The sequence below is a fragment of the Hemitrygon akajei genome, unplaced genomic scaffold (genome assembly GCF_048418815.1).
Source record: "Hemitrygon akajei unplaced genomic scaffold, sHemAka1.3 Scf000113, whole genome shotgun sequence".
NCBI classification, from domain to species: Eukaryota; Metazoa; Chordata; class Chondrichthyes; order Myliobatiformes; family Dasyatidae; genus Hemitrygon; species Hemitrygon akajei.
In genome coordinates, this window is record NW_027331999.1 from 1680957 (window position 1) to 1825135 (window position 144179).

The following is a 144179-nucleotide window of genomic DNA, read 5'->3' on the forward strand; positions in this document are numbered from 1 at the left end:
CACAACATTGTGGGCAAAAGGGTCTGTAATGTGTTGAAGATTTCTGTGATTCTATGGAATTCAAGGTAAATCTCCCGTCCCACGGAGTGGTGACTATTTGCAACCTGTCATCTCAGGGAGAGTGAGAGGGGAACGGCAGGGATAGATTTTCATAAACTGATACGGAACAGAAACATGGGCAGGGACCAGCTGGGCCGAGTGGCCTCTCTAGTGTACATAGTGAGTGTGATAGAGACTGTAAGTACCTGAGACACGGGATTTGATACATAACTGATTTACCTTTCACAGATACACAATATTAAACACCAGTCTAGTTTAAGGCTAACATCAGCAGAACAGACTCCTTCAATGCTCACTGACTAGAGTTCAGTCCTGGGTGCGATGAGCAGCCGCAAGAACTGCAGAATCTGACAGTAACAGTCCCTCATGAACCTGCAGCTGCGTTCAGTCACCGTGATGGTTAAACATTTAACACAGAGCTGATTTGAACTTCCTCCCTGATGTGAAGTTGCTGGTGTTGCAGCAGCTGGGATGATTGAGTAAAACTCTTTGCTCACTCCGGACAGAAATGTGGCCTCTATTTATTGTGAACTCACCGGAGCATCACAAGGTGGGTTAACTGAATGAGTCTCTTCGCACACACGGAGCAGATGAACGGCCGCTTCCCAGTGCGAAGCTGTTGGTGTATCTGCGATGGTCGACTGAATCCCTTCCAAAATGAGAGCCAGTGAATGACATCTCACTGCTATGACGTCATGGCGATGTATCCAATCAGATCACGGACATGGGCACGTGTTCGGGCTCTCCTTGGAGCGAGTGGGACGCTGTCTTCTCCAACATCTCCGCCTCCACATTCAAGGATCGGCGGCATTCAAGCGCTGGTGAACTGACAGATACAGCGGAACTAACGAGCAATCACAAAGCAACTAACGTGTTTGTGATTCCCATACTCAAATCCTTTGACTTTTCTAAACTGTTAAAAGTTTACAAACCACGTCAGTGGGTGAAGGACAACATTTCAGTTCAGATAATTTTATTCGTCATGGTGCCTTCTGAGAAAAACACTGTCACAGCTCAAAACAATTTGGGGGGACAAGACTTCATCTTCTAACTGGTCACAGTTCCGGCATCAGGCACAATATCAAACTCTCTGCTTCCCTCTCTGTATCAAAATGGATCATTCCTCCCCTTTATCAGTCTGTGACTTGGCTCAGTTTGTCTGTCTCCTTCGCATTCTGAGCATGCGCCACACACCTACTGAGATCACATTTTATTTACACGGCTGTGACTAGAGACTTTCTGATTATTATGTCCCTCCTGGCATTTGACGGTGGTAAACTCAGAGTCAGCAATGGTATTGAACCTCAGGAGCAGGTGATTAGGCTTTTTCGTTGGAGATCGATACACTGCCGGTAGTGTGTGGCTGGATGAGTGGGCCGTTTTCAGACTGGAAGGAGGTAGCGTTTGGAGTACCCCAGAGATCAGTCCCTGACCACAGTTGTTCACAGTTTAATATCCAGGCGGAGGCAGCGAGATGTGAGATGTCCCAGTCTACTGGTGACGAAGAAAGAGTGGAGTTGGGGGAGGGGAGGCTATTCACATGCAATTTCGTAGCTTTGCAATCAGTACATAGTGCACTGTGGGGCTGCAGTGACGGGTTCCAATCTGCTAATTAGATTTGTTGACTACAGGACATTGATCGGCCGAATCCCAAATAATAACGAGGCAACGTATAGAGAAGAGTCATCACCCGACACAGTGGTGTCAAGAAAACAACCTCTCCCTCATTGTAGCGAAAACAAAGGAGCTGGTTGTGGATTACAGGAGGAATGGAGACAGGGACCAAATTCAACATTTCCAAGTCTGTTATTGACACAAAATGCACTTATTAATAGTGATCATGACACAATGTATTTTATATATTGTTAATGACATAAAACATATTTATAGATTGTTACTGACCGATATTTTGTATAACTTGTGTTCCGTGTGTTATCTGAATGTATTTGCCTGTGATGCTGCCACAAGTCAGTGTTTCTCTGTACCTGTACCTTCCCGTACTTGTGCACTTGGCAATAAATTCAACAGGACCTGAGAAATCTCAGTGAGATTTGATTAGTGATGATCATCTTGGCAGCTCGGTAGGTCGAATGTATGAAACTGTTAAATGCAAAACCCTGAACAGTGTTGATGATCAGAGGGATCTTAGACTCCAAGTTCATCGCTCCCTGAAAGAGACTGCACAGATTGATTGGGTGGATAAGAATGCAAATGGCATGCTTGTCTTTATTGGTTGAAGCATTGAGTTCAAAAGTCTGGAAGTTGTGTTGCGGCTGTTACGAGCCTGCGGTCGTACTGTGACTGTTTCTTTAAGAGCGCCGGCGTGAGGAGGCGGGGCTATGACGTCAGTCACAGGCTGACAGCGCTGACTGTGGACTGAACCATAAGAGAGAGAGCGCGATCTGCAGACAGGCAGTCGGCCAATCTAAAGCGAGAGAGAGAGACTGGAAAAGCTGATAGCTTCAGTTAGTCGCAGCTGAGGCTTGGAACTCTCCTATGCCCACAAGAGTGGGTTGATCATCAGTACACGGAACCACAACGAATGTGTGTGGCTGTCACTTCGTATAATCCATAGGAGTGAATTTTGGAATATCTTGTATTAACCCTTGCCTGGGTATGTTGTGTGGTAACCCCTGGAAGACGGTATTCCTGTGACAGGTCACATTCGCTGATAACTCGTATGTGGATAGATTCAACGGATAAGAACTTCGTCGACGGTTATTTTGAAGTAACGGCCTTTTCTCTACATTTCACCCTGGATTACAAATATCTCTGTCCCGTCATTTATTCCGTGGATTACTAAACTTTCCTACTTTACCATCTCCAGACTCTAAACTTTGTTCCCTCAGGCTCGATAGTCTGGGAATTACATTTACACATATATACACTTAACACTGTTAACTTTATTTCGTTAAGTTACTATATTATAAGTAGATACTGATAAACAGAGTGTTTTTACCATCAAAACCAGACTCCAGTGTGAACTCTATTGCTGCTGGTTCGTTTCTAAAACGCTTCAGTTCGTAGCAACAGTTTTATAAAACTAGTTAGACCACATCTGGAGTGTTTCATACAGTTCTGGTCGCCCCCATTCTGGGAAGGATGCCGGGGCTTTGGAGAGGGCGCAGAAGAGGTTTACCAGGATACTGCCTGGATTAGAGAGCACGAGCTATAACGAAAGGCTGGACAACAGTTCAGTTCATTTCAGAAATGACAACAGTTCAGTTTCTTTCTGTGGCTCCAGAGCAGAAGCTCAGCCTGTCTAATATTTCCGCACAATTAAAATGGGGAATTTGTTTATTATCATCACGTACTGAACTTCCAATGAAAATCTTGCCTGACGTACCATCCACACAGATCGATACATTGCAACAGTCCATTGAGCTGATATACGACAGAACAATCACTGTAACAAAACATTATGGTTGCAGAGAATGTGCAGTGCAGATAGACATATGGTGCAGGGTCACGTCGAGTTACATTGTGAGACCGAGTCCATTCTATCATTCATTTGGCTTCTAACCACAGACGGGAAGCCGTCCTTGAGCTTGTCATTACGAATAACTGCAGGTCTTTTTTCTCACTTTCTCGTGGCACTAGACAGGGATGTCCATTAAGCCCTTTATTATTTAATCTTGTATTGGAGACTTTTGCTATAACACTAAGTGAAGCTAAAAAATATTCATGGCATCTCTATGAATGGAACCATACATAAGATTTCTCTTTAAGCAGATTATCTTTTGGTTTTTATTTCAAATCTTGAGGAATCAATTCCTTCTCTTTTGGAAACACTTAAAGATTTCGGTAAATTTTCAGGATATAAACTTAACTTGAATAACAGTGAATTGTTTCCATTAAATGTCCCTGTTAGTATATATAATGATATTCCTTTTAGAATAGTTAATATATTTAGATATTTAGGTATTATTATTACTAAAAAAAAGATCTTCATAAAGCGAATATAGTTCCTTTAATGGACTCCATGAAACAACAATTTTCTAGATGGAATCCACTTACTTTTTCTTTAATAGGTCGTATTCATGCTGTGAAAATGATTTTACCTAGATTTTTATATATTTTCCAAAATATACCTATCTTTTTAACTAAAACAAATTTCGATCAAATTGACTCTCTTATTTCTTCCTTTATTTGGAACAATAAGAGACCAAGAATTAATAAGTATCATTTACAAAATTTTAAAAAAAGATGGTTGTAACGTTCTCGCTCGGGTGTGAAGTAACGCCGAGGTAAACGTCGAGATAAACCAGAATCAATGCAAACGAGACCGCAGTAAGATTAACCATTTACTGTTCACTCTTCACATTAACGCATGGTGAAAACTGTTGAAAAACAATACAAGATTGGTACAGTGTTTGTTCCCTTCTAAATATCACATTTACATTGTGAATACTTGCAAAGGTAAAACTACAATAACTACATTACATTAAAGTGCAGCATACAGTCAGAATCTAGCTGCTCCATTGGCTGCTTTAGATACACTTCAATACAAACTATCCCGACTCTTTAACTGACGAAAAGGTAAACCTTACCGACCGTCGTTACTTTTAACAGAATCGGCGTTAACATTTTAACTCAAAATACCGATTATCTAATGACTTACAGCGTTGCTTTCACTGTGTCTTTGGTGCATAGAGAGACCCTAGTCAGCGTTATGGTCGCACATGTGAGTGACCCCCACCCTTGCGTGAATCTCAAACTGGTAATTCCCCACAAGACGCGGCGAACCCGGATGTGACGTCATCGCAGCCGTGATGTATTACAGACAAATCAATTGATTTAAACAATCCTAACTTTAACTAAAAATGCTAACAAATTACTACGCGAAAATATTATAAACTAAATAACTGCCATAAAGGCAGCACACTCCCCGCTTGGCCTTCGTAAGGTCACAATGAACATAATACAAACTTCAGTCTCTAAATCAGTCGTTAGGTAGAAGTAGAATGACTTCTGTAACAGGCCTTTGGTAAATTTTCCCATCGCCTTGGTCGGTAGTTTTCAACTCGACTTCCCTGACATGTCCATCCCTACTAGGGAATGTGGCAGTGATTCTGGCCATTGGCCAGCAGTTGCCGGCGATTTGCTTGTCCTTGAGCAGGACTAAATCTCCAACTTGAAGGTCCCTTCTCCATTGCTTTGTGTACAGGTCCTTATCGGAGAAGTCCCCTGGTGGAGGGGCAGCTCCTGCCTTCTGCGTAAGGAGCATTGATGGCGACAGTATGAAGGGGTTTTCCGGGTCAGAAGACACGGGTAGGAGTGGTCGTGCATTCATAATGGCTGTGACCTCTGCCATTGGTGTGCCCAGTACCTCGTGGGTCGATCGGATGCTTTGCTGCATCTCAGGTCTCCTTTTCGTGGTTTTTTGCAAGGGCGTGAACCGCTTGACTGCCTGCTCTTTGTTGTTTGGCAAGCACTGGCGTGGTTCTCTGAAAGGTAGTGGGGCGACCCCACTATTTGCTTTGTCTCTGAAGACCTTGGTGTCCTCCGTTTTTAAGATGGTGGCGTCTTGAGCCGATGGAGCGAGTTTATTATCATGCTCCTTTTGAGCAAAGACAGACTGACCGAGCGTCTCGTCAGTTACTTTGCGCTTGTTAAAGCCTTGTGGTGCTTCCTGGACGCACATGGAACTTGTGCGGGGTTGAAGAATCATATGGCGGCTACTCTCTAGCACATTGGTCTTGAGTGTGTTAGCCGTTGATTTGTGTTCGTTGCCAGGGCACACCTCTCCTATCACCACCCAGCCCAGATCCAGGCGTTGGGCAAAGGGGGCGTCGTGTGGTCCATTGACCTGCTGCCTAACCTTGTGTACCCGGAGAACATCCCTCCCTAATAGCAGGAGTATTTCTGCTTCTGGATCCAGCTCTGGGATGTGTTTGGCGATGTGGTGAAGATGTGGTTGGTGTAGCACCGCACTTGGCGTCGGGATCTCAGTGCGGTTATTCAAGATTTTCTCGCACTCTACGAGTGGGGGGAGACAGATGAGGACTTTACCATCCAGGGACTCGATCTGGAAGCCTTCGGCCCTCCTTCCGTAAGTTTTCATGTTGCCTGAGCAAGTTCTAAGGTAGTATGGGAACTGCTCACTCTCAATGTTGAACAAGTTAAAGAACTTTGGACTGACTAGCGAGCGGTTGCTCTGATCGTCCAGAATTACGTAGGCTTTGATGGCCTTGTCTTTGGCTCCCTTAGGGTACACCTTAGTGAGACAGATCTTTGAACAAGAACGGCTTGCCTGAGCTTGACCGCAAACTTCCGTACAGCTCGAGCTGACAACAGTTGTCCTGGAGTGAGCTTCTCCCTCCCCGCCGTCCTGTTGTGGGGGTGAAGGAGCGTTGTCGGTTTGCGGTGACGGGCCAGGATGCATGGCCCAGTCGTGATTAGTGCTATCACATTCCAGGCACTTCACGGCGATCGTACACTCTCTCGCACAGTGAGAGGTCGAGGAACAGCATCTAAAGCATATTCCTTTCTCCTCGAGGAGGGCCTTCTTCTCTTCAAGGGGTTTTTCCCTAAACGTTCTGCATGTTTTGAGGGGGTGGGGTTTGTTATGCAATGGACAATTCTTGCTAGAGTCGTTGTTAGTTGTAAGGACTTCAGTCTTAAGCGCTGAGACTGGTTTAGTAATGTTGGAATTATTCGAAGTGGATTTATCTGGCTTGGTGTAAATTGTACTGCTTCCTGGACCTATGAGGCTAGGATCGTTTCGCTTCTTCGCCTCCTTGCACACGAACCTGGTGAAATACTCGAAGGGAGGGAATTGACCTTCGTGTTCTTCCTTGTAATCTGAGGCAACGGACAACCACCTGTCCTGCAGCCCAAATGGAAGTTTGTCCACGAGTTGTCTAATCCCGGTTGGAGTGTCTAGGTATACTAGACCAGCTGAGTGGCCATCTTCTTTGGCGCCTTGAATCTCCATGAGTAAATCTCCAAATTCTCTTAGCTTGGTGTGGTCCTTGGCTGACACCTTAGGAAAATTTCCCAAACGTTGGCATAGCGCCGCCTCAATAATTTCGGGGGCTCCGTAGCCCTCCTGAAGTCTCTCCCATGCTTTCTTCAATGCTAGCTCGGGTTTGTTGATGTACACTGAACGCATGCGTCTCACCTGTTCGCATGATTCTTTTCCCAGCCATTTTGCCATAAGATCCAACTCCTGGGTTGCTCTGAGCTGGAATCCGTCGATCGCGTTGGTGAAAGTGGAGTACCATGCACGGTAATTTTCAGGTTTATCGTCGAACTGGTATAGTCCTGAAGTGACGAGATCCCGTCGTGCGAAATACCGTGCTGCGGATTCGTCTGCAGGTGGCGTGCGGGCTGAGGGAACATGTCCACAGGTACATGACTGAGGGCGTACATCTGTTATGGGATTTGCTGGTCTGGACTCAGTCTTTGCCTCTCTTCTCCCCAAATCCGGTAAGTTCGGTGTCGAGAAGTACTTGTCGTGAGCCCTTGCATTCCTGGGTTCATCGCGGAGTTGCGAGGGTAAATTATCTTCCTCGGATGGACGTGATGCCGTCGGGCCTCTCCAAGACTCCTCGTGAAGTGGGACGTTATCGAATAAGTAAGGAGAGGAAGAAAGAGTCTTCCATTCCATTTGAGATTGGACATAGTCCCTTGTACGTTCCAATCCGATCTTTTCTGAGGTAGATTTTCCGTCCTTCGGATCATGCATTTCTTCGGCGTCTTCTATTAACTCTGCTTCCACCTCGGCAGCTGCTGCTTCTCGTTCTAGCTTCAGCGCTTCTAACCGTGCCTCTACCCTTTTCCTTTCCAATTCGTTTTCGGCTTCTCTGGCAGCCGCTTCGGCTTCTCTGGCGGCCTTTTCCTTCTGGTTTTCGGCTTCTCTGGCAGCCGCTTCGGCTTCTCTGGCAGCCTTTTCCTTCTGGTTTTCGGCTTCTCTGGCAGCCGCTTTCATCTTTACTTCTAATTCTTCTTTGGCAAAGCGCGCTCGCACCTTGGCGGCTTCTGCTTTCGCTCTTGCTTGGGTGGCCTTACTTGATGCCCTACTGCCCCTGTCGCAGGATGACGATGACTTTGACAACGACTTGATGCTGGATCGGGTTGACATGGCTGCACTTTAAACACCTGATAATGCCGCTTTTTCACTGTAACGTTCTCGCTCGGGTGTGAAGTAACGCCGAGGTAAACGTCGAGATAAACCAGAATCAATGCAAACGAGACCGCAGTAAGATTAACCATTTACTGTTCACTCTTCACATTAACGCATGGTGAAAACTGTTGAAAAACAATACAAGATTGGTACAGTGTTTGTTCCCTTCTAAATATCACATTTACATTGTGAATACTTGCAAAGGTAAAACTACAATAACTACATTACATTAAAGTGCAGCATACAGTCAGAATCTAGCTGCTCCATTGGCTGCTTTAGATACACTTCAATACAAACTATCCCGACTCTTTAACTGACGAAAAGGTAAACCTTACCGACCGTCGTTACTTTTAACAGAATCGGCGTTAACATTTTAACTCAAAATACCGATTATCTAATGACTTACAGCGTTGCTTTCACTGTGTCTTTGGTGCATAGAGAGACCCTAGTCAGCGTTATGGTCGCACATGTGAGTGACCCCCACCCTTGCGTGAATCTCAAACTGGTAATTCCCCACAAGACGCGGCGAACCCGGATGTGACGTCATCGCAGCCGTGATGTATTACAGACAAATCAATTGATTTAAACAATCCTAACTTTAACTAAAAATGCTAACAAATTACTACGCGAAAATATTATAAACTAAATAATTGCCATAAAGGCAGCACAATGGTGGACTTGAACTTCCTAATTTAAGACTGTATTATTGGGCTGTGAATATTAGACAATTATATATTTGGTTATATTGGCTTGATAAGAACCAAAAATCATTATGGGTTGATTTGGAATTAAAAGCTGTTAAACAATTTAATTTAACTTTAGTTTTAGGAGCTCCATTACCTTTACAGCTCTCTAAAATTCCAAATTTAAATCTTTACCCGGTTATTAAACTATCCCTACGGATTTGGGTTCAGTTTCGTAATTATTTTTAAAATTTTAAACAATTTACGTTGTATAGTTTTTATATCTAAACTTTCCATTTAAGCCTTCAAGAACTGACCCCATTTTTCCCCTATGGAAAAATAAAGGGATCCATTATTTTACAGATTTATTTTGTAATGGTCGATTGATGACCTTTGAAGAGTTAATTAACAAATTTCCTCTCGCTCGTACACATTTTTTGCAATATGTTCAGGTGAAACATTTTTTACAACAATGTTTACCTAAGTTTCCATATTTACAAGAATCTGATTTGTTGGATACCATTTTGAAATTGAATCCCTTAGTGAAAGGTTCCGTTAGCAGAATTTATAATTTATTTTTGTTACAAAAAGGGAACCTATCACTAAAGATTAAACAAGATTGGGAGAGAGAACTTAATATGACCCTTGTTAATGAAGATTAGCTTCGAGTTTTGAAAAACGTAAATTCTTCTTCTGTATGTGCCAACCATTGTTTAATTCAATTTAAAACTGTTCACCGTTATTATTTAACAAAGGAGAGACTATCTAAAATAGTTCCTACTACAGACAAATGCTGTGATAATGTGAAACTGAAGTAGCTACTTTGTCACATATGTTCTGGTCATATTCTTCATTAAAATTATTTTGACAATCTTTATTTTCTACAATTTCTAAAGCTCTGAAAATTAATTTACAACCTAATAGATTGACTATTCTATTTGGAATAGCTCTACATCATATTCAGGGTATTTCAGCTTCAGATCAACATGTAATTGCATTTGTTACACTACTGACAAGAAGGGCTATTTTATTAAAATGGAAAGATATTTCTTCCCCAACATTAATTGAATGGTTTTCTCAAGGAATGTTATGTCTTAGTTTGGAAAAAAATAGAAGTAGAACTTTTGATACTCGATTCGATTTTGAGAAAAGATGGGGTTCTTTTGCCAAATATTATCATTTAATTTGAATTATGCTATATGGTTTCCGTCCAATTTTATTTTTTTATAAATATGAAATGACGGTTGATGATTCTTTTTTTAAAAATTTAGATGATGGTCAAACGTATTGCTCCGGAGGGTTCATTCCTAATGGATTTTTCCCCTTTTTTTTGTGGTTACTGGGTTTTTTTCCGAGGGAGATGGGGTACTTTTTACCCTTATTTTTCGATATATATATTTTCCGTTTTTATATTTTACGATCAGTTCTTTTAGCTTTATTAATTGAATACATATTAAACTATTGACGCTTTGTATCATTTTATAGCTGTAGAAGATTATGTGTCAATAAAAAAATTCTAAAAATGAAAAATGAAACTGGCAAAACAATCACTAGACATATGGTGCAGGGTCACGTCGAGTTACATTGTGAGGCCGAGTCCATTTTATCATTCATTTGACTTATTCATCAGGAAACCGTCCTTGAGCCTGGTGTTACGCGCTTTAAGGCTTTTGTATCTCTTCCCCGATGGGGGAGCGGGTTTGCAGCAAGAATGTCCAGGCTGTGAGGGTCTTTGAGGGACTGCTTTTCCGAGGCAGGGGAAGTGTAGGAAGAGTCCATGGAGGGGAGGCTTGTTTCTCTGATGTTCTCTGCTCTCCAAAGTTCTCTGCAGTTCCTTGCAGTCATGGGCAGAGCAGTAGCCATACGAAGGAGTGAAGTATCGACAAGAAGCTCAGAGACCTCGGCCTTCACCCTGCCTTGTGCAGCTGGATCCTGGACTTCCTGTCAGATCGCCGGCAGGTGGTAAGAGTGGGCTCCCTCACCTCTGTCTTTCTGACCCTCAGCACACATACCTCACAGGGTTGTCTCCTTGGCCCCCGCCTTTACTCTCGAAGCACCCATGACTTGTGTCGCCACCCACAGTTCCAATCTGTTAAGTAAATTTGCTGACGACACTACACTGACTGGCCTAATCTCAAATAATAACGCGGCAGCCTACAGAGAAGAAGTCATCACCCCGACACGGTGGTGTCAAGAAAACAACCTCTCCCTCATTGTGACAAAAACAAGGGAGTTGGTTGTGGATTACAGGAGGAATGGAGACAGGGACCAAAATCATCATTTCCAAGACTGTTATTGACACAAAATGCACATTATTAAATTGATCATGACACAATGTATTTTAGATACTGTTAATGACATAAAACATATTTATGGACTGTTACTGACAGAGAATCGTATAATTTGTGTTCCGTGTGTTATCTGAATGTACTTGCCTGTGATGCTGCCACAAGTCAGTGTTTCTCTGTACCTGTACCTTCCCGTACTTGTGCACTTGGCAATAAATTCAACAGGCCCTGAGAAATCTCAGTGAGATTTGATTAGTGATGATCATCTTGGCAGCTCGGTAGGTCGAATGTATGAGACAGTACACTGTTAAATGCAAAACCCTGAACAGTGTTGATGATCAGAGGGATCTTAGACTCCAAGTTCATCGCTCCCTGAAAGAGACTGCACAGATTGATCGGGTGGTTAAGAAGGCAAATGGCATGGTTGTCTTTATTAGTTGAAGCATTGAGTTCAAAAGTCGGGAAGTTGTGTTGCAGCTGTTACGAGCCTGCGGTCGTACTGTGACTGTTTCTCTAAGAGCGCCGGCGTGAGGAGGCGGGACTATGACGTCAGTCACAGGCTGACAGCGCTGACTGTGGACTGAACCATAAGAGAGAGAGAGAGCGATCTGCAGACAGGCAGTCGGCCAATCTAAAGAGAGAGAGAGAGACTGGAAAAGCTGATAGCTTCAGTTAGTCACAGCTGAGGCTTGGAACTCTCCTCTGCCCACAAGAGTGGGTTGATCATCGGTACACGGAACCACAACGAATGTGTGTGGCTGTCACTTCGTATAATCCATAGGAGTGGATTTTGGAATATCTTGTGTTAACCCTTGCCTGGGTATGTTGTGTGATAACCCCTGGAAGACGGTATTCCTGTGACAGGTCACTTTCGCTGAGAACTCGTATGTGGACGGATTCAACGGATAAGAACTTCGTCGACGGTTATTTTGAAGTAACGGCCTTTTCTCTACGTTTCACCCTGGATTACAAATATCTCTTTCCCATCATTTATTCCGTGGATTACTGAACTTTCCTACTTTACCATCTCAAGACTCTGAGCTTTGTTCCCTCACGTTCGACAGTCTGGGAATTATATTTACACATATATACACTTAACACTGGTAACTTTCCTTTATTTCGTTGTTACTATATTATAAATCGATACTACTAAAGAGAATGGCTTTACCATCAAAACCAGACTCCAGTGTGAACTCTATTGCTGCTGGTTCGTTTCTAAAACGTCACACTTCGTAACAACAATTTTATAAAACTAGTTAGACCACATCTGGAGTGTTTCATACAGTTCTGGTCGCCCCCATCCTCGGAAGGATATCAGGATATCGGAGAGGGCGCAGAAGAGGTTTACCAGGACACTGCCTGGATTAGAGGGCATGAGCTATAACGAGAGGCTGGACAAACTTGTGTTGTTTTCTCCAGAGCGGCGCAGGCTGGGGTGAGACTGGATGGACGTTTGTAAGATAACGAGAGGAAGAGATAGAGTGGACAGACGATATATTTTTCCTGGGGGTTGAAATGACTAATACATTTAAGGTGAGAGGAGATGTGAGCGGCAAGTTTACGGTCAATTATGGAAAACTCTGAACATCCTCTACATAGCACCATCCAGAGACAGAGAAGCAGTTTCAGCGACAGGTTACTATCGATGCAATGCTCCTCAGACAGGATGAAGAGGTCAATACTCCCCAATGCCATTAGGCTTTACAATTCTACCGCCAGGACTTAAGAACTTTTTAAAAGCTACTATTAATGCTTTTTGAGATAGTGATTTAGATGCATATCATATTTTTTTTTACTGAGTTAAGTATTGTATGTAATTAGTTTTGCTACAACAAGTGTATGGGACATTGGAAAAAAAGTTGAATTTCCCCATGGGGATGAATAAAGTATCTATCTATCTATCTATCTACTTCTGTCCACAGAGTAGTGGGTAGCTGGTTCTCAGTCTGGGGGGTGGGAGACCAAAGCCGTCACGTGATTCCTTTGCCCCTCCCATTTAACCGTAGATGGGCAGCATCTGTGCATCTGTTTCCGAGGCCCCGCCCTCCGGACACTGAAACGATCGCTTCGCGCATGCCCAGCTTCTCCGGGTGTACGGTGTTTTCCTCTCTGCTCATTGCTGAAGTGGGTCGGCTGTGTGAACGGGGAAGGCTTTTCGTCTCCACGGTCAGCATCCCTGTCTGCTGACCGAAGATATCACTTTCCCATCGGTGAGTATTGAGACCGATCCCGAGCGGGAAGATCCGATGTTGGCCGTGAGCCCCGAACTGAGGGCCAGTTACTCATTTATTTTCCAGTTATCTGGGCTCGTCAGAAATGTGTCCCCTTCACATAATCTGCATTGAACGATCCAAACCAGGAGCCCAGGCTGTCTGTTTCCACAGAATTGAAATGGAAGTCCCGCCGTCAGGTCACGTGAGGCTGTGTGCCGCAGATTCGCCCCGCCCTCCGCTTTGTGACGCAAGATCACGTGGTGTGTTTTTGGCCACTTAGTCAGATTAACATTCCCAATTCGGCTCGCTTCCACTGGCTCCTCGCATTTGTCCTGGAGCGTTATGGCTGTTGTCTTCTCCCGGACTGGGGTGGGTGAGAAAGGAGAACGTCCCAGGTTGTGGGGATCTTTGATTTCACTGACTGCTTTACCGAGGGACTGGGAAGTCTAGTGGGGAGAATGGTTTCTGTGATGTGCTGATCTGGATCCAAAGGACTGTGCAGTTCCTCGCAGTCACGGGCGGAGCAGTTACCGTGCAAAGCGTGAAGTGTCCGGATGGGAAACTTTCTATGGTGTGTTGATAAAAATTTGGTGAGGGTCAAAGTATATATGACAAAGTTCTTTTTGTTTCTTCTAACTCTGTCATTTTCGAATCTTTTATACAGTAGTATGTATCATTAATTCAGTAGCTGTGGTGTGTTCTGACATCTCCGGACCGGCTTTTCCATGTTTACAACAGTAGGACTAGACCCGTGAGTCTGGCGTTCAAACTGTGTTTGGAAATTCCCCCACCCCTCACTGTCACCAGTCTGTCATTTGGTGGAAATCAGGCAGAATCTCAAGTTGCTGGAGATCTGCACTAAAAACTAAATGTTTGAAGTCATTCTGACGAAACGTCATTAACCTGAATTGTAAAGTTTGTTCCCCTCCCCGCTGCTGTTCCTTACCTGCTGAGCAGTTCTGGTAATTCCACCTTCTTTTTATTACATCTAACCTGGAAATTGAAATGATTCGATCTGTGATAGTAGAACAGTAAAGAAAGCACAACTTTTCCCTGTCAATTATCCTGGAACCAGCTTGTCTGTTATTGCTGGAAATATTTTCAGTACAGTTGTTGCTAACGAGGTACACATGAATAATCTCAGGAGTGATCGGCTTTATGTGTGAGGAGCATTTGATGGGTCTGGGCCTGTGCTCAATGGAGTTCAGAGGGGTGGTGGGGGGATGTATGGTTAAGTAAACCTACCGAATGCTGAAAAGCCTGGATACAGTGGACATGGAGAGGATGTTTCCATTAGACAGAGAGCCTGTGATCTGACAGCACGGTCTCAGAATAAAGATGCTTCCCGTTAAAATTCAGTTGAGATTTTTTTTTTGCATTAGGTGTCCGAAGCGTGGAATTTGTTGCCACAGAGGTTGGTTGAGGCTGCGATTTAGGTATATTTATGACAGAGATTAATATCTTCAAGATTGCTAAATAGCTTCAGGGTTACAGGAGGAAGGCAGGAATATGGTGTTGGAATAAAAACCAGCCATGTTTAAATGGTGGAGCAGATCAGATGGATCAAATCACCTAATTCTGTTCCTTATGTCTTACCATGACTGAATGATGGCTCCTTCTTATCCCATATTCTTTTGTGTCATGTGAGGGACAATAAAAGATTGTTCACTGAGATCATTATATCTGCCTTCAACGTTTAAATTTCAGTGAGTTTTGTTCTTACTAACATTAAGCAGAAATGTTTGGTTCTGCTTTTTATTGTTAATGTGCTTCATTATCTTTCATGTTAACGTTAGACCTGCAGTGAGAGATTTATTGGAAGAAAAACCACAACTGAAGATGAGGGAACAGCAACAAGTGAACCAACGTGAGGATTGAGAGCATCAACTGGAGAGAACCCATCTGAATCGGAGATTCCAGTGATTAAGTCAGGAGAAAGTTTGGTGAGTCTCATTTACTCAAACACTGGTCCTTTAGACATTACATACCTGTACAAAGGAAGGTAGGAAATAGTTGGAGTGAGACTGAATGTGCCCTGAAGAACCAGTTATGCCTCTGTCAGACCCAGTTGCAATCACTCCAGGTCTGGTAATGTGCTTCCAGCAGCCCAGCCCTTTAAAACCACTCCCATTTTGTGGAAGTCGAATCCGGAGAGAGCCTCTCATAGACTGTATAAGTACAAACTCTTTATTCCAAGTATCTGGGGCTTACTCAGTTAGTCATTCAAACAGGAACAGTCAATGACTGTTCCCGCCCAATCCACTGACTAACAATTCCCCTTCATCACAGATATATCCGTCCAGATACTCCCCACACAAGACATGCTGGAGCCAAAGTTATTTACTACATGACAGGCTGGAGCCTCTAAAGACAAATTACAAAACAGTCATAATGGCTTACACACACAGAACAGACTAAAGCTGCCCTATCTCTGCGCATGAACACACAAGGCGATGAGCATCCTGAAACCCTAGATAGCCTGAAACCCTAGATAGCTACCCTCAAGAAGAAATATGGCTCAGCATGGCTTAGTACATCTATTGATCATCAGCAGTTTCTTTCAGAAAAACAGGCTGCTATTTTTTAACGAAGTGTTAAACCATATTTCATCATTCCCTGCTTTTTGATCGTTACATGAGCAATAAAACAGTAATTTTTTTACAGAGAAAGCAACCGAGTACAGCTTTGACTTCTCAGTGGGTAAAAATGGCATACAACAGTAACTATAACAATGATATGTACAACTATTAGGACATAATGCAATATCATGCCCCACATATTACCAAACAGGCCTTCGAAGATCACCATTTTTACCCTTCAGTGAACCCGTGTAAATCCTGCCCTACTTTCTTGATGCTGTCAATCTCCTAGGCAGTGTGCTCGGAGAGGGATGTAATGTTATTAGACTCATCAGGGATATAGGTGCAGCATTCTGTGTCAATAATAGCACAGGTTCCCCCTTCTCAGCTAGGATAAAATCTGAAGCCGTACGATTCTATACGACTGTTTGCCGCATTGCAATCATTTCAGTGGATATTTCTGTTACTTGGGCCTGTGTTTCTGTCAGGGCCCCTGCAGTATTGTGGCCAGCTCCTCAAGTGCTTGTAGCCAAACTGATTATCTCTCGTGAATTCCTGGCTACTCCATAGGAGAGAAAAGCGATCATCAAAGATCGCTCAGTCTCAGTTATTCCTCTCCGTTGCTGGGCGCCTGCAAGTATGGCTACGATGCATGTTTCCCAGCGTAGGAATTTCCGTTTGGTGGGGGCCTGAGATACATCTGTCGAAACACTGTGTCTGTCAAGGCCCCTAGTTCTACCCGTTTGGCATAAGTGTGACAGAGACAGAAAGATCGTAACTGGATGTTGGGGTGAGCCCACTGAAAGACATAAACACAAACACCACTGTTACGCACCCGTAATGGTTTAAATGAACCAGCAGCAATAGACAAGACCTGGACTCTGGTTTTGATGTTAAAAGCACTGTCTTTATTAGTATCTACTTGTATAACAACTTAAGCAAAATAATCTAAAGTTAAAGGTGTTAGGAGTACACATATGTGTAAATATAACTCCCAAACCACTGAGCTCAGGGAATAACAAGCTCAAAGTCTTGAGATGGTGAAGCATGAAAGTTCAGTTCAGCCATGGAATAAATGACGAGAGAGAGATATTTGTAATCCAAGGTGAATGTCGAGAGAAGGCAATTATGTTGAATTCCACAAATTCCTTGGTGGTAAAACGGGATAACAGTCGCTGTAGGTCTTATCCGTCGTTGTTCTAAATCCACATACAAATTATCACCAGAAGCAGCTTATCAGAGGAGTACTGTCTTCAGAAGGATCTGCCACCCAAGCAAGGGTTAACACACAGGTAGATTCTGCAAGGTACTCCCAATCCAGATCCAACACACAAAATATTACCGACAGTGATTTCCACAGAATATCCCTTCTCACAAGTGGTTACCACATAACACACCCGAATCCAGCTAAGGGTTAACAAAAGTGGTAGCCACGGGATACTTCAACAAAATCCCCAGATGGATTATACGAATTATCACCAACAGTGATTGGTCACAGGGGTACCTCTTCAAGTGAATTACCACACCCAGGCAAGGGTTAGCACAAGTGGTCCTCACAGGATACTCCCAAACCAACAGATCCACTCCAATGGATCAAACAAAGTGACAATCACACATTCGGTATACGCTGGATCAATAGTCAACCCACCTTGTGGGCACAGGAGAGTCCAAACAGTGGCCTTTGGCCACTAGGCCCTTTGTTTCGAACCTTACATCTTCTTTCTTTCTCTCTGGCTGACTGTGTGTCCTTGCTTAAACAAAACAAACTTTGAGCTATGTGAACACAAGCTGCCAGCAACTGTAAACACGCTCCATGGTCAAATAGTTCCAGCCCCCTCTCTCTCTCTGTGTAAGATTCAAACAGGAGCCGAGAAAGCTGGCGGCTGACGTCACTCAGGCACTATCTCTCAAAATGACAGTCCAAGGCAAGAAACCGAGAGGTTCATCACTCTCTACTATCAACCAATACAATTTCCTTTATACCGAGAGAGTCATTCTACTCAGCTCCTTCAGTAACACATTTGTAGTCTGTTCGATGTATCCACCGAGATTGCCCCTTCAGTTTCACAGCTGTCGGAGTGGTCAGTAACACTTGATATGGTCCTCTCCACTGAGGTCTGAGTTTCCCTCAATCCCAGTTCCTGATCAGGATAAATTCCCAGGTTCTATGGTGGGATAGTCACTCCTCTTTGCAGGGTAGTTCTCTTCCTTGTAAGCCTGTCATACCTATGAATGTAACGCTTGGAAAATTTTGGTTAGTTGGCATATTTATTTCCCCATCTCTTCCAATATCTAATTTTGCTGGTAGGCTTTCTGGGAGCAATGGTGCACAAGGTCTTGGTCCCCAGGATATTCTCATGGGCCATGCATAAATGTTTTAAACTGGTGACAACCCCGCTTTCCCCTATGGGGTAACCCTCGTGGAATAGGGCTAACGGTAGGACCTTCAACCAAGTGAGTCCAGTCTCCGCTGCTGGTCTGGCCAGTTTACTCTTCAGAGTGCCATTGGCTCTTTCCACTCTGCCAGTGGCCAGTGGGTGGTGTACACAGTGGAATTGTTGCTGGATAGCTAGTTCGTTACATACCCCTTCGTTTACTTTCACCACAAAGTGTGGGCCATTGTCAGAGCTCAGCATCTCTGGCAGGCCGTACCTGGGAATTATATCCCATAACAATACCTTCACAACAGTCATAGCGGTATTAATGGTAGTTGGAATAGCTTCAATCCATCTACTAAACACATCTATAATAACTAAGCAGTATCTATAGCAATGTACTCTAGGCAATTCAATAAAATCAACTTGTAGACACAGAAAAGGATCCACCTGTCAAGGGAGTCGCACCTGGTGTGCAGGGTACAGGTTATCAACCATTCCCTCCTTTCCCAGGTGTGTACAATTATGTATATAATCAACCAATATTGGTAAAAACTGTGTAGGAACACAAACCTGTCCCACTGGGGTGATCCAAAAACCTAGGTTGGGGTCTTTCTGGCACCCCATCGGGGACCACAGTTTGTGCTCCTCCTCAGAGGCGTCCCCCTGAAAATTACGTACCTCCCACATGTCCTGCAAACCCGTTCTGCTTTAGTCATGGAGGGTTGCTTGACGGGAACGCGAGGAGGCTACAACTACTGAGGATTGTGCCGCACTTTTCACTGTCTGATCTGCTAGAGCATTGTGTTTAGTGACACAGTCGGACATGCGTGTGTGGGCCGCACATTTAATAACAGCCAGAACGCGAGGTAGCTGCAGAGCGGTGAGTAAGTTGTTTACAATGGTGGCATTACTAATGGGATGGCCAGAGGAAGTCAGGAATCCCCATGTTCCCAGAGAGCTCCATAGTCATGTACAATTCCAAATGCATAACGGGAGTCTGTGTAAACGTTCCCACTTTAGTCTGTTGCTGGGATACAGGCACGAGTCAGAGCAAACAGCTCAGCCTTCTGGGCGGAGACAGCTGCTTCAAAAGAGGCCTGCTCAATTACTTCACTGTCCGTCACTATCGCATCGTTTCCCTGCTGGATCCACAAAAGAGCTTCCATCCTCATAAAATTGCTTCGGGCTAGAGGGGGATATTGCAGAATGGATGGGAGAGTCTGTCCTTCCTTCACGGTGATCCGGACAGGGGGATAGTTGGTGCGACCGACTTCATGGCCTGAATTTGCTCAGAGATGGGGTACAGCGTCTTGGGATCGGTCAATATTAAAAGTGTGTCTCACCAAATGTCCCGCCTTCACCTCAGACTCCTTCCAGTATCGGAGTTGGACCGCAGCCAAGTCTTGCCAGTCTCCTTCGGTGCTGGAGGCTTGTTTCAGCAAGGTGTAGGCAATGAACTCTGGGCTCTTTGGCTTGAACCCAGGGCAAACACTAACAGTGGATTGGGGATCTCTCCAATCATCATGACTGGGAACTTCTGTCCCTCGAGGGGTGCATAATATTGACTTTCCTCAGCTGAGCACCCCGTAATGTCACAGCACAGAGTCACATGGGGGTCGACCACTGGCAGAAGGGGTTCAGACGCAGTGGAGTCCAGATTAAATGCCCACCACTGGGAGGTCGGAAATTGGGGAAGCTATCAGTTGTTCACCTGTCACAGGGTGACACCATTGCCTGTGCAGAGAATCTTGACTTCCAACAGACAGAGCAAGTCTCTCCCTGCTGGATTACACCCCCGACTGTTATGTGAATACGTACGTTCCGTGCCTTTAAACCCAGACAGAATGAATGTTGCGTCTGATAACTGCAATCCCTTTTCCGATACTATTTCCCGATTGAGAGTGGTTGTAGTTGTCCCCATATCAATCATAAACGGAACTGGAATAGCAGCAACTGTCAATATTACATTGGGCTCTTCCTGAGGGCTGGTACTCACGGTAGGAAGCATCTTTGCTTGTCAATTTCTAAACGGGTTGCTGTCCGCACCTGTCCCTTGGTAGGTTGTTGTTCCCATTTCTGATCCGCAGATATAGCCCGCTCGCATCCTCCTTCCCACTGAACATATTCACCTTTAATATTCTTTTCATATCTTTTTATTATTATTATTATTCAAAAATAGCACAAGTGGTATTTCATAAAAGAGGAAATTATCTTGAGGATTGAAAATTTTGTGAATTAAACTAAAAAGAAAAGTGAGGGGAAAAAAGAAGAAACCCATTGGAGGTACAACCCCAGAGCCAAGCGTCATACAAAAAGCTTCTAAAAATAAACATCAAACCACCAAAAAGAAAGAAAAGATATATCAAAAAAATTTACATTTAGATCGTGGAGGAAATCTATCAGTTAACTGAAATGATAATAATGAGCAGATGATCCCCATCTTTTCTCAAAATCAAATAAAGGTACAAAGGTTCGACTTCTAATTTTCTCCAAGACACAGCATCACCTGAGAGAGCCATTGTGACAAAGTAGGAGCTGATATATCCTTCATTTCAACAAGGTGGCCCTCCTAGCTATCAATGTAACAAACATGTTGGTCAGACACAGAAATACCATGGATATTTTGAGGAATTATTCCAAAAAGCATAGTCAATTTATTAGGTTGTAAATTGATTCTGAGTGCTTTAGAAATTGTCGAAAAGACTGACTTTCAAAACTGTTTTAATATAGACATGACCAGAACATATGTGTCAGTGTGGCTATCTCATTTTTACATCTATCACAATACTTGTCAACATTGGGAAATATTTTTGGAAGTCTCTCCTTCGTCAAATGGTAATAATGTACAATTTTAAATTGAATCAGTGAATGACTAGCACAGATCGAAGAAGAGTTAACCAGCTTCAGAATCCATGTCCAATCCTCCCATATAAAAGGGAAATTGAGTTCCTTCTCCCAATCCTGTTTAATCTTAAGTAAAGGACGCTTATCCCTTTGTAATAATAAATGATAAATTCTTCCAATAGAACCTTTCAACAAGGGGTTCATATTCATAATAGTATCTGACAAATCAGCCTCCAATATGTAAGGAAAATTACTTAAATATTTTTGTAAAAAATGTCTAACTTGAAGATATTGTAAAAAATTTGAATATAAGAGAGAATACTTATCGACAAATTGTTCAAAAGACATCAATCTGCCTTCTTTAAATAAATCCAAAAAAGAATTAATACCTTTATTTTCCCAAAGTAAAAAAAATTGGAGCACTCCAAGAAGGTTTAAAAAGTAATTATGGTAAATTATACTACAAAGTTTAACTTTTTTACGATTAAAAAAAATTGCGGAACTGGTTCCAAATTTGTAAAGAGTGCTTAACCACAGGATATAGGTTTAAATTAGCAACTTTAGCTAATTGTATAGGTAGAGTAACTCCTAATAACGAAGTTAAATAAAACTGTTTCACAGCTCTCAGTTCCTGGTCTACCCAGATTGGCTGTTCATTCCTATCAACCCAATATAACCAGAAGGACATACCAGAAGTTAACAGCCCAATAATACATTCATAGATTAGGCAAAGTGAGACCACCATCCTTTTTCAACTTTTGCAAATGACATTTACCAATTCTTGGTCTTTTATTATCCCAAATAAAAGATAGAATAATAGAATCAATCCGATCAAATAACTTCTTAGTAAACAAAAACAGGAATATTCTGAAATAAATATAAAAGTTTTGTTGGGCGGAAGCAGACACTTTGCTTGCTTCCTCTGGAATAATCCCAAAAATTGCTGTAAGTGGATTAGGTTGAACATCCACATCTATAACTTTAGATAATATTCCAAACACATCCCTCCAAAAATTGTTTAAACTTACACATGACCAAAACATATGAGTTAGAGTAGCCACTTCTGCATTACATCTGTCACAAATAGGGCTTATATTAGAAAAAATATGCACCAATTTATCTTTGGACATATGGGCCCTGTGTACTATCTTAATCTGAATTTAGATATGGCATGTGCAGATAGGTGAATTATTGACTGTATAATAAATTTTACTCCACTGATTATCTGAAAGTGAATGTTGAAGTTGTACTTCCCAGGTGCGTTGAACCCTATCATTAGGCGACATGCGAGCATTCATTAACTGTTTATAAAGGATTGCTATGAATTGTTTTTGAAAAGGTTTAAACTGAAAAATAGCATAAGCCAAATTTAAAGAGCAGGCTGAGGGGTAAATTGGTAAAAAATCACGTAAAAAATTCCCAACCTGTAAATATTTGAAAAATGTGTATTAGAGATATCATATTTGTCCATTAACTGTGAAAAAGACATTAAACACTCTTGTAAAAACAAATCTTAAAAAGTCCACTAAAGGAGGAAAATTGGCTTTATAAAGATCCTGATATTTTTTAGTAATTATAACACCTAAATATCTAAAAGAATCCATAACTTTAAAAGGAATATTATCATATATAGAGACAGATTCATTTAAAGGAAGTAATTCACTTTTACTAAAATTTATTTTATATCCTGAAAGGTCTCCAAATTTGTCATATAATTTTAGCAAAGCAGGAATAGATTATTCAGGCTTGGATATATATATCAATAAATCATCAGTGTAAAGAGAGATCTTGTGCATGGTCTCATTCACAAAAATCCCGTGAATATTTTCGGCTTCACAAAGAGCAATAGCAAGGGGCTCAAATTTTAAGTTACATAACAAAGGACTTAATGGGCAACCTTGGCTTGTCCCCGTGATAGCTGAAAAAAGGAGACCTACAGTTATTAGTGACAACAGTAGCAATAGGAGCTTTATATATCATTTTAATCCAATTATTAAAATTAATACAAAAACAAAATTTTTCTAAAGTATTAAATAAATATTTCCATTCGATTCAATCAAATGCTTTTTCAGCATCCAAAGATATAAGGCATTGTGGAGTTTTAGAAGAAGGTGAATGTATAATGTTAAATAATCTCCGAACATTTGAGAAAGAAAAATGACCCTTTATAAAGCCTGTTTGATCTTTAAAAATGACTTTACCCAAAATACTCTCCAACGGATTGGCCATCATCTTTAAGTGAATCTTAGCTTCAACATTCAATAATGAAATAGGTCTGTATGAGGCAAAATCAAAAGGATCTTTATCCTTTTTGAGAATTAAAGAAATAGAAGCTTCATAAAAAGTAGAGGGTAAATCACTTTTCACAAAAGATTCTTTAAACATCTCCAACATATATGGAGAAAGCAATTTTCCAAATTTTTTGTAAAATTCTACAGGATAACCAGCAAGTCCTGGGGCCTTACCAGATTGCATTGAGAAAATAGCTTTATGAATTTTGGATTCAGTAATTTAGGCATCCAGAGTTTTTTGATCCTCAACAGAAATTTTAGGAAAAGCAATTGTTCGTAAAAAAAAAAAAACATTCATTTCAGAAGAGTCTGCTGGACATTGAAATTTATAAAGTTCAGTCTAAAAGTCTTGAAAAATCTTAGTAATTTCTTCATAATGCCAAGCCAGGGTACCATCTTTTCTATGAATTTTCAAAATTTGCCTCTTGGCTCCAGCTGATTTTAATTGAGATGCAAGTAGTTTATTATTTTTATCTCCAAAGATATAAAATTGGCTCTTTAACTTAAGTAGATAACTCTCAATTGAATGAGATAATAATAGGTTATATTATGATTGAAGTTCCACCCGTTTTTAAAATGTCAATATTAGGGGAAGTCACATAGATATTATCTAAATCTTTAATTTGTTTTGAAATTTTATCTAATTTTGCTTTAGTCTGTTTTTTAAGTTTAGTTGAATAAGAAATAATCTGACCATATAAAAATGCTTTGAATGTATCCAATATAATTAATTTAGACATACCTCCTATATCATTAAAAAGTAAAAAATTATTTTATCTGGCTTTCGATAAAACTAATAAAGTCTGAGACATGTGCCATGGTGGATGGCCAAAAATGTCATCGTCAAATTCAAAGGACAAACTCAAAGGCGCATGATCAGGTATAGCAATAGCGTCATATTCACAGTTTTTAACATTAGGCAAAAGACAGGGATCAACAATAATATAATCAATCCTTGAATATATTTTATAAACATGGAAAAAAAAAGAATATTCTCTGTTATCAGGGTGTAAATGCCTCCATAATTCGATCAACCCAAAATTGGTCAAAAAAGAGTTAATAGATAGATAGATAGATACTTTATTCATCCCCATGGGGAAATTCAACTTTTTTTCCAATGTCCCATACACTTGTTGTAGCAAAACTAATTACATACAATACTTAACTCAGTAAAAAATATGATATGCATCTAAATCACTATCTCAAAAAGCATTAATAATAGCTTTTAAAAAGTTCTTAAGTCCTGGCGGTTGAATTGTAAAGCCTAATGGCATTGGGGAGTATTGACCTCTTCATCCTGTCTGAGGAGCATTGCATCGATAGTAACCTGTCACTGAAACTGCTTCTCTGTCTCTGGATGGTGCTATGTAGAGGATGATCAGGGTTTTCCATAATTGACCGTAGCCTACTCAGCGCCCTTCGCTCAGCTACCGATGTTAAACTCTCCAGTACTTTGCCCACGACAGAGCCCGCCTTCCTTACCAGCTTATTAAGACGTGAGGCGTCCCTCTTCTTTATGCTTCCTCCCCAACACGCCACCACAAAGAAGAGGGCGCTCTCCACAACTGACCTATAGAACATCTTCAGCATCTCACTACAGACATTGAATGATGCCAACCTTCTAAGGAAGTACAGTCGACTCTGTGCCTTCCTGCACAAGGCATCTGTGTTGGCAGTCCAGTCTAGCTTCTCGTCTAACTGTACTCCCAGATACTTGTAGGTCTTAACCTGCTCCACACATTCTCCATTAATGATCACTGGCTCCATATGAGGCCATATAACTGACGCAAAATGATTTGGAAGTCGTTGATTAGTTGAGCTCTTATCAATCATAGGATTTAAGCAACAGTTAAAATCCCCACCCATTAACAACATATACTCATTTAAATCTGGCAGTAAAGCAAATATTTTTTTTTAAAAAAAGCAGGATCATCGAAATTAGGACCATACAAATTAACCAGAACAACCTTTCTATTACAAATCACTCCTTTAACAATTAAAAATCTACCATTAGAATCTGACTCAATATCCTCTTGAGTAAATATATTAGATTTAATAAAGATAGACTCACCCTTAGTTTTGCTCTGAGAAGTAGCATGGAGTTGTTTTCCATTCCACCAGTGAAAAAATCTATTCTGATCTCCTGCCTTGATATGCGTCTCCTGAGCAAAAATTATATCAGATTGGAATCGATTAATAATTTTAAGTCTTTTTTGTTTAATAGGATAATTCCAACCACGTATATTCCAAATTATTACATTAATCCATTTAACTGCCATACTATAATTTTATTCTTATTTACTTTATACATCCGCAGAACACATACCAATACGGGATTATCAAAGATGGCAATGATGAAGAATAAAGCCATATAGAAAACACACATGCTCCAGAACCACCCAATGGGAAAAAACTCCTAACTCTAAACCCACCCACCCTCCCAAAAGCCTAAAAAAAAGGCAAGTGAACTAAGATAGATGCGAAGACATGGGCCACTCTGCCTCTCGTCTCTACCTCCCCCGAGCCAGAACATAAAATAAATAAAATGACCTTGCGAGAAAGACAGTAAAGTCTCAACAAAGGAGTGTTTACGTTCTATCATGTGTTAAACAGAAAAAGAACCAAAATAATATAATCTCTTAGAGAGAAAAACCAGCCCCATCTTAAGTTTAGCTTTAAATCCCTAAGAAAACTTTAAATTCAGTTACAGGGCACTGTAATAAAACAGAATAAAAAAAGTTAATAGTATACTTAACTGAACTAAATTGATGGAAATATTAATTAGTAAAATCATAGTAACTTAACCCTCTCAGATAAATATATAAAAAGAAACCCTGTTGGTAGAAAAAAAAACTACCAGTTAGTAATTTAAGAAACAACAAAAAAAATCAAACCAAATATTGGATAAAAGGAACAAATCCTTTTATCCTCTTTTCTCAGTCAAATAAGTAATTAACCATTTAAATAGTCAAACTTGATCCGTAAATCTTCTTTCCAAAAAAAAATCCACCCATAGGATGTAATGATGAGCAGGTTTTCTTTTCTTCTTTTATTAATTTGTCAATGAAATATCCAAATAGCCTTCATATATCTTCTTTTCGTAGTGTGAGTAATATACAGATAATCAAACAGCTTTTCAGTTAATTCATTCAGTAGTAACGTCAGTGGCAGTGACAGGTATAGCCTGGACAAAATCCAGCTCGACTTTTGGGTCAAAGAAAGTACATGGGGAAGAATTAGGAGGAAAAACTTTCATTCTTGTCGGGTAACTCAAAGAGGGAAATTGTTTCTTATCATATGCTTGTTTCATTACCAAAGCAAATCTTGCTCTTTGTTCCATTTCTTCTTTTGGATAATCTTCACAAAAACGGAGCTCAGACTCATTGAATCTGAAAACTCTGTTTTTTTGCCTGTCGCATTATTTGATCTTTAATTTTAAAGTGATGAAAACAAGCCAAAATAAATCTTGGTCTGGCTGAGTCTTTAAATTTCGAAGTAGACAGCCTGTGTGCTGTTTCAATAGCAGGTAGATTCATGCAGATTCTTCCCACTTCTCGTAGACATAGACATATCACTCTCCTTCAAGAATCAGCAATTAAAAATTTAAAATTCAACATTTAAGCTGTGGGCGGGAGAGAAAACTAAGAGCAGCACAGAATTAGTGCTACTCCATCGACAGACAGAGGGAGTCTCCATTCACCTGTACTATTAGTTCCCTTCGGGGTTGATTGGCATTCGAAAGCCCTGTTCCAATGATATGTCAAAGCTCGTTGCATTCGATTTTGGTCATTGTCAGGCCAATCCATATTATTTGTTAATGATGTTGGCTAACTTAGTTGGTAAGCATTGGAGCAGTAAGACAATAAATTGGGGGGACAGATTCCCATCATTAAAGGCTTGGTCTCCTGCGAAAGTGCTGTAGCAGGCCACAAAACTCATACAGGGTCGATATGCCAGACACGGGTTTGGGATCCCATGTTTCCCTATCAGTTCTAACTTTAGACACACATTCCTGCCCTTCTCTCCTATGTAGACCGGCCTTGGTTTGCTTACGTTGTTTTTCCTGCTGTCGTTTTCGGCGCCCATCCATCCATTCATGCTCTGTTTTTAACGTCTCCCAACCTTTGGTGTTCCTTCTGCAGTACTTACCTCTATCCTAGTGGTCGCCAACCTGTCGATTGCGATCGACTAGTCTATCTTTGAGACTTTTCCAGTAGATCCCAAAAACTAAGAAAAATAAATACACAAATACTGTTGAAAGATTGTTTCTGGATTGTGGGGTTTTAGTTCCATTCTTTCTACATGCGTGTAACTACACAGTGTCCCCAACCACTGGGCCACGAGGAAACAACATGAGTCAGCTGCACCTTTCCTCATTCCCTGTCAGCCCACTGTTGAACTTGAGTGCACGGGAGGTCATCAGTCGCCTAACCGCAGTGACACCCTCATGCCAGAGATCGCCAGTTGGCCTCGGGCGGCCGGTGGGAAGTGCCGTCACTACTGGCCTGGAGTGCTGCCTCTAAACCTGTTTAGCACACTGAATGTTTGTGGGGAATCCGGTGCTAAAATATTCGCAGACGACCTAATTCGGGCTCAGTGTTTCATAGGTATCAGAGCAGCTACCGTGCTGTGATCTACTGAAACAAACTTTTGTCGGCTGATAGGTCCTACAAGGGGGGGCGGGCTCGTGCCCTGTCACACTCCTTGGTCGGTTGGTCACTCTCTCCGGACTGTGACTGCCGCGGCCCCGGCACAGGGACCTCCGGCCCTGACGTTGTCCTCTCACCCGACCCACGACCAACCAAACCAAGCCAAGGCATCTGGCGGTGGGCGGGCAGGAGGCTGTCCAGTGAGGCAATGAAGCCCTCAAAACTGCTTCGGTACCCCTAGTCCAAGCACCCTGCACTCAAATGCAAATGTGTTGAGTTTTTTCAGCGAAGAAAACATGAGCAGCGCGGGACAGAAGCTAAGTGCCGAGAGCCACATAAACTAAATTACAGAATAGACTGGACATAAGGAACCTGCTTCCCGTATCACTGTATTCCTATCGTGTTTAACAACCCCACCCACCCCATCCCCTGTCGGCCGGTCCGCAAGAATATTGTCAATATTAAACCGGTCTGCGGTGCAAAAAAGGGGCGGGTGCCCCAGTGTTTATACATTATTTCTACTTCCAGGTTGTGGGGTTTTACTTCCGGTCTTTTCTGCCCTGGTGCGCATGCGTGTAACTAATTGATCTGGGTCGATCTTGCATTTTACAAAGGCCAAGGTAGGGGAAACTTGGGCTTAAAATGGTTGGTGACCGCTACTCTATCCCTTTATCACATGCATTATTCCTCCAACTTGCTGATAATATACTGTTCCACTTTAAAGGTAGGTCACATCCAGAATTTTTTCCAGTTAGCCGAGGATTTCCTTCCACGCTGCTGTGTGGTGTTGTGAAATCATGTACAAGGCAAGTTACAGCAGTAGTTTGCCATTGCCTTCTGCTGGGTGAGTTGTTTTGTTCACCAGCTCTAACCCAGCACAGATGAAAGTGTGCAAGGGAGTCGGCTGGATTCGAACTCGGGACCTCTCACCTCGAAGTCCAACGCTGAAGCCACTATGCCACCAGTGGCATAGCCGGCAAAGTTCCGCTTTACATCTGCCTTTCCCTTCCATTCCCTTTTCAACAATTTCCACTTCTTTCCTCAGTTCTTTTTCCAAATCAAATTTACTGCTTGTTCTCATGAGGTAATAACCCAGGCTCCTGCACCCTCTCCCATCCGTGGCCACATTTTGTTCCCCAATTTCTTATTCAGCACTGCACTCAACATTCACAAATATTTTTCCTTGTCTGGAGAACTCTCACACAAATTGTGTCGGGCTGCTGCTGGCCCACTTGTATCAATCGACTGCAATTGACCGATGGTCTCTAAGTAATTTATTGGGCTCAAAGCCTCCTGCTCAATTAACAATGAGATAAATTTACCCGGCTGGCACCTCCTGCTTAAATGATGAATTTACCTGGCATGTCTGCCTCCTGGCCACTTAGTAAAATTTTGCCTACCTTATACAAATCTCCCAACAATTTCTTTCCCAATCCTGTCAAGGTATGTGATCAGCCTTGGGTGAGGCACCGTATGTCCAAAGGAACTAACGGTGAGTGACAAATTTAAAATACCCATTGGGCTTCCGTTCGGTCTCCGCACTCCCCAGAGTGGTCCAGCTGCTTACTCAGCCCGTCTGCTTGGCACTCCCTATATTGGGACCCTGTTCGTGATGCCAAATGTTAAAGTTGAATCTGAATAAAACTCAGGAGACCAGCTTCTTATCGACACCATGGTTTATTGTGCATTCAAATGCCTGCAGGAGTTTGAGTCCCAGTTGTCAAAGGGAAGGCACGTAAGCACTGCCACCTTCTGACAAGTCGAATGACTTGGGTTACAGCCATATATTTATACATAGTACATCCCATACATTAATATTGCAAGTTGTTATTTGAACTGGCACGCCCACTAAGTGTGTTGGTGCAAAACTTAATTACTTAGATAACAGAGTTTGCTAAATGGTTTTAATTATACATGGATGTACTGTCCAGTCCTTATCAGTTATTCCCTTTGCAAGGCCCTGACTTAATTACAAACAGATGTTTATTCCTGTCCTTATCAGTGAGTCCTCCTCCCTTTACTCAAACGAGGATACAATGTATAATATTATCAGCTCTCAATGTGTCTCTCTGCAAGCCACAGAGAACTGGTAATGAGTCTGTCTTAGCTAAACGCTGAAGACTGAGTTCACTTCTGTTCAAAATTCCTATTCACTCCCAATTATTCTTTTAGCCAGAGGTTACACAGGTTCAAAATGAATTTTTTTATATACCCTCAATTCGTCAGGAGGGTTCAGGGGAAATATTTATGCCCAATATAGAACCTGGTGTTACCTGTGTGTATTCTGGCAATGCAAGAGGTGCTGGAGAATTTGTAAGTGGGAAGAAGTGGAGTAATATTTGCAAATCTGACTTTTTAAAGCATAGTTTAGCAAGCAAACCACATATGGACAATATGCAAAAGCTTTGGTGAGAAAATCCTTCATTATCCGTTACAGGCCCGCTACATAGGTTGTGTGAGAGTGCAGATGAACTCGATCAAACCCAGGGGAGATCAAAGTACTTATCAACAGTGATTTGCTAGCCGTGAAAACGATTACCTCTCTGTATAAAATTCACTGTGCACATGTCACTGAGTTAAAAAAAAAAATGCACAGTACATGATTTATGTGCACACTGGTCATTACAGATTACAGGGGACATTGGTGGGAAGATGGTAAGACCTCTAGTGTCCCTGATGTCCTCACCTACAAGATGTGCACCCTGCACGTTAAGGAGTTGGAACCTGAAATGGATGAATTCCAGATCATCCGGGAGTTGGAGGGGGTGATAGATATGACATGAAGAGAGGTGAGTTACACCCAAGGTGCCGTACACAGGAAACCGGGAGAGAGTCAGGAAGGGGAATGAGGTTAAATAGCCATTGCAGAGTACTCTTGTGCCCATCAAACACAACAAAAGGTAGACCACTTTAGAAACTGGTGGTGAAGGGGATTACCTGACAGAGAAAAGTCAAAGGGGTGATAGGGGATTCATTAGTTAGGGGAACAGAACAAGAGGGGACTGATATCCAAGTGGTAAGGCATGCTAGTGCTAGTAGGGGTGGAGCGGGTGATGTGGTTAAAATAAGCTGTAAGGGGAATGGGAGCCAGAATGACCAAACAGATAATGGAGAGGGTGAATTGAATTGAATTGACTTTATTAGATACCTACTTCATAAACATGAGGAGTAGAAAACTTTATGTTATCTCTCCATCTAAATGTGCAATGTGTAATTTATGGTAATTTATAACAGATCGTTTGTACATAGGACAGTCAATATAACATCGAAATGCAATTGTATCAGCATGAATTAATCAGTCTGATGGCCTGGTGGAAGATGATGTCCCGGAGCCTGTTGCTCCTTTTGCTGTGGTACCATTTCCTGGATGGTAGCAGCAGGAACAGTTTGTGGTTGTGGTGAATTTGGTCCCTGATATCCTTTGGGCCCTTTTTATACACCTGTCTGTGTAAATGTACTGAATAGTGGAAAGTTCACCACTACGGATGTGCTGGGCTGTCCGCAACACTCTCTGCAGTTTCCTGCAATTAAGGGAAGTACAATTCCCATACCAGGCAGTGATGCAGCCAGTCAGGATGCTCTCAAATGTGTCCCTGTAGAAAGTCCTCAGGATTTTGGTCCCCATCCCCAACTTTTTCAACTGTCTGAAGTGACAGAGGTGCTGTTGTGCTCTTTTCACAACACAGCCGGTATGTACAGACAATGTAAGGTGCTTGGTGATGTTTATGCCGAGGAACTTAAAGCTGTTCACCTTCTTAACCCCAGATCCAGTGATGTCAATAGGGGTTATCCTGTCTCCATTCCTCCTGTCGTCCACAATCAGCTCCTTTGTTTTTGTGACAATGATGGAGGGTTTGTTTCCTTGACACCAGTCAGATGTTCAGATCATAGATAGATTCAGCAGTTAGATGGTTGAGCCTGGTGCAATGAATGTGCTGAGCTGTATATATCACAATGCAAGAAGTATCGTAGGAAAGCCAGATGAGCTCAGGACAGGCCAATATTGGGACTTGTTTACACCCAACAGTCTGAAGGATTTAGAGGAACAAATTTGTAGAGAGATTGAAGACCATGCCAATAAACAAAAAGGTTGATTCAGTAAGTGATTTTAACTTTCCATATATTGACGAAGACTCCCATACTATAAAAGGACTAGATAGGGTAGAGTTTGTCAAATGTGCCCTTAATCAATAAGTAGAATTCCCAATGTAGAAGTGTGCAATAAGCTGTTAGGAAATGATCAGGGCTGGTGACAGAAATTAGTGATCATAATGCCATGAGATTCAAAGTAAATATGGAAAAAGAGAGGTCTGGACCACGGGTTGAGATTCTAAATTAGAGAAAGGTCATTTTTGATGGTATCAGAAAGGATCTGACAAGTGTGGTTTGGGACAGGTTGTCTCCTGGCAAAGGAGTACCTGTAAGTGGGAGGCGTTCAGATGTGAATTTTTGAGGATGCAGAGTTTGTATTTGCCTGCCAAAATGAAAGTTGGAAGGTAACTGGTCCAGGGAACCTTGCTTTTGAAAAGAAATTGAAGCCTCGTATATTTTGTTCCTCTAAATGCCTCAGACTGTTGGGTGCTACCAAGACCCATTAATGACTACAAATCATGATTCCACGCACTGAGTTCATCTGAATTTTTTTGTTGTCTTCTTTTGGTTTCTCAAAGCTTCCGAATAGTTTTTGTTCTTTTGTTTGCCCTCTCTTTGACATTTACGTTGGCTTTGGCTTCTCATTTTAGCCACAGTTGTGTCCTCCTGTCTTTCTAATGCTTCCACTTCTGTGGAATTACTCAGCTCCCGAATTGCTCCAGAAACTCCAGCCACTGCTGCTCAATTGTCACTCCTACCCTTTCCCTTCCAAACAAGTTTGGCCAGCTTCTCTGCCATAGAAACATGGAGAAGCTCAGTAAAGAAACAGGCTCTTTGGCCCATCTAGTCAATGCCAAAAAAGCATTTCAACTTGCAGTGCGACCTGGACCAGCTGGCAAAATGGTTTGAGAAAAGGAAAAAGGAATTTAATGCAGACAAGTGTGAGTTGTTGCTCTTTGGTCTGACCTACCAAGGGAGGTCTTTCACAGTGACTGGTCGGGCACGGAGGAGTGTTGTAGAAGAAAGGGACCTGTTGTAGAAGAAAGTCCTTAATTCACTGAAAGTGGTATCACAGTTAGATAGAGACAGAAGGGAAGATTTTAGCCCAATGGCCTTCATGAACAAAAGTACTGACAACAATAGATGGATGTTATGTTGACTTGTAGAAGACATTGGTGAGGCCTAATTTGGAGTACTGGGTGCAGTTTTGGTCACCAACCTACAGGAAAGCTGTAAGGACTTTGAAGGAGTTCAGAGAAAATTCACGTATGTTGCCAGGTCTGGAGTACTTGGGTTATAAGGAAAGATTGAACAGGTCAAGACTTTATTCCTTGGACTGTAGGAGTTTGAGGGGAGATTTGATTGTGATAGAGGGGCATAGATAGTGTAAATGCAAGCTGGCTTTTACCACTGAGATGGGGTGGGAGTACAACCAGAGGCCATGGGTTAAGGGTGAAAGGTGAAATGTTAAGGGGAACATGAAGGGAAACTCATTCACACAGACAGTCATCCGGGTGTGGAATGAGCAGCCAGCTCAAGTGGTGCATGCAAGCTCGATTTCAACATTTCAGAGGTTCATGTAGGTACCTGCATGGTAGGGGTATGGGAGTGGGAAGATTAAATAGTTCAGCACAGACTAGATGGCCCAAAGGGCATGTTTCTGTGTTGTAATTTTCTACAAGAATGTGAAATATTACAAAAATTCACTCTGTCTTTTTAACAGCTGTGTGGACCAACCATTCACCTCAACAGGAATTTTTTATATGGCATTAAAACTGTGGCACTTTAAGTTAGTAATACATAAAAGAAAATCCCAGATGCACATCAAGAAAGACTAATTGCGTGAGACTGTTTCAGTTACTGTGGGGCCAGGCACCCATGCAGCTCAGCAGGAACAGGGAATAATACCAATGGAGAGATTCCAACTCAGCCAAGGTAGAAATTGGAGATGGCAGAAATGCCCCATTCTTATAGAAACAGGAACAGCATCAGGGAATTGATGGTCATTCCAGATACCAGCACTCTGCCCAGTCAGGAGATGATTTCTGTGTCCAACTTGGGTAGAATCTCACTGTAACAGTGTGATACCAGATCAAACCTTGGTAACTCAAGTAATCTCATCTGAAATGTTGTCCTACACCCATTGATGGATTTTGTAAATCTTTTTACAGGTTAAAAACAAGAAGGAGTTTGTCTCCAGGAAGTTCAAACACGGCACACCAGTTTGGTTGTCTCTGTCCAGATATTTAAGAAGTGGAGCAAGGGGTTCAATCGACCATCCTTGCTGCTCAAACTGTGGGGAGGGATTCACTCGACCTTTGACCAACTGGCAACCCGTCATTTCACACAGGAGAAAGGCCATTCACCTGCTCAGACAGTGGGAATGGATTCACTCGTTTATCACAACTGAAGGTACATTAGCAAGTTCACACTGGGCAAGGCCATTCACCTGTTCTGTGTGTGAGAAAGGATTCAATTGGTCTTCCCACCTGTGGACACACCAGTCAGTTCACTGTGGGCAAAGGCTGGTGATCTGCTGAATTTCTGGGAAAGGACTCACTCAGTCATCTGACCTAATGGCACACCAGCGTGTTCACACTGGAGAGAGGCCGTTCAGCTGCTCAGTCTGTGGGAAGAGATTCACTCAGTCATCCCACCTGCAAAGTCATCAGCGAGTTCACACTGGGGAGAAGCCGTTCATCTGCTCAGTCTGTGGGAAGAGATTCACTCGGTCATCCACCCTACTGGTACATCAGCGAGTTCACACTGGGGAGAAACCGTTCACCTGTTCAGAATGTGGGAAGAGATTCACTGATTCTTCCACCCTACAGAAGCATCAGCGAGTTCACACTGGGGAGAAGCCGTTCACCTGCTCAGAATGTGGGAAGGGATTCACTCAGTCATCCCACCTACTGGAACACCAGTCAGTTCACACTGGGGAGAAGCCATTCACCTGCACAGAATGTGGGAAGAGATTCAATCAGTCATCCAATCTACAGAGACATCATCGAATTCACACTGGAGAGAGGCCATTCACCTGCTCAGAGTGTGGGAAGGGATTCACTAATCCATCCACCCTTCTGAGTCATCAGCGAGTTCACACTGGAGAGAAGCCATTCACCTGCTCAGAGTGTGGGATGGGATTCACTGACTCTTCCACCCTACAGAGACATCAGCGAGTTCACACTGGGGAGAAGCTGTTCATCTGCTCAGAGTGTGGGAAGGGATTCACTCAGTCATCCAATCTACAGAGACATCATCGAGTTCACACTGGTGAGAGGCCATTCACCTGCTCAGAGTGTGGGAAAGGATTCACTGACTCTTCCACCCTACAGAGTCACCAGCGAGTTCACACTGGGGAGAAGCTTTTCATCTGCTCAGTCTGTGGGAAGGGATTCACTCGGTCATCCACCCTACTGGTACATCAGCGAGTTCACACTGGAGAGAAACCGTTCACCTGCTCAGAATGTGGGAAGAGATTCACTGATTCATCCACCCTACAGAAGCATCAGCGAGTTCACACTGGGGAGAAGCCGTTCACCTGCTCAGAATGTGGGAAGGGATTCACTCAGTCATCCCACCTACTGGAACACCAGTCAGTTCACACTGGGGAGAAGCCGTTCACCTGCTCAGAATGTGGGAAGAGATTCGCTCACTCATCCAACCTACATAGTCATCAGCGAATTCACACTGGAGAGAGGCCATTCACCTGCTCAGAGTGTGGGAAGGGATTCACTCGGTCATCTCAACTACTGGCACACCAGCAAGTTCACACTGGGAAGTGGCCTTTCACCTGCTCAGAATGTGGGAAAGGATTCACTGAGTCATCCACCTTACTGGTACATCAGCGAGTTCACACTGGGGAGAAGCCGTTCACCTGCTCCGTCTGTGGGAAGAGATTCACTCGGTCATCCAACCTACAGAGACATCAGCAAGTTCACACTAGGGAGAAGCCGTTCACCTGCTCAGTCGGTGGGAAAGGATTCACTCAGTCATCCCAAATACTGGAACACAAGTCAGTTCATAGTGGGGAGTGACCATTGTTATGAATCCCTAGGTTTTGTTTGATATGGACTGTCAGTCTGACTTGCAGCTTGTTTACATCGCTCGCAGTTTGTTTAGTTTTAACTGAGGACACAGACACTCAGAGTCAGATGGAGACGGATGAAAAATGGAAGAATCGAAACCAGGGAACTAGTGGCCAAGGGTCACTGTTTGGAACTTTCCTTTGCCCACAAGGGTGGGCTAATTATCGATTCACCATACATCGAATGTGTGGCTGTCACCTCATTTAACACATAGGAGTGGATCTGATTTGGGATATCCTATGGAGACCACTTATGTGTTAACCCTTGCCTGGGTGTGATGTGGTCATTCATTTGAAGATGATACCCCTCATGACAAGTCACTTTCGGTGAAAATTCGTATGTAGATTTGTAAAGATGACGGATAAAAGCTACAGCAACTGTTCTCTCATTTTAACACTGTGGAACCTGTAGAACAGACAGACGGACAGACGTACTTTATTTATCCTGAGGGAAATTGAGTTTCGTTACAGCCGCACCAACCAAAAATAGTGTAGAAATATAGCAATATAAAACCATCAATAATTAAATAATAATAAGTTTATCTTTGCAAGTGTAAATAAGTCCAGGACCAGCCTATTGGCTCAGGGTGTCTGACACTCTGAGGGAAGATTAGAAGAGTTTGATGGCCACAGGCAGGAATGACTTCCTGTGATGCTCAGTGTTACATCTCGGTGAAATGAGTCTCTGGCTGAATGTACTCCTGTGCCTAACCAGTACATTATGGAGCGGATGGGAGTCATTGTCCAAGATGGCATGCAACTTGGACAGCATCCTCTTTTCAGACACCACCGCCAGAGAGTGCAGTTACACCCCCAGAACATCACTGGCATAACAAATGAGTTTGTTGATTCTGTTGGTGTCTGCTACACTCAGCCTGCTGCCCCAGCACACAACAGCAAACATGATAGCACTAGTCACCACAGCCTCGTAGAACATCCTCAGCATCGTCTGGTAGATGTCAAAGGACCTCAGTCTCCTCAGGAAATAGAGACGGCTCTAACCCTTCTTGTAAACAGCCTGAGTGTTCTTTGACCAGTCCAGTTTATTGTCAATTTGTATGCCCAGGTTTTTGTAATCTTCCACCATGTCCACACTGACCCCTTGGATGGAAACAGGGGTCACCGGTGCCTTAGCCTTCCTCAGGTCCACCACCAGCTCCTTAGTCTTTTTCACATTAAGCTGCAGATGATTCTGCTCGTACCATGTGACAAAGATTTCCACCATAGCTCTGTACTCGGCCTTATCTCCCTTGCTGTTCGACATAACAGTCTTCTCTCGACATTTACCCTGAATTACAAATATCTCTCTCATCACCTATTTTGTGGATGAACTGAACTTTCATACTTTACCATCTGAAGACTCCAAGTCTTGTTTTCCCCGAGCTCAATAGTTTGGGAGTTATATTTACACACATACATACACATAACACTGTTAATTGTTGTTTAACTTGCCTAAGTTACTATATTATAAGTGGATATAATTAGCATTGTGGTTTTCACATCAAAAACAGACTCCAGTAGTAGTCTATTGCTGCTGGTTCGTTTCTGAAGCATTACGGTTCATAACAAAATGGGGCCTGCATCTGGGATATGATCAAATTTGAGGATTGATTAATTATCGATTTCATTGGGGAAATCTCTTTTGATTTATTTCTGTGCAGAAAATTTGTTGATCGATGTCAGGAAGCGCCAACCTCTGAGGTATTAGAGGACGCCAGAAGGGTTGAGTTGTTGAGTATTGCTGAAAGGTTACATCTTGCTAAGGTGAAATTGACAATGAGGAGGGCACAGATGCAGAGGATAATAGCTGAACATTATGTTTCTGAGAGTGTGTTTAAAGTGGAGGAGTTGGAGGTGTTTCCTGAAAGTAAACAAGTGAGCTTGAGCTCCAGTACAAGTGAGAAAAATTAAAGATGGAGGCTGCGGAAAGGCAGAGGCAGTTTGAGGCTGGAGAGGCAGAAAAACAGACAGAAAATTGTCTCATAAAGTATAACAAAGGGGAAGGCTTAGCAAGCCTATTCTGCTTTGACAGTTGATGAAGCAGCTGATTATTTATACTGCACCAATCATCGCCACTGGGCTATAAACGTGCAGGAGCAGTGTATGGTTCAGTGCTTTGCTCAAAGACACTCACGCTGCCTTGGCTGAGGCTCAAACTCATGACCTTCAGATCGCTAGTTCAACACCTTAACCAGCTGGTCATGCACCACACATTATGACCTAGTGAAACAGGCTGTGCTCAGAGCTTATGAGTTGGTCCCAGAAGCATACAGGCAAAAGTTTAGACATTTGTAGAAATCTGTGAACCAGACGTATATGGAATTTGCTTATGAGAAATTTGTGTGTATTTCCTGCTGGTGCACATATAAAAATGTAAATGATGATTTTAACAGCTTGAAAGAGTTGGTTTTAATTGAAGAATTCAAAAAGTGCGTGCCTGATGACATAAAGATGTATTTAGATGGAAATGATGCTGCCACTATGCAGGAGTCTGCTAGATTAGCAGAACAGTTTGCTTTAACTCATAAGGTTGTGTTTACCCTGAATAAGAGTTTCGAAAAGAGTAGCAGGGATAACCAGGGTAAACCAGAAATTAATGCTGGGATTTGTCAAACTTGTCAAGTTGTGGCTAAACCTAATCAGGTCATCCCAGTGGCCCCACTGCTAACTATTATGTGTACTGCATTCAGATTCCCAGAGGCAATGCCTCTCAGAAATATTAAAGCTAAAAATGTGTCGAAGGCTCTTACCGAGTTTTTTTTTACTTTATTCGATTTGCCTCAAGAAATCCAGTCTGATCGAGGAAGTAATTTTACATCTGGGTTATTCCAGCAGGTAGTTTATGAACTGGGAGCAAAACAAATTACATCATCTACATACCATCCGGAATCACAAGGGGCTTTAGAAAAATTTCACTCTACGCTCAAGACATGAAATGATCAAGACATACTGTGTTGAAAATGGAAACGACTAGGATGAAGGAATACATTTGCTTTTGTTCGCAGTAAGAGAGTCGGTTCAGGATCATTGGGCTTTACTCCATTTGAACTCGTATTTGGTCGCAGAGTGAGGTGACCTTTGACCTTGTAAAAGGAGCGGTGGATTGCTGGGGATGTACATGTTAACTTGTTAGACTATGTTTTAAAGTTCAAAAATAAACTACACCAATTCTGTAGTCTAGCGAAACAAAACTTAAAGTCTTCTCAAAACAAAATGAAGTGTTGATTTGATAAGCAAGGTTGCGAAAGAAAATACCAGGTGGGGGATAAGGTGCTTGCCTTATGTTGACGAATCCACTTCAGGTGAAATTCAATAGACCGTATGAAATAGTCTCTCAATTTAATGATGTGAATTATGTTATTACAACACACGACCGACATAAACTAACACAGCTGGTACACATAAATATGATAAAGCCTTATTTTGACAATCAGGCACCATCTGTGAGTGTTGTTGTCAAAATATATGAATCTGGCAACCCTGAGAATGAAACAATTGACTCGTCTGAGACTTTTCACAAGCCAAACATGGTCCCAGTTAGACTAATGAACTCCGATGTTCCAGAAAACATTGATAACAAGTTGTCTCATCTGCAGCCAAAGCAACAACAACAGCTGAAGGAATTAATTCTGAAGTTTAAAGATTTATTTCCCGATGTTCCCAGGCTAATCACGGTCTCAGTACATGACGTAGATATTGGTCAAGCCAAACCGATTAAACAACACCCATATCGCATGAACGTAGAAAATGTAAATTGGCTGAGCAATTGTTGTAAGTGTGGAAACAGATTCAGTAGGTCTCAGAGGCACTGATTATGGGAAGGTAAATGCAGTAACAAAAACAGATGCCTATGCTATCCCTAGGGTAGATGATTGCATCGATAAGGTTGGAATAGCTAATTTCTTACAAAGATTGATCTGTTGACAGGGTATTGGTGTGTTCCATTGACGGACAGAGGTAGAGAAAGTTCTGCATTTGTGACACCATCTGGGTTGTATGAATACAATGTTTTGCCTTTTGGAAAGAAAAATGCTCCAGGAACATTCCAGAGAATGATTGATTTTGAAATTCGAGGGTTAGAACACACAGATGCCTATATTGATGACTTAGTCACAGTCAGTGACACTTGGGAAGAGCATATCTCTGCAGTAGAAAAGCTGTTTGACAGGCTTTCCCAGGCCAGCCTTACAGTTAACTTGGCTAAGAGTGAATATGGCCATGCCTCTGTGACCTGTCTTGGCTATGTTGTAGGTCAAGGCAAGTTGGCTCCTGTTCAGGCAAAAGCCCAGGCAATTTCTCAAGTTCCTATTCTGACTGCTAAGAAGGCTCTTAGAAGATTTCTGGGAATGGATGGATATTATCGTAAGTTCTGTAAGAACTTTGCTGCTATTGCTCTTCCTCTGATTAATCTCCTGAAGAAGGGTGAAAAGTTTGTTTGGACTGAACCTTGTCAGGAGGCATTTGATCGATTGTTATCAGTATTTGAGATTAGGCCAATCAATGTAGTATTCTGAGCAAATTTAATTAGCAGATTGGAGCTGTGGGTGGCAACATAAGTCATGGGTGCACAGAAAGTAAATGACAGGGCAAAAGAGACAACCCTGTGGGTTATGTGTCCTGAGGGTCAGCGAGACAGAGGAGATGGAGCCCACTCTTACCACCTGCCGGCGATCTGACAGGAAGTCCAGGATCCAGCTACACAAGGCAGGGTGAAGGCCGCGGTCTCTGAGCTCCTTGTCGATACTTCATGCCTTTGTATGGCTACTGCTCTGCCCATGACTGCAAGGAACTGCAGAGAACTTTGGAGAGCAGAGAACATCAGAGAAACAAGCCTCCACTCCATGGACTCTCCCTACACTTCCCCTCCCTCGGAAAAGCAGGCTATGTACTCAAAGATCCTCACAACCTGGACATTCTTGCTGCAAACCCGCTGCCACATTGGCAGAGAGATACAAAAGCCTTAAAGGTGTACCTGGTGTACAACCAGGCTGAAGGATGGCTTCCTGTCTGCAGTTATAAGCCAAATGAAAGATAAAATAGACTCGGCCTCACAATGCAACGCGACGTGACCCTGCACCATATGTCTATCTGCACTGCACTTTCTCTGCAGCCATAATGCTTTGTTACAGTTATTTTTTTGTTGTATATGAGCTCAATAAACTGTGTAATGTATCGATCTGTGTGGATGGTACATCAGGCAAGATTTTCACTGTAGCTCAGTACGTTATGAGAATAAACAAATTCCCCACTTTAATTGTGTGGAAATATTAGACAGACTGAGCTTCTGCTCCGGAACCACAGAAGGAAACTGACCTGTTGTCATTTCTGTGGAAAGCAAATATATGGAAGATGCTTCAATCTCACATTACGATCTGCAGTAAATGGAATCAGGTGACCGGTGGTGGGTCTCCCATATTAATATCAGAATCAAGTTTAATAGCACCGGAATATGCCATGAAATTCGTTGTCTCTGCGGTAGCAGTAGAACCTAATTCTTAACAAAAGATTTTAACAATTGTGATTTAAAATAAGTATATATATAGTACAAAAATAGAAAAAAATGTAATAAACTATTCTAATTGTGTGGAACTATTTGATCCGGATCTCACTGCGTTGTCTGAAGGGGACAAAGGTGAAGCTACACGGACACGTAGAGCAGTGACCCGCAAATGCTGCAGATCTGCAGAAAAACGTGAACAGGAAACGGGATCAGGTGACGGGTGGAGGGACTCCGACCTGAACCGATGACTCTGCTCCTCTCCCCTCACACACTGCCCGACCCATCCGCCGCATTCCCCACATTATTCCATATTTACACCAGATACATGTCTACTTTTCCACACCATATCTACCCCGATCCCTTTCCCTCCAGCCCCAGGTCACAGAGTCACGGGCTCGATTCCCATTCCCTTTTTCAGAGACTGGGATCCCTGATTCAACCGGTAAAGATGCTTTGCATTTCGATGTGTTCACCTCTCAGTCCTCGACTCTCTAAATGACATTTAGAGTTATCACATTTGATCTTTCTTCAGGTTATGACCCCACCGCTCCAGGGATCAGTCAGGTGAATCTTCATTGCACTCTCTATAACAAATACTCTCTAACCTCTTTGTTCATCCTCTATGGAATTAATTACCATCTTCTGCAGCCCCGTGTTGCCCCCACCACTCACCTCCCACCCTTGTCACTATTTTCACCTTCCACCTCCCCCCTCACCTGGATCCACCTCTCACTCCCAAGCTCTTGCCCCATCCCCACCCCTCACCTCTTTTCTCTGACTATTTCCCGTCCACTCTCAGTCCAGAGGGAGGGTCTCGGCGCGAAATGTTGACGGTCCATTTCCCTCCACAGATGCTGTCCGACCCACTGAGTTCCTCCGGCAGTTTGTTCTTTGGTCTGTATAACCCGTGTTAATATGGGGAGCGGGATTTTACACCATATTGCAGGGTTAGGGTTAATGGACTTTTCGGTGAGACAAAAACATTAATCACGGAATCCAGTGTTGTGAGATGTAAAGTCCCCTGTTATGTGTCCGGCTGTGCCGTGTTAGTGGAATGGGCAGCGTGGTGTTTGTCTCGATTCGGGTCACAACACCAGAATTGCCAGCGGGGTCCACACACATTGTATTAGTCAACAGAAAACCTCTCGTCCCTGCAGTCTTTGTCTCCTGGTAAACTCAACACCCTGACAGTATGGACCATAGATACCCCTTCCTCTCAGAGTCAGGGAATCACTCAGACAGCTGATCGCTGAGAGGAATTATATTTATTGGTCATTAAAGTTCGCCCAGATTCGTTTGGACGGATTTGATGTGGAGTTCGGGGTGTCACAGTGAAAGGGCCGGACGGCCGAACTCTCTCCGTTGTCCCAACATCCTTCCAGGTGAGGCGACACTTCACCTGTGAATCTTCCGGGGTCGCCCATTGTGTCCGCTGCTCCCGATGCGGTCGCCTCGACACTGGTGACACCGGCTCCTCCGCAGTTGTGTCGGGTAGGAATGTTTTATAACGGGTGTCGATATTTTTCTACCCTTTTGTGCGGGAGTGGTGGGTTTTGGGGGTTGATGATCGGGATGCCGTCCTTTTTGATGCGGGGGGTGTGGAGGGAGTTTCATTTTTTTTCTCTCTGAACGACTTTCATGCTTTCTTTGTTTCGTGCTTCTCTGGAGAAGAAAAAAACTCAGCGTTATTTATGAATACCTGCTTTGGTAATAAATTAACCTTTGAACTATCCACTCCGAGCGGGACTTCCCGATGTCCAAACATTTCAATTCCGATTCCCATTCCCGTTCCGACGTGTCATCCCATCCCTTGCCAAGTTGAGGCCACCCTCAGGGTGCAGGATCAGCAACTTATATTCCGTCTGGGTGCCCCCACCCAACCTGATGGCATGAATATCGATTTCCCCCTCCGGTGAACAAATTTACCTCACACCTCTCCCTCCCACTCCCTCTCATCCTCTCTGTCTTTGTACGTCCTCTCACCTGCTTATCACTTCATTCTGGGTCCACTGCTCCATCCCTTTCTCAATATATTGAAGTGTACCTGTGAGTGTCGATACTCAAAATATCCTCTGACGTCAGGTGTTACATGGTTCGAACTTTGTACATCCTGTTCAGTGTTTAAATATATAAAAAGTTAAAGAAGCTTGAATCTTTACATAAATTATTATCGCAATATACGAATAGAAAATATTTTATTGTGGAAGTGGCAAATGTTAACGGGAGGAGATCAACCATTTGGGAGGTTTGGAAATGCATTTCATCTCGTTCATTGCCTCACTAAATTACTCTTTTTCCTGTCAACACAAAGAGAAAAAGAGCCTCTTTTCAATCAACTACAGTTGGTGGAGCGAGGCCAAGGAGTTAATCAGCTACTAATGATATGAAATGACGTAAAACTAGCTTGTAGCCTAGAATTTTTTTTTCCATTTGGCTTCCAAAACAAAACTAAATTTATCCAGGTGTAGAAGAGGATTTTGGATGATTACCTTGAATATTTCATCAAAATCAGTCCGAAGATGAGCGAGCAGTGAATTTTTCTTTCATTATTTTCGACTCTTAAGCATAGGTTTCGATGCTCATTCCGTGCTTAATATAGCTGCTTCCTGGTATCCAATGGTACCCATCGGAAAGAGCGGAAAAATGCTTGCATTTGTGTACAGGTATTTCCCAGCTTCCTAGGACAACGGGTCGAGTGAGAAGGAATTTCACAAATACCTAAATTAAAAACAGTCACAGCTCCAGGATTTCACCAAAAACGATCAAATATCCTAATGTTATTAGTGGTATTTTTCCCCACCAGCCAACACCCCCGTTCCGTAAAATTCCCTCTATTTAATATCCGGGGTTGTTAAATTCCGTGCTTGTTTATTTTGACTTTTTTACAGAGGTGTCGGAGAGCCCTGGTAGCACTGCAGCCCTGAATGTATGAGACAGTAGTGTTAAATGCAAAACCCTGAACGGTGTCGATGATCAGAGGGATCTTAGACTCCAAGTGCATCGCTCCCTGTGAGAGACTGCACAGATTGATCGGGTGGTTAAGAAGGCAAATGGCATGGTTGTCTTTATTAGTTGTGAAGTTGTGTTGCAGCTCTGTAAAACTAGTTAGCCCACATCTGGAGTGTTTCATACAGTTCTGGTCGCCCCCATTCTCAGAAGGATATCGGGGCTTTGAAGAGGGCGCAAAAGAGGTTTACCAGGACACTGCCTGGATTAGAGTGCATGAGCTATAACGAGAGGCTGGACAAACGTGTTGTTTTCTCCAGAGCGGCGCAGGCTGGGGTGAGACTGGATGGACATTTATCAGATTACTAGAGGAATAGATAGAGTGGACAGAGGGTATGTTTTTCCTGGAGGTTTGAAATGTCTGACACATTTAAGGTGAGAGGAGATGTGAGGGGCAAGTTTGTTTATTTCCACAGAGTGCTGGGGAGCTGGAGTCTATGCCTGGGGTGTTAGACCCCACCGGTCCCATGATCCCGTTTGCCCCTCCCATTTAACCACCGATGTAACAATCTCTTTGTGCATGTTCACAATCTCCAGGTGGGCGGTCACGCATCCTCCATGTTGTGTTGGGGAAATTTGATGTCGGCCACTGAGTCCCGTTAACTTTCCCGAACTCGCCTCGCTTCCTGAGGCTCCTCACATTTGTCTTGGAGCTTTATGGCTGTTGTGTCTTCTCCCGGACTGGGGTGGGTGAGAAAGGAGAACGTCCCAGGTTGTGGGGATCTTTGATTTCACTGCCTGCTATACCGAAGGACTGGGAAGTCTAGTGGGGAGAATAGTTTCTGTGATGTGCTGATCTGGATCCAAAGGTCTTACCAGTTCCTCGCAGGTGCTAGTTTATGAACAGTGACGGGCTGACACACTGCAGCATTTTACTGGCAGCAAAGAGTACTGGGAGAGTTGGTGCTTGGGCTCTAATCCTGTGATCGGCATTCCAGGCAAATGGAACTGTCGGTGTTTTGGCTTTGACTTTGGTTAGTGCTTCTACAGATGGGGCTGGATGGATGTCCTTCTTCGAGCAGCTGGACATTGGTTGTGGTGAAATCCTAGATTGCACAACCCAGTGTGAGATGTGGGGACAATGTGTGAGACTCTCAGGGTCAGTGAGTGGCAGATTCAGCTGTGTGATTGTGAGGTTGGGTCCTGGGATATCATAGTTTTTGATCCAGGAAAATGGAACCAGGGATCGAGCTGTTTGGGCTTGTGAGGTGTTGACTGAGTATTTCTGGTCTGGGATCAGATGTTTCTTTCTGGAGTTCCTTTGGAAGCAATGACTGCCAATCTGAGGAGAGGATGAGTTCCCATTCCATCCTCACAGGGAGAGGCTGTGAGTAAATGGGCTGTTCTGTGTTTACAACAGTAGAAACAGACCCTGAGTTTGGTGTTCAAACTGTGTTTGGAAATCCCCCCCCCCCCCCACCTCACTGTCACACAGTGAAAATCAGGCAGCTGTGCTGGAGATCTGCACTAAAAACTGAAAATGTTTGAAGTCAACCTGATGAAATGTTATTAATTGAATTGTATTGTAATCTGTTCCTTACCTGCTGAGTGTTTCTGGTAATTCCAGTTTCTTTTTATTTCTTGGTTTATATTTCATGAAATGGACCTGTTTTAACCTGGAAATGAAAATGGCTGTGATAGTTTGTAGGCCTCCGTTAGAGTCTCTGCAAGTCTCCCCTCTCCACACCACCGATGTTGTCCAAGGGAAGGGCATTAGGACCCATACAGCTTGGCACTGGTGTTGTCGCTCAAGGACATACACGCAGCCTCTGCCCAGGCTCGAACTAGCAACCTTCAGATCACTAGACCAACACCTTAACCACATGGCCACGCGCCAGCACATGTGATAGTAGAACAGTAAAGAAAGCACAACGTTTCCCTTTAAATTATCCTGGTACCAATTTGTCTGTTATTCCTGGAAATGTGTTCAGTACAGTTGTTGCTAACAAGGTTTACATGAATAATCTCAGGAATGATCAGCGTTATGTATGAGGAGCATTTGATGGTTCTGGACCTGTGCTCAATGGAGTTCAGAGGGACGGTGGGGGTGGTGGGGGGATGTATGGTTAAGTAAACCTACCGAATGCTGAAAAGCCTGGATACAGTGGACATGGAGAGGATGTTTCCATTAGACAGAGTCTGTGATCTGACAGCACAGTCAGAATAAACAGAATAAAATTCAGTTGAGATTTTTTTTTGCCAAAAGATGTCTGATCTATGGAATTTGTTGCCACAGAGGTTGGTTGAGGCTGCGATTTGGGTATATTTATGACAGAGATTAATATATTCATGACTGCTAAGTAGCTTCAGGGTTACAGGAGGAAGGCAGGAATATGGTGTTGGAATAAAAATCAGCCATGGTTGAGTGGTGTGGCAGACCAGATGGATCGAATCATCTAATTCTGTTCCTTTGTCTTATGTCTTACCATGACTGAATGATGGCTCCTTCTTATCCCATATCGTTTTGTGACATATGAGGGACAATAAAAGATTGTTCACTGAGATCATTATATTTGCCTTCAGCGTTTAAATTTCAGTGAGTTTTGTTCCTAGTAATATTAAGCAGAAATGTTTGGTTCTCCTTTGTAATGTTAATGTGCTTCATTATCTTTCATGTTAAAGTTAGACCTGCAGTGAGAGATTTATTGGAAGAAAAACCACGACTGAAGACGAGGGAATAGCAACAAGGGAACCAGCCCGAGGACTGAGAGCACCAACTAGAGAGAACCCATCTGACTCAGGGTTTCCATTGATTCAGTCAGGAGAAAGTTTGGTGAGTCTCATTTACTCAAACACTGGTCCTTTAGACATTACGTACATGCACAAAGGAAGGTAGGGAATAGTTGGGAGTGAGACAGAATGTGCGCAGAAGAACCAGTTATGCCTCTGTCAGAACCAGTTGTGAAGAAGTCCCCCCCCCCCCCAATGTTCCCTTTAAACTTTTTGCCCTTCACCCTTAACCCGTGTCCTCTGGTTTTTTTCTCCCCTAGCCTCAGTGGATAAAGCCTGCTTGCATTCACTTTATCTATACCCATCATAATTTTATATACCTCTATGAAGTCTCCCCTCATTCTTCTACACTCCAAGGAATAAAGTCCTAAACTATTCAACCTTTCTGTGTAACTCAGTTTCTCAAGTCCCGACAACATCCTCATAAACCTTCTCTGCACTCTTTTGACCTTATTAATATTCTTCCTGTAATTCGGTGACCAGAGCTGCTCACGATACTCCAAATTCGGCCTCACCAATGCCTTATAAAACCTCACCATAACATTCCAATCCTTATACTCAATACTTTGACTCATAAAGGCCAATGTACCAAAAGCTCTCTTTACTACCCTATCTACCCGTGATGCCACTTTTACGGAATTTTGTATCAGTATTCCTAGATCCCTCTGTTCTACTGCACTCCTCAGTGCCCCACCATTTACCTTATCTGTTCTACATTGGTTTTTCCTTCCAAAGTGCAACACCTCACACTTGTCTGTATTAAACTCCATTTGCCATTTTTCAGCCCATTTTTCTAGCTGGTCCAGATCCCTTTGCAAGCTTTGAAAACCTTCCTCACTGTCCACTGTACCTCCAATCTTTGTATCATCAGCAAATTTGCTGATCCAATTTACCAAATTATTATCCACATCATTGATATAGATGACAAATAACAATGGACCCAGCACTGATCCCTGTGGCACACCACTAGTCACAGGCCTCCACTCAGAGAAACAATCCTCCACTACCAATCTCTGGCTTCTCCCATTGAGCCAATGTCTAATCCAATTTACTACCTAACCTCCCATGCGGGACCTTGTCAAAGGCCTTACTGGAGTCCATGTAGACAACATCCACTGCCTTGCCTTCATCCACTTTCCTTGTAACCTCCTCAAAACACTCTAAAAGATTTGTTAAACATGACCTACCACACACAAAGCCATGTTGACTCTCTCTAATAAGACCCTGTCTATCGGAATAATTGTCGATTCTGTCACTTAGTACTCCTCCAATATTTTACCCATGACCGACATCAAACTTACCAGCCTATAATTTTGAGAATTACTTTTAGAGCCTTTTTTAAGCAATGGAACAACATGAGCTATCCTCCAATCCTCTGGCACCTCACCCGTAGATAACATTTAAATATATCTGCCTGGGCCCCTGCAATTTCAACACTAGTCTCCTTCAAGGTCTGAGGGAATACCCTGTCAGGTCCTGGATATTTATCTACTCGCCTCAAGATAGCAAGCACCTCCTCCTCTTCTATCTGTATAGGTTCCATGACCTCAATACTGGTTTGCCTTATTTCCATTGACTCCATGCCAGTTTCCTTAGTAAATACAGATGCAAAAAAACCATTTAAGATCTCCCCCATTTCTTTCGGTTCCATACATAGCCAACCACTCCGATCTTCAAGAGGACCAATTTTATCCCTTACTATCCTTTTGCTCTTAACATACCTGATGTAGCTCTTTGGATTATCCTTCACCCTGACTGCCAAAGCAACCTCATGTCTTCTTTTAGCCCTCCTGATTTCTTTCTTAAGTATTTTCTTACTCTTTTTATACTCCTCTAGTACCTTATTTGCTCCCTGTTTCTTATACATGTCATACATCTCTCTTTTTCTTTATCAGAGTTCCCTCGAGAACCAAGGTTCCTTATTCTTATTCATTTAGCCTTAAATCCTGAGACTTTGTTCCCAGGGTGTCCTCATGGGGCATCCAGAAATGATTTCAGCTGGTGACAACCCTGTTTTCCCCTGTGGGGTAACCCTCATGTGGAATCAGGCTAATGGTCGGACCTTCAACCAAGTGAGTCCAGTCTCCGCTGTTAGTCTGGCCAGTTTACTCTTCAGAGTTTCATTGGCTCTTTCCACTATACTGGCGGCGCATGGGTGGTGTACACAGTGGAATTGTTGCTTGATAGCTAGTTCGTTACATACCCCTTCGTTTACTTTCACCACAAAGTGTGGGCCATCGTCAGAGCTCAGCATCTCTGGCAGGCCGTACCTGTGAATGATTTCCCATAATAATACCTTCACAACAGTCAGCAGTATTAATGGTAGTTGGAAAAGCTTCAACACATCTACTAAACACGTCTAAGCAGTATCTATAGCAATGTACTCTAGGCAAGTCAATGAAATCAACTTGTAGACACAAAAAAGTTTCACCTGTCAAGGGAGTTGTACCCGGTGTGCAGGGTACAGGTGACCAACCATTCCCTCCTTTTCCAAGTGTGTACAGTTATGTACATAATTGACCAATGTTAGTAAAAACTGTGTAAGAACACAAACCTGTCCCACTGGGTGATCCAAAAACCTAGGTCAGGGTCTTTCTGGCATCCCCTCTGGGACCACAGTTTGCGCTCCTCCTCAGAGACGTCCCCCTGAAAAGTACGCACCTCCCGCATGTCTGGCAAACCCGTTCTGCTTGAGTCATGGAGGATTGCTTGACGGGAACCCGAGCAAACTACAACTACCAAGGATTGTGCCGCACTTTTCGCTGTCTAACCTGCTAAAGCATTGCCCGTAGTGACCAGGTTAGACATGCGGACGTTGGCTGCACATTTAATAATAGCCAAAGCTCGAGGTAGCTGTAGAGCGGTGAGTAAGTTGTTTACAAAGGTGGCATTACTAATGGGGTGGCCAGAGGAAGTCAGGAATCCCCATGTTCCCAGAGAGCCCTGTAGTCATGTACCATTCCAAACGCATAACGGGTGTCCGTGTAAACGTTCCCATTTCTGTCTGTTGCTGGGATACAGGCACGAGTCAGAGCAAACAGCTCAGCCTTCTGGGCAGAGACAGCTGCTTCAAAAGAGGCTTGCTCAATTACTTCACTGTTGCATAGTCAGAATATCGTTTTTCTGCTGGATCCACAAAAGAGCTTCCATCCTCGTAAAAAGTTGCCTCAGGCTTGAGGGGCTATTGCAGAATGGATGGGAGAGTCTGCCCTTCTTTCACTGTGATCCAGACAGGGGGCAGTTGGTGCGGCTGACTTCATGGCCTGAAATTGCCCAGAGATGTGATGCAACATCTTGGGTTTTGTCAATATTAAAAGAGAGTTTTACTAGATGTCCCGTCTTCACTTCCGACTCCTTCCAGTATCGGAGTTGGCCTACAGGAAATCTTGCCAGTCTCCTTTCGTGCTGGAGGCTTGTTTTGTCAGGGTGTAGGCAGGGAACCCAGGGCAAACCCTGATGCTGGTATGGGCAGCCACCAGTCCTGTCTGTCGCCAAAGGAAATCTAGAACTTCAGACAGTAATGAACTGCCCTCTCTTCCTTTAACATGTCCAATCACCGTGACTGGGAATTTCTGTCCCTCGAGGGGTGCATAATATTAGCTTTCCTCAGTTGAGCACCACGTAGGGTCATAGCACAGAGTCACATGAGAGTCAGCGGCTGGCAGAAGGGGTTCAAACTCAGTGGAGTCCAGATTAAATGCCCACCACTGGGGGGGTTCAGAAATTGGGGAAGCTGTCGGTTGTTCGCTAGTTGCAGGGTGATAGAGAATCTCAACTTTCAACAGACAGAGCAAGTCTCTTCCTGCTAGATTACACCCCCGTCTGGTGGTGACTGTAAATGAAACCTCACACTGGCTCCCCTGGAATTCCACCTGCAGTGGCTGGTTATGTGAATATGTAAATCCTATGCCTTCAAAGCCAAACACAGTGATTGTAGCGTCTGATAGCTGGAATCCCTTTTCTGATACTGTTTCCTGATCGAGAGTGGTTGTGGTTGCCCCCATATCAATCATAAACGGAATTGAAATTCCAGCAACTTGCAATATTACATTGGGCTCTTCCTGAGGGGTGGAAATCACAGTAGGAAGCATCCTTCCTTGTTCATTTCTAAATGGGTTGTTTTCCCCACCTGTCCTGTGGCAGCTTTCTGTTCTTCTGTTCCCATTTCTGATCCCCAGATATAGCCCGCTCGCATCCTTCTTTCCACTGAACATATTCACCTTTACTATTAGTTCCCTTCAGGGTTGATCGGGATTCGAAAGTCGGGTCGCAATGATATGTCAAAGCTCAATGTATTCCATTTTGGTCATTGTCAGGCCAATCCATATTATTTTTAATCGTGTTGGCTATCTATATTGGTAAGCGATAGAACAGTAGGGCATTAAACTGGGGGGACAGATTCCCATTATTAAAGGCTTGGTCTCCTGCGAAAGTGCCATAGCAGGCCACAAATCTCTCCCAATAGTCTGGTCCCGATTCCCCAGGCTTAGGTTTGTATTCAACTACTTTAATGATGTTTACAGGTTGCTGGAGAGCCCTTTCCAAGGCTTGAATAATCTGGTCTGTCTGTTCATTCTCATTATGTTTTCCCACCTGTAACTCCTGATAGGTTTGGTATCTGAAATCTGCCTTCCATTTCCTCCCCTCAGCAGCTGAGAGAATCATGCAGCAGAGATTGAATAAATCTTGTGGAGTTGCATTGAACATTTTTGTATTGCGGACACACTGTGCTGGATTTTCTTTTCTATCTGGGACCTGATTCATGATCATTATCATTTCTTGAGGCTTCCAGGGTGCATACACAGGAATCACTGAGGGCTGTCCCTCCCCCTGCTCGTGGATTGGGCAGCATTCAGGTGGGAATTGTCTTTGTGGAGCCATTAACTGGGGTTTTATTGGATTCTTCCGTCCCTGTCTCGGAATAAACCTCTGTATTCCCTTTCAGGATCACATGGTAAAGTGACACCCCCCCCCCCCCCCCTTCCCTGTCCCGCTGTTTTACCCGAGCGGCCACTGTTGGGGTTTGGGAGCACTGGGTGCACTTGGCCCCTGGTAAGGTAGAAGAGGTACGGTGGGTGCCCGCTCCTCATCACGGTCACTGTCCTCAAACAGGGTCGGTATGACAGACATGGGTTTGGGATCCCTTGTTTCCCTATCAGTATGTAACGAAACCCAATTTCCCTCGGGGTCAGTAAAGTATGTCTGTCTAACGTTCCTGCCCTTTTCTCCTATCAGGACCAGCCTTGGTTTGCTTACGTTGTTCTTCCTGCTCTCATTTTCGGCATCCATCCACCCATTCACACTTCACTTTTAGCGTCTCCCAACCTTTGCATTACATACCTCTATCCCGTTGTCACATGCATTATTTCTCCAACTTGCTAATAATATACTGTTCCTCTTCATATCTGCTTTTCCTTCCATTCCCTTTTCAACAATTTCCACTTCTTTCCACAGTTCTTTTTCCAAATCAAATTTACTGCTTGTTCTCAGGGAGGTAATATCCCAGGCTCCTGCACCCTCCCCCGTCCGTGGCCACATTTTGTTCCCCAATTTCCTATTCAGCGCTGCACTCAACATTCACAAATCTTTTTCCTTGTCTGGAAAACTCACAATCGACTGCAATTGACCCATGTTCTCTTTGTCATTTACCCTGCACAAAGCCTCCTGCTCAATTATCGATCAGGTAACTTTACCCGGCTGGCACCTCCTGCTCAATTAATGAAATTACCTGGCATGTAAGCCTCCTGCCCACTTAGTAAAATTTACCTGGTACCACCTCCTGGCCACTTAGCAAAATTTTGCCTTATACGAGCCTCACGACAGATTTTTTCCTGATCCCGTCAAGCTAAGCAATCAGCCTTCGGCGAGGGACCGTACCTCCAAATGAACTAACGGAGAGTGACAAAAGGTAAAATACCTATTGGGCACCTGGTCACTCTCCGCAGTCTGCAGAGTGGTCCAGCCAGTTGCTCAGCCTGTCTGCTTGGCACTCCCTGTATTGGGAACGTGTTTGTGATGACAAATGTTAAAAGTTGAATCCAATTAAAACTTGGGAGTCCAGTTTCTTATCATCACCACAGTTTATTGCGCATTCTCCTGCAGGAGTTTGAGACCCATTTGTCAAAGGGAAGGCACGTAAGCACTGCCACTATCTAACAAGTGGACTGACTTAGTCAGGTTACAGCTGTATACTTGTACATAGTAAGCCCATACATTACAATTGCAATATGTTGTTTGAACTGGTACAACCAAGTCTGTTGGTGCAAAACTTAATTACTTAGAATTGAGAGTTCACTAAATCAAGGTTTTAATTACAGATGCATGTACAGTCCAGTCCTTGTCAGTTATTCCCTTTGCAAGGCCCTGATTTGATTACAAACAGAAGTTCATTCCTGTCCTTATCAGTGAGTCCTCCTCCACTTACTCAAACAAGAGTACAGTGTATAATGTTATCAGCTAATGAGAGTACAATGTATAATGTCATCAGCTCTCAGTGTGTCTGCCACAGAGAACTGGTTATGAGCCTGTCTTAGCTAAATGCTGAAAACTGAGTTCACTTCAGTTCAAAATTCCTATTCAGTCCCAATTATTCTTTTAGCCAGAGGTTACATAGGTTCAAAGTGATTTTTTTATATATCCTCAATTCCTCAGGTGGGTTCAGGGGAAATATTTATGTCCAATATAGAAACTGGTGATACCTGTGTGTATTGTGGTGATGCAAAAGTTGCTGGAGAATTTGCAAGTGGGAAGAAGTGGAGTGATATTTGGAAATCTGACTTTTTAAAGCGTAGTTTAGCAAGCAAACCACATGTGGACAATGTACAAAAGCTCTGGTGAGAAAATCCTTCATTACCCGTTACAGGCCTCCTACATAGGTTGTGTGAGAGTGCAGATGAACTCGATCACGTATAATGTGTAAAATGTCCTTGTTTATGTTAAGAGCTTTTTTAGTTGTATAAGATAACGAGGGGCATTGATTGTGTGCATAGCCAGAGGTTATTTTCCCAGGGCTGAAATGGCTAACACAAGAGAGCAGAGTTTTAAGGTGCTTGAAAATTGATACTGAGGGGATGTCAGGGGTAACTTTTTTTACACAGAGGATGGTGGGTGCATGGAATTCATTGCTGGCTTTTTGTGTGAGAGTGTTTCAGTTACTGTGGGTACAGGAAACCATGCAGCTCAGTGGGAACAGGGAATAATACCAATGGAGAGGGTCAAACAGCCAGGTTACAGATTGGAGATGGCAGAAATGCCCCATTCTTATAGAGACAGGAAGAGCATCAGAGAGTTTGATGGTCATTCCAGATGCCAGCACTGTGCCCAGTTAGAAGATGATTTCTCTCTCCAACTTGGGTTGAACTTCACTGTAACAGTGTGTCGCCAGATCATACCTTGACAACTCAAGTGATCTCATCTGAAATGTGGTCCTACACCCATTGATTTATTCTGTAAATCTTTTTACAGGTTAAAAATGACAAGGAATTTGTCTACGGGAATCTCGAACACAACACGCCAGTTTTGCTGTCTCTGTCCAGATATTTAAGAAGTGGAGCAAGGGATTCACTCGATCATCCTTCCTGCTCAGACTGTGGGGAGGGATTCACTCTATCATCTGACTGACTGCCATGCCTGTCATTTTAAACAAGGGGGAAGGAACCCATTCATCTGCTCAGACAGTGGGAATGGATTCAGTTGGACATTTCAACTGAAGGGACATCAGCAAGTTTACACTGGGACAAGATCATTCACCTGTTCTGTGTGTGAGAAAGGATTCAATTGGTCTTTCCACCTGTGGACACACCAGTCAGTTCACATTGGGCAGAGGCTGGTCAACTGCTGAATTTATGGGGAAGGATTCACTCAGTTATCTGAACTAATGGCTCACCAGCGAGTTCACACCGGGGAGCAGCCATTCACCTGCTCAGACTGTGGGAAGGGATTCACTCAGTCATCTAATCTGAAGAAACATCAGCGAGTTCACACTGGAGAGAGGCCGTTCACCTGCTCAGACTGTGGGAAGGGATTCACTTGCTCAGATAAACTGAAGATACATCAGCGAGTTCACACTGGGGAGAGGCCATTCACCTGCTCAAACTGTGGGAAGGGATTCACTCAGTCATCTAAACTGAAGGAACATCAGCAATTTCACAGTGGGGAGAGGCCGTTCATCTGCTCAGACTGCGGGAAGGGATTCACTCGATCATCCGACCTGCTGGCACACAAGTCAGTTCACACTGGGGAGAGGCCTTTCACCTGCTCAGACTGTGGGAAGGGATTCACTTTGTCATCCCAACTGAAGGTACATCACCGAGTTCACACTGGGGTTTGGCCGTTCATCTGCGCAGACTGTGGGAAAGGATTCACTCAGTTATCAAAACTGGAGGTACATCAGCGAGTTCACACTGGAGAGAGGCCATTCACCTGCTCAGACTGTGGGAAGGGATTCACTCAGTCATCTATTCTGAAGTTACATCAGCGAGTTCACACTGGGGAGCGGCCGTTCACCTGCTCAGACTGTGGGAGGGGATTCACTTGCTTATCTAATCTGAAAGGACATCAAAGAGTTCACACTGGTGAGAGGCCATTCACGTGCTCAGACTGTGGGAAGGGATTCATTCTCTCACACGAACTACTGGTACACAAGTCAGTTCACACTGGGGAGTGGCCGTTCACCTGCTCAGACTGTGGTAAGGGATTCTCTCAGTCATCCCAACTGAAGGTACATCAGCGAGTTCACACTGGAGAGAGGCCGTTCACCTGCTCAGACTGTGGGAAGGGATTCACTCAGTCATCCAAGCTGAAGGTACACCAGCGAGTTCACACTGGAGAGAGGCCGTTCACCTGCTCAGACTGTGGGAAGGGATTCATTTGCTCATCTGAACTGAAGGTACATCAGCGAGTTCACACTGGGGAGAGGCCGTTCACCTGCTCAGACTGTGGGAAGGGATTCACTCAGTCATCCCATCTGAAGGTTCATCAGCGAATTCACACTGGAGAGAGGCCGTTCACCTGCTCAGACTGTGGGAAGGGATTCACTTGTTCATCCCAACTGAAGGTACATCAGCGAATTCACACTGGGGAGAGGCCGTTCACCTGCTCAGACTGTGGGAAGGCATTTACTCGGTCATCTCAACTACAGAGACACCAGCGAGTTCACACTGAGTAGAGGCCGATCAACTGGTCAGTCTTTGGGAAAAGTTTCTCTCAGCCAAATCAACCAAAATGTGCGTCAGCGAATTCACACTGGGGAGAGGCTGTTCACCTGCTCAGACTGTGGGAAGGCATTTACTCAGTCATCTAAACTGAAGGAACATCAGCAATTTCACAGTGGGGAGAGGCCGTTCATCTGCTCAGACTGCGGGAAGGCATTTACTCGGTCATCTCAACTGAAGGAACACCAGCGAGTTCACACTGGGGAGAGGCCATTCACCTGCTCAGACTGTGGGAAGGGATTCACTTTGTCATCCCAACTGAAGGTACATCACCGAGTTCACACTGGGGTTTGGCCGTTCATCTGCGCAGACTGTGGGAAAGGATTCACTCAGTTATCAAAACTGGAGGTACATCAGCGAATTCACACCGGAGAGAGGCCATTCACCTGCTCAGACTGTGGGAAGGGATTCATTCTCTCACACGAACTACTGGTACACAAGTCAGTTCACACTGGGGAGTGGCCGTTCACCTGCTCAGACTGTGGGAAGGGATTCATTTGCTCATCTGAACTGAAGGTACATCAGCGAGTTCACACTGGGGAGAGGCCGTTCACCTGCTCAGACTGTGGGAAGGGATTCACTCAGTCATCCCAACTGAAGGTACATCAGCGAATTCACACTGGGGAGAGGCCGTTCACCTGCTCAGACTGTGGGAAGGCATTTTCTCGGTCATCTCAACTACAGAGACACCAGCGAGTTCACACTGAGTAGAGGCCGATCAACTGGTCAGTATTTGGGAAAAGTTTCTCTCAGCCAAATCAACCAAAATGTGCATCATTGAGTTCACACTGGGGAGAGGCCGTTCACCTGCGGTGAATGTGGGAAGGGATTCACTAAGTAATCTAAGCTTATGTAACTCTCGCTTTAGCCAGCAGCTTAATATAGCTTAATGTGGCCCCCCCAGCCCGGCCAAACTTAAGAAATCTCATTTGGGTGGATGCTGCGTGATGTGTCCCCTGTTACAAATCAGTACTGTACCCCGAAATAACAAACGGTACACAATATGTGATTAAACAATTGAGATTTATAATTCTTACTTTGACTACAGGGTTACTAAAGAAAACAAAAAAAAAAGAAACAGAGCCCACTCTCTCCATTCACGTCTTCTCATCTCTCCCCAGCAAAAGACCATGAAAATCTCTCTTCCAGACTCACAAGAAAGAACATTTCTCTGATTGGATAGACCCGCACTCTAAATCCCTGTTTTCTATAGTCGTAACCTAAACATTGCTATACTTGTGACAGACTACCGGGTTCACACTGGGGAGAAAGTTTCAATAAGCTGCAAGCTGGATATTTGTCCATCACCGTTGCTGAATGCAATTTCGAGAGTGACTGTCGGTGCTGAAGTCTGCAATTATTGCTGCTGCTCACCACACCCAGTTCTGCACCCTGGTCACTGGGCATGAGAGGAGTTTATTCTGCTGCATATTCACCTTTAATGGGACTGGAGTTTAATATTCTGCATCTGAGACAAATAAATCAGTTCTATTTTAAACTCTGTCTCCGGTACTTAGTGAATTTATAACATACCTAGTGCACAGTAGAGGGTCAACTCAGGTCAGCTGGCCCCTGCCAGTGATTCTGTTCCAGGACAGTCCTTTTAAATCCTCCCCTGTTGTTCACCTCTTGCTCTCCCTGTGGAGATGGGTTCCAAACAGTCACCATCTTGTGGGTGAAGATGTTTCCCTGAATTTTCTGCAGACTGAGGAAATTGAGCTGACTGCAGTTCTGTCTGAGATGTTCTTTATCCCTGAAATCTCTGAGCTGAGGAAGAATGAATTTGGGAGATACCCTCCTTATTCATGGCTCATTTCCACATTATGGGTCATTTTCCCTGCTTCTAAAGGGTTATTAGAAAACACACTGTCCTCTAAAGACTGAAAGCAGAATGCGAAACCATTGTTGGATGTTCAACGGAGCAAGGTCAGAATCCAAAGGTGAGTCTGCATAGGGCAGAGTTTGGGGCTCTGGACGATGGTCGGGGTAAGAACGTATGATAGGAGAAGGGAATCAGCACCGGGGCGTGACAATGAATGACAGAGTAGCAACATTTGGAAGCTGACAGAGAAAATCTTTCGGTTGTCTGACTGATGACACAAACAATGCCTGTGGTGAGGTGCCCCACTGGTAGAGGAACGTATGTGTGTTTGGAATGGTTTTATCTATTGGGGGAGTTGTTCCTGCTTGTTTATCCTGTAATATTATATCCGAATGGTTATTATGGGTTGTCCTATCTGAAATAATGTATTGATTATAAAACATAGAACATAGAATAGTACAGCAAATTACAGGCCCTTCGGCCCACAATGTTGTGCTGACCCTCAAACCCTGCCTCCCATATAGCCTCCCACCTTAAATTCCTCCATATACCAGTCTAGTAGTCTCTTAAATTTCACTGGTGTATCTGCCTCCACCACTGACTCGGGCAGTGCGTTCCATGCACCAACCACTCTCTGAGTGAAAAACCTTCCTCTAATATCCCCCTTGAACTTCCCTCCCCTTACCATGTCCTCTTGTACTGAGCAGTGGTGCCCTCGGGTAGAGGCGCTGGCTGTCCACTCTGTCTATTCCTCTTAATATCTTGTACATCTCTATTAAGTCTCCTCTCATCCTCCTTCTCTCCAAAGAGTAAAGCCCAAGCTCCCTTAATCTCTGACCATAATCCACACTCTCTAAACCAGGCAGCATCCTGGTAAATCTCCTCTGTACCCTTTCCAATGCTTCCACATCCTTCTTATAGTGAGGCGACCAGAACTGGAGACAGTACTTCAAGTGTGGCCGAACTAGAGTTTATAGAGCTGCATCATTACATCGCGTCTCTTAAACTCTATCCCTCGACTTATGAAAGCTAACACCCCATAAGCTTTCTAACCTACCCTATCTACCTGTGAGGCAACTTTCAGGGATCTGAGGACATGTACCCCCAGATCCCTCTGCTCCTCCACACTTCCAAGTATCCTGCCATTTACTTGGAGTTTATCATATAAATTGTGATATTTTGACTCTAAAACTGGATCCGGCTTACATTTATGGTGCCTTTATGAAGTAATGGAGGGCATTTATGACTTTGTATTTTAAAGCAAGATTTTGGTGAATGATTAATAAATTAATTAGGTCACTTGAGTTCAAGGAACCCTTCGGGCGAAGTGCTGTTAATATGATCAAATTCACCCTGACATTAGAGAAGGTGACATTAATGTTACCCTGACATTAAAGTCAGATGTGTAATTTGAGAGCAAGAGAGAAGAATTGGTCAAAATTGATTTGAAAAGAACACGGGCAGGGATGAAAACAGAACAGCAATGGCTGGAATTTCTGGAAGCAATTCGGAAGGCACAGGGTATACACATCACAAAGAGAACGTGGTATTCTAAAGGTAAGGTGACAAAATCGTGGCTGATAAGAGAAACCAAAGACAACGTAAAAACTAAGGAGAGGGCACAGAGCAAAAATTATTAGGAAGTTCAGAGAATTGGGAAGCTTTTAAAAACAAACAGAATGCAACTAAAATAATTTAGAAGGAAAAGATGGAATACATAGATGTGCTAGCCAGCAATATTAAAGAGGATACCAATTTTTTCTTCAGGTACATATATTGTAAAAGAGAGGCTGAAGTGGATATCGGACCACTGAAAAATGAGGCTGGACAGGTAGTAATGGGGTGGGGGTGCAAGGTGATGGCAGATGAACTGAATAAGTCTTGTACATCACTCTTCTCTCTCGAAGACACTGGCAGGAATATGGAAGTCCCAGATGTCAGTGGTCAGAATGTGTAAAGTTACGTTACACGGGAGAAGGTTCTTTTGGAAACAGAGATGGTCTGAAGGTAAATAGGTCACCTAGATCAGATGGTGTACACCCCAGAGATCTGAAAGAGGTGGCTGAAGTGATGTGGAGGCTTTAGCAATGATCTTTCGAGAATCGTTAAGGAAATAAAATTCAAAGATTTTTCCTTCACTGCTCCCCCTCTCCCAGTTTCACCCATCACCTACCACGTCTTCCAACCCTCCAACCCCCACACTGCTTCTTCTGACGTCTCTTCTTTTTTGTTCCCAGTCCTGATGAAGGGTCTCGGCCCGAAACGTCGACATTTCCCATATTTGCTGCCTGGCCTCTTTTTGTGTATATGCCAGCATTTTGTGTATATGTTGCTTGGATTTCCAGCATCCACAGATTTTCTCCTGTTTTTGATAAATACAAAAGCGGGGTCATATAATATAGCAAGAAAACAGTGTGAAGTTAGAGGATTGGAAAGCTTTTTACATAACCAGTAGGAGACAAATAAATTAAAACACAGGAGAGACATGATGAAAAATTAAGGTAAGTGTGCCAATAATATCAAGTATCAAAAGTTGTTCAGATATATAAAGATTAAAAGAGATGCAAGAGTTGATATTGTACCACTGGAAGATGATACTGGCGAGTTAGTAATAGAGCAAAGAAATCTCGGCCGAATGTAATAAGTATTTTGTGTCAATCTTCACTGTGGCAGACACTCGCAGTATAAGACTATCAGACATAGGAGCAGAATTAGGCCGTTCAGCCCTATCGAGTCTGCTCCGCCGTTCTATCATGGATGATCCCGGTTCTCACTCAACCCCATGCACCTGCCTCCTCGGCATATCCTGTAATGCCTTGACTGATCCGTAAACTATTAGCTTTAGCCTGAAATGTACCCACAGACTTGGCCCCCACCGCCATCTGTGTCACAGAATTCCACAGATTCACTGCTCTCTGACTAAATAAAATCCTCCTCAACTGCTCTAAAAGGTTGCTCCTCAGTTTTCAGGCTGTGCCCTCTGTTATGGCTACCCCCACCATACGAAAAGTCCTCTCCTCATCCACCGTATCTGGACCTTTCCACATTCGGTGGGTTTCAGTGAGATTCAAGATTCAGGATGAGGTTTATTATCACCGGCATTTGGCGTGAAATTTGTTGACAGCAGCAGCAGTTCAATGCAATACATATTCTGGCATAGATAATAATAATAATAAATTAATTAAAACAATAATCAACAAGTAAATCAATTATGTGTGATGAATAGATTATTAAAATGTGTAAAAACAGAAATACTGTATATTGAAGAGTGTCCAAAGCTTTCAATGTCCATTCAGGAATCGGATGGCAGAGGGGAAGAAGCTGTTCCTGAATCACTGCGTGTGTGCCTTCAGGCTTCTGTATCTCCTACCTGATGGTAACAGTGAGAAAAGGGCATGTCCTGGGTGCTGAAGGTCCTTTATAATGGACGCTGCCTTTCTGAGACACCACTTCCTAAAGATGTCCTGGGTACTTTGTAGGCTAGTACCCAAGATGGAAGTGACTAGATTTACAGCCTTCTGCAGTTTCTGAACACCCTCAACCCACATTTACTAAACATAAGTCAGTGCAGGAGCACAGGCCCAAAGCTGGCAAACGCTTCTTATACTTAACCCCTTCATTCCCGGAATCATCTTCTTGAAGATCCTCTGGACTCTCTCCAATGACAACACACATTTTCTAAGATAGAAGTCCCACATACTTTAACTCTAACGGAATGTTAGCCTTCATTGGTAGAGGGATTGAATTCAAGAGCAGGGAGGTAATGCTGCCACTATACAGGGTACTGGTGAGGGCGCACCTGGAGTACTGTGTGCAGTTCTGGTCTCCATACTTGAGGAAGGATATACAGTACTGACTTTGGAGGCAATGCAGAGTCGGTGAACCAGTTTGATTCCAGGGATGAGGGGGTTAACCTTTGAGGAGAGATTGAGTCGCCTGGGACTTTTCTCTCTGGGGTTCAGAAGAATGAGAGGGGTTCTTATAGAAATGTACACAATTTTGAAAGGAATGGATAAGACAGGAGTAGGAAAGTTGTTTCCATTGGTAGATGAGACTAGAACTCGGGGACATTGCCTCAAGATTCAGGGGAGAAGACTTAGGACGGAGATGACGGGAAATTGTATTTCCCAGAGAGTGGTGAATCTGTGGAATTCTCTGCCCAGGGAAGCAGTTGAGGTTTCCTCACGAAGTATATTTAAGATACAGTTAGATAGGTCTTTGCAAGGTAAGGGAATTAAGGGTTATGGGGAAAAGGCAGGTAGATGTAGCTGAGTTTACGGACGGATCAGTCATGATCTTATTGAATGACGGGGCATGGTCAATGGGCCAATGGCCGACTCCTGCTCCCATTTCTTATGTTCTGATGTGCGGCCCGAGTAGTGTCTTATAAAGTATCAGCATTATCTCCTTGCTTATATATTCTACTTCACTTTAAATAAAGCCAGCATTGCATTTGCCTTCTTTACCACAGACTGAACCCGTAAATTAATCTTCTGGGAGTCTTGCCCAAGGTCCTGGAGGCGTAGTGACGTCAGCGCCTGACTCCGTAACGGAGGTCCCCAGGTTCGAATACAGTCGGGTCTCTCCCGAGTACGCTTTCCATCCGTGCCGGGTTGAGCTCGCAATTCGACTTCATAAAAGAAAGAAAAATACTGCAAAATGTCTGTGTGAGAAGTAGCGCCCCACACAACCTTCCGATCCGTGCCTTGTAAGACATGAAAATGCCCGACGCTGCCCTGAGTCGACGACATCATCATCACGTTTCCTTCTGTACTTCTGTGGTTTGAACCTTCTCCCCAATCAGATAATAATTCACTATTGTTCCTTTTACCAAAATGCATGATCGTACATTTCCCAATATTGTATTCCATGTGCCCGTTCTTCAAACTTCTGTCCTGCTGCAATCGTATTGCTTCCTCAGCACTACCATCACCTCCACCTATCTTTGAATCATCCGCAAACCTTGTCACAACCCCATCGGTTCCATTATCCAAGTCACTGACAAACAATATGAAAAGTAGCGGTCCGAATACTGACCCCTGAAGACCACAAGTCACTGCTGGCCAACCAGAAAAGGCTCCTTTTATTCCCGCTTGCTGTCTCTTGGCTGTCAGCCATTCCTCTATCCATGCCAGTATTACTTCTGACTTTTATCCTGTTAAGCAGTTTCATGTGTGACACCTTATCAGATGCTTTCTGAAAATCCAAATAAATGATATCCAATGCCTCTCGTTTGTCCATCCTGCTTATGACTTCCTCGAAGATCTGTAACAGACTTGTCAGGCAAGATTTCCCTGTACAGAACCTATGCTGGCTTTGACTTATTATATCATTAGTCTCCTAGTACCCCAAAACCTCATCTGTTATCAAGTGATTCTTGATATGTCATGACCAAGGCATCTGTTATCTCTCCAGCAACCTCTCTCAGGACTCTGGGATGTAGTTCATCTGGTCCAGGTGACTTATCCACTTTAAGAACCTGAGTTTGCCTAGCACGTTTTCCTTTGTAATAGCAATGGCACTCACTCCTGCTCCCTGACACTCACGGATCTCTGGCACACTGCTGGTGTCTTCCACTGACAAGACGGATGCAAAGTACCTATCAAGTTCATCCACCAGCTCTTCCCCATTTGTACCCCATGAGCATCATTTTCCAGTGGTCCAATATCAACTCTCGCCTCCCTTTCATATATTTTATAACTGGTTTATATTATTGTATAGTTTGCTGTCATATTTCACCTTTCCCCTTATAGCTTTTATTTTAAATTTGCCTGTTGTTGGATGTTAAAAGCTACCCAATCATCCAACTAACTACTCACTTTTGCTACCTTATATGCTTTTATACAGTCCTTAACTTCCTTTGTCAGCCACGATAGCCTAGCCCCGCTGTTTGAGAACTACGTCTGTGGGACATATCTATCCTGCACATTATGAACTATTCCCAGAAACGTCAGCCATTTCTGCTCTGGCGTCATCTCCACCAGCATCCTCCAATCCACCTGGGGAATCACCTCTCTCATGCCTCTGTAATTCACTTTCATTCCATTGCGATACTACACATGTGACCTGTGCTTCTCCCTCACAAATTGCAGTAGGAGTTCAATCATATTATGCTCACTGCCTTCTAATGGTTCCTTTACATTAACCTCCCTAATAAGACCTGGGTTATTACACAACACTCAATCTAAGATAGCAGTTCCCTGAGTAAGCTCAACCATCAGCTGCTCTAAAAAGCCATTTTGTTTGCATTCAATACATCCCCTCTTTTGCGATCTCACGCCAATCTGACTTTCCCAATCCTCCTGCAGATTCAAGTCACCCACTACAGTTGTGTCGTTTTATTACATAAATGCCAAACATTCAGCAGTACCTGGGGCAGAAGTGAGGATACATGCTTTTACCAAGGAGAGAATGTGTTTTTGAAGCTGAAAGGCCTGAAGGTAGATTAGACACCGCAGAGATCAGAAAGTGGTAGCTGAAGAGATTGTGAAGGCATTAGAGTCATAAAACACTACAACACAGGAAAATGCCATTCGGCCAGTCTAGTCCGTGCTAAAGCATTCATCTTCCGAGTTCCAACTACTTCCACCTGGACCATAGCCCTCCATATGCTTCTCGTCCAGTGACCTAAGCAAACTTCTCTTAAAGATTACAATCGTCCCTGCCACTTGCTCTGGCAGCTCGGTGCACACTCTCCCTGCCTCTAAATGAAGAAGTTTCCCCTTAGTTTTCTCTCCAAGTGATGAGTAATGATCGATCACAAATCACTAGATTTTGGAACGGTTCTGTTGGACCAGAAATTTGCAAATGTCACTCCACTCTTTAAGAAGAGAGAGGGCACAAGAAAAAAAAAATATTGGACAGTTAGTCTGACCGTAGTGGTCAGGAAGATGGTAGAGTGTACTAAGAGTGTGTGTTTTTTGGGTACGGTAATTGGGGAAACATGATGAAGTAGGCCAAAGTCAGCCGGATTCTTTCGAGGAAATCTTGACTGACAAATCTCTTGGAATACTTTGCGGAAATAACAGGCAAGATAGATAAAGCAGAGGCAGTGTATGTTTGTTTGCTTGGATTTTCAGATGATCTTCAACAAGGTACCCCATGCAAGGCTGATTGAGAAAGTAAGGAGGCATGGGATCCAAGGGCACATTGCTTTGTGCATCCAGAACTGGCTTGCTCACAGAAGACAAAGAGTGGTTGTAGAATGGTCATATTCTGCATGGAGGTCGGTGATCAGTGGTATGCCTCAGGGATCGGTTTTGGGACCCCTACCCTTAGTGACTTTTATAAATGACCTGGATGAGGAAGTGGAGGTACGGGTTAGTAAATTTGCTGATGACACAAAGGTTGGGTTACGTTGCAGGGGGATATTGATAGTCTGCAAACCTGGGCTGAGAAGTGGCAAATGGAGTTCAACCCCAAGAAGTGTGATGTGGTTCATTTTCTTCGGTCAAATATGATAGAATATAGTATTAATGGTAAGCTTCTTGGCAGTGTGGAGGAACAGAGGGATCTTGGGGACGGAGTCCATAGGAGACTCAAAGCTGCTATGTAGGTTGACTCTGTGGTTAAGAAGCCATACTGTGCATTGGCCTTAATCAACGCAGACTTGAGTTTAAAAGCCGAGATGTAATGTTGCAGCTATATAGGACTTTGGTCAGACCCCACTTGGAGTACTGAGCTCAGTTCTGGTCGCCAAACTACAGGAAGGATGTGGAAGCCATAGAAAGGGTGCTGAGGAGATTAACGAGGATGTTGTTTGGATAGGGGAGCATGGCTTTTGAGAATAGGTTGAGTGAACTTAGTCTTTTCTCCTTGGAGTGATGGAGGATAAGAGGTGACCTGATGGAGGTGTACAAGAAAATGAGAGACATTGATCGTGTGGATAGTTCGAGGCTTTTTCCCAGGGCTGAAGTTGCTATCACGAGAGGGCATAGTTTGAAGATGCTTGGAAGTAGGTACAGAGGAGATGTCAGGGGTAAGTTTTTTACACAGAGAGTGGTGAGTGCTTGGAATGGGCTGCCGGCAATGGTGGTGGAGGCGGACACGATAGGGTCTTTTAAGAGTCTCCTGGATAGGTACACGGAGCTTAGAAAAATAGACTATAAGTAAGTCTAAGTAGTTCTAGGGTAAGGAAATTTTTTGCACAACTTTGTGGGCCGAAGGGCCTGTATTTTGTTGCAGGTTTACTATGTTTCTAAGGTGCTGCACGTGAGGCTGCTTAACAGGATCACAGCTCATGGAATTACAGGAAAGAAACTTGTACTGACAAGGGAGAAAGAGTCAGAATAATGTGGGCAATTCTGTTTTGCTGTCGGTAACTAATGCTGTTCTGTAGGGGTCAGTATTGAGACCGCATCGTTTCATCTTAAATCTGAATGATACGGATGACGGAATTGATACCTTGGTGACGAACATTGCAGTTGATACAAAGATAGGTACGGGACAGGTAGTTCAGAGCAAAGCGGGAGTCTGCAGAAGGACTTCGATAGGTCTGGAGAATGCCAGCAAAGTAGCAGTTGAAATAAAGTGCATGCAAGTCATGTACATTTGGTGGAAGTAATTGGGCGTAGAAAAAAAATAAATGGGAGAAACTTGAAAAAATTAGAGGTGCATAAGTGCTTGTGAGTCCTTGAGCAAGAGGCGCTAAAGGTTTGCTTGCAGATTGAGTTGATTAAGGATGACAACTGCAATGTTAGCAATATAAGAGCAAGGATGCGATACTATAGCTTTATAACGCATTGGGCAGATCACTGTTGGTGTATGGTGAGCAGATTCCGACCTGTACTTCCGACTTATTATCTGAGCAAAGGATGTGCTTGTATTGGAGTGGGTCCGGAGAAGTTTCAAAGAATGATTCCAGGAAGACCAAGAGTGGATGACCTGGATGAGGAAGTACGTGGGAAGGGATTCACTCAGTCATCCAACCTACAGAAATTTATCAATATCCACTGCTGCTGATTTCCACACACAAATAAATCAAAAGGGAAATGCCTAATCAAAACGATAATTAATCGATCAACAGCCCCCAAACAACACGGCCCAGCCCGACACATAACAGGGGACTTTACATCTCACAACACTGGATTCAGTAATGAAACCCGTGATAAATGTTGTTGTCCCTCTGAAATCATAAGAAACGCACATTAAGGTGCATTTAAATGCGAGCGCATCCCACAGGTGACATCACACAGACCCCCCCGTGCCTGACGTCACGCACGGGCTTCCCACACCGGGATCTGCCCTTACGTGCACAGCGTCTTACGTCATCCATGCGCTGCTGAGCTCGGGCTTTATCAGTTTAATAGCTGGGATAATAATCGCGTGACCAGCCCTCCCCCACCGCTGTCAACAGAGGATTCAGGAGCTGCGCTATTCCCATTGGTGCAAAGCGATGTCAATCACTTGTTACCACCAGTCGCAGAGGTGGACAAGTCCAGAGGGCGTTATCCCCGCTGAGTTCGCCTCCCGCTCCGGCCTCAAACTCCACATCACAGCGGAGTAAATGTCCGTTTTTTGATTTATTTCCATTTCCCTCCAAGGGAAGTTGGGGCTTTTGTGAAGCGTCTTCTGCGGCCGGAGTCTGATGTGTCGCCGAGAGGTAGGAGCAGACCGCTCGGCCCGTCGGTTTGATGCCAGTTCCCTGGGGAGGGAGAGGAGGGATTTTATTGAAAGGAAAACGATGGTGTGAGAGGGGGCGTACAGGATGTTTGTCCCGGTGGACATCTGTGGAAATGTCTGAGCGCACGATGGTGGCGAGCAGAGGGATTCACATTGGGGGGGGGGGGGGGGGAAACACCGGCAGACAGTTGACCTGCAAGTGGGGCCAATGACAGGGGTAGGAGGTAAGTGGTTGGGGCAACACGGGGCTACAGAAGATGGACATTTTTTGCACAGAGGATTAACAAAGTGGTTAGAGAGTATTTGTTATAGTGAGTGCAATGAAGTTTCAATAGACTGATCCCTGAAATGGTTGGGTCATCATATAGATAGATAGATAGATAGATACTTTATTCATCCCCATGGGGAAATTCAACATTTTTTCCAATGTCCCATACACTTGTTGTAGCAAAAACTAATTACATACAATACTTAACTCAGTAATAATATGATATGCATCTAAATCAATAACTCAAAAAGCATTAATAATAGTTTTTAAAAAAGTTCTTAAGTCCTGGCAGTTGAATTGTAAAGCCTAATGGCATTGGGGAGTATTGACCTCTTCATCCTGTCTGAGGAGCATTGCATCGATAGTAACCTGTCGCTGAAACTGCTTCTCTGTCTCTGGATGGTGCTATGTAGAGGATGTTCAGAGTTTTCCCATAATTGACCGTAGCCTACTCAGCGCCCTTCGCTCAGCTACCGATGTTAAACTCTCCAGTACTTTGCCCACGACAGAGCCCGCCTTCCTTACCAGCTTATTAAGACGTGAGGCGTCCTTCTTCTTAATGCTTCCTCCCCAACACGCCACCACAAAGAAGAGGTCGCTCTCAACAACTGACCTATAGAACATCTTCAGCATCTCACTGCAGACATTGAATGACGCCAACCTTCTAAGGAAGTACAGTCGACTCTGTGCCTTCCTGCACAAGGCATCTGTGTTGGCAGTCCAGTCTAGCTTCTCGTCTAACTGTACTCCCAGATACTTGTAGGTCTTAACCTGCGCCACACATTCTGCATTAATGATCACTGGCTCCATATGAGGCCTAGATCTCCTAAAGTCCACCACCATCTCCTTGGTCTTGGTGATATTGAGACGCAGGTAGTTTGAGTTGCACCATATCACAAAGTCCTGTATCAGTTTCCTATACTCCTCCTCCTGTCCATTCCTGACACACCCCACTATGGCCGTGTCATCAGTGAACTTCTGCACATGGCAGGACTCCGAGTTATATTGGAAGTCTGATGTGTACAGGGTGAACAGGACCGGAGAGAGTACGGTTCCCTGTGGCGCTCCTGTGATGCTGACCACCGTGTCAGACCTACAGTCTCCCAACCGCACATATAAAGAAAAATCAAATGTGATAATACTTTCATTTAGAGAATCGAGGACGGAGAGGTGAACACATTGAAATGCATATCATTACCGTTTGAAACAGGGATCCCAGTCTCTGAAAAAGGGGGTGGATGCCTATATTTTATAATAAAACCCCTATTGTTTTACCTTTACCTCCTCTCCCAGTTTTATGCTTGCCCTGGTCCTTCACACCCCCTTACCTGCTTAAGATTCAGCCCAGTAGCAACAGTCAGCAATTCATTCTTTTTGGCTTTTTCTGATGCCTCAGGGGTTGGCACTTCCAGAAATTTATAAATGTCCATTGCTGCTAATTTCCACACACATATAAATCAAAAGGGATTTCCCCAATCAAATTGATAATTCATCGATCAATAGCCCCCAAATTTGTTCATATCCCAGACGCACGCCCCAAATTTTTTATGAACCATCATGCTTTAGAAACAAACCAGTAGCAATAGACTACACCTGGAGTCTGGTTTTGATGTTAAATCTATCTTTATTAGAATATACTTGTAATCTTGCAACTTAAACAAGATAAACAGAAGTTAACAGTGTTAAGTTTATAAATGTGTGTAAATATAACTCCCAAACTATTGAGCTCGGGGGAAACAAGGCTTGGAGTCTTGAGATGGTAAAGTATGAAAGTTCAGTTCAACCACAGAATAGGTGATGAGAGAGAGATTTGTAATCCAGGGTAAATGGCGAGAGCATGCAAATATGTAGAATTCCACAGGTTCTACGGTGGTAAAACGAGAGAACAGTCGCTGTAGATTTTATCCATCATTGTTCCAAATCCACATACAAATTCTCACCGAAAGTGACTTGTCAGAAGGTGTATCGTCTTCAAGTGAACTACCACACCACAACCAGGCAAGGGTTAACACATAAGGGGTCTCCAAAGGATACACCAAATCAGATCCACTCCTATGGATCAAACAAGGTGACAACCACACATTCGATGTACGGTGAATCGATAATTAACCCACCCTTGTGGGCAAAGGAAAGTTCCAAACAGTGACCCTTGGCCACTAGTTCCCTGGTTTCAATCCTTCCATTTTTCCTCCTTCATCTCTATCTGTCTCTGAGTGTATGTGTCCTCGGTTAAAACTAAACAGGCTGCGAGCAATGTAAACAAGCAGCAAGTCAGACTGATTCGCCTTCTTAATCTCTCTCTGTCTTAAAATGACAGTCCACAGCAAACGAAACCCAGGGATTCATAACAACGGCCAGTCCCCACTGTGAACTGACTCGTGTGCCAGTAGATGTGATGACTGAGTGAATCCTATCCCACAGTCTAAGCAGCTGAATGGCCTCTCCCCAGTGTGAACTCGCTGATGATTCTGTAGGTTGGATGACTGAGTGAATCCCTTCCCACAGACTGAGCAGGTGAATGGCCTCTCCCCAGTGTGAACTCGCTGGTGTCTCTGTAGGTGGGATGACAGTATGAATCCCTTCCCACAGACTGAGCAGGTGAATGGCTTCTCCCCAGTGTGAACTAGCTGATGTACCAGTAGGTTGGATGACTGAGTGAAGCCCTTCCCACAGTCTGAGCAGGTGAATGGCCTCTCCCCAGTGTGAACTCGCTGATGTACGAGTAGGCTGGATGACTGAGTGAATCCCTTCCCACATTCTGAGCAGGTGAATGGCTTCTCCCCAGTGTGAACTCGCTGATGACTCTGTAGGTGGGATGACAGTATGAATCCCTTCCCACATTCTGAGCATGTGAATGGCTTCTCCCCAGTGTGAACTCGCTGATGTACCAGTAGGTTGGATGACTGAGTGAAGCCCTTCCCACAGTCTGGGCAGGTGAATGGCCTCTCCCCAGTGTGAACTCGCTGATGTACCAGTAGGTTGGATGACCGGGTGAATCCCTTCCCACAGACTGAGCAGGTGAACGGCTTCTCCCCAGTGTGAACTCGCTGATGAATCTGTAGGTTGGATGACTGAGTGAATCTCTTCCCACATTCTGAGCAGGTGAATGCCTTCTCCCCAGTGTGAACTCGCTGATGTTTCAGTAGGGTGGATGACTGAGTGAATCCCTTCCCGTAGACTGTGCAGGTGAATGGCTGCCCCCTAGTGTGAACACGTTGGTGTGCCATTAGGTCAGATGACCGAGAGAATCGCTTCCCCGAAATTCAGCAGATGACCAGCCTCTGCCCAGTGTAGTGTGATCTGACTGGTGTGTCCACAGGTGGGAAGACAGACTGAATCCTTTCTCACACACAGAACAGATGAATGGCCTTGCCCAGTGTGATCTTGCTGATGTACCTTCAGTTGACATGACCGAGTGAATCCATTCCCACTGTCTGAGCAGGTGAACGGCCTTTCTCCTGTGTAAAATGCCGGGCTTGCTAGTTGTTCAAATGACCAAGTGAATCCCTCCCCACAGTCTGAGCAGGAAGGATGGTCGATTGAATCCCTCGCTCCACTTCTTAAATATCCAGACAGAGACAACAAAACTGGCGCGCCGTGTTTGAGATTCACGGAGACGAATTCCTTCTCATTTTTAACCTGTAAAAGATTTACAAAATCCATCAATGGATGTAGGACAACATTTCAGATGAGATTACTTGAGTTGCCCAGGTTTGATTTGGTATCGCACTGTTACAGTGAGGTTAAACCCAAGTTGGAAGAGAAATCATCTCCTGACTGGGCAGAGTGCTGGTATCTGAAATGACCATCAATCCCCATATGTGTTTCAAGTTCCAACTCCTTAAAGTGCAGGGTTACAAGCTGCAGCTGGATGCATTTCTTGTAAGTGAGGGCATCAGGGACACTACAGGTCTCCCCATCTTCCCTCCAATAGCCCCTCTAATTTGTAATAACAAGTGTGTACATAAGTCTTGCACTGTGCATTTTTTTACCCAGTGACAAGATGTGCACAGTGATTTTTTTTATAGAGAGGTATTCATTTTCACAGCGAGCAAATCACTGTCAACAGGAACTTTGATCTCCTCTGGGTTCGATCCAGTTCATCTGCACACTCAGACAACCTACGTAGCTGGCCTGTAATGAGTAATGAAGGATTTTCTCACCAAAGTTTTTGCATATTGTCCATATGTGGTTTGCTTGCTAAGTTACGCTTTAAAAAGTCAGATTTCCAAATATCACTCCACTTCTTCCCACTTGCAAATTCTCCAGCAACTTTTGCAACACCAGAATACACACAAGTATCACCAGTTTCTATATTCTATGTAAATATTTCCCCGACCCGCCCCCCCCCTCCGCAATGACTGACAGTGGTGAACTCAGTGATGGCAATGCCAATGAATATGAAGGGAAGGGCAGTAGTCTGTCTCACTGGAGTCCGGCACATGTGTAATGTGAAAGCTACTTGCTGCCCAGGGCAAAGGTGTTTGATATCATTATGTACTCAGAAAGAATGGGACAAAACATGCTCTCACGGGTAGAAAAGTCCAGAACAAGAGGAGGTAGAACAAGCAACAGACACAAAATGCTGGAGGAACTCAGCAGGCCGGGCAGCATCTATGGAAAAGGGTACTAATGCTGAATTTCGCCGGCATTTTGTGAGTGTGTTGCTTGGATTTCCAGCATCTACAGATTTTCTCTTATTAGTGATTGGAGGTAGAACAAAGGTGATTTTCTCAACTGGTGATGTAAAAGATTTTGTTCCCTTTCTCTCAGTTCCTAATCCTTGCCTGGAGCTCAGCTCTGTCTGAAAGATCCATCGGTTCCCATTCACTCTGCAGCCGGAAGCTCCCCGGGGCCCGTGTACGGATCGTGGTGCTGAGAGACAGGGACGAGAGCAGGACTGTCCCGGGATTGTTGGCCACGGTGTCCGGATTTCACAGGAATTGTTGTGAATTCAGTGTTTAAGATAAAAACACGGAGAATCATTCTTACCAACACCCGACATTTTCAAGGCCTTCTGTGTACTGCGCGCATTCGTGATACTCGGGGACGTCCTCAACCTGACGCCGGCGCATTTCATCAGCACTTCAGCACCAGCAAAATTCTTAACGCATGGTGCCATTAACCATTTCCGCAAGCACCGGTTCAATGTCCATACCTCATTCTTTTCGTGTGTATAGAGAAAATTTGCAGCTGTTTTAACGCAGAAAGCGGCTCTCATAAGCAATATACTCAATATCAACGTGTATCTAATGCCAAAGTAAAATGCAGGTATAAAACACAGGAGATTCTGAAGTTGCTGGAAATACAGACACACACACACACACAAAACGCTGGAGGAACTCTGCAATTCAGAGAGCAACTAAGCAGCGGAGTACACAGTCTAGGCATGCTGAAGGGGCTCGGCCTAAACATTGTCTTTTTATTCCTCTCCACATTTGCTGCCTGAAATTAACCACCATTTTTTCGGTCAACCAGTTTACAAATGTTTCTGACCTTTCTTTTGTAGCCACATCCTGCTGGTCTGATTCCTCCTCCTCCTGGTAAACTCTAGACCCCATCTCTCTCTGGAGCCCCAAAGCCCTGACTCAGGCTGGCAACTCTTTGGTTTCTGATTCTGCACCATCGAAGTTTCACTCGCTAGTCTGCTGTCAGACTTTAGAGGTGCATTGTGTTACGAGACCGCAGGTTCGCTTACTGTGAGTGTCGCTTTAAGTGCCTGAGTGAGGCGGGGCTGTGACGTCAAAAACAAGGGGGGGAGAGAGAGAGAGAGAGAGAGAGAGAGAGAGAGAGAGAGAGAGAGAGAGAGAACGTCAAAACCACAGTGAGCTCATCGTCTTATTCACCCTGGAGAAAATCATGCAGGTGTATAAGATGAGTAAGATGAGGAGAGGCATTGGTCGTGTGGATTGCCAGAGGCCTTTTCCCAGGGCTGAAACGGCTAACACGAGGGGGAGTAGGTTTAAGCTGCTTGGAAGTAGGTACAGAGGAGATGTCAGAGCTAAGTTTTTTAAGCAAAGAGTGGTGTGTGTGTGGAATGAATTGCCAGCGACGTTGGTAGAGGCGGATACAATAGGGTCTTTTAAGAGACTCTCAGATAGGTACATGGAGCTTAGGAAAATGGGTGGCTATGTGGTAGAGTAATTCTAAGCAGTTTCTAGAGTAAGATACATGGGCGGCACAGCAAAGTGGGACAAAGCATCTGTAATGTGTTGTGCATTTATATGTTTCCATGAAATTCACAGGAAATCTCCTATCCCACGGAGTGGTGACTAGTTGCAACGTGTCATCTAAGGGAGAGTGAGAGGGGAACGGCAGGGAGAGATTTTGATATACTGATATGGAACAGAAACATGGGCAGGAACCAGAAGGGCTGAGTGGCCTTTCTAGTGTACATTGTGAGTGTGGTAGAGACAGTAAGTACCTGAGACATGGGATTTGATACAGAACTGATTTATCGTTCACAGATCCACAATATTAAATGCCAGTCAGGCTAACATCAGCAGAACAGACTCCTCCAATGCTCAGTGACCAGGGTTCAGTCCTGGGTGCGATGAGCAGCCGCAAGAACTGCAGAATCTGACAGTAACAGTCCCTCATGAACCTGCAGCTGCCTTCAGTCACCGTGATGGTTAAACATTTAACACAGAGCTGATTGGAACTTCCTCCTTGATGTAGGAGCACTCAGACCAAAGATGTAGGGGAGAAGGGAAAAAAAGAGATAATAAAGTTGTTTGCACCATTCGGGATAAACAGAGAGGAAGAGGTGGAAAGTTTCTTGAATGCATCTATTTTAATGCTAGGAGCATTGTAAGAAAGGTGGATGAGCTTAGAGTATGGATTGATAACTGGAAATATGATGTTGTATCTATTAGTGAAACATGGTTGCAGGAGGGGTGTGATTGGCAACTAAATATTCCTGCATTTCGTTGCTTCAGAAGGGCAAGGGCGGGGGGGTATTGCAATACTTGTCCGAGAAAATATTACAGTGGTGCTTTGACAGGATAGATTACAGGGCTCATTTAGGGAGCCTATTTGGGTGGAATTGAGGAATGGGAAAGGTATAGTAACACTTATAGGGGTGTATTATAAACCACCTAATTGGGAGCGAGAATTGGAGGAGCAAATTTGTAAGGAGATAGCAGATATTTGTAGTAAGCACAAGGTTGTGATTGTGGGAGATTTTAATTTTCCACACATAGAAACATAGAAAATAGGCGCAGGAGTAGGCCATTAGGCCCTTCAAGCCTGCACCGCCATTCAGTATGATCATGGCTGATCATCCAACTCAGAACCCTGTACCTGCTTTCTCTCCATACCCCCGATCCCTTTAGCCACAAGGGCCATATCTAACTCCCTCTTAAATATAGCCAAGGAACCAGCCTCAACTGTTTCCTGTGGCAGAGAATTCCACAGGTTCACCACTCTGTGTGTGAAGAAGTTTTTCCTCATCTTGGTCCTAAAAGGCTTCGCCTTTATCCTTAAACTGTGACCCCTCGTTCTGGACTCCCCCAACATCGGAAACAATCTTCCTGCATCTAGCCTGTCCAATCCCTTTAGAATTGTATACGTTTCAATAAGATCCCCCCTCAACCTTCTAAATTCCAGCGAGTATAAGCCTAGTCGATCCAGTCTTTCTTCATATGAAAGTCCTGCCATCCCAGGAATCAATCTGGTGAACCTTCTTTGTACTCCCTTTATGGCAAGAATGTCTTTCCTCAGATTAGGGAAACAAAACTGCAAACAGTACTCCGGCTGTGGCCTCACCAGGGCCTTGTACAACAGCAGTAGAACCTCCCTGCTCCTGTACTCAAATCCTCTTGCTACGAATGCCAACATACCATTTGCTTTTTTCACTGCCTGCTGTACCTGCATGCCCACTTTCAATGTCTGGTGTACAATGACACCCAGGTCTCGTTGCACCTCCCCTTTTCCTAATCGGCCATTCAGATAATAATCTGTTTTCCTGTTCTTGCAACCAAAGTGAATAACCTTACATTTATCCACATTAAATTGCATCTGCCATGAATTTGCCTACTCACCTAACATATCCAAGTCACCCTGCATCCTCTTAGCATCCTCACAGCTAACACTGCCGCCCAGCTTCGTGTCATCCGCAAACTTGGAGACGCTGGATTTAATTCCCTCGTATAAATCATTAATATATATTGTAAACAACTGGGTTCCCAGCACTGAGCCTTGCGGTACCCCACTGGTGACTGCCTGCCAATCTGAAAAGGTCCTGTTTACTCCTACTCTTTGCTTCCTGTTTGCCAACCAATTCTCTATCCACATCAATACCATACCCCCAATACGGTGTGCTTTAAATTTGCACACTAATCTCCTGTGTGGAACCTTGTCAAAAGCCTTTTGAAAATCCAAATATACCACATCCACTTGTTCTCCCCTATCCATTCGACTAATTACATCCTCAAAAAATTCTGTAAGATTCGCCAGACATGATTTTCCTTTCACAAATCCATGCTGATGTTGTCCGATTATTTCACCTCTTTCCAAATGTGCTGTTATCACATCTTTCACAACCAACTCTAGCATTTTCCCCACCACCGATGTCAGGCTAACCAGTCTATAATTTCCCGGTTTCTCTCTCCCTCCTTTTTTAAAAAAGTGAGGTTACATTAGCCACCCTCCAATCCTCAGGAACTAATCCAGAATCTAAGGAGTTTTGAAAAATTATCACTAATGCATCCACTATTTCTTGGGCTACTCTGGGATGCAGACCATCTGGCCCTGGGGATTTATCTGCCTTTCATCCCTTCAATTTACCTAACACCACTTCCCTACTAACATGTATTACCCTCAGTTCCTCCATCTCACTAGACCCTCGGTCCTCTACTACTTCCGGAAGATTATTTATGTCCTCCTTAGTGAAGACAGAACTAAAGTCGTTATTCAATTGGTCTGCCATGTCCTTGTTCCCTATGATCAATTCACCTGTTTCTAACTGTAAGTGAAACAGTTCATCACATGGATGAACTACAACAATTGTTCATCCCAGTTTGGCAAAAGAATAAACCCGTGACTGACAAGGGAAATTAGGGACAGTATCAAGTCCAAAGAAGAAACATATAAATTAGCAAAAAAAAAAAGCGGCACACCTGAGGACTGGGAGAAATTCAGAGACCAGCACAGGAGGACAAAGGGCTTAATTAGGAAAGGGAAACAAGATTATGAGAGAAAGCTGGCAGGGAACATAAAAACTGACTGTAAAATCTTTTACAGATATGTGAATAGAAAAAGATTGGTCAAGACAAATGTAAGGACCTTTACAGTCAGAAACAGGTGAATTGATCATAGGGAACAAAGACATGGCAGACCAATTGAATAACTGCTTTGGTTCTGTCTTCACTAAGGAGGACATAAATAATCCTCCGGAAATAGTAAGGGACCGAGGGTCTAGTGAGATGGAGGAACTGAGGTAAATACATGTTAGTAGGGAAGTGGTGTTAGGTAAATTGAAGGGATTAAAGGCAGATAAATCCACAGGGCCAGATAGTCTGCATCCCAGAGTAGCCCAAGAAATAGTGGATGCATTAGTGACAATTTTTCAAAACTCCTTAGATTCTGGATTGGTTCCTGAGGATTGGAGGGTGGCTAATGTAACCCCACTTTTTAAAAAAGGAGGGAGAGAGAAACTGGGGTATTATAGACCGCTTAGTCTGATGTCAGTGGTGGGGAAAATGCTGGAGTCGGTTATCAAATATGTGATAACAGCACATTTGGAAAGAGGTGAAATCATCGGACAAAGTCAGCATGGATTTGTGAAAGGAAAGTCTTGTTTGACGAATCTGTTACGTACCCGTGACACGTGACAGTGGTACCCTTGTCACGTGACTGGGTTTGAAGTTATACTGGACTTGAGGTAATGGTCTTGTGATGGTGGAGTGATGTCATTTTCCCGCCAGTAGAGGTCATGTGACAGGTTTTTTTTACAGGGTATAAAAGGAAGACACATCCTGTCAGGTGGGGCAGTTCGTGGCTAGATTTGCCAAGATGACTTCATGTCACTGCGTGATTTAATGTGATGACGCAGTTTAGTTGAAAAATGAAGTTTTATATAATGCCTAAAGTTTAAAAGGTCATTGCCAGCGGTTTCTTTGCTGGTGGAGAGTGAAGATAAGAATTTGGAAGATAAAGATCGAGGAGAATCGATTTTCGACGGTGGAAAGTTCGACCTTGTGTGATCCTCATTCGGAAGGATTTCGTTGACTGTTCTCGTGTTAATCCTCGCTGGGATAGCGGGAGATTGAGAATAGTGTGGAAGGAAGGTCAGTACCTTTAAGCCGTTATATTTCATAAAATTCTTCGTGGGAAAGTTCGATGCCGGGGATAGAAGGACAATGACGTGGAAGAGAATTTAAATCGCCTTAAAAAGTCTCTCCTTTTAAATGGACTGTGAGCTTTTGAACTTTCGGCATACCGCTTTAAAGAACTGCTTTTTTTCAATACAGCTTTAAGAACTGTTTGAACTGCAACGCTATTAATAACTGCGAATCTGCCGCACAGCAGCTGAATTCCGGTTTAGCTAATGTTTGTTTACTTTTGGGGGGTTTGTTTTCAGTGTTTAATAAACGTGTTATTTGTTATAAAAATCCTTGCCTAACTCATATATATTTATTGTTGCCTGAATACGTAACATAAATATGGGAGCTGCGTCCGGGATTGGATCGTTTGAGTTTAAATGCTTGTTAACTTTTGAATCGGTGTTTTGGTAACGGGGAATGCTCGATTCTGTTGTTTGATTGGCTTGTGAGTGGTATTCTGCAACGATGAATATTGATGAGTTTCTGGATTTGCCAGCCACAGATTTGTTAGCGAAGGCGAAAAAAGCGGAAGTATCTGAGATTGCTAATAGATTGCAACTTAAAGGTATTTTGAAGACTACATCAAAGGCTGTAATACAGAGAAAAATCGCATCACACTTTGTGGCTTCGGGTGATTTTGATGAATCGATTTTAGAATCGTTTCCAATAAGTAATCTGGAGATACAGTTGCAAATTGAACAAATGAAGTTGGATCAAAGTAAAGCAGAATTGGAGCTTTATAAATTGGAAGCTGAACAGAAAGAGAGTGAGTTTGAATATGCAATGGCGAATTTAAGGTCTGGGAATCAGTCTTCTCATTCTAAAAAACCGTTTGTTGCTAGCCAAGAAATTAAATTGGTCCCTCCGTTTAGTGAAACAGAAGTGGAAAGATATTTTCAACATTTTGAAACTATTGCTCGGATATCAGACTGGCCGAAAGATAAATGGTCAGTGTTGTTACAGAGTGTAATTAAAGTCAAAGCACAGCAAGTTTACACAGCTTTAACTGCTGCGCAAGCATTAGATTATGATATTGTGAAAACAAATATTCTCAAAGCATACGAATTAGTCCCAGAAGATTATAGGGAAAGATTCAGGAGTTTGAAAAAGTCTGTGGAAAAGACTTATGTGGAATTTGCCTATGATAAAGCTATGTATTTTGAGAGATGGGTTTCTTCTAAAAATGTAAATGGGGACTATGATACATTGAGAGAGCTGATTTTAATGGAGGAATTTAAAAGAAGCATTCCTGTTGAAGTAAGGACCTAGTTAAATGAGAGGGATACGGATAAATTGCAGAACTGTGCTAGATTAGCTGATGAGTATGTTTTAATCCATAAGAATAAATTTCCTCAGGGTAGAATTTTTAAGAGGAAAAATAATATGGAGACTCAAGGTAAATCAGAAATTCTATCAGAGGTTAATGAGAGAGGTAAGGAGGAAGGAAAACCTGTGAAGGAAAGAGAGTTTGGTCTTATTTGTAACTATTGTAAGAAGCTTGGCCATGTAATAGCTAACTGTTTCAAATTGAAAAAGAAAGAGAAGGAAGCAATTCCAGATGCTTGTGTGCAACATACTGAAGCACCTGTAAAGTTACAGGGTTTGGTAAACACAAATGAGGATTTGTTAGAGTCTGACCAAGTTAGAAAGGGATATGATCATTTTATAACTGAAGGGTTTGTATCCTTGAAAGAAGGATCTACTCTGGTGCCAATAAAAATCCTTAGGGATACTGGAGCTTCTCAATCACTGATGTTAGACAATATGTTGAAGTTTAATGAAGAGAGTGATACTGGTGAGGTGAATTACATAAGAGGTGTTGGAAGTGATTTTATGCCTGTACATTTACATAAAGTAAATTTAAAGTCAGGGTTAGTTACAGGATTTGTTAAAGTAGGATTACAGCATAGCTTACCTGTGAAGGGTATTTCTTTCTTGTTAGGTAATGACTTGGCAGGTGGACAAGTTTTTCCTGAAGTACATTTGACAATGGAGTCAGAGGAACCAGAGATGAATTCTAACACAGATTCTTCCTGTGTTGTGACTAGAGCTACGGCTAAAAAAATTGATGTGCAGAATGAGGTTGTTACTCATGACTGTTCAACTCAGGATTCGAGTTTTGAGGATGTGTCAGAGACTTTCTTACCTTCGTTGTTTGAACAAGATTCTGGGAGTAAGTCTGACTATGAAGATTTATCTCTGTCTCGGAAGGAGATGATAGCAGAGCAGAATAGAGATCCTGAGATTATAAAATTAAGGGAACAAGCTTTACTAGGTAGTGAAATTGAGAAGGTGTCAGTAGGATATTACTTGGAAAAAGGAGTGTTGATGAGGAAGTGGAGGTCGCCTACAATTCCTGCAAGTGAGGAATGGAATGTTGTTCATCAGGTGGTTGTTCTTAAAGTTTATCGGAATGAGATTTTGACTTTAGCTCATAGTATGCCTTTAGGTGGACATCAAGGGGTAAGGAAAACTGTGGACAAGATTTTAAAACATTTTTACTGGCCTGGTCTAAGAAAAGATGTGGCGATGTTTTGTAAGACGTGCCATACTTGTCAAATTGTGGGTAAACCAAATCAGGTTACACCAGTAGCTCCATTACAACCTATTCCAGCATTCGGTGAACCGTTTTCTAAAGTTATTGTAGATTGTGTTGGTCCATTACCAAAGACAAAAACTGGTTATCAGTATTTGTTGACTATCAAGTCTACTTCGTGTAGGTTTCCAGAGGCAGTACCACTTAGGAATATAAAAGCTAAAACTGTGACGAAGGCTCTTATAAAATTCTTTACTTATTTTGGATTGCCTAAGGAAATACAAACTGATCAAGGCAGTAATTTTATGTCTGGATTGTTTCAACAGATAGTTTATAAATTGGGAGCTAAGCAAATCACTTCGTCTGCATACCATCCAGAATCGCAAGGTGCCTTGGAGAGGCTTCATTCTACCCTCAAGAATATGATTAGGACATATTGTGTGGAAAATGAAAGTGACTGGGATGAGAGTATAAACTTACTTTTATTTGCAGTAAGGGAATCGGTACAGGAATCTTTAGGTTTTAGTCCATTTGAACTTGTGTTTGGGCATAGAGTTAGAGGACCTTTAGCTTTATTGAAAGAACAGTGGATTAGTAAGGAGGTACACACTAATTTGTTGGACTATGTTTTGTAATTTAAGGACAGGTTACATAAAGCTTGTAGCTTAGCCAAGGAAAATTTAAAGTTGGTTCAGGAGAAAATGAAAACTTGGTATGATAAAGAAGCTAGGATGAGGATGTTTAAGCCTGGAGATAAGGTGTTGGCTCTTTTCCCAGTGCAGACAAATCCTTTACAAGCTAGATTTCATGGTCCTTATGAAATTGTGTCTAGAATCAATGATGTGGATTACGTAATAAAAACTCCAGATCGTAGAAGGTCAACACAACTTTGCCACATAAATATGATTAAACCATATTTTGGGAAACAATCTGATACTGTGACTGTTGTGGTTAGTGAGAATGAGTTTGATTTAACTGGGAACATGATAGATGGTTCATCTGACTTTCATTCTAAATCTAACATTGTTTCTGTTAGGTTACCTAATTCGACCATTCTGGAAAATATGGATGAGAAATTAGCACATTTACAGCTAGAGCGGAAACATCAGATGAAGGAATTGATTTTTAAGTATAAGGATTTGTTTCCACATGTTCCGAGAAGGACTACTATAGCTTCACATGATGTAGATGTTGGAGATGCCAAACCTATTAAACAACATCCATATAGGATGAACATGGAAAAATGTGAACTTGCTGAGAAAGAAATTGAATACATGTTAGAGAATGATATTATTAGACATTCTAACTCGAATTGGAGTTCGCCATGTGTTATGGTGCCAAAACCTGATGGTAGTATTAGGTTTTGTATGGACTATAGGAAGGTGAATGCTGTAACGAAAAAAGATGCATATCAAATTCCTAGAGTAGATGATTGTGTAGATAAGGTTGGAAAAGCAAAGTTCCTTACAAAGATTGATGTATTGAAAGGGTATTGGTGTGTTCCATTAACGGACAGAGGTAGAGAGATTTCTGCATTTGTAACTCCATCTGGGTTATATGAGTATAATGTTCTTCCATTTGGGATGAAGAATGCCCCAGGTACTTTCCAGAGGATGATTAATTCTGTGATTCAGGGATTGAAAGATACTGATGCTTATATTGATGATTTAGTGACAGGAAATTATACTTGGGAAGCACACATAATTGCGGTGGAGAAATTGTTTGAAAAGCTTTCAGAAGCTAACTTGACTGTTAATTTAGCCAAGAGTGAATTTGCACATGCCACTGTGACTTACCTTGGTTATGTTGTAGGTCAAGGTAAGGTAGCTCCTGTTCAGGCAAAAGTTCAGGCAATTTTAGAGATTCCCACTCCGACGGGAAAAAAAACTCTCAAAAGATTTTTGGGAATGGTAGGATATTATCGAAAATTTTGTAAGAATTTTGCTAATGTTGCCCTTCCATTAACTAACCTTCTGCAGAAGAAAGTGAAGTTTGTGTGGACAGTGCCTTGTCAGGAAGCATTTGAAAAATTGAAAACAATGATATGTCAACAACCTGTGCTTAAGGCACCTGACTTTGGAAAACTTTTTTCATTAGCTGTAGATGCTAGTGATGAGGCTGCGGGAGCAGTATTGATGCAAAGGAATGATGGTGATGAGGTTGATCATCCAGTAGCATACTTTTCTAAGAAATTTAATAAGCATCAAAGAAGCTATTCAACAATAGAGAAAGAATTGTTATCTCTTGTTTTAGCCTTGGAATATTTTGAGGTATATGTTGGTACAACTCAAAAACCACTTATTGTTTACACTGATCATAATCCGTTAGTTTTTCTGAGTAAGATGAAAAACAAAAACAGAAGATTATTATAGTGGGGTGTGTCAGGAATGGACAGGAGGAGGAGTATAGGAAACTGATACAGGACTTTGTGATATGGTGCAACTCAAACTACCTGCGTCTCAATTTCACCAAGACCAAGGAGATGGTGGTGGACTTTAGGAGATCTAGGCCTCATATGGAGCCAGTGATCATTAATGGAGAATGTGTGGAGCAGGTTAAGACCTACAAGTATCTGGGAGTACAGTTAGACGAGAAGCTAGACTGGACTGCCAACACAGATGCCTTGTGCAGGAAGGCACAGAGTCGACTGTACTTCCTTAGAAGGTTGGCATCATTCAATGTCTGCAGTGAGATGCTGAAGATGTTCTATAGGTCAGTTGTTGAGAGCGCCCTCTTCTTTGTGGTGGCGTGTTGGGGAGGAAGCATTAAGAAGAGGGACGCCTCCCGTCTTAATAAGCTGGTAAGGAAGGCGGGCTCTGTCGTGGGCAAAGTACTGGACAGTTTAACATCGGTAGCTGAGCGAAGGGCACTGAGTAGGCTACGGTCAATTATGGAAAACCCTGAACATCCTCTACATAGCACCATCCAGAGACAGAGAAGCAGAAGCGACAGGTTACTATCGATGCAATGCTCCTCAGACAGGATGAAGAGGTCAATACTCCCCAATGCCATTAGGCTTTACAATTCAACTGCCAGGACTTAAGAACTTTTTTTTTTAAAGCTATTATTAATGCTTTTTGAGTTAGTGATTTAGATGCATATCATATTATTACTGACTTAAGTATTGTATGTAATTAATTTTTGCTACAAGAAGTGTATGGGACATTGGAAAAAATGTTGAATTTCCCCATGGGGATGAATAAAGTATCTATCTATCTATCTAAATTGGGGTTTGATGTTACAAGAGTACAATATTGTGATAACTCACGTTAAAGGTAAAGATAATGTGGTTGCTGATTGTCTATCTCGATGTTGAATGTACAATGTAATTTTTTTTTGGAGTGGTTTTTTTAATTGTAACACTCCTACTGTATCGTATATTGTGTATGTTATATAATTTATAGATTTGTTTTTCTTGTAAGTAATTGTTAAAATTTATGTTCTTGTAAGACCAAAAATGTTTTTTTTGGAGGGAGGTGTTACGTACCCGTGACACGTGACAGTGGTACCCTTGTCACGTGACTGGGTTTGAAGTTATAGTGGACTTGAGGTAATGGTCTTGTGATGGTGGAGTGATGTCATTTTCCCGCCAGTAGAGGTCATGTGACAGGTTTTTTTTTACAGGGTATAAAAGGAAGACCCACCCTGTCAGGTGGGGCAGTTTGTGGCTAGATTTGCCAAGATGACTTCATGTCACTGCGTGATTTAATGTGATGACGCAGTTTAGTTGAAAAATGAAGTTATATCTAATGCCTAAAGTTTAAAAGGTCATTGCCAGCGGTTTCTTTGCTGGTGGAGAGTGAAGATAAGAATTTGGAAGATAAAGATCGAGGAGAATCGATTTTCGACGGTGGAAAGTTCGACCTTGTGTAATCCTCATTCGGAAGCATTTCGTTGACTGTTCTTGTGTTAATCCCCGCTGGGATAGCAGGAGATTGAGAATAGTGTGGAAGGAAGGTCAGTGCCTTTAAGCTGTTATATTTCATAAAATTTTTTGTGGGAAAGTTTGACGCCGGGGATAGAAGGACAACGACGTGGAAGAGAATTTAAATCGCCTTAAAAAGTCTCTCCTTTTAAATGGACTGTGAGCTTTTGAACTTTCGGCATACCGCTTTAAAGAACTGTTTTTTTTTCAATACCGCTTTAAGAACTGTTTGAACTGCAACGCTATTAAGAACTGTGAATCTGCCGCACAGCAGCTGAATTCCGGTTAAGCTAATGTTTGTTTACTTTTGGGGGGTTTGTTTTCAGTGTTTAATAAACGTGTTATTTGTTATAAAAACCCTTGCCTAACTCATATATATTTATTGTTGCCTGAATACGTAACAAATCTTATAGAATTTTTTGAAGATGTAACTAGTAGAGTGGATAGGGGAGAGCCAGTAGATGTGGTATATTTAGATTTTCAAAAGGCTATTGACAAGGTCCCACACAGGAGATTAGTGTGTAAACTTAAAGCACATGGTATTGGGGGTATGGTATTGATGTGGATAGAGAATTGGTTGGCAGACAGGAAGCAAAGAGTGGGAGTAAACGGGACCTTTTCAGAATGGCAGGCAGTGACTAGTAGGATAAAGCAGGGCTCAGTGCTGGGACATCAGTTGTTTACAATATATATTAATGATTTAGATGAGGAGATATATGACAGAAGAAAAACGAAGACAACTTGTTAATAAAAAACTACAATATAATACACTCCAGACATATTGTACAGAAAAAGTAATTATGAGAACTAAACAGAAATATTACAAATTAGGTGAAAGATCACATAAAATTCTTGCTTGACAGTTGAAAACAGAACAGGCTTCTAAAACAATAAATGCAATTAGAACAAATGTAAATAAGATTACATATAAACCTTTAGAAATTAATGAAACTTTAAAAAAAATTTATACTGAACTATATCAATCAGAATCACAAAATAAGATTGCTGAGATAGATAAATTTTTATCACAAATAACCCTTCCAAAATTAAATTTGGAAGAACAGAAAGGATTAGATAGGCCCTTTATATTAAAAGAGGTTGAAGAAGCTTTAGGATCACTTCAGAGTAATAAATCCCCGGGAGAAGATGGTTTTCCTCCTGAATTTTATAAAAAATTTAAAGATTTATTAATTCCTCCTTTTATGGAATTAATATACCAAGTGGAAAGAATGCATAAACTCCCACAATCTTTTTTAACAGCGATCATAACTGTATTGCCAAAAAAAGATAGGGATCCTTTAAAACCAACATCATATAGGCCTCTTTCTTTGTTGAATACAGATTATAAAATAATCACAAAAATTTTATCTAATAGAATATCTAAATATTTACCAAAATTAATACAAATGGATCAATCAGGTTTTATTAAAAACAGACAATCAATGGATAATATAACCCGGTTACTTAGTATACCGCAGATTCCGGACTACAGAGCGCACCTGATTAAAAGCCGCAGGCTCTAATTTTAGAAATAAAATCAATTTTTTAATTGTAAAGGCCGCACCGGATTTTAGGCCGCACCGCTACTTTTAAATATACATACGTATCGGTAACACAAATTATGTTGCATATACTTTTTTACTGAACAGCACGAACAACATTCCAATATCTCCTAGCGACTGGTAAAAATATATATACTGCAGCCTACCAGGAAAAGTTATTGATCGACTTTAACTTAAAAGCAGCGTTTTCGCTCGGGTCTAATCGGGTCTGACTCGCTTGCGCAATGCGATCGGGTCTAATCGGGTCTGACGCACTTGCGCAATGCGATCGGGTCTAATCGGGTCTGACGCGCTCGGGTCTTGCTTTTCTTCGAGTATTTTCCATGTTGATGAGGGTGAGTACAAATGACTGATTTACAATAATTTAATTGTGAAAGTGCGCTTGATTTATCGTACAATTTCATTGGACCTCTGTGAACTACTCATCAATTTTATTGGTCTACTGTTACGAGGCAAAATGTTTACGAGGCGGCATGAAAAAAAAACCATGTATTAGCCGCTCTGGATTATAGGCCGCAGAGTTCAAAGCTGTTCAAAATGTGGGAAAAAAGTAGCGGCTTATAATCCGGAATCTACGGTAATTCATTTGGCACAAAAAAAGAGAGGAAATGAGTGTGGCAGTTGCTTTGGATGCAGAAAAAGCATTTGATAGATTGGAATGGGATTTTTTATTTAAGGTATTGGAAAAATATGAGTTAGAAATATCTTTTATACAATGGATTAAAACCTTAAATACTAATCCTCAAGCTAAAGTAGCTACAAATGGTCAGATTTCAACACCATTTTGCTTAACGAGGTCAACTAGACGAGGCTGCCCATTATCACCTGCTTTATTTGTATTGGCAATGGATCCATTAGCTGAATTAATTAGAACAGATTCAGACATTGGGGGCTTTAGAGTTAATCAAGAAGAATATAAGATTAATTTATTTGCTGATGATGTTTTGATTTATTTAACAAACCCATTGCAATCTTTGCAAAGATTATCTTTTAGATTGGAAGAATATGGGAAAGTATCAGGGTATAAAGTACATAAGAACATAAGAGATAGGAGCAGGAGTAGGCCAATCGGCCCCTCAAGCCTGCTCCGCCATTCAACAAGATCATGGCTGATCCAATCTTAACTCTAGTTTTCACCGAATCCCACAAGGCAACAGTGCCAATCAACAGGGCACCATGCCGCCCATTTTATTTTATTATTCATCCCGCCCAAACCCATGTGATCACCCGGGGGGAAAAAAAACAAGTTGCTAATTGAGGAGAAAAAATCTGGAAAATTCCTCTCTGATCCATCCAGGCTATCGAAAACTGGTCCAGGAGATCACATGGCTGATCTAAACCTAGCCTCATGTCCACTTACCTGCTCGCTCACCATATCCCCTAATGCCATTTTTATCCAGGAAAATGTCTATCTCCGTTTTGAATTTATTGAGTGTAGTAGCTTCCACAGCTCTCTGGGGCAGTAAATTCCACAGCCCCACTACCCTCTGAGTGAAGAAATTTCTCCGCATCTCAGTCCTGGAACGGCATCCCCTTATTTTAAGATTATGCCCCCTAGTCCTAGTTGCACCCATCATTGGGAACATTCTCCCCACATCCACCCGATCAAGCCCCTTCACAATCTTATATGTTTCAATAAGATCGCCTCTCATTCTTCGGAACTCCAATGAGTAGAGTCCCAATCTACTTAACCTCTCATCATACATCAACCCACCCATCCCCGGAATTAACCTAGTGAACCTTCTCTGCACTGCCTCGAGAGCCAGTATGTCCTTTCTTAAATATGGACACCAGAACTGCACACAGTACTCCAGGTGTGGTCTCACCAATACCCGGTACAACTGCAGTAAGACCTCCCTGTTCTTATACTCCATCCCCCTAGCAGTAAAAGCCAGCATTCCATTGGCCTTCTTGACCACCTGCTGCACTTGCATACTATCTTTTTGTGTTTCCTGCACCAGGACCCCCAGATCCCTTTGCACAGAAGCACTTTCCAGTTTCTCTCCATTTAGATAATAACTTGCTCTATTATTTTTCCTGCCAAAGTGCAAGACCTCACACTTGTCAGTATTATATTTCATCTGCCAAATGTCTGCCCAATCACTCAGCCTATCTATTTCCCCTGCAGGGTTTCAATGTCCTCCGCACTAATTACACTCCCTCCCATCTTTGTGTCATCAGCAAACTTCGATACGTTGCACTTAGTCCCTTTCTCCAAATCATTAATATAGATTGTAAAGAGTTGGGGTCCCAACACCGACCCCGGCGGAACACCACTAGTCACCAACTGCCAGTCTGAGAATAAACCATTTATCCCAACTCTCTGTTTTCTGTTAGAAAGCCAATCCTCCACCCATGCCAGAATATTATCCCCAATCCCATGATTTTTTACTTTAAGTAATAATCTTTGGTGTGGCACCTTGTCAAATGCCTTTTGGAAGTCCAAATACACCACATCCACTGGTTCCCTTTTATCTACCCTATATGTTATGTCCTCAAAGAACTCCAACAAATTTGTCAAACATGACTTCCCTTTTGTAAAGCCATGCTGACTTTGTCCTATTAAGCTATGTTTATCCAAATGCCCTGTTACTGTTTCCTTAATTATCGATTCCAACATTTTGCCAACCACAGATGTTAGGCTAACTGGCCTATAATTCCCAGCCTTCTGTCTATTGCCCTTTTTAAATAAAGGAGTTACATTAGCATTTTTCCAATCTGCAGGGCCATTGCCGAGTCCAGCGAGTTTTGAAAAATTATCACTAATGCATCCACAATCCCGACCGCCACTTCCCTTAAGACCCTAGGATGCAAGCCATCTGGTCCAGGGGATTTATCCACCTTCAGTCCCATTAATTTATCAAGTACCATTTCCTTGGTGATTTGAATTGTAGTTAGCTTCTCTCCCCCTCGAGCCCCCTGTTTATCAAGTGTTGGGATAATTTGAGTGTCCTCTACTGTAAAAACTAATACAAAATATTTGTTCAGCGTTTCCGCCATCTCCATGTCCCTACCATTAATTTCCCGGTCTCATCTTCTAGGGGACCAACATTTACTTTAGCCACCGTTTTTTTTTATGTAACTATAAAAACTCTTACTCTCTGCTTTTATGTTTATCGCCAATTTACTTTCATAATCTATCTTCCCCTTCTTAATCAATCTTTTTGTTATTTGCTGCTGATCTTTAAAAGCTTCTCGACCTTCAATCTTCCCACTAGATTTAGCTACCTTATATAACTTTCTTTTTAGTCGTATACTTTGCTTTATTTCTTTACTTAGCCACGGATAACTATTTTTTCTTTTACACACTTTTTTCTTCAGTGGAATATATTTTTCTTGATAGTTGTAAAATAACTCCTTAAATATACACCACTGATCAAGTACCGATCTACACTTTAATCTATTTTCCCAATCCATCTTAAGCAATTCCGCTCTCATACCATCAATGTCTCCTTTATTTAAGCTCAGTACGCTTGTTTGAGATCCAACCCTCTCATCCTCTAATTGAATATGGAATTCGACCATGCTATGGTCACTCATTCCAAGAGGATCCTTTACTAGGACATTTTTTTATTAGTCCTGTCTCATTACACAGGACCAGATCTAAGACTGCTTGCCCCCTTGTCGGCTCAGTAACGTATTGTTCAAGGAACCCTTCCCGAATACACTCAATAAACTCTTCTTCAAGGCTGCTGTGTCCCACTTGATTAGTCCAGTCAATATGAAAGATAAAATCCCCCATAATTATAGCTGTTCCCTTATTACAAGCCCCAACTATTTCCTGATTTATGCTCCGACCAACTGAGTTACAGCTGTTTGGAGGCCTATAGACTACTCCCACCACTGCTCTTTTCCCTTTACTATTTCTTATTTCTACCCAAATTGTTTCGTTATCCTGATCCTTTGAGCCAATATCATTTCATTTTATTGCAGTGATTTCTTGCTTTATTAACATGGCCACCCCACCTCCTTTTCCTTCTTGCCTGTCTCTCCTAATTGTCGAATACCCTTGTATGTTTAATTCCCAGTCCTGGTCACCCTGCAGCCATGTTTCCATAATTGCCACAATATCATAACCATACGTAATTATTTGTACCGTCAACTCATCAATTTTATTCCTAATACTACGTGCATTCAAATAAAGGACTTTCAAATATGTTTGACACTTATTTCCTACCTTTTCCTTTTGTACAACTTTACGCTTATCTCCGTACATTCTTTCCCCTCCTGACACACTGTCTTTTTATTCCTCCACTTTTACCTACATCTATTACCTTCTCCATTGTCTTTTTAATTATTTGCTCTCTAGAATCCTCCCCCCCCCCCCCACTAGTTAGTTTAAAGACCTCTCTGCAGCCCTAGTTATATGATTCACCAGGACACTAATCCCAGCCCGGTTCAGGTGAAGCCCGTCCCTCCGGAACAGTTCTCTCCTGTCCCAGTACTGGTGCCAGTGTCTCAAGAAGCAAAACCCACTTCTCCCACACCAGTCTTTGAGCCACACGTTTAACTCCCTAATTTTATTTAACCTAGCCAAATTTGCTCGTGGCTCAGGTAATAATCCAGAGATTATTACCCCTGAGGTTCTGTTTTTTAATTTGACCCCTAGCTGCTCATATTCCTGTAACAGAACCTTCTTCCTTGTCCTATCTATGTCATTGGTACCGACGTGTATTAAGATAACTGGATCCTCCCCCTCCCACTGCAAGTTTCTCTCCAGCCCAGAAGAGATGTCCTTAACCCTGGCACCAGGCAGGCAACATCCCCCCTCTGGAATGGCCCCCCACTCCATGGTGCTATGGGCAGGTTGCTCATCCTCCCCACAGACCCCGCTCCTGCCCTCACAGGGAGTTAAAGCCTCGAATCTGTTGGACAAGAGCAAGGCCTGCATCTCTTCCAGCCCTACCTCCTGGATTCCCCTACTTGCCTCACTCATAGCCACACCATCCTGTGCTTGACTGCAATCTACATTAGTTAATCTATTAGGTGTGGCTATCTCCTGGTACACAGAGTCCAGGTAACTCTCCCCCTCCCTGATGTGTCGCAGTGTCTGAAGCTCGGACTGCAGCTCATCAATATGAAGCTGGAGTTCCTCGAGCAACAAACACTTGCTGCAAATGTAGTCGCCGTGTCCCTCAATGGGGTCCACCGGTTCCCACATCTCGCAGCAGTAACACATCACCTGCTCCATGCTATACAGTTAATTTAATGTACTAGTATTAGTTATGCAAGAACCCTTTGCCCCAATACAGCTAACTATCACACTATTTAACAATACTTTTAAAGTCATAAGTGTAAAAGGAAGCAGGACTACTTACCAATACTTACCAAGCAACTAGCTGTGAGAGCTCTGCAGCTCCGGTCTTCCTCGCCTCACCCGGTTCCGCCTCGCCCGTTGAGCCAAAGCCCTTAGGCCTACACTCTACTCCCGGCTCACTCCACTGCCCGCAATGACGCTGCCCACTGTATTGGGCTGTGTTCCTTTTAAATCTCCCGCACTTCACTGCCCGACGTCACACGCCTGCACAGTCCCGTCTCTCTCAACTCAGATGAAAACCGGTAAAATTCAAAATGGCTTCCGCCTCACTCTTGCTCCGATTCTCAGAAGTCCTTCTCCGAAAATCTGAAAGGAGTGAAATTTTACCCCTTACCAAAGGAAATTATAATCAATGTCGATTAGTAACTCAATTTCGATGGTCAATAAACGGGATAAAATATTTAGGTATTAGAGTTGATAATGATGTAAAAAATTTATATAAACAAAATTATTTGCCATTATTAAAAAAAAAGAGGATCTTGATAAATGGATGATGTTACCAATAACATTAATAGGTAGAGTTAATGCTGTAAAAATGAATATATTTCCTAGATTGCAATATTTATTTCAAACTTTACCAATACAATTACCTCAGAAGTTTTTTCAAGAACTGAATAAATATGTAAGGAAATTTCTTTGGAAAGGAAAGATGTCAAGAATATCATTGGAAAAATTGACATGTAAATTTGATTTAGGAGGGTTACAACTTCCAAATTTTAAGAATTATTATAAAGCAAATCAACTTAGATTTATTGCGTCTTTTTTTGATGAAGAAAAACCGGCATGGATTAGAATAGAATTAGATAAGATAGGAGAAAATATACCAGAAGATTATATATGTAAATGGGAATCTAAATGGATACGGGAAAAAAAGAATCTCCTATATTAAGACACTTGATTGATTTATGGAATAAGGTAACTATGGACGATGAGATAAAGAAATCTTTATTAGCAAAAAGAACTTTAATTCAAAATAGGCTTATTCCTTTTAGAATAGATAATAAACTTTTACATAATTGGTTCCAAAAGGGGATTAAATATATAGGTGATTGTTTTGAAGGAGGTATATTGATGTTGTTTGATCAATTAAAAAATAGATATAAAATATCAAATAACACTCTGTTCTGTTATTTTCAATTAAAGGCTTATTTATGAGAAAAGCTGGGTCAAACAACGTTGATGCCAAAATCTAGTGAAATAGAAATATTAATTCAAAAAGGTAAAATTAAAAAATTTACATCTTGTATGTATAATTTGATTCAAAAACAGACAATTAAATCAGGAATTCATAAATCAAGACAAAAATGGGAATTTGATTTGAATGTTAAAATTGATGGAAAAAACTGGTCAAGATTATGTTCTGATAGTATGAGAAATACAATAAATGTTCGACTTAGATTAATACAATATAATTTTTTACATCAATTATATATAACACCACAGAAAATAAATAGGTTAAATTCAAATATGTCTGACCAATGTTTTCGATGTAATCAAGAAATTGGTACTTTTTTTACATTCTACTTGGTCTTGTTTTAAAATTCAACCATTTTGGATAAATCTAAACCTTTTATTGGAACAAATTACTGGAGTACAACTCCCACATAGTCCAGTATTATTTTTATTAGGAGACATTGAAGGGACAATACCGAAACTTAAATTGAATAAGTATCAGAACAAATTGATAAAAATTGCATTGGCAGTAGCCAAAAAAGTTATCGCAGTTACTTGGAAATCTGATTTATATTTAACTATGGATTGTTGAATTGATGAAATACATAGTTGCATTCCACTTGAAAAAATTACATACAATCTAAGAAATGAATATGATATATTTTTGAAAATTTGGCTCCCATACCTACAAAAGATAGGATTAAATACATAGGTCCTTTGAAGATAAAATTATAAAGTAATTGGGGAAAGTAAAAATAAATATTAAAATTATTTTGAACTCCATGGAGCATGCGGGGATCCTCCGATATCCAGGCAATCTTTCTCTTTTTTTTTCTCTCTTTAGATAAGGTTTAAGGGGGGAGGGGGAAGGGTTAATATTATTTTTCTCACTATTTATCATCACATTTATTCTTTGTAATTTTCGGACCGAGATGAGGAAAAACTTCTTCACACAGAGAGTGGAGAATCTGTGGAATTCTCTGCTACAGGAAACAGTTGAGGCCAGTTCATTGGCTATATTTGGATATGGCCCTTGTGGCTAAAGGGATTGGGGGTATGGAGAGAAAGCAGGTACAGGGTTCTGAGTTGGATGATCAGCCATGATCATACTGAATGGCGGTGCAGGCTCGAAGGACCGAATGGCCTACTCCTGCACCTATTTTCTATGTTTCTATCCACTGTCAACCCTTTAAATATCATTTGCCAGTCTGTCTTAGCTAATTCACATCTCATATCTTCAAAGTTGCCCTTCTTTAAGTTCAGAACATTTGGTTCTGAATTAACTATGTCACTCTCCATCTTAATGAAGTATTCCACCATATTATGGTTTCTCTTACACAAGGGGCCTCACATGACAAGATTGCTAATTAACCCTTCCTCATTGCTCAATACCCAGTCTAGAATGGCCTGCTCTCTAGTTGGTTCCTCGACATGTTGGTTCAGAAAACCATCCCGCACACATTCTCAGAAATCCTCTTCCTCAGCACCCTTACCAATTTGGTTCACCCAATCTATATGTAGATTGAAGTCACACATTACAACTGCTCCTTCTTTTTTGCACGCATTTCTAATTTCCTGTTTAATGCCATCCCCAACTTCACTACTACTGTTAGGTGGCCTGTACACAAATCCCACCAGCGTTTTATGCCCCTTAGTGTTACGCAGCTCTACCCATATCGATTCCACATCCTCCAGGCTAATGTCCTTCCTTTCTATTGCATTAATCTCTTCTCTAACCAGCAACGCTACCCCACCCCCTTTTCTTTCCTGTCTTTCCCGCCTGAATATTGAATATCCCTGGATGTTGAGCTCCCATCCTTGGTCATTCTGGAGCCATGTCTATGTGATCCCAACTATATCATATTCATTAATAACTATCTGCACATTCAATTCATCCACCTTATTACGAATGTTCCTTGCATTGACACACAAAGCCTTCAGGCTTGTTTTTACAACACTCTTAGCCCTTATACAATTATGTTGAAAAGTGGCTCTTTTTGATTTTTGCCCTGGATTTGACTGCCTGCCACTTTTACTTTTCACCTTACTACTTTTTGCTTCTACTCTCATTTTGCACCCCTCTGTCTCTCTGCACTTGTTCCTATCCCCCTGCCACATTAGTTTCAATCCTCCTGAACAACAGTAGCAAACGCTCCCCCTAGGATTAGGAGGAGGGACAGCCCTCAGTGATTCCTGTGTATGCACCCTGGAAGCCTCAAGAAATGATAATGATCATGAATCAGGCCCCAGATAAAAAAGAAAAGCCAGCACAGTTTGCTCAGTGTGTCCACAGTACTACACAAAATTTTAATGTGACTCTGCAAGATTTATTTGGTCTCTGCTGCAGGATTCTCTCAGCTGATGAGGGGTGGAAATTGAAGGCAGAATTGAGATACCAAACCTATCAGCAGTCACAGGCGGGAAAACATAATGAGAATGAACAGATGGACCAAATCATTCAAGCTTTGGAAAGGGCTCTCCAGCAACCTGTAAACATCACTAAAGTACCTGAATGCAAACATAAGGCTGGGAAATCAGGACCAGACTATTGAGAGCGATTTGTGTCCTGCTACGGCACCTTTGCAGGAGACCAAGACTTTAATGATGGGAATCTGTTCCCCCAGTTCAATGCCCTACTGCTCCAATGCTTACCAACTAAGTTAGCCAACATGATTAAAACAAATAATATGGATTGGACTGACAATGACCGAAATCAAATGTGACGAGCTTTGACATATCATTAGGACCCAACTTTTGAATCTCGATCAACCCCGAAGGAAACTAATATTAAAGCTGAATATGCTCAACGGGAAGAAGGACGCGAGCGGGCTATATCTGAGGAACAGAAATGGGAGAAAAAAGCTAGCACGGGACAGGTGGGGGCAACAACCCGTTTAGAAACTGACAAGACGATGCTTCCAACCATGAGTGCCAACCCTCAGGAAGAGCCCAATGTAATATTGCAAGTTGCTGGAAATCCAGTTCCGTTTATGATTGATATGAGGCAACCACAACCACTCTCGATCAGGAAATAGTATTGGAAAAGGGATTCCAGCTATCAGATATTATAATCACTCCGTCAGGGTTCGAAGGCACGGAACGTACGTATTCACGTACCCAGCCACTGCAGGTGGAATTCCAGGGGAGCCAGTGTGAGGTTTCATTTGCAGTCACCACCAGACGGGGGGTGTAATCTAGCAGGGAGAGACTTGCTCTGTCTGTTGGAAGTCGAGATTCTTTGCACGGACAATGCTGTCACCCTTGACAGGTGAACAACCGGCAGCTTCCCCAGTTTCCGACCCCCAAGTGGAGGGCACTTAATTTAGATTCCACTCCTTCTGCCAGCAGCCGACCCTCATGTGACTCTGTGCTTTGACCCTACGGGGTGCGCCACTGAGGAAAGCCAATATTATGCACCCCTCGACGGACAGAAGTTCCCAGTCACAGTGATTAGACAGGTTAAAGGAAGAGACGGTATTGCATTACTGGCCGAATTTCCAGATTTCCTTTGGCGACAGACAGAACTGGTAGTTCCCCATACCACCATTAGGGTTTGCACTGGGTTCAAGTCAAAGAGCCCAGGGTTCCTGGCCTACACCCTAACGAAACAAGCCTCCAGCACCGAGGGAGACTGGCAAGACTTGGCCGCGGGTCTAGTCTAATACGGGAAGGAGTCTGAGGTGAAGACGGGATATCTGGTAAGACAACCTTTTAATAGTGTTCAATCCCAAGATGCTGTATCCCATCTCTGTGTAATTTCAGGCCAAGAAATCTGTCGCACCAACTGTCCCCCTGTCTGGATCACCATGAAAGAAGGACAGACTCTCCCATCCATTCTGCAATATCCCCTCAATCCCGAGGCAACGTTTTGTGAGGAAGGAAGCTCCTTTGTGGATCCAGCAGGAAAACGATATCCTGACTATGCGATAGTGATGGACAGTGAAGTAATTGAGCAAGCCTCTTTTGAAGCAGCTGTCTCTGCCCAGAAGGCTGAGCTGTTTGCTCTGACTCGTGCCTGTATCCCAGCAACAGACTAAAGTGGGAACGTTTACACAGACTCCCGTTATGCATTTGGAATTGTACATGACTACAGGGCTCTCTGGGAACATGGGGATTCCTGACTTCCTCTGGCCACCCCATTAGTAATGTCACCTTTGGAAAGAACTTACACACCACTCTACAGCTACCTCGAGTTTTGTTCTTCTCAGGGGGACACCTCTGAGGAGGAGTGAAAACTGTGGTCCCAGATGGGGTGCCAGAAAGACCCCGACCTGGGTTTTTGGATCACCCAGCGGGACAGGTTTGTGTTCCTACACAGTTTTTACCAATATTGGTCGATTAGATACATAATTGTACACACCTGGGAAAGGAGGGAGTGGTTGGTAACCTGTACCCTGCACACTGGGTACGACTCCCTTGCCAGGTGGATCCTTTTCTGTGTCTACAAGTTGATTTTATTGAATTGCCTAGAGTACATTGCTATAGATACTGCTTATATATTATAGATGTGTTTAGTAGATGGGTTGAAGCTGTTCCAACTACCAATAATACTGTTATGACTGTTGTGAAGGTATTATTACGGGAAATACTTCCCGGGTACAGCCTGGCAGAGATGCTGAGCTCTGACAATGACCCACACTTCGTGATGAAAGTAAACAAAGGCATACGTAACGAACTAGCTATCAAGCAACAATTCCACTGTGTACACCACCCACGGGCCGCTGGCACAGTGGAGAGAGCCAATGGCACTCTGAAGAGTAAACTGGCCAAACTAACAGTGGAGACTGGACTCGGTTGAAGGTCCTACCATCACCCAGTTCCATATGAGGGTTACCCCACAGGGGAAAACAGGGTTGTCACCAGCTGAAATCATTTATGGATGGCCCATGATGACACCCTGGGGAATAAGACCTTGTGTACCATTGCTCCCAGAAAGTCTACCAGCAAAATTGGATATTCATACCCAAGGGGAAGACATGGGGACATATATATGCCAACTAACCAAAATTTTTCAAGCATACATTCACAGGTACGACAGGCTTACAAGGAAGAGAACTACTCTGCAGAGAGGGGTGACTATCCCACCGTGGAACCTGGGATATTTTTTTCCTGACAAACAACTGGGATTGAGGGAATCTTGGACCTCGGTGGAGAGGACCATATTAGGTGTGCCGACAACTCACATGGGTGTGAAACTGAAGGGGCAATCTCGGTGGATACATCAATTAGGTGCCAAACATGTTACTGAAGGAACTGAGTAGAAGGTCTCTCTCGGACTAATGGAAAATGTATTGGTTGTTAGTGGTGTTCATGTTTATGTCTTTGAGAGGGCTCACCCCAGCATCCGGGGGCCCCCATGTTAACACATTTCTGTCTTTCTGTCATACTTATGCCAAACAGGTAGAACTCAGGGCCTTCTGGGTTTGTGCTGAAATTCCACAGCATGGTAAAACTATGCTTCCAATGTCAGTAATCCTGCTCAACCAGAGTGAGGAACTCTCAGCCTGGGCTTTCTCAAATAACATCTGGGGAAGTGAGATGAGGACCTGTGGTCCAGTCATAGATGACTGTGGCTGTCAGTGTTTTGAGGGATGGTGTCTCAGGCCCCCACCAAACGGAACTTCCAATACTGGGAAACATGCATCCTGGCCATACTTGCAGGTGCCCAGCAGCCGAGAGGAACAACTGAGACTGATTGATTTTGGATGATTACTTTTCTCTCCTATGGAGTAGCCAGGAATTTATGAGAGATAATCAATTTGGATACAGCACTTGAGGAGCTGGCCACAATACTGCAGGGGCCCTGACAGAAACACAGGCCCAAGTAACAGTAATATCCACTGAAATTATTGCAATATGACAAACAGTCCTACAGAATTGTATGGCTTTAGATTTTATCCTAGCTGAGAAAGGGGGAACCTGTGCTATTATTGACACAGAATGTTGAACCTATATCCCTGATGAATCTGCTAACATTACATCCCTCTCCGAGCACACTGCAACGGAGATTAACAGTATCAAGAAAGTAGGGCAGGATTTACACGGGTTCACCGAAGGATCGAAACGGTGATCTTGAAGGCCTGTTTGGTAATATGTGGGGCATGATACTGCATTATGGCCTAATAGTTGTACATATCATTGTTATAATTACTGTTGTGCACTGTCTTTACCCACTGAGAAGTCAAAGCTGTACTCGGTTGCTTTCTCTGTAAAAAGTTACTGCTTTGCTGATCATGTAAAGATCTAAAGGAGGGAATGATAAAGTATGTAAAAGGGTTAACACTTCGTTAAACAATAGCAGCCTGTTTTTCTGAAAGAAACTGCTGATGATCAACAGATGTGCTAAGCCGTGCTGAGCCATATTTCTTCTTCAGGGTAGCTAGCTAGGGTTTCAGGATGCTTATCTCCATGTGCACTCATGCGAAGAGATAGGACAGCTTCAGTCTGTTCTGTGTCTGGAAGCCATTATGACTGTTCTGTAATTTGTCTATAGGGTCGGTCATGTAGTAAATATCTTTGGCTCCAGCCTGTGTTGCGTGGGGAGTATCTGGATGGATATATCTGTGGTGTAAGGGGAATTGTTAGTCAGTTAGTGGATTGGGTGGGGACAGTCATCGACTGTGTCTGTCTGAGTGACCAACTGAGTAAGCCTCAGGTGCTTGGAACAAAGCATTTGTACTTATACGGTCTCTGAGTGACTCTCTCCGAATTCAACTTCCACAGAATAGGAGTGGTTTTAAAGCGCTGGAAGCTGGAAGCTCATTACCAGACCTGGAGTGATTGCAACTGGGTCTGACAGAGGCATAACTGGTTCTTCTGGGCACATTCAGTCTCACTCCAACTATATCCCACCTTCCCTTATACAGGTATGTAATGTCTAAAGGATCAGTTTTTGAGTAAATGAGACTCACCAAACTTTCTCCTGACTGAATAAATGGAATCTCCGAGTCTCTTGAGGCAGAGCTGTTCTCTCCAGTTAATGCTCTCAGTCCTGAGGCTGGTTCACTTGTTGCTGTTCCCTCGTCTTCAGCCGTGGTTTGCTTCTAGTTGGAGTTTTTCTTCCAATAAACCTCTCACCACAGGTCTAACTTTAACCAGAGAGATAATGAAGCACAATAACAATAAAAAGGAGAACCAAACATTTCTGTTTAATGTTACTACGAACAAAACGTTGAAGGCTGATATAATGATCTCAGTAAACATTTTTTTATTGTCATTCACACATCAAAAATGATACGGGATAAGGAGGAGCCATCATTCCGTCAGGAACAGAATTAGATGATTCGATCCATCTGGTCTGCCCACCATTCAATCACGGCTGATTTTCATTCCAACACCATATTCCTGCCTTCCTCCTGTAACCCTGAGCTACTCAGCAATCAGGAACATGTTAATCTCTGTCATAAATATACCCAAATGGCAGCTTCAACCAGCCTCTGTGGCAACCAATTCCACAGATCAGACATCTTCTGGCCAAAAAATTCTTCTCCTCTCAGTTTTGAAGGGAAGCTTCTTTATTCCGAGACTGTGCTGTCAGATCACAGTCTAATGGAAACATCCTCTCCATGTCCACTGTATCCAGGCTTTTCAGCAGTTGGTAGGTTTACTTAACCAAACATCCCCCACCACCCCTCTGAACTCCATTGAGCACAGGTCCAGAACCATCAAACGCTCCTCAAACATAACGCCGAACATTCCTGAGATTATTCTTGTAAACCTTGTTCGCAACAACTGTACTGAACACATTTCTAGGAATAACAAACTAATTGGTACCAGGGTAATTTGCAGGGGAAAGTTGTGGTTACTTTACTGTTCTACTATCACAGAGTGAGCCATTTCCATGTCCATATTAAAACCGGTACATTTCAGGAAACATAAACCAATCCAGAGTGAATGTAATAAAAAGAAATTGGAATTACCAAACTGCTCAGCATGTAAGGAACAGCTGTGGGGAGAGGAACAATCTTTACAATTCAGGTTAAAAACATTTTGTCACAATGACTTCATTTTCAGTTTTTAGTGCAGATCTCCAGCAACGTGAGATTCTGCCCGATTTCCACCACTTTATCCAGATCTGACTTCCACAAAATGCGAGTGATTTTTAAGGGCTGGGCTGCTGGAAACACATTACCAGACCTGGTGTGATTGCAACTGTGTCTGACAGAGGCATAACTGGTTCCTCTGGGCACATTCAGTCTCACCAACTATTTCCCACCTTCTATTGTACAGGTATGTAATGTATAAAGGACCAGTGTTTGAGTAAATGAGACTCACCAAACTTCCTCCTCACTGACTCACTGGGAACTCCAAGTCAGCTGATTCAGAGTTGTTCTCTCCAGTTGATGCTCTCAGTCCTCGGGCTGGTTCACTTGTTGCTATTCCCACATCTTCAGCCGTGGTTTGCTTCCAGTTGGGGTTTTTCTTCCAATAAACCTCTCACCACAGGTCTAACATTAACCAGAGAGATAATGAAGCACATTAACAATGAAAAGGAGAACCAAACATTTCTGCTTAATGTTACTAAGAACAAAACTCACTGAAATTTAAAGGTTGAAGCCAAATATAATAATCTCAGTGAACAATCTTTTATTGTCCCTCACGCATCACAAAACAATATAGGATAAGAAGGAGCCATCATTCTGTCATGGTAATACATAAGACACAGGAACAGGATTAGGTGATTTGATCCATCTGGGCTATAAACGTGCAGGAGCAATGTGTGGTTAAGTGCCATGCTCAAGGATACAACGCACTGCCTGGCCTGAGGCTCAAACTCATGACCTTCAGATTGCTAAACCACTCGGCCACATGCACATCACAGAAACCACTCTCTCCCTAGACTTCCCAGTCCCTCGGTAAAGCAGGCAGTGAAATCAAAGATCCCCAAAACCTGGGACGTTCTCCTTTCTCACGCACCCCAGTCCGGTAGAAGACACAACAGCCACAAAGCTCACGGACAAATGTGAGCAGCCTCAGGAAACGAGGTGAGTTAGGGGAAGTTAACGGGACTCAGTGACCAACATCAGATCCCCCAACACAACATACAGGAAGCAATCTGACCCATCCGCAGACTCTGAGCACACACCATGTCATCTTGCATCACAAAGTGAAGGGTAGGGCTGATCGACGGTAAACAGCCTCACATGACCTGTTGGTGGGTCTCCCATTTCAGCTCTGCGGAAATAGACAGCCTGGGCTCCAGGTTTGGATCGTTCAATGCAGATTGTGAAGTCGACACATTTTTGACCAGCCCAGATAATCGGAAAATAAATGAGTAATTGGTTCTCAGTTCGGGGCTCACGGCCAACATCAGATCTCCCCGCTGGGGATCGGTCTCAGTACTCACCGATGGGAACGCAATATCTTCGGCCCACAGACAGTGATCCCGACCCCTGGCTCCCCCACCCAGGAGGTGAGGACCCTTCGCTCGATCCCACAGATGATGCACTTCAGCACTGAGCGGAAAAGAAAACACCGCCCGGCCGGAGACAGTGAACATGCGTGAAGTGAGTGTCACATCATCCGGAGGGCAGTGCCTCAGAAACAGATGCACAGGTGCTGCCCATCTGCTGTTAAATGGGAGGGGCAAACGGGATCACGTGACCAGTCGGGTCTCCCACCCCATGCAGAGTTTTCCAGCTACCCACCACTCTGTGTAAAGAAACAAACTTGCTGCTTACATCTCCTCTCACCTTAAATATATTAGACATTTCAACCCCCAGGAAAAATAGATTGTCTGTCCACTCAGAATCAGAATCAGGTTTATTATCACCGGTGTGTGTCATGAAATTTGAAAACCGTGCAGCAGCAGTTCAATGCAATACATATTATAGAAGGAAAAAAAACAAAATAAAATAATAAAAATAAACAACTAAATCATTTACAGTATATCTGGGACCCTTACTCTTTGTGATTTTGATAAATGACCTGGATGAGGAAGTGGAGGGATGGGTTAGCAAGTTTGCTGATGACACAAAGGTTGGGGGAGTTGTGGATAGTGTGGAGGGCTGTCAGAGGTTTCAGTGGGCCATTGATAGGATGCAAAAATGGGCTGAAAAGTGGCAGATGGAGTTCAACCAAGATAAGTGTGAAGTGGTTCATTTTGTTAGGTCAAACATGATGGCAGAATATAACATTAATGGTAAGACTCTTGGCAGTGTGGAGGATCAGAGGGATCCTGGGGTCCCAGTCCATAGGACACTCAAAGTTGCTACGCAGGTTGATTCTGTGTTAAGAAGGCATATGATGCATTGACCTTCAACAATCGTGGGATTGAATTTAGGAGCCGAGAGGTAATGTTGCAGCTATATGTGACGCTGGTCACACCCCACTGTTCTCAATTCTGGTTGCCTCACTACAAGAAGCATGTGGAAACCATAGAAATGGTGCAGAGGATATTTACACAGATGTTGCCTGGATTGGGGAGCATGCCTTATTAGAATAGTTTGAATGAACTCGGCCTTTTCTACTTGGAGCAATGGAGGATGAGAAGTGACCTGATAGAGGTGTATAAGATGATGAGAGGCATTGATCGTGTGGATAGTCAGAGACTTTTTCCCAGGTCTGAAATGGTTATGAAAAGGCAGCACAGGTTTAAGGTGCTGGAGAGTAGTTGCAGAGGAAATGTTACGGATAAGTTTTTTTACTCAGAGAGTGGTGAGTGTGTGGAATTGGCTACCGGCAACGGTGGTGGAGGTGGGTAGAATATGGTCTTTTAGATAGGTACCTGGAGACACTGGAGAAAAATAAGGAAATACTAGCTTAGAAAAATAGAGGGCTATGGGTAACCATAGTAATTCCTAAGGTAGGGACATGTTGGCACAACTTTGTGGGCCGAAGGTCTTGTATTGTGCTGTAGGTTTTCTATGTTTCTGTGAATAAATTAAAAATCGTGCAACAAACAGAAATACTATATATTTTAAATGTGAGGTAGTGTTCAAGGGTTCAATATCCATTTAGCAATCGGATGGCAGAGGGGAAGAAACTGTTCCTGAATCACTGAGTGTGAGCCTTCAGACTTCTGTACCTCCTTACCTGCTGGTAACATTGAGAAAACCACATGCCCTGGGTGCTGGAGGTCCTTGATAATGGACGCTGCCTTTCTGAGACATGGCTTCTAATCCTCTGGTAATCTTATAAACGTCTATCCAGTCTCTCCCCAGCCGGCAAGGCTCCAGAGAAAACGACACAATTTTGTCCAACCTCCCGTTATAGCTCAGGCCCTCTAATCCAGGCAATATCCTGGTAAACCTTTTTCTGCGCCCACTCCAGAGCCCCGACATCCTTCCGAGAATGGGAGCGACCAGAACTGTATGAAACACTCCAGATGTGGTCTAACTAGTTTTATAAAACTGCATCACAACTTCCCGACTTTTGAACTCAATGCTTCAACTGATAAAGACAACCATGTCATTTTCCTTCTTAACCACCTGATCAATCTGTGCAGTCTCTTTCAGGGAGTGATGAACTTGGAGTCTAAGATCCCTCTGATCATCAACACTGTTCAGGGTTTCGCATTTAACAGTGTACTGTCTCATACATTCGACCTACCGAGCTGCCAAGATGATCATCACTAATCAAATCTCACTGAGATTTCTCAGGTCCTGTTGAATTTATTGCCAAGTGCACAAGTACGGGAAGGTACAGGTACAGAGAAACACTGACTTGTGGCAGCATCACAGGCAAGTACATTCAGATAACACAAAGAACAGCAATTATACAATTCTCTGTCAGTAACAGTATAGAAACGTGTTTTACGTCATCCTGCTAATAGGACCAGAACAACAGGGGCTGAGCGGCGGCTCATCTCAGACGGTTCGGTGTGAAGGTCTCACAACCCTGTCCGACCCCGGCAGATTCTGTGAAGGAAGCGAGGCGAGGCCTCCCCCACCCCCACCTTTTATTCTCCAGTCCTGCCGAAGGGTTTCGGCCGGTAATGGCGACTGTATTCTTCCCCTAGATGCTGCCCGGCCTGCTGAGTTCCTCCAGCATTTTGTGCGCGTTGCTCGAATTTCCAGCAACTGCAGATTTTCTTTTGTTTGAGTTCGGGAAAGTTAACTCACCACTCAACGTCAGACCTCCCCGCTCGGGACCGGCTTCAATACTCACCGAAGGGAAATTGTTGGTGTTGCCCCGCAGAGAATAATCCGTCTCCGGCACCCCGTCCAAGGGGGCGAGGACCCCCTCCCGATCCCGATCCCGAACCCGGACCCGCCGCTGACCCACTTCCACAAAGAACGAAAAAAACACTACCTGGCGGCTCGTGCCTGTGAGCATGCGCAATCTGCGTCACAGGCGGTGGGCGGGGCCACGGAAACAAACCCGCAAATGCTGCCGATCTGCGGTAAAACATGATCACGTTTCGCTGGAGGGTCTCCCATGTGACCGGTGACTGTTCCTCGCCCTTCACATACTGCCCTACCCACCGCCGCATTTCCCACATTATTTGATTATTTCCCTATATCATTTCCATACGTATTTAGATTTTCCCTCCGTATCTTCCCCGATCCCTTTCCCTCCAGCCCCAGGTCACAGAGTTTTAGTTTTGATTCACCTCCCATCCCAACACACAATTCAGACCCACACAGAAATGAGCTGGTTTCTTTTAAATCCGTCAACACACACAAAATGCTGGTGGAAAGCAGCAGGTCAGGCAGCATCTATAGGGAGAAGCGCTGTCGACGCTTCGGGCCGAGACCCTTCGTCAGTCCTGAAACGTTCCGAAACGTGGACAGCGCTTCTCCCTGTAGATGCTGCCTAACCTGCTGCGTTCCACCGGCATATTGTGTGTGTTGCTTGAATTTCCAGCATCTGCAAATTTCCTCGTGTTTGTCATTTAAATCAGTCTATGTTTATAAACACTCATTTCTATTCACATTCCTCTGGCCTCACTGGACAGGAACACTGAAACATTAAGTGAGAAACAACAGGAGGAGGCCATTCGGCCCCTTTAACCATCAGCAAGATGGAGGCTACTCTCCCATCTCAGCCACATGCTTCTACCGACCCTCATTTTCTCAATCCCTTCGGTCTCCACAAATCTGCCAGCCTCTGTTTTATGTGAGGACAATCACCGAGTCTTCAACACCCTCTATGGTGTGGATTTACAGACATTCACCACCCTCGGCGTGGAGACATTTCCCCTCATCTCAGTCCCGACATTTTCACTGCCATCATATTTGACCTACTAAAATGAACCACTTCACACTTACCTGGGCTGTCCTCCATCTGCCACTTCTCAGCCCTGTTCTGCATCCTATCAATGTCCCGCTGTAAACTCTGACAGCCATCCACACTATCCACAAAACATCCAACCTTTGTGTCATCAGCAAACTTACCAACCCATCCCTCCACTTTCTCATCCAGGTCATTTATAAAAATCACAAAGAGTAAGGGTCCCAGAACAGATCCCTGAGGCACTCCACTGGTCACCGGCCTCCATGCAGAATATGACCCATCTACAACCACTCTTTGCCTTCAGTGGGCAAGCCAGTTCTGGATCCACAAATAATGTCCCCTTGGATCCCATGCCTCCTTACTTTCTCAATAAGCCTTACATGGGTTACCTTATCAATTGCCTTGCTGAAATCCATATACACTACATCTACTGCTCTTCCTTCATCAATGTGTTTAGTCACATCCTCAAAAAAATTCATTCGGGCTCGTAAGGCATGAACTGTCCTTCACAAAGTCATGCTGACTAATACTAATCATATTATACCTCTCCAAATGTTCATATCCATAGCGACTTATCCAACTTGATGCTTTCCAAAAGCTGCAGCACATCCTCTTTCTTAATATCTACATGCTCAAGCTTTTCAGTCTGCTGCCAGTCATCAGTACAATCAGTAAGATCCTTTTCCATAGTGAATACTGAAGTAAAGTATTCATTAAGTACCTCTGCTATTTCCTTCGGTTCCATACCCACTCTCCCACTGTCACACTTGATATTTCAGGGTGAAAGGTGAAATATTTTTGGGGAATCTGAAGGGGGATTCTTCACTCAGAGGTTGGTGAGAGTGTGGAATGAGCTGCCAGTGGAAGTGGTGGATGTGGGTTCGAGTTAGACACTAAAGAGAAATTTGGGTAAGGAGATGGATGGGAAGTGTATGCAGGTTGTTGGCAGTAAAAACAAAAACGGGTCCGCATTGACTAGAAGGGCCGAAAAGCCTGTTCCCGTGCTGCTGGGCTCTGTGATTCTAATAATATTCTGATTTGTAATTTCCACATGTCAGTGCTTTGCTGCTAATTACCGAACCCAGTAATTTACAGTATGGGTGGCGAGGCTGCCCAGTGACTGTTCCTGTGATCAAAGTCACTGAGACGTTTCATCATTGAGCAGATAATATCTTCTCCATTCTCTTTCACTCAGTCCATCACTCAACACCTTCCATGTTTACAGGAAATCACAGAACTCACAGAGAAGGAAACCGTGACAGAGGATTCCCCGCTTTTCCTCAGACCTGGTGATGGGGAAAGGCTCCCAGTCCCAGAGAGTGATGTGGGAATCAGGAATGAGTTTGCAAAGTTGGACAAAATGCTGAAAAGATTTCTGCAGCTCGGTATGGTAAAACAATGCACCGAACTGAAAATAACATTGAAATATTGCTGACGTAACAAAGTACGTCAACAAAGTTCGGCCCATAATGTTGAGCTCAGCCAAATAAATTAGCAACCAAGTGGCCACTAAACTGATTCCTTGTGCCTGCACAATGTCCATCTCCCTCCATGTTCTTCACATTTATGTGCCTGTCTCAGCGTCTCTTAAAAGTCTCTAATATATTTGCCTCTACCATCACCCCAGGCATTCCAGACACCCACCAATCTCTGTGTGAATGAACTTGCCTCTCACATCTCCTTTGAACTTACCCCCTCTCAGATTAACTGAGAAAAAGAATCACAATAAACATGGAGTGAGTGTCATGGTCCGGTCCGTGAAATCCGCATTCCGGTTTACGGTCCGGTTCATCGATCCTCATTCCGGGATTTTCTGTTTTCCCTGGGTCCAGTGGCTGCCTTAATTGAGGCACCTGATTCTCGTTTTGGGCTGGCTCCATAAATCGTTTCGGGATTCAGCTTCAGTCTGCTGGACTGTTCTCTCCTTTCTTCCTGTTCCCGCACTTCTGAATCCTTGGCAGTTAGTTCGGCAGCTTATCTCAACAGTTATTTTAATCCATTTTATAAAAGATACCCCTAATCCATATTTTTCCAATACCTTAAATAAAAAATCCCATTCCAATCTATCAAATGCTTTTCCTGCATCTAAAGCAACTGCCACACTAATTTCCTCCCTCTTTTGAGCCAAATGAGTTATGCTAAATAACCGAGTTACATTATCTGCCGATTGTCTATTTTTAATAAATCCTGTTTGATCCATCTGTATTAATTTTGGTAAGTATTTAGATAGTCTGTTGGATAAGATTTTTGCTATTATTTTATAATCCGTATTTAACAAAGAAATAGGTCTATATGATGTTGGCTTTAAAAGATCTCTATCTTTCTTTGGCAATACTATTAAAATAGCTGTCGAAAAAGATTCTGGAAGTTTATGAGTTCTTTCCGCTTGATGTATTAACTCCACAAAAGGAGGAATTAATAAATCTTTAAACTTTTTATAAAATTCAGGTTGAAAACCATCTTCTCCTGGAGATTTATTGCTTTGAAATGATCCTAGAGCTTCTTCAACCTCTTTTAATGTAAAAAGCATATCTATTGCATTCTGTTCTTCCGTATTTAATTTTGGAAGAGTTATTTGTGATAAAAACCTTTCTATCTTGACGTTATCATTTTGTGATTCTGATTCATACAATTCAGAATAAAAATTCTTGAAAGTTTCATTAATTTCTAAAGGTTTATAAGTAATTTTATTTACTCTTGTTCGAATTGCATTTATCGTTTTAGAAGTCTGGTCTGTTTTTAACTGCCATGCAAGGACCTTACGTCATCTTTCACCTAGTTCATAATATCTCTAAAGTAGTGACAAATGGTCAAATTTCAACACCATTTCAGTTAACAAGGGCAAGGTTGTCCATTATCACCTGCTTTATTTGTGTTGGCGATAGAACCATTAGCTGAATTAATTAGAATGGACCCAGATATTAAGCGTTGCAGAGTTAATCAGGAAGAATACAAGATTATCTTATTTGCTGATGATGTTCTGCTTTATTTAACAAACCCATTGCACTCGTTGCGTAAATTATCCTATAGATTTGAAGAATATGGGAAAATATCAGGTTACAAAATAAATTGGGATATAAGTGAAATTTTACGTCTTACTAAAGGCGATTATAGTCAATGTCGATTAATAACTCAATTTAGATGGCCGGCAAATGGTATAAAATATTTAGGTATAAGAGTTGATAATGATATAAAGAACTTATACAAATTAAATTACTTACCATTATTGAAAAAAAATTCAAAAAGATCTTGATAAATGGATGATATTACCAATAACATTAGTAGGTAGAGTAAATACCGTAAAAATGAATATATTCCCTAGACTACAATACTTATTTCAATCACTACCAATACAATTACCCCAGAAGTTTTTTCAAGAGTTAAATAAATATGTGAGGAAGTTTCTTTGGAAAGGTAAGATGTCAAGAATATCGTTGGAAAAATTGACATGGAAACTTGATCTAGGAGGGTTACAACTTCCAACTTTTAAGAATTATTATAATGCAAATCAACTTAGATTTATTGCATCTTTTTTTGAGAAAGATAGACCGGCATGGATTAGAATAGAACTAGATAAAATAGGAGGAAATACACCAGAAGATTTTATATATAAATGGGAATCTAAATGGATACGGGAAAAGAAAGAATCTCCTATATTAAAACATTTGATTGACTAATGGAATAAGATAAATGTTGATGATGAGGCAAAGAAATCTTTATTAGCAAAGAGATCTTTAATTCAAGATAGACTTATTCCTTTTACAATCGATGATCAACTTTTATATAATTGGTTTCAAAAAGGGATTAGATATATAGGAGATTGTTTTGAAGGAGGTATAGTAATGTCATTTGATCAATTAAGGAATAAATATAAAGTATCAAACAACACTCTTTTTTGTTACTTCCAATTAAGGGCTTATTTAAGAGAAAAATTAGGTCAAACAATGTTATTGCCGAAATCTAAATAAAATAGAAACTTTAATTCAAAAAGGAAAAACTAAAAAATTTATTTCTTGTATGTATAGCTTGATTCAAAAACAGGCATTTAAACAAGGAGTCCATAAGTCAAGACAAAAATGGGAAAGTGACTTGAATATTAAAATTGAAGAAACAACTTGGTCAAGACTATGTTTTGATAGTATGACAAATACAATAAATGTCCGGTTAAGATTAGTGCAATATAATTTGTTACATCAATTATATATTACACCACAAAAAATAAATAAATTAAACCCGAATTTATCTGATCAGTGTTTCCAATGTAACCAAGAAATTGGTACTTTTTTACATTCTACTTGGTCTTGTACTAAAATTCAACCTTTTTGAACAAATTTAAGAGTTTTATTGGACCAAATTATTGGAACACAACTTCCACATAATCCAATATTATTTTTATTAGGCGATATTGAAGGGATAAAATCGAAACCCAAATTGAATAAATATCAGAAAGAATTTATGAAATTGGAATGGCAGTAGCCAAAAAGGCTATTGCATTTACTTGGAAATCGGATGCATACTTAAGTATAGATCGATCGTTGGAAGAATGAAATTTCCAGCTGTATTCCACTTGAAAAAATTACTTATAATCTAAGAGATAAATATGAAACATTTTTGAACATTTGGCGCCCTTATTTACAAAAGACAGGATTACATATATAGGTGCTCTGAAGATAAAATAATTGGCTATTTGGGGAAAGAAAGAAATATATATACTAAAGTTATTACGAACTCCGTGAAGCATGTGGGTATCTTCCGATATCCAGGCACTCTTTCTTTCTTTCTCTTTCTTTCTTCTTTCTTTCTTTCTTTCTTTCTTTCTTTCTTTCTTTCTTTCTTTCTTTCTTTCTTTCTTTCTTTCTTTCTTTCTTTCTTTCTTTCTTTCTTTCTTTCTTTCTTTCTTTCTTTCTTTCTTTCTTTCTTTCTTTCTTTCTTTCTTTCTTTCTTTCTTTCTTTCTTTCTTTTTCTATAGGAATGATAGGGGGGAGGGGCCACAGGGGAGGGGGAAGAGTATTTTTTTTCTTCTTTCTGTAATTATCTGAAAACTCAATAAAAAAAAGTTTTAAAAAAACAGTTATTTTGGCACTAACCTTCGTCAGTTTCCTTCGCCTGCTACCTTGCCTGTAACCTCGCCTGCGTCCTTGCCTGTATCACCGTCAAGTTCAACCGCCGGAGTGAGACTGGAGCCTCGCTATGCCAAGATATGGACCTATCTATTGCTGAGTTTGGATCTGTCTCTTTGTGCCCCTGTGTTTAGTGTCCATCAAGGAAAGAGTCCCGGCCTTAGGAGGGTCCTGACTCTGTGTAGAACCCCGGCTCTCAGGCCTGTTCCCAAGGAGTGGTCCTGGTTCAGTGTTCTGTGTAGAACCCCGGCCCTAAGTCCTGTTCCCAAGGAGGGGTCCTGCTTCTGTGTTCTGTGTAGAACCCCGGCTCTCAGACCTGTTCCCAGGGAGGGATAGCGGCTCTGTGACCCTGTATTCCAACACCAAGGCTCTGTGTTCCAAGATCAAGTCAGGGCGCCGTGTTCCAGCCCCGTCCAAGTCTGAGCTTCGTGTCCTCATCCAGTTCTGGTGCCTCATTGAGCCCAGGAGTAGCTCGCCCAGCCTGGTCCTGGAGATTCCTCGCCCAGCCCTAGCCACGTCCAAGATCCTGGTCTAGTCCAAGCCACGTCCCTGTGATCCCAGTGCTATCTTGTGTCTAGTCTGTTCCTAGTCCCGAGTCCTCGACTGCATCCGGGTTCCGAGCCCGAGTCAAGACCCATGTTCCGGGTCCCTGTCCAGTCTCTGACTCGGAGTCCTAGTCCAGACATCTAGTTCCAAGTTCCTCATCCAGGTCCCGCTTTCACAGTCTGAGTCCTAGACCAGTCTCAGTGTGCGTATCTCGTCCAGGGCTTGTATCCATGTCCAGCGTTCTTTTCTCCTGACTTCCCTTGCTTTCATGATAATCTTAGCCCTGTTCCCAGTACTTCAGTGTCTGTGTCTTGCATTTGGATCCGCTACCAGCACCCCCCCCCCCGCTTGCAACATTCATAAACCAGCCCGTGGCGTTCCTAACTGTGATTCCCTCAATATAACGAACATTACCGAGAATCTGGAATCTGCAGCGTTCGCGGTTACAGAGCTACTGACTTGTTAAGTGATCTTTATATGAGGGTGGAGGTAGAGATAGAATGCTACCTCCCTCCATTGCTGAGGAATGGGAGGAGAGTGAGGTGCTGAGAAAGTTGTTTGTGGAAAGTGGAGAGCGGGTAGCTGCAGATGAAAGTGAGTGTGTGGAGAGATGGTGGGGAAAAGAGAGGAGGAGAAAGAGAGACCATGAGACATGGGAGTAGAATGAGGCCATCTGGCCAATCGAGTCTGCTCCGCCATTTAATCATGACTAAACCTTTTCCCCTCCTCCTCAATCCCAGCTCCCGCTCTTCTCCCCGTAATGTTCATTGTCATGTCCAATCAAGAACTTGTCAATCTCTGCCTTAAACATACCCAACGATCTGACCACATCGCTGCATGTGTCAACGAATTCCACACATTCAACATACTTTGGCTCGGGAAATTTTTCTGGATCTGTTTTGAAAGGGCGCCCCTCTATCCCGAGGCTGTGCTCTCTTGTCCTAGACTGTCCCACGATGGAAAACATCCTTTCCACACCCATTCTGTCCGGGCCTTTCGAAAGGGTTCAATGATATTCCCCTCATCCTTCTGAATTCCAGCGAGTACAGACCCAGAGCCATGTAACGCTCCTTGTGTGATAACCCTTTCATTCCTGGAATCATCCTTATGAAGCGCCTCTGAACCCTCTCCAATGGCAGCAGATCTTTTCTAAGATGACGGGCTCGAAGCTGTTCAGATACCTCAAGGTGAGGCCTCACCAGTGCCTTATAAGGCCTCAGCATCACATCCTTGCTCTTGTATGCTAGACCTCTTGAAATGAATGCTAACATGGCATCTGCCTTCCTCACCACCGACTGAGCCTGCAAGATAACCTTCATGGTGTTCTGCACAAGGACTCCCATCTCCCCCTGCATCTTAGATTCCTGGAATTTCTCCCCGTTTAAAAAATAGTCTGCACATTTGTTTCTGCCTCCAAATTGCATGATCCCGCGTTTTCCCACATTGTACTTCATTTGCCACTTCCTTCCCCATTCTCCTAAACTAAATCATTCTTCATCCTTCCTGTTTCCTCAACACTAGTGCCCCTCCACCAACCTTCGCATCATCTGAAAACTTGGCAACAAAACAATCTATTTCATTATCTAACTCATTTATATAAAGCATAAAAAGAAGCGGTCCCGTCACTGACCCCTGTGGAACTAGTGACTGGCAAACAACCAGAAAAGGGTCCTTTTTATTTTAACTCCCTGCGTCCTGCCAATCAGCCAATGCTCTAACCATTTTAGTGACTTTCCTGTAATACCATGGATTCTTAACTCGGTAAGCAGTTCATGTGTGTGCACCTGGTCAAAGGGCTTCTGGAGTTCCAAATGTACAGCATCCAATGCATCACCTTTATCAAACCTACTTGTAATCTCCTTCGAGAATTCCGAAAGAGTCGTCAGGCAGGATTTTCCCTGAAGGAAACCATGCTGACTTTGTATTATCTTGTCCTGTGTCACCAGGTACTCCATCACCTCATCCTTAACAATTGATTCTAACATCTTCCCAACAACTGAGGTCAGGCTAACTGGTCTATAGTTGCTTTTCTGCTACCTTCCTCCTTTCTTAAAGAGTGGAGTGGCATCTGCAATTTTCCAGTCCTCTGACACCATGCTGGAGTCTAATGATTATTGCAAGATAATTTTTAATGCCAGCAGAATCTCTAAGGCTACCTCTTTCAGCACCTCAGGGTGCAGTTCATCTGGTCCCGGTGACTTGTGTACCTTTAGGTCTTTCAGTATTTTGAGCACCTTCTCTCTTGTAATAGTAACTGCACGCACTTCTCTTCCTTCACACACCACAATATCAGGCGTGTTGTTAGTGTCTTCCACAGTGAAGAATGATGCAAAATACTCAATTAGTTTCATCAGCCATCTCATTGTACCCGGTTATTATTTCTCCTGCCTCGTTTTCTAGCGGTCCTTGATCCACTCCAATTTCTCTTTTATTTTTAATATACACTTGGGGAAAAACTTTTATATTCCACGTTGATATTATTTCTCAGCTTGCTTTCATATTTCATCTTTTCCGTTCTAATGATTTTAGTTGCTCGCACTCCTGTTGCGATCACATTTTCCAAAGGTTCTTCTACTTTAAGCTCCCTAATCGCCTCCCGTTCATTGTATAGCACCCAATCCAGTACAGCTGATTCCGTAGTAGGCTCAACGACAAACTGTTCTGAAAGATTATCCCTCGGGCATTCAACAAACTCATTCCCTTGAGATCCATTACTGACTTGATTTTCCCAGTTGACCTTCATGTTAACATGTCCCATGACTGCCATAACATTGCCCTTTTGACTCGCCTTTTCTATTACCTGTTGTAACCTGTGGTCCACCTCCCAGCCACTGTTAGAGGCCTCTATATAACTGCCATCAGCGTCTTTTTACACTTGCTGTTTCTTAACTCAATCCACAAGGATTCCACATCTTCCGGTCCTATGTAACATCTTCCTACCTTTACCAGTAGAGCCGCACTACCCACTCTGCCTGCCTTCCTATCCCTCTTGTATAACCTGTAACCTTGGGCATTCAGCTCCCAACTGCAATCATCCTTCAGCCACGATTCAGTGATGGCCGCATCATCATACCTGGCAATGTATGATGTTGAGAGTGGACAGTCACGGGGGATATAGAGAGGGGGATTTAGAGATGGTTGGACCAAGGGGAGAGAGCTGGAGAGTGAGGAGAGCGAGGTAGAGAGAAAGGGATAGAGGGCTAAAAGAAAGGGAGTGGGAGGTTTTTTTTTTACAGAGACTGGGATGGAAAGGTGGAATTGGTGGGGGGGGGGGAGTCGGCGTGGTGGGCTACAGAAAGGGGTGAGGAAGGATGGGTGTGCAGGATACCGAGGCGGTGGGGGTGAGCTATAGGGGTGGCGAGGAAGGTGAGGTGAGTGAAAATGGCGTCAAAGAAAGGAAAGGGGGAGACGAGTTTGCAGCGTAAATGAGTGAATGAGTGCAGTGTGGAGGGTGTGGTAAACTGACCGGGTTCGTGGAAAGGAGGGTTCGGTGTTTTGGGTGGCGAGGAGAGTGGAGCGATTTGGAAGGGAAGAGGGAGAGGCTGGAAGAAGAGTCCACTGTGACGGGGAGCGGCAGTGAGGAGTCATGGATGAGTGAGAGGCGGTGCGTCTGGTCAGAATGATTAAACTAACCAGTTATTTATCCACAGTGGCGAATATGTTAGTCATGGTTGAGATTGTGGCCCTCGTCTCGGAATCCCACAGCGAAACTTTTACCGCACATGGCCCCGGTTCTGCAACCCGACGCTGGGGTGGGGTAGGGGGAGTTGTGGGGTGAGGCGGGGGTTGGGGGTATTGCGATTTCCACGCACTGCTCCCGATCACTGTGTCGAACTGTAAATCCGTCAGATCATGCCCTCCCATCCATGAACTTAACCAAGTTTCTGTATGTACACCAAGTGAGTGTATATTGGACAGCGAAGGAGGCCATCATATCTTGCAGAGGGATTTGGATCAGCTGGATAAATAGCAAATGGACCTTCGGTAGGAACCAGGAGGCTAGGGTTTACAGATTAAAAGTAGGACACTGATGAGTGTGTACAACAATGGGGTCGGGGAATACAAGGTCACCATGCGTTGGAAATGGCGTCCTATGTGGAGAGGGTCGTAAGGAAATGTTTTGACGCATTGGACTTCATGTACTGGGTGCAGGAGATGGGATATTATGTTGAAGTTGGTGAGGCCTAATGTAGAGTATTGTCTGCAGTTTTGGTCACTTAACTGCATGAAATATGTAAATAGGTTTGTAAGAATACATTGAAAATTTACAAGGATGATGCCGCGATTGGAGGACCTACGTTATAAGGAAAGATTGAATAGGTTAGGACTTTATTCCTTGGAATGTAGATTTCCGGGACATTTGATAGAGATTATACAAATTATGAGGCTTACAGGTAGGGTTAATGGAGCGGAGGGATGGGAAGAGAGGGATAGACCGGGGGAAAGGGGAATGAAGAACAAAGGATGTGCAGAGGAGAGAATTTGGATGATGTAACTGATTACCTTGTTGAAAAGGTTCAGGTGATATGAAGAAGGGTGGAGGGACAGGTAGTTTTGAGGAAGTTGAGGAGGTACAGGGGGACGGACAGCCAGATTAGGAGAATGGACAAAGAAATGGCAGTTGGAACACAGTGTCTGCAAATGTACTGTCAGGCACTTTGGCTGAAGAGGTGGAAGGATTGAGTATTTTCGAAACGGAGGGAAATTACGAAAAAACACGAGGGCGCCAATGCACTTGGGAGTCCTTGTGTAGGATTCCCTAAAGGTGAGTTTTCCGGGTGAGTCCGTGGTGAGGAAGGCAGGTGCAATATTAGCATTCATTTCAAGAGGAATAGAATATAAAAGCAAAGATGTCCTGTTGGGACTTTGTAAAGCACTGGTGAGGCCGCACTGTAAGCAGTTCAGGCCATTACCTTAGAAAAAGTGCTGTGAACCTGGAAGGAGTTCAAACGAAGTTGACGTAAACGATTCTGCGATTGAATGGCTTGTCATAGGAAAAGTGTTTGACTCTGGGCCTGTATTCACTGGATTTCAGGAGTATAAGAGGTGACGTCATTGAAGCCTGACTGAAGAGTTTGACGGAGTGGATGTGGAGAGGATGTTTCCTCTGGTGGGAGAGCCTGAGATCAGAGGACGCAACCTCACAATGGAGAGGCGTCCTTTCAGAAGGCATTTATTTTGCAAGGAAGCAGTGAATGTGTAGAATTCTTTGTTACAGGCTGCTGTGGAGGCTAAATCTTTATGTATATTTGAGGAAGAGTTTGATTGATTCTTGATTGGTCAGGGCATGAATGGATGCACGGAGAAGGCAGGAGACTGGGGCTCAGACGGAAACGGAATCAGTCATGATGAAATGGCGGCGCAGACTCGATGGATCTGATGGGCTGATGCTGCACCGATGTCTTATGGTCACTTTGTCTCGTGGACTTTCAGGGAGACAAATTCCACAAATGATTCCGGTTGGGTGGGGTCAACAACCCCTGCTTGTGAAATGAAACCGGCTGTTTACCGTGGAGGAGGGGGTTTCTTGCGACAGCAGTTGTCCGGATGGTATGGCAATAATCTCTTAATGTTTGTGTTAAGTAATGAACGTGAATAGACTCCTTTAGTTCTAGAATCACTGAGAAAATAATTGCCAACATTTGTTCCTGTTGAGTGGGAGTAAATTGTCGAACGTGTTTTCTCTAATTTCAGCAGAGATTCTAACTCCCCATCTTCCCGATTTATTAATCTAATACCAAATACACATGGACGGGAGGGATATGAAGGACTCTCCATATTCCAGTTCTAGCTCCAGAGGACCATAAGATCAGAAGACGAAATGTCAGAATTGGACCATTCAGCCCATCGAGTCTGCTCCGCCAGTTCATGGCTGATCTCGGATTCCACACAACCCCATACACCTGTCTTCACACTATATCCTTTGATGCCCTGACCGGTCAGGAAACGATAGACTTGCGCTTGAGACGTAAGCAAGACTTGTCCTCCACCGCAGACTGTAGCAGAGCGTTCCACAGACTCTCATGCATAGGTACATAGGTAATTGTAGTATGGCAAGCGGCTGCGGATTGTAACATTAACTCCGTGGTCACACTGGCGCTGCTCAGAATTCTGCATTCTGAGAGACATAACTACCTCTCAAAACTTCAGGAGCTTCACCGCACAGTCGGCGGTGACGTCACATGAAGCGGCTGCTGTGCAGAACGACTTTGAGGAACCTGCTTACAATCATGGGCACAGTATATCCCTCGGTTACTGACACAGGTAAACAGACAGGGCTCTCCATTACTTTAACCTCAGTAACACCTGCTCTCTATGCTCCGGCAAACATGGAACATCATTCACTGCATTATTAAAATGGATATTTTAAATATCTGGCAAATTGACTTATAAATAAATAACTTCAGACCGCCGTTATATCTGTTTCTGTGCTCCATATTCACTGTCCCTGACGACACTGAAACATTCTTTAATCTCACCGAAGAGCGCATCGCGGGAATTGCAAAACTTCGACGTTGAAGTGGTCGATTGAAGTGGAATATGGACAGAAACTTCACAGAAAGGCCCTGTCCTGTGTTCACATAATCTGTCGCATTGCGCTGTCTATAGTCAGCACTTAGAATTGATTGGGCAGAAATAGTTTTTGATTGAAACAATATCTGGCACCAATAGAATCTGCTGCTGAACCTAGGTTTTGTCTGAAATCGAGTTGGTATGTTGTTTCTGTAATCGGTACTATTGAATGGAAATTAATGCAATGAGCTACCTGCACAATTACAGTTCATTTGCAGGTAGATCCCTGCGCTGTCGCGGTTGTAGCCATTGCTCACGGTCCATTTATATTTTTCCTGTCATTTTTGTACAGATGTACATCTACAACGTGGCCGCGGTTCCGTCACCCAGCTTACAGCTTCGCGTCCTCTCTCCCTCATCCCCTCGGGCCGACTCCCCAAAAGCCCGCCAAAACTAGCTTACAGACCCAGAAGAGAGAATAACATTAATCCCAATTGGTTAACAAATGAATGCAATTCTCGTTATCAGTAAATTTTAACCCAAACAAGCTTCCAGCGCTCTTTTATAACAAAGAAGCATTCTTACTTTTAACAAGACAAAGAAGCCATTTTGATTAACAGACGGAGTAACAAAGAAGAAACGCCCTTTACACTCTCCCCCCACCAAATAAAAGTCATGTCCTCATGACTTCTAAATAACTCCCCAACCCTTCCTGCCAATACACACCCTAACCCAGGCACAAACAGTGACATTGCTCCCCAAACAGTAGACCTCACGCCCTGTTCCTCAGGTGCTACATAGGTCAACTTATCTGGGAGTTCCTTAACCCTCCGAGACCTCTGTACCCCTTCTGCAAAACCCTCCAGGCTCGGACACAACCGGGGATACTGCGGGTCCGCTTGCCAACTCCTCTCTCAATCTCTCACTCATAACCCCACTGCAACTCTGAGCCCCCTGCTCTCCACGGCTAACCCTCCCCACTACACCTGACTCAGTGGTAGAAGGGCAAAGGTCTCTTCCTCAAACGAGGGGGTTAGCAAAAGGCAGCACGTACCACACATCCAGCGCATCATCCTTCGAATCAGTATTCTTCCTCACTTCTGCGATCGGTAGCTGCTGTTTGATCTTCTCCAAACGGAAGCACGTGGCCTGTACTGCTCCCCCAGCCTCTTTAGCCTCCCGCAATCGAGACATCAGCTTCCTCTCTGGCTCCTCCAACTCCCGCCACAGTCTCAACAATTCTGTATTCACTGCACTTATCTCCAGCTTTTCCTTCCTGATGACTTCTTCTAGGTCAACCTTCAGGGTTTCCACTTCATTTGGACTGTCGATGGTCATCTTCAGGTTGCCTTCAAACCTCCGCTTCCCTCTTCCAAGATCTGTCCGCAATTGCTTCACCTCCTCAAACTCCCGTCTCCGGGCTCTCGGTTTGCTGTTACTCTTAATCAGATAACTTTCTTGGTCTCCCAACTGATTCCGGATCACTTTCTCCGGTTTCTGATGAGAATTCGGCCTCTCCATCTCCACATCAAACTTGATTCCGTAGAGACAGTCACTCACGAGCTGCGACCTTCGCCAGACCTGGCACGTGTCCAGAGAAAGCTTTAGCTCTTTAGTTCTCAGTCGCTCCTGCAACAGTCTCGCTTCAGATTCTCCCGAGGCAAATCCAAATACCAGGAGAACATCCACATACGCCAAAACTCCAGACACCTCCACATCCCCCATGGTCTTCCACATGCCCCGCGGGAAGGTTGCAAGGGCTCCGGATATGCCCTCTGGCATCTTTTCGTACCGGAAGAATCCTAGGGGACCTATAAAGGCCGTCTTCTCCTTGTCGGCCTCACTCATCGGGATCTGGCAACATTCGCTCCTCAGATCCAGCACCTTAAACCACTTCGCACCACTCAGACAGGCCATCTCCTCTTCGGCCCTCAGGGCCGTATTCTGGTCAGTGACAGTGCGCCTCTTCACCGCACTATACTCCACACTCACGCTGCCTACGTCTCCTACGGTTTCAGGGCCCAGTCGCCGCGACCTCTCTCTCTCACCGAGGTATCTTCAGCGGTCAACTCCCCTCCCTCGTGGTATTTCGGAGCGTCCACTAAGAGGGGCTCACACTCAGATACTTGCCCCAGGCCATACCATCACCGGCTCTCGTTTGAATTCGGTACCGGCCCGTGGCTATTACACAAGTCCTCCCAAGCAGCTCGAAACTCTGGGTTTAATAAATAATAATAGACAGTACACCATATGCCATTAAATGATAACACTTTATAGATATTACTAGAACTATGTGATTAATAATGATACAATATATATAAAGGAAAAGAAAATAAAGAAAAGGCGCCAAGACTTATCAAAGTCCAAACCACTTCGTGTACAACCGTTGGAGCTCAATTAACAAAGTCTTCTGGCCACCATTTGATCCCCTCCGAACTCCTCGACTCGTAGCTCAGGAACACCCGAAGTGATCAACCAAGCACATCTATCTTCGTCTTCTCTCCTCGCCGAACATCCTGGCCTCGGAGCCCCACTCGGGGTCCGTTCCTCACCCAGTTTACAGCATCGCGTCCTCTCTCTCTGTCACCCCCTCGCGGCGATCTCCCCAAAAGCCCGCCAACAGTAGCTTACAGAACCAGAAGAGAGAATAACATTAATTCCAATTGGTTAACAAATGAATACAATTTCCGTTATCAGTAAATTTAACTCAAACAAGCTTCCAGCACTCTTTTATAACAAAACTAAGAAGCCATTTGATTAACATACGCAGTAACAAAAAAGAAAAATAAACCCTCTTATACTAATAAGAAACCCCCTCTACACAACGTTCTCATGGATGCTGCCCGACCTGCTGAGTTCCTCCAGTGTGTTGTACGTGTTGCCTTTCCCAGCGTTTGAATGCCACCGATCCTTGAATGTGGAGTTGGAGATGCGGGAGAAGACAGCGCCCCACTGGCGTTTAATATTGTGGATCCGTGAAAGATAAATCAATTCTGTATCAAATCCCATGTCGCTGCCAAACTCACAATGTACACCAGAAAGGCCACTCGGTCTATCTGCTCTCTGCCCAGGTTTCTGTTCCATATCCGTATTTTAAAAAATATCTCTCATTCTCCCTGTTGCAACTTGTCACCACTCCGTGGGAGAAGAGATTTCCCTTGAATTTCTTAGAATCAGAGAAATCTGCAGCAAATTACAGGCCCTTCGGCCCACAGCAACCAACTCTAGAAAATGCCTAGAATTACCCTACGACAGAACCCTCTATTTTCCTAAGCTCCATGTACCTCTCTAAGATTCTCTTAAAAGACTCAACTGTACCCGTCTATACCACCGTCGCTGGCAGTGCAGTCCACACACCCACCACCATCTGTATAAAAAAATATATCTCTGACACCTCCATTGAACTACTTCCAAGCACCTTAACTATGCCCCCCCCCCCCTTTTGCTGAGTTCTTCCAGCGTTGTGTACGTAACTATGCCCCCCACGTGTTAGCCATCTCAGCCCTGGGGGGAAAAAAGCCTCTGACTTTTCACACGATCAATGCCTCTCATCATCTGATACACCTGCATGAATTTCCTGCATGATTTTCCCCAGGCTAATTAACACCATGATCTCGCTGAGTATTTGACCTTCCCCAGGTCTCTGGACTAAGGTGGTTAAACTCCTTTTTCCCTGCTCTTTTCAAATTTTGTGTCATTTTCACCAATTTCAAAGGACTGTGCCTCAGACAGCTGGGTTGCTGCAATGCACCTCTAAAGCCTGACAGCAGACTATCGAGTGAATCTTCAGTGGAGCAGAGTCAGAAACCAAAGAGTTACCAGCATCAATCAGGGCTTTGGGGCTCTGGAAAGAGGTGGGGTCTGGAGGTTACGAGCATTAGGAGGAAGAGGAACCAGATCAGCAGGATGTGGCTATGAATGAAAGATGAGAAACATTTGGAAACTGGTTAATTGAAAAACAAAATGGTTAATTTCTACAAAATATTGCAGGTAATCAGCAGGTCAGGCATCAAATGTGGAGAGGAATAAATGGGCAGCATTAAATCCGAGCCCCTTCAGCATGTCTAGACTGTGTACTCCTCTGCTTAGTTGCTGCCTGAACTGCAGAGCTCCTTCAGTATTGTGTGTGTGTGCGTCTTTGTATTTCCAGCAACTGCAGAATCTCTTTTGTTTCACATCTGCATTTGTAAGGGGAGTGAACTTTGGCATTAGATACACGAAATGCCTGTTGATATTGAGTGTATCGTTTATGAGAGCCGCTTTTTGCGTTAAGAAAGCTGCTGAGTTTTCTACACACAAAAAAAAACTGAGATATGGACAGGAAACCGAAGCTTGCAGAACTTTTTAATGGCACCGTGAGTACCCATAAAGCCGCGCGATTAAAATTTCGCTGTTGTTTGAAGCACCGATCAAATACGCAGGCGCAGGGTTGCTGCCGTCTCCGATAACTACGCATGCGCGCAGTATACAAAATGTCGGGAGGAGCGGCAAGGTAAGGGCTTTTTCGACTCGAATTGAGTGACAATTGCTGTGAGAACCGGAGACTGTAGCCCGCAAACTCGGCACAGGCAGGTCTTTTTCCTCTCTCTCAGCCCCACGATCCGTACGCGGGCCCCGGGGAGCTTCTGGCTAATCAGGGAATGGGAGCAGATAGATCTCACAGACAGAGCTGAGCTCGAGCAATCTGAATGCAAGGATTAGGAACTCGGAAAAAAGAGAACAAAATCTTTCTATCAGCTGTTGAGAAAATCACCTTTGTTCTGCCTCCAACCGCAGCAAGAGAAAACCGCAGCTGCTGGAAATCCGGAGGAATTTCACACAAAATGCCGGAGGAACTCAGCATTAGTACTCTTTCCCATAGATGCTGCCCGGCCTGCTGAGTTCCTCCAGCATTTTGTGTGTGTTGCTTGTTCTGGAGTTTTCTACACGTGAGGATATGTTTTGACCTATTCTGTCAGGGTACATAATGATATCAAACAACTTTGCCCTGGGCAACAAGTAGCTTTCAGATCACAAATGTGCCAGACTCCAATGAGACAGACTACTGCCCTTCCCTTCATATTCATTGGCATCACCAAGTTCATCACCATCAGTCACCTGAGGCAGGGTTCAGGGGAAATATTTATGCCCAATACAGAAAATGGTGTTACCTGTGTGTATTGTGGTGATGCAAAAATTGCTGGAGAATTTGCAAGTGGAAAGAAGGGGAGTGATATTTGGAAGCCTGACTTTTTAAAGCATCATTTAGCAAGAAAATTGCATACAGTGTCATGCAAAAATTTGGGCACCTTTCTGTTCCTGTGAATAGCTAAGCGAGTAAAACAATGACCTGATTTCCAAAAGGCAAATGTTAAAGATGTCACAGTGTTTAATATTTTAAGCAAGATTACTCTTTTGTATCCATCATTTACAGTTTCAAAATAATAAAAAAGGAAAAGGGCCTGAAGTGAAAGTTTGGGCACCCTGCATGCTCAGTACTTAGTAGCAACCCCTTTGGCAAGTATCACAGCTTCTAAATGCTTTCTGTAGCCAGCTAAGAGTCTTTCAATTCTTGTTTGGGGATTTTTGCCCATTCTTCCTTGCAAAAGGTTTCTAGTTCTGTGAGATTCTTGGGCCGTCTTGCATGCACTGCTCTTTTGAGGTCTATCCACAGATTTTTGATGATGTTTCGGTCGGGGGACTGTGAGGTCCATGGCAAAATGTTCAGCTTGCGCTTCCTGAGGTAGTCCATTGTGGATTTTGAAGTGCGTTTAGGATCATTATCCTGTTGTAGAAGCCATCCTCTTTTAATTTTCAGCTTTTTTACAGACGATGTGATGTTTGCTTCCAGAATTTGCTAGTATTTAATTGAATTCATTCTTCCCTCTACCAGTGAAATGTTCCCCGTGCCACTGGCTGCAACACAAGCCCAAAGCATGATCAATCCACCCCCGTGCTTAACAGTTGGAGAGGTGTTCTTTTCATGAAATTCTGCACCCTTTTTTCTCCAAACATACCTTTGCTCATTGCAGCCAAACAGTTCTTTTTTAACTTCATCAGTCCAGAGGACTTGTTTCCAAAATGCATAAGGCTTCTTTAGATGTTCCTTTGCAAACACCTGATGCTGAATTTTGTGGCGAGAGCACAGGAAAGGTTTTCTTCTGATGTTTCTTCCATGAAAGTCATATTTGTGTAGTTGTCCCTGCGCAGTAGAACAGTGCACCACCACTTCAGAGTCGGCTAAATATTTTGCAGTCAAACAGGGGTTTTGATTTCCCTTTCTGGTAATCCTACGAGCAGTTCTCTCGGAAGGATTTCTTGGTCTTCCAGACCTCAACTTGACCTCCACCATTCCTGTTAACTGCCATTTCTTAATTATGTTACGAACTAAGGAAATGGCTACCTGAAAACGCTTTGCTGTCTTCTTATAGCCTTCTGCTGCTTCGTGAGCATCATGTATTTTAATTTTCAGAGTGCTAGGCAGGGACTTAGAGAAGCCCATGGCTCTGATTGTTGGGACGAGGTTTGTGGAGTCAGGGTATTTATAGAGCTTTGAAATTTGCAACATCTGGCTTTTCCTAATGAAGACTGTGAACATGCCATTGCTCTAACAAGCTAATTAAGGTCTGAGACCTTGGTAAAAGTTATCTGAGAGCTCAAATCTCTTGGGGTTACCAAACTTTTGCATGGTGCTCCTTTCCTTTTTTTTTCCACTCTGAAATTGTAAAAACAAAAGTAATACTCTAATCTTGCTTAAAATGTTGAAAATAATGTTTCATCTTTAACTTCATGACTTTTAGAGATCAGTTCATCTTCTCAGGACTTTATTCCTTGGAATGTCGAAGATTGAGGGGAGATTTGATTGCGAAAGAGGGGCATAGATGGTGTAAATTCATTTTGCAATCTTTTTTTATTGATTTCTGTTACGAAAACCCCGTAACCAGGTAACTTACCAGCAAAGATAGATGGATTAGCTGAGTCGGATGCTACTATTTTCAACCGTTTTATTCAACAAGGGCACAAACGTATGGTTAATACAAAACATTCAGATCATCAAAACTCAATCTAAAACACCGGTGTAATAATAATCATTCAAAACACAAGCTCGATCGTCATCTAGGGGTAATGTAGATTTTATATCGTTCACTGGATATCTAAAAGTCTTTTAGATCACGGCAGTTTCACTTAGTTGCCGGCGGAAGTGTCGCGTTGGTGCACTTTTAGTTAGAAAGACAGAGAACATGAAGCATTTACCCGACAGGTTTTCCAACCTGTAGGAGGTAGTCGGAAGTCTCGTTGGGGGAATGGACTCTCATCTGTGGCTTCCCCTTGTTACGAAAACCCCGTAACCAGGTAACTTACCAGCAAAGATAGATGGATCAGCTGAGTCGGATGCTACTATTTTCAACCGTTTTATTCAACAAGGGCACAAACGTATGGTTAATACAAAACATTCAGATCATCAAAACTCAATCTAAAACACCGGTGTAATAATAATCATTCAAAACACAAGCTCGATCGTCGTCTAGGGGTAATGTAGATTTTATATCGTTCACTGGATAGCTAAAAGTCTTTTAGATCACGGCAGTTTCACTTAGTTGTCGGCGGAAGTATCGCGTTGGTGCACGTTTAGTTAGAAAGACAGAGAACATGAAGCATTTACCCGACAGGTTTTCCAACCTGTAGGAGGTAGTCGGAAGTCTCGTTGGGGGAATGGACTCTCATCTGTGGCTTCCCCTGTAGCTAGGCCGTCTTCCGTGGTGAAGTCGCCAATCCCAGGCAAGGGAAGGACGCACACGAACCCCACCACCGGCTGTAGCTATTAAAACGCTGTCGCAGGATTTCTAGCGTTTCTCCTTCGTGTATTTCCTTGGTGCATCTGAGGGTCCTCCCCTCAGACCCGCCTTTATACTTCTTCACGAGATCGCAGGTGTCAATCAAGTTGCAGGTAATGCGATTTCTCTCTCAACCAGCCCACTTTGCCCGAGGGCTTTTCAGGTGGTCTCCATGAGACAATAGGCAAAGTCACTTTTATTCTGCGTCTTGGAAGAACGTGGTCTTTCACACGTCTCCCTCTTGGGTCAGTTGACCCCCCTTAACTAGAGTTCTTGCGATTTTCACAAAGGAGGGGGCCAACGGCATAACACCCTGTAGCTAGGCCGCCTTCCGTGGTGAAGTCGCCAATCCCAGGCAAGAGAAGGACGCACACGAACCCCACCACCGGCTGTAGCTATTAAAACGCTGTCGCAGGATTTCTAGCGTTTCTCCTTCGTGTGTTTCCTTGGTGCATCTGAGGGTCCTCCCCTCAGACCCGCCTTTATACTTCTTCACGGGATCGCAGGTGTCAATCAAGTTGCAGGTAATGCGATCTCTCTCTCAACCAGCCCACTTTACCCGAGGGCTTTTCAGGTGGTCTCCATGAGACAATAGTCAAAGTCACTTTTATTCTGCTTCTTGGAAGAACGTGGTCTTTCGCACGTCTCTCTCTCTTGGGTCAGTTGACCCCCCTTAACTAGAGTTCTTGCGATTTTCACAAAGGAGGGGGCCAACGGCATAACACCTCCCCCCATAATGGGTTTTTAACCAGCGGTTAAAACCAGGTTGACACAGGAATTATTTTTTTTTGAATCTACATACTACACAAGCTTTTCTCTTCACAGAGTACTACTGTTATACATTCAAGTCAGTATCTAAACAGGTAACAAGTACAGTGCCCCTTTTCTTTAATACCTTAACCTCATGTGCCCTACTAACGCCTGGTAGCATCAAACTTCAGCTCAATAACCACCTTATTTATTTGCTTTCTTCAGCAACATAACTAAGGAGGTGTGATCTTAGCTTACATACATCTACAAAGGTTCATGCAAAAGACAAATTTTTATGTTACTTTCAAACTTAACAGTCAAGCTTCCATGGGTGTTGTCTTTATTATTCACATACTTTGTCAAAATCCCTTAAAACCAGATTCTGCTATTTTAAAAATTGCGTCCCCATTAACCCTCACCTTTTTTCCGGTTAATTCCCTCGTGGCGATCTTGGGCACCCTGGCGAAATAGGCTTTCGCCCGCTGCTTTCATAGGAGTTATTTTATCAGCGTGTTCCAAACTTAGACCGCCCAATTCCTTAATTTTAGGCAATTTGTCGTTTTTCTCTTCAGGACCCGTCATGCTATTAGTTTCCAATTTAAGATCCGCAAGCGATCTCGCTTTGTTCAGACAGCATTTCAAATTCTGCCTTTTTACACCACACTCTGGAATAACAATAGCGTGTGGGGCCCCTTTACCTTCCAACTCAACCTGTAATTGATTCCCAGGCTTTGTGGTACCAAGCCATTGTCTCTGTAGCCTGGTTGCTGCTTTTGATATCAGTCCAGCCTTTAAATTTTCTTCATTCAATTTGGGAACTACACATCCCCCTTTCCCTTGAGTTCCGTGACTAGGTTCAGCACCATGTGTATCCCCATCTTGGACACACTCAAACGGGACATTAGCCTCTTCCAGGTTTTCAACACCCGTACCTTTTTCAAATTCTAACGTCCCCCCCTCCTTCCAGTAACTCTCCAGGCAGCCCCCTGTTGGGGAAGGCGCAACCCTGCGAGCTGAAACAACCTCCTCGGCCATGTCAGCTGACTTCTCCACAGCAAGGATACCCTTCTCCTCTAAGACTGCCCTCATTTCACTTTCGGGACCATCGAGAACATCTTTAGAACTCTCAACTTCTCCAAACAATTCTGCCAAACCAGACAGATCAACCACGTCCAACTCTGGACGTTTTAACAGCTTTATCCGTTTCTCATCTTTATTTCCTACCTCTAGGACCTTTCTCTTCACTAAGGGGGGAGCTATCTCCTCGCCCTTACCCCCTTTTACTTTACTACCTTCCGTTTTACCACCCTCTGAACCCTCGTGGTGTAGGGTCGGTAAAAACGTCTGGGCCAATTTCAACCTGCGCGCTGTCCCAGCCGCCGCTCTCGACAGGCTGCGAGTGACCGCGCATGCGCGATAGCTCGGGGACTCCATGGGCGTTTCCCATCTTCCCACCCGCGAGGTCATTACCCAACAGGAGGTCCACGCCCTCCCCCGGTAACTCCGGCAGGACTCCTAGCTCCACAAGTCCCGACACCAACTCGCAATCGAGAAAGACCCTATGTAAAGGCACGACCACGGTCTGGTTCCCGATTCCTCTCAGGGCAACCTCCCCCGTCCGAGGGCCGAAATTTAACACATTACGGCTAATTAACGATAGTTCCGCCCCCGTGTCTCTCCAAATTCGTACGGGGATGGGGGGGTCCCCTTCCCTCAAAGACACGGTTCCTTTGGAACTAAATGTCTCCGGCCCCTCCGGTACTCCATCTACCTGGGGCCCTCTTGTCAACTTCCTGATTACCACTGCACGCCCGATAGGGGTCGCTGCTCTCTCCCTCTCTGGCTCCTTTCTCGGAGCAAAGCATTTTGATGCAATATGTCCCACCTTTCCACAATTAAAACAGTTTAAACCAGGAGATCTCCAGGTTTCCTGTCTGTTATCCTCACCTTTTGTGCTAGCTCCCGGCGGAGTTTCTCCCTTAGCCGGCGGACTTTCCCTACCATTCCGACGGTCTCTCGGGTAACTTTTTGGCGAGGAAAACTTTTGTGGGTTAGGGCATATTCATCTGCGAGCCTAGCCATCTCTGAGATGGACTGATTCGTCCTCTCATTTAAATACATTCGGATCTCTTCCGGAACGCAACCTTTAAATTCCTCAATCAAAACTAACTCCCTGAGACACCCATAGTTCTCGGCCACCTTTTCAGCTGTGCACCAACGGTCCAAGAGCACACCCTTCTCATGGGCTAGCTCGGTATACGTTTGATTCCACCCTCTTTTTAAATTTCGGAACCTTTGTCTATACGCCTCAGGTACTAACTCGTAACCTCGGAGAATGGCCTCCTTTACTTGATCATAATTCCCGTTCCTTTCTGTGGGCAGCGCGGCATATACCCGCTGTGCTTTTCCTCGTAACACACTTTGTAACAACGCCACCCATTGCTCTCTGGGCCACTGCTGATTCCCTGCCACCTTTTCAAAGAGCAAGAAATAACTATCAACATCTGTCTCCTCGAACGGGGGGACCAACCTCAACGCCCGACTAATATCAAACCCCTCCTCTCTCTCTTCCCCTTGAGTTCTTCGCTCTTGCTTTCGCCTGTCCAGCTCCAATTCATGGTTCCTTTGTTTCTCTTTCGCTTCTGCTTCTAGCTGCTTTAGTTTGAACACATGCTCTCTTTCCACAGCCCTTTCCTTTGCGGCTCTTTCTTTTTCCCTCTCAGCTCTCTCGGCGTCTCTTTCCCTCTCAGCTCTCTCGGCTTCTCTTTCCCTCTCAGCTCTCTCGGCTTCTCTTTCCCTCTCAGCTCTCTCGGCTTCTCTCTCTGCAGCCTTCTCAGCTGCTTCTACTTCTAGCTGCTTTATTTTAAACTCATGTTCCAGCCTTGCTTTCTCCAACTCTGCCTGATTTGTCCCACTCACTAATCTCCTTTCGGGAATATTTTCCAACTCCTCAGCTGCAAACACCTTCTTCCCAACGTAATGCTGTTGTATGACCCTTCGCACTTCCTGCTTTTTCATTGCTGGCTTCACCGCTGTGAGGTCTAATGCCTGCACCAAACTTACCAAGTCTGATTTTGTAGCTTTCCATAGCGCCTCTACCGTCGGGTTTCTCCTAAATTCCTGCACATCCATCTTTGCTGGTTTCTCGTCTGGCTACCTGCGTAACCAGATTTAAGTTTGGACTTACAGCCCGATTCACTGACCCTCCCGTTTGGTTTCAAATCCCGGACAAGCCCCCACTTGTTACGAAAACCCAGTAACCAGGTAACTTACCAGCAAAGATAGATGGATTAGCTGAGTCGGATGCTACTATTTTCAACCGTTTTATTCAACAAGGGCACAAACGTATGGTTAATACAAAACATTCAGATCATCAAAACTCAATCTAAAACACCGGTGTAATAATAATCATTCAAAACACAAGCTCGATCGTCGTCTAGGGGTAATGTAGATTTTATATCGTTCACTGGATATCTAAAAGTCTTTTAGATCATGGCAGTTTCACTTAGTTGCCGGCGGAAGTGTCGCGTTGGTGCACTTTTAGTTAGAAAGACAGAGAACATGAAGCATTTACCCGACAGGTTTTCCAACCTGTAGGAGGTAGTCGGAAGTCTCGTTGGGGGAATGGACTCTCATCTGTGGCTTCCCCTGTAGCTAGGCTGTCTTCCGTGGTGAAGTCGCCAATCCCAGGCAAGGGAAGGACGCACACGAACCCCACCACCGGCTGTAGCTATTAAAACGCTGTCGCAGGATTTCTAGCGTTTCTCCTTCGTGTGTTTCCTTGGTGCATCTGAGGGTCCTCCCCTCAGACCCGCCTTTATACTTCTTCACGGGATCGCAGGTAATGCGATCTCTCTCTCAACCAGCCCACTTTGCCCGAGGGCTTTTCAGGTGGTCTCCATGAGACAATAGTCAAAGTCACTTTTATTCTGCTTCTTGGAAGAACGTGGTCTTTCGCACGTCTCTCTCTCTTGGGTCAGTTGACCCCCCTTAACTAGAGTTCTTGCGATTTTCACAAAGGAGGGGGCCAACGGCATAACCAAATAAAGAATATACAAATCAGAAGAGGAGTTTAACAAGTAGACAATATAAAAGACATGTAAACAGCAATAGTAAAAACAAAAATTATATGATATCAAAATCAAATAAGTAAAATATTATGCTGTTATATATACAATGGTAAAAAAAAACTACAACTCCTCATAATAATCAGAAAAAAAGGATTGGAGATTTTATCGATAAGGAAAAAAAACCCACTAACTAAACTGAAACAAAAAACAAAAAAAAGAAAGAGAAAAAAAAGGAAAGAAAAAGAAAGATTGGGCAGTCCAATTGAGGATAAAATTAAAGAAAACAGAGAGAGAGAAAAAAAAACACATCCTTCCAGTCATCTCCAAACCATCATGGATAAGGATTTTCCCCAAAGAGAATTTAAAAAATAAATAAATAAAAATAAATTAAATCATGTGAAAATATTGAATAAAAGGTCGCCAGACTTGTTCAAAATTAAAGGATGTATCAAATGTTCGGCTTCTAATTTTCTCCAAGCTTAGACATGACATAATGGAGGAGAGCCAATAGAAAACAGTAGGTGGGTTAGATTCTTTCCAATGTAGCAAAATAGCTCTCCTAGCTAGTAAAGTTGAAAAAGCTATCACATGTTGGGTGGAAGCAGACACTTTGCTTGCTTCCTCTGGAGTAATCCCAAAATTTGCTGTAAGTGGATTAGGTTGAACATCCATATCTATAACTTTAGATAATATTCCAAACACATCCCTCCAAAAATTATTTAAAGTTACACATGACCAAAACATATGAGTTAAAGTAGCCATTTCTGTGTTACATCTGTCACAAATAGGGCTTATATTTGGAAATATATGCGCCAATTTATCTTTGGACATATCTATGTACTATCTTAAACTGAATTAAGATATGTCGTGCGCAGATAAATGAACTATTGACTAAATAATAAATTTTACTCCATTGATTATTTGAAAGTGAATATTGAAGTTCTACTTCCCAGGTACGTTGAACCCTATCATTAGGCGACATGCGAGCATTCATTAACTGTGTATAAATGATAGCTATTAATCGTTTTTGAAAAGGTTTAAACTGAAAAATAACATAAGCCAAATTTGAAGAGCAGGCCAAGGGGTCATTCGGTAAAAAATCGCGTAAGAAATTCCTAACCTGTAAATACCTGAAAAAATGTGTATTAGAGATATCATATTTATCCATTAACTGTGAGAAAGACATTAAACAGTCTTGTAAAAACAAATCTAAAAAAGTTTTAATTCCCTTAATTTTCCATGTTAAAAACGCCTTATCTAAAGTTGATGGTATAAAAAAGAAATTAGAATAAATATTACTAGGAAGTAAAGAATCATTTAATTAAAAAAATCTACGAAATTGAAACCAAATTTTTAAAGTATGTTTAAGAATAGGGTTAAGAGCTTGTCTACCTATTCTGGAGAACAAAAACGGAAGAGGAGCTCCTAATAAAGAAGCTAACGAAAACCCCATTACTGAATTTTCCTCCAACTGTAACCATGAAGGGTGATCTTGGTCGTCTGTATCATAAATCCAAAAAGTAATATAACTAATATTAATTGCCCAATAATAAAATCTCAAGTTTGGTAAAGCCAGTCCTCCATCTTTTTTGATTTTTGTAATGAAAGTTTATTTACTCTAGAGCTTTTATTATTCCAAACCTAAGATAAAATCAAAGAATCTATTTTATCAAAAAATGTTTTTGGAACAAAAGAGGCAACTGCTTGAAATATATATAAAAATTTCATTAGAATAACCATTTTTATAGCATTTATTCGACCTGTCAATGACATCAACATAGGTGACCATTTAGAAAGCGCCTGTTGAGTATTTTCAACTAAAGTGAAGGTGTAAATTCAAGCTGGCTTTTACCACTGATTGATGTGGGACTACAACCAGTGGCCATGGGTTAAGCGTGAAAGGTGAAATGTTAAGGGGAACATGAGGGGAAACTTCTTCACACAGACGGTCATCCGGGTGTGGAATGAACAGCCATCATGAGTGGTGCATGTGAGCTCAATTTCAATATTTAAGAGGTTCGTATAGGTACCTGGATGGTAGGGATATGGGAGTGGGCAATTTAAATAGTTCAGCACAAACTAGATGGCCCAAAGGGCCTGTTTCTGTGTTGTACTTTTCTACAAGAACCTGAAATATTACAAAAATTCACTCTAAGATCTTTTAACAGCTGTGTGGACCAACCATTCATTTTAGCAGGAATTTTTTATATGGCTTTGAAATTGTGGCACTTTAAGTTAATAATACATAAAAGAAGATCCCAGCTGCATGTCAAGAAAGATTGTTTGCGTGAGACTGTTTCAGTTACTGTGGGGCCAGGCACCCATGCAGCTCAGCAGGAGCAGGGAATAATACCAATGGAGAGAGTCAAACTGAGCCAAGGCACAAATTGGAGATGGCAGAAATGCCCCATTCTTATAGAAACAGGAACAGCATCAGGGAGTTGATGGTCATTCCAGATACCAGCACTCTGCCCAGTCAGGAGATGATTTCTCTGTCCAACTTGGGTAGAACCTCACTCTAACAGTGTGATACAGATCAAACCTTGGCAACTCAAGTAATCTCATCTGTAATGTTGTCCTACACCCATTGATGGATTTTATAAATCTTTTTACAGGTTAAAAATGAGAAGGAATTTGTCTCCAGGAATCTCAAACATGGCATGCCAGTTTTGTTGTCTCTGTCTAGATGTTTAAGAAATGGGGCAAGGGATTCAATCGACCGTTCTTCATTTGACCAACCGTCATTTTACACAGGAGAAAAGCTGTTCACCTGCTCAGACAGTGGGAGTGGATTCACTCAGTTATCACAATTGAAGGTACATCAACAAGTTCACATTGGCCAAGGCCATTCATCTGTTCTGTGTGTGAAAAAGGATTCAGTTGGTCTTCCCTCCTGTGGACACACCAGTCAGTTCACACCACACCGGGCAGAGGTTGGCCATCTGCTGAACTTCTGGGAAAGGATTCACTCAGTCATCTGACCTAATGGCTCACCAGCGAGTTCACACCAGGGAGCGGCTGTACACCTGCTCAGTCTGTGAGAAGAGATTCACTCACTCTTCCACGCTATGGAAACATCAGCGAGTTCACACTGGGGAGAAGCCGTACACCTGTTCAGTCTGTGGGAAGGGATTCACTGAGTCATCCACCCTACTGGTACATCAGCGAGTTCACACTGGGGAGAGGCCATTCACCTGCTCAGTCTGTAAGAAGAGATTCACTCGGTTATCCCACCTCCAGAGTCATCAGCGAGTTCACACTGGGGAGAGGCCGTTCACCTGCTCAGAATGTGGGAAGGGATTCACTGAGTTATCCAACCTACAGAGTCATCAGCGAGTTCACACTGGGGAGAAGCCGTTCACCTGCTCAGAATGTGGGAAGAGATTCACTGAGTTATCCAACCTACAAAGTCATCAGCGAGTTCACACTGGGGAGAGGCCGTACTCCTGCTCAGAATGTGGGAAAGGATTCACTGAGTTATCCACCCTACAGAGACATCAGCAAGTTCACACTGGGGAGAAGCCATTCACTTGCTCAGTCTGTGGGAAGAGATTCACTCAGTTATCCACCCTACAGAGTCACCAGCGAGTTCACACTGGGGAGAAACCGTTCACCTGCTCAGAATGTGGGAAGAGATTCACTCAGTCATCCACCCTACAGAGACACCAGCGAGTTCACACTGGGGAGAAGCCGTTCACCTGTTCAGTCTGTGGGAAGAGATTCACTGATTCATCCACCCTACAGAGACACCAGCAAATTCACACTGGGGAGAAGCCGTTCACCTGCTCAGTCTGTGGGAAGGGATTCACTCAGTCATCCACCCTACAGAGTCACCAGCGAGTTCACACTGGGGAGAGGCCGTTCACCTGCTCAGTCTGTAGGAAGAGATTCACTCATTTATCCAGCCTACAGAGACATCTGCAAATTCACACTGGGGAGAAGCCGTTCACCTGCACAGTCTGTAGGAAGGGATTCACTCAGTCATCCACCCTACAGAGTCACCAGCGAGTTCACACTGGGGAGAAACCGTTCACCTGCTCAGACTGTGGGAAGGGATTCATTTATTTATCCAGCCTACAGAGGCATCAGCGCGTTCACACCGAGGAGAAGCCATTCACCTGCTCAGAATGTGGGATAGCATTCACTCAGTCATCCCAACTGCTGGCACACCAGTCAGTTCACAATGGGGAGTGGCCATTGTTATGAATCGCTAGGTTTCATTTGCTGTAGGCTGTCATTCTGAGAGAGAGATATTAAGGTGATTCAGTCTGATTTGCAGCTTGTTTAGTTGTAAGCGAGGACACAGACACTCAAGAGTCAGACGGAGATGAAAGAGGTAAAATGGAAGGATGAAAACCAGGGAACTAATGGCCAAGGATCACTGTTTGGAACTTTCCTATGCCCACAAGGGTGGATTAATCATCGATTCACCGTACATCGAATGTGTAGTTGTCACCTCGTTTGATCCATAGGAGTGGATCTGATTTGGGGTATCCTGTGAAGACTGCTGATGTGTTAACCCTTGCCTGGGTGTGGTGTGGTAATTCACTTGAAGATGATACTCCTTGTGACAAGTCACTTTGTGTGATAATTAGTATGTGAGATTTTGGAATGATGACAGATAAAATCTACAGCGACTGTTCTCTCATTTTGCCACCATGGAACCTGAGGAATTTGACATAATTGCCTTCTCTCAACATTTACCCTGGATTACAAATATCTCTCTCATCACCTATTCTGTGGATAAACTGAACTTGCCTACTTTACCATCTCAAGACTCCAAGCCTTGATTCCCCCGAGCTCAATAGTTTGGGCAACACACACAAAATGCTGGTGGAACACAGCAGGCCAGACAGCATCTATAGGGAGGAGCGCTGTCAACGTTTCGGGCCGAGACCCTTCGTCAGGACTAACTGAAAGGAAAGATAGTAAGAGATTTGAAAGTAGGAGGGGGAGGGGGAAATGTGAAAGATAGAAGACCGGAGGGGGTGGGGTGAAGCTGAGAGCCGGAAAGGTGATTGGCAAAAGGGATACAAAACTGGAGAAGGGACAGCATCATGGGACGGGAGGCCTAGGGAGAAAGAAAGGGGGAGGGGGGCACCAGAGGGAGATGGAGAACAGGCAGAGTGATGGGCAGAGAAAGAGGGAACAAAATATCTAAATATATCACGGATGGAGTGAGAAGGTGAGGAGTGGTGTTAACGGAATTTAGAAAAGTCAATGTTCACGCCATCAGGTTGGAGGCTACCGGTAGATAAGGTGTTGTTCCTCCAACCTGAGTGTGGCTTCATCTTGACAGTAGAGGAGGCCATGGCCTATTCTGCTTTGATAGTTGATGAAGCAGCTGATTATGACATAGTGAAACAGGCTGTGCTCAAAGATTACGAGTTGGTCCCAGAATCACACAGGAAAAAATTTGGAAATTTGTGAATCAGACTTATCTGGCATTTGCTTCTCAGAAGTCTGTGTGTTTTGACCACTGGTGCATGTATAAAAATATAAATGATGATTTTACAGATAGAAAGAGTTGGTTTTAATTGAAGAATTCGAAAGGTGCGTCCCTGATGATATAAAGACATATTTAAATGAAAAGGATGCTGCCACTTTGCAGGAGTCTGCTAGATTAGCAGATGAGTTTGCTTTAACTCCTAAGGTTAAGTTTATCCCGAATAAGAGCTTCCAAAAGAGTAGCAGGGATAACCAGGGCAAACCAGAAATTAAAGCTGGGACTAGTGATAAGAGTAAGGATGAAGGGAAGCAGTTGAAGGAGAAATATTCTGGTCTTACTTGTTACTGTTGTAGGAAAGCTGGTTATGTGATGGCTAATTGTTCTGTCCTGAAGAAGAAAAAGGAAAAGGAGGCAGTCCCAAATGCCGGTGTTCAGTATGTTGAAGCACCTATAAACCCACAGGGTTCTGAACATTCTGTTGAGGCTCAGTTAAGGTCTGAGTTAAGAAAGGATTCGAACATTTTATGTCAGATGGGATTGTATTAGTAAATGAATGGTCAACCCCGGTACCAGTGAAAATTCTTCGAGTTACTGGGGCTCCTCAGTTACTCATTCTAGGAGGCTGTGGTGGCCAGTGCTATAATATTTGCTGTTGTGTGCTGGGGCAGCAGGCTAGGGTAGCAGTATCAACAAACTCAAAAGGCCAGTGATGTTGTGGGGGTGGAACTGGACTCTCTGACGGTGGTGTCTGAAAAGAGGATGCTGTCCAAGTTGCATGCCATCTTGGACAATGACTCCCATCCACTCCATAATGTCCTGGTTAGACACAGGAGTACATTCAGCCAGAGACTCATTCCACCGAGATGTAACACTGAGCATCCTAGGAAGTCATTCCTACCTCTGGCCATCAAACTTTACAACTCCTCCCTCGGAGTGTCAGTCACCCAGAGCCAATAGGCTGGTCCTGGACTTATTTCCACTTGCATGATTAACTTATTATTATTTAATTATTTATGGTTTTATATTGCTATATTTCTTCACTATTCTTGGTTGGTGCGGCTGTAACCAAACCCAATTTCCCTCGGGATCAATAAAGTATGTCTGTCTGTCTGTACGTTAGACAGCGTTCTAAAGTTTGGTGATGAGACTGACACTGCTGAGGTAAATCTTATTAAAGGCATTGGGGGCGGCATGGTTTCCGTGCCATTGCACAAGGTAACTTTACTGTCAGGATTGGTTTCGGGACCTGTTAAGATCAGATTATGCTCCAGTTTACCGGTGGGAGATATTACTTTGCTGTTAGGGAATGACCTGGCAGATGGTAAAGTTGTTCCTGCAGTGCAGTTGACAACTAACCCAACCACTGACGACCCACAGATGGATTTTAACATTTATCCTTCCTGCACAGTAACTTGAAGTATGGCTAAACAGTCTGCTGACGCAGACGGTTCTGTGCAGCATGATTCTGATACCCATGATAGCCAAAATCGGGATGCAGGTTATGAAGACCAGTCAGGGACTTTTCTGCCTTCATTGTTTCAACAGGATTCAGGTAGTAAGTCTGATGAGAAAGATTTATCCCTGTCTAGGAAGGAGTTTATAGCAGAACAGAACGAAGACCCTGATATTGAAGCTTTAAAAGAAATAGCTCTCTCAGATGATGAGATTAAGAAAGTGCCAGTAGGGTATTATCTCAAGGATGGAGTGCTAATGAGGAAGTGGAGGCCACCTGCTGTACCTTCGAGTGAGGAGTGGGCAATTGTTCACCAAGTTGTAGTTCCTAAAGTTTATAGGACTGAAATTTTAACTTTGGCCCACAGTATACCCTTACGTCGACATTTTGGAGTGAATAAAACTAAACAGGATTATCAAAAAAATGTTACTGGCCTAATTTGAGGACAGATGTTGTGACCTTTCGCAGAACCTATCACACTTGTTAAGTTGTGGGTAAACCTAATCAGGTCACCCCAGTGGCCCCACTGCAGTCTAAACCTGCATTTGGTGAGTCCTTTTCAAAATTTATAGTGGATTGTGCTGGCCCTTTGCCAAAGACTAAAGCTGGCCATCAGTATCTGCTAACTATTATGTGTACTGCATCCAGATTTCCAGAGGCAATACCTCTCAGAAATAATAAAGGTAAAACTGGCGAAGGCTATTACCAAGTTTTTTTTTTACTTTATTTGGTTTGCCGAATGAAATCCAGTCTGATCAAGGAAGTAATTTTACATCTGGGTTATTCCAGCAGGTAGTTTATGAACTGGGAACTAAACAAATTACAACATTTGCATACCATCCAGAATCACAAGGGGCTTTGGAAAGATTTCGTTCTGCCCTCAAAGCAGTGATTAAGACATATTGTGTTGAAAATGGAAAAGACTGGAATGAAGGAATACATTTGCTTTTGTTCACAGTAAGAGAGTTGGTACAATAATCACTGGGATTTACTCCATTTGAACTTGTATTTGGTTGTAGAGTGAGGGGACCTTTGTCCTTGTTAAAGGAACAATGGATTGATGGGGATGTACCTGTTAAATTGTTAGACTATGTTTAGATCTGGATCTGTTGTTGTTTGTCATCTATATCTGTAATCTGGATGATAGTGTGGTTAACTGGATCAGCAAATTTGAGGATGACAACAAGACTGGGGGTTTAGCGGACTCCGAGAAGACTATCATGGCTTGCAGTGTGATCTGGACCAGATGGGAAAATGGTTTTAGAAATGGAAAATGGAATTTAATGCAGACCAGTGTGAGTTGTTGCACTTTGGTATGACCTACCAAGGGAGGTCTTTCACAGTGATTGGTCGGGCACGGAGGAGTGTTGTGGAAGAAAGGGACCTGGGAATACAAGTCCTTAATTCACTGAAAGTGGTAGATAGGGATGGAAAGAATGATTTCAGCCCATTGCCTTTAATGAACCAAAGTACTGATAACAATAGATGGATGTTATGTTGACTTCTAGAAGACATTGGTGAGGCCTAATTTGAAGTATTGTGTGCAGTTTTGGTCACCTACCTACAGGAAAGATGTAAAAGAAGTTCAGAGATTTCAGAGAAAATTCACAAGGATGTTGCCATGTCTGGAGGACTTGGGTTATAAGGAAAGATTTAACAAATCAGGACTTTATTCCTTGGAATGCAGAAGATTGAGGGGAGATTTGATTGTGATATGGAGGCACAGATAGTGTTAATGCAAACTGGCTTTTTCCACGAAGATTGGGTGGGATGACAACCAGAGGCCATGGGTTAAGGGTGAAAGGTGAAATGTTAAGGGGAACATGAGGGGAAACTTCTTCACACAGACGGTTATCCGGCTGTGGAATGAGCAGCCAGCACAAGTGGTGCATACGAGCTCGATTTCAACATTTAAGAGGTTTGTGTTGGTACCTGGATGGTAGAGGTGTGGGAGTGGGCTGTTTAAATAGTTCAGCACAAACTAGATGGCCCAAAGGGCCTGTTTCTGTGTTGAAATTTTCTATGATTGTGACAAGAACCTGAAATAATACAAAAAATCACTCTAACCCCTTTTGACAGCTGTGTGAACCAACCAGTCATTTCAGCAGGAATTTTTCATATGGCGTTAAAACTGTAGCACTTAAATTAAATACGGAAGAACAGAAGGGATTAGGTATGCCTTTTACAGTGAAGGAGGTTGAAGAAGCTCTGGGATCACTTCAAAGTAATAAATCTCCAGGAGAAGATGGTTTTCCACCTGAATTTTATAAAAAGTTTAAAAATTTATTAATTTCTCCCTTTATGGAGTTAATACATCAAGTGGAAAGAACGCATAGACTTCCAGAATCTTTTTCAACAGCTATTTTAATAGTATTGCCAAAAAAAGATAGAGACCTTTTAAAGCCAGCATCATATAGACCTATTTCTTTATTAAATACTGATTATAAAATTTGAAAACAATAAAAAAAGTTTAAAAAAATCTTATCTAATAGATTATCTAAATGCTTATCAAAATTAGTGCATATGGATCAAACAGGATTTATCAAAAATAGACAATTGGCAGATAATGTAACCCGGTTAATTAGTATAATCCATTTAGCGCAAATGAGGGAGGAAACGAGTGTGGCAGTTGCTTTAGATGCAGAAAAAGCATTTGAAAGATTGGAATGGGATTTTTTATTTAAGGTATTGGAAAAATATGGATTAGGAACATCATTTATAAAATGGATTAAAACCTTAAATACTAATCCCAAAGCTAAAGTAGTGACAAATGGTCAAATTTCGACACCATTTCAGTTAACAAGATCAACTAGGCAAGGTTGACCATTATCACCTGCTTTGTTTGTGTTGGCAATAGAGCCATTAGCTGAATTAATTAGAATGGACCCAGATATTAAGGGTTTCAGAGTTAATCAGGAAGAATACAAGATTAATTTATTTGCTGATGATGTTCTACTTTATTTAACAGATCCATTACATTCATTATGTAAATTATCTTATAGATTAGAAGAATATGGGAAAATATCAGGTTATAAAGTAAATTGGGATGAAAGTGAAATTTTACCTCTTACTAATGGAGATTATAGTCAATGTTGATTAATAACTCAATTTAGATGGCCGGCAAATGGTATAAAATATTTAGGTATAAGAGTTGATAATGATATAAAAAACTTATACAAATTAAATTATTCACCACTTTTGAAAAAAATTCAGGAAGATCTTGATAAATGGATGGCATTACCAATAACATTAGTAGGTAGAGTAAATACTATAAAAATGAATATATTCCCGAGACTACAATATTTATTTCAATCATTACCAATACAATTACCCCAGAAGTTTTTTCAAGAGTTAAACAAATATGTGAGGAGGTTTCTCTGGAAAGGTAAGATGTCAAGAATATCGTTGGAAAAATTGACATGGAAACTTGATCTAGGAGGGTTACAACTTCCAAATTTTAAGAATTATTATAAAGCAAATCAACTTAGATTTATTGCATCTTTTTTTGAGAAAGATAAACCGGCATGGATTAGAATAGAACTAGATAAAATAGGAGAAAACGTACCAGAAGATTTTATATATAAATGGGAATCTAAATGGATACGGGAAAAGAAAGAATCTTCTATATTAAAACATTTGATTAATTTATGGAATAAGATAAATGTTGATGATGAGACAAAAAAATCTTTATAAGCAAAGAGATCTTTAATTCAAAATAGACTTATTCCTTTTACAATGGACAATCAACTTTTATATAATTGGTTTCAAAAAGGGATTAGATACATAGGAGATTGTTTTGAAGGAGGTATATTAATGTCATTCGATCAATTAAAGAATAAATATAAAGTATCAAGTAACACTTTATTTTGTTACTTTCAACTAACGGCTTATATAAGAGAAAATCTAGGTTAAACAATGTTATTGCCGAAAACTAATGAAATAGAAATTTTAATTCAAAAAGGAAATATTAAAAAAATTATATCTTGTATGTATAATTTGATTCAAAAACAGGCAATTAAACAAGGAGTCCATAAGTCAAGACAAAAATGGGAAAGTGATTTGAATATTAAAATTGAAGAAACAAATTGGTCAAGAATATGTCTTGATAGTATGACAAATACAATAAATGTTCGGTTAAGATTAGTGCAATATAACTTTCTACATCAATGATATATTACACCACAAAAAATAAATAAATAAAATCCAAGTTTATCTGATCAGTGTTTCAGATGTAACCAAGAAACTGGTACATTTTTACATTCTACATGGTCTTGTTCTAAAATTCAACCTTTTTGGACAAATTTAAGAATTTTACTGGAACAAATTACGGGAATACAACTTCCTCATAATCCAATATTACTTTTATGAGGTGATATTGAAGGGATAAAACCGAAACTCAAACTAAATAAATATCAGAAAGAATTCATAAAAATTGCACTGGCAGTAGCCAAAAAGGCTATTGCAGTTACTTGGAAATCGGATACATATTTAAGTTTAGATTGTTGGAAGAAAGAAATCTATGGCTGTATTCCATTAGAGAAAATTACTTATAATTTAAGAGATAAATATGAAACATTTTTGAAAATTTGGTGCCCTTATTTACAAAAGACAGGACTAAATATATAGGTGCTCTGAAGATGAAACAATTGGTTACTTGGGGAAAGAAATAAATATACATACTAAAGTTATTAAGAACTCCATGGAGCATGTGGAGATCTTCCAACAACCAGGCACTTTTTCTTTCTTTCTAACTTTCTCTTCTTTTGATATAGGGAAGTTAGAGGGGAGGGGGGAAGGGATATATACATTTTTTTCCACACTTGTAATTACTTAAAAACACAATTAAATATATTTTTTTAAAAAAACTGTGGCACTTTAAGTTAATAATACATAAAAAGAAGATCCCAGCTGCACGTCAAGAAAAACTATTTGTGTGAGAGTGTTTCAGTTACTGTGGGGCGAGGAACCCATGCAGCTCAGTGGGAACAGGGAATAATACCAATGGAGAGAGTGAAACTGAGCCAAGAGACGGCAGAAATGCCCCATTCTTATAGAGACAGGAAGAGCATCAGGGATTTGATGGTCATTCCAGATACCAGCACTCTGCCCAGTCAGGAGATGATTTCTCTGTCCAACTTTCGTTGAACCTCACTGTAACAGTGTGATACCAGATCACACCTTGACAACTCAAGTGATCTCATCTGAAATGTTGAACTACACCCATTGATGGATTTTGTAAATCTTTTTACAGGTTAAAAATGAGAAGGAATTTGTCTCCAGGAAGCTCAAACATGGCATGCCAGTTATGTTGTCTCTGTCGAGATATTTAAGAAGTGGAGCAAGGGATCCAATTGACCATCCTTCCTGCTGAGACTGTGGGGAAGGATTCACTCGGTCATTTGACCAACTGGCACGCCTGTAATTTACACAGGAGAAAGGCCTTTCACCTGCTCAGACAGTGGGAATGGATTCACTCGGTTATCACAATTGAAGGTACATTAGCAAATTCACACTGGGCAAGGCCATTCACTTGTTCTGTGTGTGGGAAGGGGTTCAGTCGGTCTTCCCACCTGTGGACACACCAATCAGTTCACACCACACTGGGCAGAGGCTGGTCATCTGCTGAATTTCTGGGAAAGGATTCACTCAGTCATCCGACCTAATGGCTCACCAGCGGGTTCACACTGGGGAGAAGCCATTCACCTGCTCAGTCTGTGGGAAGGGATTCACTCATTTATCCCAACTACAGAGTCACCAGCGAGTTCACACTGGGGAGAGGCCATTCACCTGCTCAGAATGTGGAAAGGGATTCACTCAGTTATCCCACCTACAGAGTCACCAGCAAGTTCACACCGGGGAGAAAGCGTTCACCTGCTCAGTATGTGGGAAGAGATTCACTCGCTCATCCACCCTACAGAGACACCGGCGAGTTCACACTGGGGAGAAGCTATTCACCTGCTCAGTCTGTGGGAAAGGATTCACTCAGTCATCTGCCCTAC

The 144179-nt window shown here is 43.0% G+C and overlaps 5 protein-coding genes across 12 annotated transcripts in view; 3 read left to right on the plus strand and 2 right to left on the minus strand.

The window, feature by feature from the left end:
- Positions 1-3215: 3215 nt before the first annotated feature.
- On the minus strand, positions 3216-8668 carry LOC140723425 (uncharacterized). The gene is made up of 3 exons (XM_073037992.1): positions 8595-8668; positions 7217-8313; positions 3216-3242 (listed from the first exon to the last, which is right to left on the minus strand). The coding sequence occupies exons 2-3, from the start codon at positions 8144-8146 to the stop codon at positions 3216-3218; spliced, it is 957 nt and encodes a 318-aa protein (XP_072894093.1). The 5' UTR covers positions 8147-8313; positions 8595-8668.
- A 4536-nt stretch (positions 8669-13204) lies between these two features.
- LOC140723433 (uncharacterized) lies at positions 13205-56813 on the plus strand. The gene is made up of 4 exons (XM_073037999.1): positions 13205-13369; positions 15169-15315; positions 47421-47571; positions 54993-56813. The coding sequence occupies exon 4, from the start codon at positions 55405-55407 to the stop codon at positions 56692-56694; it is 1290 nt and encodes a 429-aa protein (XP_072894100.1). The 5' UTR covers positions 13205-13369; positions 15169-15315; positions 47421-47571; positions 54993-55404; the 3' UTR covers positions 56695-56813.
- On the plus strand, positions 34749-39449 carry LOC140723426 (uncharacterized; the record flags this gene model as incomplete). Its single annotated transcript, XM_073037993.1, has 1 exon — positions 34749-39449. A coding segment is annotated over one exon (1494 nt), but the record flags the coding sequence as incomplete, so codon positions are not given.
- LOC140723436 (uncharacterized) lies at positions 42844-105530 on the minus strand. Of its 8 annotated transcripts, none has more exons than XR_012097899.1 (6): positions 105398-105530; positions 101564-101736; positions 46340-46414; positions 44282-44510; positions 43837-43902; positions 42844-43454 (listed from the first exon to the last, which is right to left on the minus strand). XR_012097899.1 is itself a non-coding variant. In XM_073038002.1 (5 exons), exon 5 carries the CDS (start codon positions 71676-71678, stop codon positions 70794-70796), a length of 885 nt encoding a protein of 294 aa, XP_072894103.1. In that variant the 5' UTR covers positions 71679-72090; positions 92128-92422; positions 100201-100377; positions 101564-101736; positions 105398-105530; the 3' UTR covers positions 70049-70793. The 8 variants fall into 8 exon arrangements, 4 of the variants coding, with proteins under 4 accessions (XP_072894103.1, XP_072894105.1, XP_072894104.1 ...); XR_012097896.1 differs by having other exon boundaries at positions 43776-43902; XR_012097897.1 differs by lacking the exon at positions 44282-44510 and having other exon boundaries at positions 43776-43902.
- Positions 105531-133897: 28367 nt separating this feature from the next.
- Positions 133898-144179, plus strand: part of LOC140723427 (uncharacterized) — a 14503-nt gene continuing 4221 nt past the window's right edge. Inside the window, exons 1-2 of the mRNA XM_073037994.1 lie at positions 133898-135160; positions 143819-144179. The exon at positions 143819-144179 is cut by the window's right edge and continues 926 nt beyond it. Of these exons, the coding sequence (XP_072894095.1) occupies positions 134264-135160; positions 143819-144179 (1258 nt within the window). The 5' untranslated portion in view covers positions 133898-134263. The remainder of the gene's footprint in view (positions 135161-143818) is intronic.

Bases quoted from the DNA above. Each gene is read 5' to 3' on its own strand.
- LOC140723425 (XM_073037992.1), bottom strand. From the start codon at position 8,146: ATGTCAACCCGATCCAGCATCAAGTCGTTGTCAAAGTCATCGTCATCC. The intron at 3,243-7,216 runs GCAAAATGGCTG...ACTGTTGTCCAG, and splicing joins CCCAGGAGTTGGATCTTATG to CCTTTCGTTATAGCTCGTGC.
- LOC140723433 (XM_073037999.1), top strand. From the start codon at position 55,405: ATGGCTCACCAGCGAGTTCACACCGGGGAGCAGCCATTCACCTGCTCA.
- LOC140723436 (XM_073038002.1), bottom strand. From the start codon at position 71,678: ATGGCACACCAACGTGTTCACACTAGGGGGCAGCCATTCACCTGCACA.